The following is a 144,179-nucleotide window of genomic DNA, read 5'->3' on the forward strand; positions in this document are numbered from 1 at the left end:
GAGCTCTTATTATTACGTTCAGAACAGCAATAGTTGGTCATGACTGGTTGAGGGCTTTTTTTATTATATTGCTACTTTTTTGACGTTGAACATTTTTAATTGCATTTTAAAAACAAGCACTGGTCAATTGATTTTCATAATCCATCTGACAACTGCTTTGTTTTTGCCAAAGCTTTTCTTTAACATTTTGTCAGTCATGCTAAAAATGCCATTGGAATGTTTACACATGGGTGCCCAGAATTTCTGACAGAATATTAAGACATTTGGCATATGATGGCTGCCAGCAAAAGCACACATTGGAGATTTTAGCTCTGGTAGAGGGGTGCCAGTTCTTTTTTATTTAATAAAGTCATAGTTGATTTTTTCACTCTTTAACATTGCATTTGCAGCAAAATGGGGCCTTTAAAAGTGCAGCTGCCCTATGAGTCTTGAGGCACCATAATCATTAATCCTTACTGTAACACTCTCAAATAATGGCAGAGATGGTACAAGCAACAATGTAAATGGCTTAGGCGGTCTCAAATGCACTACTATGTTGCTAACAGCATCTCAGTGGCTGATGTAAATGGCTAATAGATCACATTAAACACACACAGAGCAGCATTCTCCTCCCCTCTCATTCATTATTAACAGCTTGTTATATTCTGGGTGATTAAGGAAGTTCTGCTCCACATTCAGTTGTTTATCCCAGACATGAATCAAAAAACATGACAGACACAACACTACGAGGCAGCTTTGACACTTCTAGAGACGCAGACGGGAACAGGGTTGGGCAAAATCCAGAATTTATGAACTGGTTGCCTTTCACAAGGGTGAATTTGAATCAAATTGGGCACTCCCATAGGTTGATGAACTGGAATGACATTTATGGAGTTTCAGTAGTCCAAAACCACAACAAAATTCTTCCAAAACAACAACAAAATGTTCTGTTTTCAAATTTGCTGTTAACACTTAACAATAAAGGTTCTTTATTGGCATCTTTGTTCTAATAAAGAAGCTTTAACATCCCATTCCACAAAAGGTTCTTTATAATGGAAATTTTTTTTAAGATATTTAAAATAAGTTCTTATAAGAATTGTTTACTGAAAGGTTCTTTGGTCAACCCAAAACCTCCTTTTGGAACCTTTATTTTTAATATTGTAGTAAATTTAGCACCGACTAACTACATCCGATTTTGGATAAAAAGTTTTTAATTGATTTAAAAAAAAAAAAACATCATAATTTATATAAGCAGAACTTAAACAACAGTGCATCAAGACACAAAGAGCATGTTACATAGTTACATACATCATCTAAACAACAAGCAAGGCCTGAAACACAGCAAACTGTCCAAAGAGCTTCAGCTGTGCATCTGTTGTCTATCAGCTCCAGCACTTTGGCCTTGAATTAAATAATTTTTCAGAGCAGAAATCGTCTTCACACACAGTCTGGCTTTGATGGGCGCAGAGGGCCGCTATCACACATCTGTGTCCCATATTCAGTATTCCGTATTTTTAACCGAGAGGCGCGATATTCCTGGATATCTCCCAGCCTTCAGGGACGACGCCACTGACAGATAAGTTATGCAATCGGTACAGACGTCTGGAAAGAGCTTTTCCAAGTAAATACATCAGATGTGGCGCCGCACGTAGAGTCTCACTTCCTCTGGAGAGCGGCAGCCATCGGATCTGAGGCGGTATGGGGTGTAGAGCCTGTTGTTTGTGTCTGTGAGGCTCTGGCTCTTGTCGCTGACTCTGGATCAGTCCTCCAGAGGTCCAGAAGCCTCAGTGTATGTGTATGTTGCTCTGCAAGTCACACTGTTTTAAGAGCCTCAAATCCGCTGAACTTCCAGCGTTTCTCCAGTGTTGCTCCAACGCCACTGAACTCCTGCTTGAACATGTTGGGCAACCGGACCATTAGTCTTTCAAGTTCACTGGCCGAGATCTGAAAAATGAGATATGAGCAAAGCAAAGCATCACTTAGATTGTTATTTTTGCTCCATGATGAATATTTTGTGCATAAACAGAAACAAAATTGCCCATTGAGTCGTCGCCTCTGTTTGCTTAGAAATTTATTAAAGGCACTAATTTGTTTGTTAGTATGTGTGTCATTTTCTTCCGGCAAACAGTTGCTGTAGTTCATTTTTTAAACAGAGTATATAAACATGTTTTTTTTTTTCAGTTCATAATACTGCTTGTTTTCTCTACTCTTAGTTGAAGATACAAGATAAACTTGTGGCATTTCTTGAAAATGCATTTCAAGTTAGTCAGCTGATCTGATATAGAAGAATCCCATCAAAGCTTGGTCCCTGCAGGTTTCTCTCCTATTGAAAGAGTTAGGAGTTTTTTGAAGAGACTTTGTGCAATTGAAGATGATGAATCAATGATTTTGTAATCAGAGGCAGCTGGTATTTATAATTTAGGGGGATGGACATTATTATTCTAGAGAAACTTCCATTAGGAAAAAAGTTGTACATGCCATGGAAGCTAAGTCATCAATACTTTTGGTCTGTTTTTATAGGATTTTTCCTTTTCTTAAATTTTAAATTTGTTTATCTACTAAGTATTTGAAAGATGGCAGATGCCATTTGAACCTAAATTTAAAAATAAATAAAAACTACTGCTTTTTAATAAATTAGTACATGCTACTAAATATACACTAGAATTATATACTAATTGCAAAAGATTTCTTGCAAAGTTTTTTATTTTTTTTTATTTTACCAACTCCATTGCACTTAAGATGTCAAAATGAATTAAAATGTTTACTCAAAAATAAGAATCCTGTTATTTATTCACCCTCATTTATTTTCTGATGCACAATAACCAATGAGGTTTGTTCTAATGAGCTTTTGTTTACCATATGCAATGTGCTGTATGCATGTGTGTTTATATGTAAATAAAAGCCTATGAATTCTGTTCATCGTATAAAGTCTCTTGGATTAAATTGCCCAATTTACATATATGGATTAGTTTTATGATGCCTTTATGATCTTTTTGGATCTTCAAAGGCTTGGTTTTAAATGACTTTCAATGTAGAGACAAATCTCTCAGGCTTAATGCACACATTTTATTATGTCATTGAGGTTTAACCAAAGTCTTGTAATGAGGGTAAGCAAATGATGATAGAATTTTCATTTTTGGGTGAACTATCCACTGAATTAAAACAAATAATCACCTTTGTATCAAGTCTCTGGATGTAAGACCACAGATATTCAATGTTGGCTCCAAATGGGTGGACATGAAGGAAGGTTGATATGATTCCTGTGTGGAGAGACAGACAGCAGAGCAGGCTTGTGAATGAACATATGTTGCAAGACAAGACAAGAGATGCAGTGGCACAGTCATAAATATGCCGCCTGGGGCAGAAGCACCATCCCTCCCCCACTTAAGCTGATTATTTCAGAGAGGTCCTGCAAAAAGGTAAAGCACTGATGCAGAGGCACAGGATATAGTGCCTTGCCTGAGGGGCCCGAGACAATATTTATTTCCTTGATTTATATGCCGTAACGCCACCAATTATCAAGGAACCTCATTCAATTCCCTCCGCAAGACCTAATTTCCAAGAGCCGCACTTGGGGAGGGAAGGGGAGTCTTGAGATGTCCGTTCTGATCTTAAAACTCAATGCAGAACAGCCGAGCCGACTCCATATGTCTCTGTTCTGCTATGGTGCGCTATGCTTACCGAGAGAAACATATCTGTTTTGCATACTTGTACAAGAAGTCTAAACGAACAAACTCATTTCAATGGCCTAACCGAGGGAGCTTATACAAAATGATGTTTGCACAGCAAGCTAATCCAATAACTGCATTAGACGTCCCTTTCAGAGCTAGTACGGGAGCGCCTGGAGACTTAAACAATTTGTGTTCTTCAGTCCGTCCCTTCACTTTGTTCTGCTCGAATGAGTTTCACTTTTCTGGCTGATGGCCTTACTCCATCAGTGCAGTATATGTATCCTCTTTGCAAGCAGCGTTGTTGTGCAGGCATTAGATAGAGCGAAGGATATGTGGTCTTCTCTGGGCCAATGATGTGCCTGGCAAAAAGAAGAACAACTCCCCTGAGCTCCTCCTAAGGATCATCATCTAAAAACATGACAGAAAGGCTAAGGTGCTAGGAGCTTTCCTTGTCATTGTTATCACAGTGGTTCAAACACTGGCTGGACAGCATTGCGTTCAACTGCTTGGCTGCTCGTGCACCTGCTTGCTCCTGTGCTTTTAAGCTAGGACTCAATCCTCCAAGCCCATCTGGTATTCAAGCCCCTCAGCACACGGCTCAAGATGTTTTATAGATCAAAACGGCATGAAGCGGAGTTGGAATAATTACCGAGCAAGAGAGCCTCTTTCTCTGATCTCAAAGGACCCCAAATGGCCGCGTCGTTATTCTTTTCTCGATGGTGGTAGAGTGCCGCAGTGCCATTGACTCCCTGTACACATGCATACAAAGGAAAAATACACATCAGGATGCAGAGGAACTTTCACAAAGCAGATAAGGGAGAGATGGGATCATGCAAACTGTTGAGTTGGTGGGGCATGCCTGCTAATCTTTACTGAGGATGCACCGCATTCTGCTGCGTTCAGAGAAATCTTTGCCTATTGACATTCAAGATTCTGTTCTTCCAAGATGCTGCTCAAGATGCCAGACCATAAGTTACATAGAGGTTAAAATCAAACATACTTGCGCTGTGCATTTTTAGAAACCTTCAGCGAAAAAGAAAATCTAAATGGAGGCAGCAGTCCTCGTGTGTCTTTAGCCATATATTAAAAATTAAGTTACTCTTGAAAGAAAACTTTTGCAAAACTTTTACATCATGCCCTTTTAAAACGAAGGCACATATGCCCCCGCTGATTTTTGAGCTAAGTGGATTTTGAATGCGGTTTCCAAAAAAACGGAAAAGTTTTTTTTTTCATACAGGTGGAATCAGTTCAAAATTTTACTAAATATAAATTTTTTAGTCCTCTGTTGAGTGACCAAAATAACGCTAGGTGATCTGTCTCAGGTGGAGAGATTTCTTTAAAGGACTAGAAAACAATCTCCTATTCGCTGTCTAATGCATAGAGATAAAGATGCTGTTTTCGCTTTATGTTTAGTGCTTATGTTTTAAATCCTTTTTTTTCTATAAGCTAGAGAATATGTGGAGGACTAAATCAATGCAGGACTTACAATATTCTAGAAAAGCAATTTATAAATCACAATTTATAAATATATAATTGGATGTGAAGAAACCGCAATGAATATTATAGCCAAAGTTTAAGTTTGTTCAAACATTAAAAATAAACGTTAATTGAAATACAAAAATATATTTAAAAAAACGTTTATTTTTGTTAGTTGCCCAGACAACACTTCTTAAAATAAAATAAAAAATAAAAAAAATAATTAAAACAAAATTCCAAAAACTCCAAAATGAATATGAAAATGGTACTGTAAATATAAAAATAGAGACTGATTCAGAATATGAATAAAACTTAATAATATTTCAATGACACTAAAATAACACTGAAACTAAAATCTGTGTACATTACTGTCTGCCTCAGTAGATTGTAAAGCACTTTAACATGAGGTCAGCCTGTTATTAAAAAACGTGTTTATTATGTGCAAATCTTATAAGTGTGTTTATTTTGTTATCTATTGCAGAGACTTTATTTTATAGGTTTACAGATTTAATAGATAGGAATATTTAGTGGAGTTAAATCAATGGAGTGAAATTCAATTAGTAACTGCAAATACTGCAGCGTAATAAAAAAGTTTTCTGACACTCTTTGCAGCACTCTTAAGTTTGGGAGTCTTTATTTTATGCAGAAAAAGCAGAGGGAGCCCATATTCTCACAGAGCATACAGATCAGTAGTCTAAAATTAACTTCTGCCAGAGAGCTCATGGTGTGAAGAGAAATGAAGGGATGATGCAATGTTAGCGGTTCACATGCCTCTTTTGATGTGTGCTGGTAGTGCAGACTAATCTCACTGGTGAATGCCAGTGACATGATGGACGCTGGGCGTTACGCAGAATCAGTCTGACTTACCTTTTCATGGCCTTCAGAGTTGTGGTTTGACAAGTCTACCGATTCCATGGCGTTCAACAGCTGTCAAGAAAGAAAAAAAACAGAAATGCTCACTTCCAGACCCAATCGTATTTTGCAGTACAGCTGTGAAGGAGCTTTGCAGACAGTGTAACCTCTGGAAACCTCAGTCTGGCCTTGAGTGGGCCAAGTTGATACTACATTTTAAATGGATGCTTGTGTGAAAAGGGTTAATGAAACACATTTGTGATTCCATACATTATGGCCAGGGTGTCTGTAGAAGGTCACAGCAGTATGAAAAATTGAGGCACACCACATCTGGCTCTAAAAATACTGGTGCAAGTGGGTTTGTGTAGGAGCACAATACAGTATGGGCTCCACAGGACCTCCACGACTATTGATGTTCCTGTTATCTCAGTCAAATAACATTCATGCAAACCAACGTCTGCTGTTAGGAAATTGGGGTAAACAAGGCTGGTCATTATTTCCTGTGTCTGTACTGGCACAAATGATAAGGTGTCATGTTGTGCTGCTCTGCAACAGAGAGAACAGATCATCTGTCCTCAATGACAACAACTCTATAGATCTTAATCAAGGCGGACACCACTTTGAATTTGACATGGATAAAGAAGCTGTAAGTGACAGACAGTCTATTCAATAGATACGAATATGTTTTTTTAAGGTCAAAGGTCACAACTTACTTTCACAACTTGTTTGTGGAAATTACTTTTCAGTTGCTTTCTTTCATTACCTATAATGAAGCGCTCACAGAGGCAGAATGTTAATGCACCCCTTTTGAAAAAGTACTCTTTAGCATACTTCTAAAAAGAAGACTTATAATGGAAATAATATACTTTAATATATGAAAAAGTTTGAAATTATTGTAATGTTTTCTGACACTTAATTGCATGTTAATTGCAAAAAAAATTTTTATATATATATATATATATATATATAAATTTTCTTTTTTTCACAATGGTCATTGCCATGATTGTGTATGTACTGTACATGTGGGGTGGAGATATTAAAATAGGGGCTTGGTCCTGTTGGGGTATGGGCCTTTGTTTTGGTGCTTTCAAATATTAACATCTTCAGGCAAAATTTGATTAGTCCACCTTTAAGTGTACTTAAAAAATGTACACATCAGTAAATGTCAAATGTATTTGATATATTTTAAACATGCTAAATTGCAACTTCATTACACATATGTAATTATAAACATTTAAATACATGACATGCAAGTTTCAATAGAAATAACATTAAAGCATGTTTTGGCTTAAATTCAATTGCACTTAAGTTCATTCTTTTAAAATATATTATTTCTGTAATAACTACTGTTTTAGAAAGCATGTGTATACTTCTTTTTCACAAGAGAACTGACTTTTGTGTCTGTTTGAATCCTTTTTGGAGGCCACTGTACATGTTTTCTCATATAGATATAGTACATATAGATGTTGTCTCGTATATATATTTTTTTCATATATTGGGCATATGTTACTGCGTATTGTCTAGTGTAGAAACAAACAACCTGGCTCTGCAGTGTAGCCTTGTTCCCCTTCTGCAGCCACAACAAAGCACATTCATCTTGAGACCAAAACTGTCTTGCTCTTTTTTGAGTGTGTTGCTGTTTATGTGCCTCTTTTCCCAGGTGTGTGTGTGTGTGTGTGTGTGTGTGTGCGTGCGTGCGTGCGTGCGTGCGTGTGTGTGTGTGTGTGTGTGTGCGTGCGTGCGTGCGTGTGTGCACCCTTTGCTCCTGCTGCCATGTTGAGTTGTGTTTCTCGCTGCATGCACAGGGGGAGTGAGGACAGTAAGTGACCCCGGGCTGCAGAGCTTCCCGCTGTCACACATGAGGAGGCAGACACTGCCAAAATGCAGCATATCTGAAGCGAACAGTGCTCTTAATGGCTTACATAAGGCTTTGTGTCCATCTACACAGTAACTCCCTACCAGTGCTGGGAAGTAACTAAAGGCTACTTTTTCCAGTGAGCAGAGACACAATTATGTATTGCATGTGAAGCTTTACAGTCGAGTAAACTGATCAAACAAGTGCGCCTAAAATGTTCACTACTTCTCTCAAATGAAGCATTGGGAAATCCAAACAAGTGAATTGATTCATTCTGATGGATAATGTAAAACAGTGGTGGCCAAACTTTTTACTACGAAAGACCAAAACAGAATCAAGAGCCGTGGGCCAAAGGTAAATGTTGCATTATATCTGATTATATTATAGTTAGAAGAATCACTTATAGTCTTTATATTTTGATGCAAAAAAAAGGGAAAAAAGAGAGAAGGTTAAAACGTAATGATAAACTGAAATAAAGACATTCTTCAATGACATGCTTTTCACCCAATTTCCCAACTCTTGTGATATATGACAGACGTGACAGTTTCATGTCTTCTTTTTTGTAGAGCTATACTAAATTATATTATAATAATTCACTCTAAAAATGTGCTTTTCTCAAAAGACTGATGCCTACTGTTGCATACTTTTATATGTTTTGCTGCAATTTTTTTCTTTAGAGTGTATTTGTTACTATAATAAAAAAAGCAATAACTTTTAGTTAAATGCTGTTGTTTATCACTACTATTTCTGATCAGTTACGTAAAGCATAGGTTGTTTTTTCTTCTAATTATATATATATATATATATATATATATATATATATATATATATATATATATATATATATATATATATATATATATATATATATATAATAAACAATAAATTATTGTTCCCCTAATTGGCATACTCATTGCTTTTTACCATATAACTGCTCTGATTGCAAAATAATAGTCCTGCAAAATATTAAGCTTGTAGTTTATCTAAAAGGGTAACTTTAACTTGAGTAACAGCAGCTTCAAAGTAGCTCTCCCAACACTGCTCATCATAATCATTGTTTTTGCCCTCAAATAAAACTATAATGCATATGGAAATGCAGATTATTTGGCAATATGGCCATGAAGTCTGTCCCACCTTTTCCCTGAGGCTGAGGACCTCTCCCTCTAGGTACTGCTGCTCATCTCTGGCCTGCTCCAGCTCCAGCTCCTTTCCTTTCAGCTCTTCCTGGAGCCGAAGCAGTTGCTGTGGAGACAAACAGAGAGCAGATGGCTGGAGCAATGAGCAGCATGTGTGGCCGTGTGGTGCCCTCATAAACAAACACCACATAAACATCACTGCACAGCAAACGACAAAGATCACAAAGAGGAGGTGGGGTGAGTCAGACTTGTATGTCCGTTCAAAAGTTCTTGTGGTTAGCTTTTTATAGCATTTATTGAAATGAAAAGGATAAGAATGAAATTTTAAAATTAAGCCGAGAATTTTCCCAGTTTTTACCCCCAAACCATGCTCACAGAAAGCAATAACAACATCCATTCTTGCACTTTTCATGATTCAATCTTTTCCAGATTCAGAAAATCCAATCTTGTTCTTCATTTAGCTTGTTCAATGTTCTGCTTCTGGACCCATTTTTATAGTTGCTTATTAGCATGCACTTTATTAACATAGTTGCTGTTTATTAGTACGTATAAAGCACATATTCTGCATGACCATATTCTAGATCCCTAGTCATAAACTTAGCAACTTACCTAAACTTATTTATTAATAAGCATCAAATTAGGAGTTTATTGAGGCAAAAGTCATAGTTAAAGGTTTGTTAATAGTAAGGATCTTAAAATAAAGTGTGAATAAAATAAACTCTTCAAACATTTCAGGTTGGTAAGATTATAAGTCAAAGTTAAGTTTTACAGTAAAAACTCTAATATTGTGAAATATAGTTACAATTTTCAAGAACCGTAGTTTATTCCTGTGATGCAAAGCTGAAATTTTAGCATAATTTCTTCAGTTTTCAGTGTCAGGTGATCCTTTAGAAATCTTTCTAATATGCTGATTTGGTGCTCAAGAAAGATTTATTATTATTATCAATGTTGAAAAGGTTACATTTTAAATAGGTTTTTTTTTGTATCAGTGTAAAAGTTTTTACAGTCACTTTTGATCTATGTACTGCATTCTTAATGAATAAAAATATAAAATAATTATATTAGTATATTAATTTCTTTAAAAAAAGCTTACTGTCCCTAAACAGTAGTGTATGTGTGATTACAGACATAAAACAAGTTTAGAGCTAAAACTTTTGTGCAATGAAAAAGTTCTCCATCCATTAAATTAAATAATGACAGTCCACTGCACTCTATATAAACCTGCACATCATCTCTCTCTTTCCACAAAAAGGATGCTCATTTCTTACATTAGTATTGATCTTGTACATAAAAGCCTTCAAAGCAACTGTAGAAATGTAAAATGAAAGAGAGAGTGAGAGAGAGAGATCTCACCGGAGCCGGTGCTAATGGCTGCTCTATGACAGTCTGCGTCATGAAGTATTAATGAAGAACATAATTAATGGAGGTGTGGGTGTTTGTGCTCCAGATGGAGCACTGACGTGAGAGCATACTGAACACTTACGCACTGATCTTTTCGTATGTTTAAATGTGTCAAGAGAAGACACTAGGAGGCTCTTTAATCTCAGCCATCCCTTAAATATTAATAATGCAATGGTGTGATTTTTCTCCAATGTCGACTGAGATTGAGTTAACTGTGTGCGATAAACAAGGGACAAACATGTCCCACAGCTTCACTTGGAATAAAAAATAAAATAAAATAAAAAAACAATATGAAGAAAAGGTTTTGATCTAATTGGTCATTTGATTAGTCATGAGTCCGCTTCAAAGACTGCACAATAATATCAAACATGCTGCATGTTGTAGAATAGACAGCAGTGTCAGCAGGAAGTTAACACCCACCTGCTGAGAGAGTGCATTACCATTCAAAGTCGTATTTATTTATTTTTTTAAGAATTTAACACTTTTATTCAGCAAGAATTCATTGTTTTCAGCACTGATCACTATAAATGTATCTTGAGCAGCAAGTCAGTGTATTAGAATGATTTCTGGAGTAATGATGCTGAAAATTCAGCTTTGCATTACAGGAATGAATTACATTTTTTGAAGCTTTTACTGTATTTTTGATCAAATAAATGAAGCCGTAGAAAGCGTAAATACTTGAAAGGGTGAGTAAATGCTAAAATTTATTTAGTGTGCGTGTGTGCAAGATTAATGTTAAGTGGGAGATTTAGTAATGTTAAATGTTTTACCATGCTATTTAGAAAAGTTCTGCTTCTTAGCGGGTTACCATCATAGTTACAAGTGGACCATGAATTTAGTTTAAAAACAGTTGTTATATCCCATATTATTTTAATCATTTAGCATTTGCTATACTAGGCAATGCATCGTGTTACTACTAAGTTAGCATTTATTGAATTCGTCTAATAACAACAAGGTTCAAGTTGAGATAACAAGATCATTTTATAGTAAAATTATAGCTGATAGCTTACTGTATTTAAAAATTATAAGCAATTCAAATTTTAAATACCATACCTTTTTTTCAGTTTTGCCAACTTTTTCAGGTTTATGATGTACAGCAAATATCAGCTGCTTGTCTCTTAAATACAACTGTATTATTGCTAAGCTCTTTTTAATTTTATGTTTTAAAGGGGTCATCTCAGATGCCTGTCTGTGACGAGACACAGACCAAAGCCCTTCCCACGATTGTTGATTGACACTAGAGACGTTTCATTAAGACCCTAAAAAATCATAGCCTGACTACGTCAGACTTCGTACTTCCGCTCAATTTCAGTTCACATCTGTACTTCAGCTCCGTCTGAGATAGCAAACCATCTCCCAGATTTCCACCAGCTCCAAAACAGCCGGCCAATCAACGAACAGAGGATGGACTGAGAGCTGTGGCGTAGATGCTAAGCGCCGAATTTAAGATTGTAGTGTAGGTTAGGGAAATTGAAAACGACAGCGGACATAGAGACACGGGATGCTATTCGCTCTGTCATGGAGAATATTTCCAGCATTTGTCAACTGAAGCCCGAACAAGAAGAGTGTTTGTTTCATATTTTGAATGGGGATGATGTTGTGGCCCTTCTCCCGACAGGTTTTGGGAAAAGTTTAATTTATCAACTGTTACCGATCGTTAGCGAGAAACTGAGGAGGACAAGTCCGGCAAGGCAATAATTGTGATTGTTTCCCCCTTGGTTGCTCTCATGGAGGATCAGGTTAAAGAGGCAGCAAAACTCGCTCGATGTTTTTTTTTTCACAGCATTCCTGTGTTAACAGTGGAAGTTCAAGGCGGCTGAGCCGACGCATAACACGCGCCATGACCAACCTTTTGTGATTGGCTTACGGGTAACCAATGATTTTAAACTTCAGACAAGCAAGCAACTAGTTGATGGTGAATAGTGTTCCCTAATCTAAAGTGTTACTTCTGTTGCAAAACCAGCTTGAGACTGAACACTCAGATGTGTGTATTACCTGCTGCATGTTCTGCATGGTCTGCTGCAGGAAGTGCAGCTGTTGTTCCTGCGTGTGATCCTCCTCGGTACGGTACATCTTGCCCTGGTCCTTCTTCAGCAGCTCCACCTCGTTCCTGTAAGCATCCAGCTGCCAGCGCAGACTGTCGTTTTCCTCCCGCAGAGCACACGTCTGCGCAGACAGCACTGCTCTCAGACAAAAAGGAAGAGAAAGAGACAGGAAGTTAGCTTGGATGAAGGTCTTTATCTCATCTGTTGCATAGATAAGATGAATTCACACTTTTGTGCCTAAATGAGCTATAGTTAACTGTCCTAGCTTAAACTTGTTGACTCAACCACCTTAAGTAGTTCTCACTGACCTTTGTTTCTTCTAGTAGGGTGCAACATATGATCTATCGTGTGATCTAACATGCATCATATAAGACAAGTTCTTACATCAATCCGTCTGCTTGAATCAGCATATACGTGGCAGGCTTTAGAGCAATCATTATGATTGAGAGCTGAAATCGATGGTGAAGTTTGCATAACAACTTGGTCACTGTGCTGTGTCAACAGTTAGATATTCTAAACCATTAGATATTCCTACCTGCTACTGAAAATACTACTTTTATTGAGCCAGAGCTTGTGTGCTGTGACAGGCCATGAAATATCGCTGAGCTCAGAATCCCCTGACACTTCCTGCCGCTGTTCTCTGCTGAAGCAATATCATTCATAATCAGATTTGCTGTGGGATACATGCAGAAGGGAGAGCGTAATCATTCACGTTGATATCTCAGCACAAATGCTGTTGTACTCAAGGTTATCTGAAGGATGTGATCGCTCTGTTTGAATAAAGCTAATAAAAAAACAAGTGGTCACGGAGGAGCTGATTTGATTGAGACTAACAGAGGATTGTGTTTAACATTAAACCAGGTTGATTTATTTTGTATTAAATTAAAAATCGATTGGGAATTATTTTTAACAAGACACTTAACAGTCACTATCTGAAAATGGATTTGACACTTTATGAAAATTTCATTCATTAGTTAATCCATTAGGTATTATGAACTGACGGTGAATGATTATTTACAGTGTTTATGAATATTTTATACAATATAATGTCCCTGTTATTTCCTGCAGGACCAGAGCTGTGCTCAGACTTCACGTACGTCTAACATTCACTGATCTTGTACATGTGTCTCAATGCTTTGCAGATGAAAACTGCATTGGTTTGTGATGTTTAACTGGCAGACACAGATGATGTATTATTGAAGTTATGTGAAATTGTGATAGCCTTGAAAGCATCAGTTAGAATGATTTAAAAATGATAAACAAATCCATGCCATCTTTTTCCAGCATTGTGTTTCTTTATGGCTGTAATTTTCCTGCTATTGTTGCAAATTAAATAAATAATGTGGTAGATGGCTGGTGGGAAAAACACAGATTTGTCTTTTTCACAAATTCTTATTTATTTATGAATTATTATTTATTTATACACTACTGTTCAAAACATTTTTGATATCAGTAAGATTTTTTTTTTTAAGGATATGAATATTTCTATTCAGAAAAGACACATTAAATTGATCAAATGATAGTATAGAAATGTATGGTGACTGATAATGATAAAATCAGCATATTAGAGTGATTTCTGTAAAAAAAAAAAAAAGAAGTAAACAGATTTGCTTCAGGTGAATAAATTATAGAATAATATTGATGATATATTCAATCAAAACATTTATTTTAAATACACAATTTCACACTGTTACTGTACGGTTTAGATTAAATAAATGCAGCCTAGATAAGCATAATAGTTTTCTTTCAAAAACATAAAGAATATTTTTTCCTTAACCAAATATTTTTTATGCATGTATTTATTATTTATTTATTTGTTTCTTTTTTTGTTGTTGGTCAATAGAAAGAGAAAAAAAAGTTTATTGTTGAGCCCTAAAATTAATCACAATTATATAGACATTGCGCAAAGGTCTCTTTGGCACATAATTACATGTTCCTCTTAATTAACAATGACCTTTATTAAAGAATGTTTGTTTTAAATGCACTGTACAGTCCCAACTGGTGTCTATGAACTAGATGTTAGGCCATCAAATCTAGGGCTGTTTTTAGCCACAGTCAGTCCCTGCCTCTAGTATCCTAATGAATCATGATAATGATAATCAGTGGCTAATCAGGCCTACCCATGTCCTCCATTCTCATCTTTTTGCAGGGGTTTTCCTCCAAGTCTTCATCTGACATCTCCATTTCCTCTTCTCTTCGTATTCCCATGATCTCTTCACTGTGAGCATTTCTCAGCTCCTAATGGAGCACAACACAGAAATCAAACGAACACACACACACACACACACACACACACACATCTCATTACTGGCTTCTGTCCGAGACCTTCAATGATTAAAGATTACATTTTGCACACATTAACATTCCCTCTGCTCTGAGTAGTTTTACAAGGACACACTTTTATACTTCCATTTGCTGTGTAAATGTGGCAGTAACATATACGACAATCACACATATCAATGAAATGTTTTCTTTCTGCAGTTCTACTTTAATAATACTCTAATTTAATGTGGAAACTTTTGACGGGATGAAAAACAGGCAATGATTTGGCAAGCACGGGCCCTGGTGATTGATTTCTTAACTTAAAAATACAACCCAGAGGCTCTGCTGTGCAATAGTGAAAGTTCATTTGTCTAGGTCTGAAAATGGAGCGTAACAATCACATTACACAAACTTCCAAGCCCACTGATCCTCTGATAGCCATTATAGGGATCAGCACAAAGGACGTTTAATGCCACCACTGTGAAATCTTGCAGATCTGACTCTATAAAGGGAGCGCATTTGAGCTTTACTTTATCTGTGATTGAATACATTTAACTCTAGTACTGTGTTGCATTATCTTTCATCTGTTTCTTGAAAGCTGTAGTATCAGAGGAATACAAGTTGAGCTCTGGGTTGTTTCTAATATTATATTTCTCTTTAATTATCACAATTTTGTTTTACAGGGTTCCCACACCTTTTGACCAACGAATATCCGTTACTTTTCCAGTGGTGTTTCCAAGCATTCTGGAAAAACCAATAAGGTTTTTATAACACTTCTTATAAAGACTGCATTGACTTAGAGCCATTTCTAGCCAACAGAATAAGGGATATTGAGACTAGTTGTCCGTAATAATATTTTAAGTCAGAATTTTTACATGCTTTATTTCTTGCCCAGCAGTGATAGTGTATGTTGGTTTAAAAACTGTATAACATTTCAATATACTGTATATGTTTGTAATTTTCCAAACTAAAATCCCAATATCATACTTTCTGAATGTTGAGTAAACAATTAAAAGTGTTTGTATGTTTTGTCACGTTACATATATCATGGACTCATAATTGTTTTTCTATTTAAATATGCTCTAATATATTATTTAATGGTAATTTCCCACTGTGACAGCAGAAATTTATTTAAGAAATGTAAGAAATAACAACAATAAAAACAACTTTTCACAGGGGTGGCATCTTGACTGGCTTTCACTTCTCAAAGCACCAGAGACTCTGCCACAATGCTGATGTCTTACCTCTTGGCGACTGTGAACTGAAATGGAATCCTTTCATAGACTTGACTTAAAGCAATTAATCAATACAGTCAGTGTATTTCTAAGACTAGGTTTTGGGCCTCACATCACTGCTCATGATATACAGTCGTGGAAAAATTCAGATGGCTGGAGGAGAGACTGCAGCTGGAGTCTATCACCAGCGAGGGATTTTTATATTTCAGATTCACTGAGTATTCTGTTTGCGCTAACATCCGGTGACATTCCATATTATGAATATGGAAACTCCATATTGTGCATTTCAGAGAATTCAGGGATTTCTAATACAGGCACATTATGAGTTAACACGCACCTCACTTTTCCTTCCCCATAGAGACCTACTGTAATTCAAATTGGATGAGTTATTAACAATTAATTCAGGCTAATCACTGATGAGCATCATTATAACCCTGCCAGTATCTGTTGCCATGGCAGCAATGGAGGTTATTTCTAGGTGGCAATTTCAAAGAGAGCTCTGCTGCACGAAAGAGCAGAGGCTAGAAAAATGGGATGCTGTTTGCTGTGTGAGGGCCCACAAGTCTGTACAATGAAAAGCCACAAGATACGTTGCCATATAAAGATTTGCTGTGTCAGTGTACCATGTACAGCAGGGGTCTCAAACTACATTACCTGGGGGGCACTAGCAAGCTGGTGTTCTGCTTCAGAGAACCAACGTTTTTACAACCACAAATTTGAAATATGTATATTATATATAGTAAATTTCAATGCAATACTTTGTTTTTTTAAATACATTAAGGCCAGACTACCCTGTTGAAAAAAAAAAAAAAACCCGGCACATGCTGGTTAGGTATGTTTTGAAGCATGACAGCTGGTTTAAGCTGGTTATAAACTGGTTTAAGCTGGTCATGTGCTGGTTATGAGCTGGTCCTAAGGCGGTTCTAAGCAACTAACTCCTAATCAGGACTAGCTCATAACCAGCTTAAACCAGCTCATGACCAACTAAGGACCAGCTTAAACCTGCTCAAACTAACTGCCATGCTTCAAAACATACCAAACCAGCATATACTGTTTGCTTGTTTTTTTTCAACGGGTTATAATGTAAATTTGTTTGTAATGACAAAGCTTGGCCCATAGTTTGAGACCCCCTTATGTAGAGTCAGCATGACGAAAGAGGAGAAGAAATACCAACCTCGCACTGCTTTCGCCAAATGTCTATGTTCTTGCGCTGCGCTTTTGAGAAATGGTCCCATGCCTTTTGCCTGGTGGCAGCGGTGAACACAGCCGTAATCTGCTCAACTTTGGTGGATAAGGAAGTCAGACAAGACAAGCCATTTATGTAGAGCTCCGTATCTGCGCCAGCAGTCAGACGCATCAGGACCCTCGCAACACTTCTCTGAGAGGCCCCTGATTGTGTCTGTTGTACTTACATCTCATTAGCTCCTGTTTCAATTCCTTAGGACTGAGGAAGGCAACAGTCTACAATGATGGATTTGCTGGAGAAGCACTAATAACATACTGAGTGTTTGATGTCAAACATTGATTGAGGTTTTAGCTCAAAATGGGTATGTGTGCAGTTTTTATTTTGGCATTAGATGTTGGATTTGCGTTAGGATTCAGGTTTGGACCAATTGTAAACTGTTGCCTACTATTTATTAATTTGACCAAGTCTACAGTTTAGTAAACAATTATGTGATCATCTTTTTTAGCCTATTAAAACTCTAAAATACATTTTTTTCTTAGTTTTCATGCACAAATGGTGTCACAATGTCTTTCTGTCAAGCTGCCATCACACATATTCATTCAAGCAAATTACATTTCTTTGTTTGAGCTAGGATATTGGCTTCTCACCTGTCCGGGCCGCAAAAAAAGATGAGTGAATCTGGTGTTGGCCTACCTTTAAGTTAAGTTGAACATCTCCACATCTGCTATTTGGTCAGAGTGCTTCCACTGAGCTGAGACTGTACTTACCCAGGGCCCTTCTATGGGCTATGGCTAGAGTCAAAATGACATAGGGAGCTAGGTCTCAATGCAATCATATCTACTAGTGTGCATTTTTGTACTGTATATCTGCAGTGATGTCTTGTGAACCGTGTAGGAAACACTATGGCTCTGTTCCATGACTAGTGAGCTGCCTTGCTTTCTAACAGCATCCAAACTGAAATAGAACCTAGTAATTGAGGGACTATTAGTGCGACACATAATTGATTCTGACGTTAGCATTTTCCTAAACTAACAGCAAAATAAACACAAAATCAGAACTTGTTACACTGTGTTCTATAATATGTGATAAAATTAAATAAATTGTTAGGACAAAACATTCCTAAAATAATGTTTATGGAACATTCTTGTTAATATTTGATTAGTCTTGTGTAGTCTGACCTTCACACTGACGGCAGAAGGTCTGGGAACCTTGGCTGCTTTGAAAAGCCAAGCACCGCCTTAGACTACAGCCCATATGACTGACAGTTAAAGCACCCAATCACGTTTTATTTTGTGCTGCGTAATGTTTAGGGACGTGGATCCCCCCCCCCACCCCCACAAAAACAGAACGTTGTGTAAAACTCATGGACAAACTTTAAATATTTTTAGCCAGCATTTAGTTGATCTTGATAAGCATCGGAAATAATGCATAATTCAACCAATCCAATGATGACTTTGAAACTCCTGAAGTGTTTCCAATTTTGTGTTCTGTATGCATCAGACGTCCAGGCTGAGACTAATATTTGATATACATTTTCAAAACGTTGCGAGAAAGCGTTCTTAGAACAACATTCTGGTAATGTCATTACTATGTTATTATACGTTCTTAAAGAACATTCTCAATGTTCAGAGAAAACATTCTTAGAACAACATTCTTAAAATGTCCTTACATTATTTGTACTTGATGGAAGTTCTTGATATGTTTTGTAACCTTTAATAATATTATAATCACAACAAGAAAACTAGATATTTTAATGTCCTAAAGTTAGTAGACATTTGCTTTAGAAACATTTAAAAAAATGTTCCCACAATGTTTTCATACCATCTCATAATAAGTAATCTTACTGTATTGTGTATAATAATGGTGTGGTTATTTTTTGGCTTGAGTGGTACCGTTTAGGCACGGTTGTTGTTAAAGGGGTCATCGGATGCAAAATTCACTTTACATGTTGTTTGAACATAAATGTGTGTTGGAAGTGTGTGTACACATCCACCCTATAATGATAAAAATCCACCCAGTGTTTATTTTTAAATCCCTATTTTAAAAAAAAATACCATCTGCTCGTCACCCCACAGCATTTAAAACGACATGCGAGGTAACGGCTTGCAATGAACAGAGCTGATTTTGACAAGGTAAAAAAGGGTGTTTTATTACACTACCACTGAGAAATTTTAAACCAAAATATGTTATAGACTTTTCATTAAGACCCAAAAGAATCATATCAACTTGTGGAAAAGGGGCATCCGATGATCCCTTTAATGGGATAGTTCACCCAAAAATTTAAATTTTATGTTTATCTGCTTACCTCCAGGGTATCCACAAACCAAGATTTTTAGCTCAAACCGTTGCAGTCTATCAGTCTTATAATGTAAGTGGATGGGAATCATGGCTAAAGCATAAAATAAAACTAAAAAAATATATATACACAAACAAAACCAAATTAATCTCTGTGGCTCATGACAATACACTGATGTGTAAAGACACAAAACGATCGGTCTGTGCAAGAAAATGAACAGTATTTATATAATTTTTTTTTTTTTTTATCTCTGATTCACACAATGTCCGAACTGTTCGAACTCTCCTGAGTGCATTCTCAGCAGCAGGCACGTGAGTCGTCTTCATCTTCTTTCTTGCTTTATGGTGGACTGCAGACTTATAAGTGCATTACTGCCACCTATTTCTTTTAAATGGACCAATGACACTGCTAAATTAGATTGTAGATTGAGTGTCAATGGTCAATTTAAGAGATAGGTGGCAGTAATGCACTTATAAGTCTGTGATCCGCCGTAAAGCAATACGAAGAAGACGACGCCACACACGTCAGTTAGAGAACATGCACAGGAGGTAAGCTCAAGAAAATTCTAACAGTTCTGACATTGCGTGAAAATCTTGCTAAAAATCTTGGTTTGTGTTCTACTGAAGAAACAAAGTCACTTACACCTTGGATGCCCTGGGGGTAAGCAGATAAACATATATTTTTTATTTTTAGGTGAACTATCCCTTTAAGGCCCATATGATGACATAGTTCTGGTCTCTGGTCTGGTGAATACAATCAGAGACAATGATAACTTTAGTTACATTACCCATGCAATTTCTATTTCTATGGAAATTACTTGATTTCGAACATGGAATATCACAGAGCAAAGATAAATGTCATGCAGCTTGAGATGGATTTTGTCTCAATGTATCATGGCATTATCTTCTTTGGGAAGGACATATGTGTTGGCTTTTATAATGCCTACCTTTTATAACCTCACCTATGATGCCTTATAATGCTGCCTATGTAGGCAGCTCTCTAGGTTTTGGAACAGAGCCCATGTCTTGCCTGTTACAGTTAAGGGCAATGTAACATATATGGTAGTTCTGGAAATACAAATACACTCCTACTGGCAGTACAGTCATATCAAGATGAGCGAGAAAATTCCTACAATCAGATCAGAGACTGAGCCCACTTAAGGACAGCTATATCATCTTGCTCGGTACAAAGGATGAGCGGTTGTCATGGCAACACTAGATGAAAATCTCATAGTAGCCAGTTGGGATACAAACAGTGAAGGCAGGAGGTATCTTACATTGTGTGAGAATGGCAAGCAGGGAATTCTTAAAGTGTTCTTTGGCTAGCTCCATCTCCTCCTCGTGCTGAGCTTTCTCGTTCATTAGGCGCCGCACGTGGCTGTTCGCTGACTGGATCATGGAGTAGAAATGGTTCGCTGAGCGTCGGTTCACCTCACCTCTGTCGATCCATGTGAACAGCACTGCCGATGCCTCACTGAATTTGTTGTCTTCTGGAGAAATTAAAAAGGAAAACTGTCATTTTTACTTCATCTACTTATGAAAGAGAATTCTGTAACACTTACTTTGCAGGCTTGAAAAAGCCAGTGCACAGTTAAAAATTTTTTACTCTAATTTCCATCTAAAGCTTTGGTCTTTGGTTAAGAATCTTTAATATCTATGGAACCTTTCCATTGAACTCTTTACAGTAGAAAAAAAATTTGATTATTAAAATGTTCTTCATACTAGGACAACAGGAAAATATATAATAGTAAAATAATGTAGTTATTTTAAGAACTTTTTACAGAAAGGTTGTTGAGGAAACTAAAAAAGTTAATCTTTTGCATTGCTATGAAAACCATATTTTGAACCCTATTTTTTTTTTAGTGTGCTAAACTTGTTTCAGACCAAGTCTCATATCAAATACGCTCTCAAAAATATAAAATCTGGAACTATGGGGCAGGTTGGCTTACAATAACTCGGCATGAAATGTAATCTCATCCTGTCTATTTTCTATTACATATTAAATGATTTTATTATAAACAACTGATCCATATGTTCAATCATTGATCTCTTTTACGATATAACTGGGCTGTTCCAATCATTTAGTCTCCTTAAACACAGGGCCTTTCTTACAATCCAGCAAGTTCAGATCTCCATCCTATCAACAGCTGAAGCATAGTTAAGTCCCCGTCCTACTTTTTGCCATTTTTGATAGTTTGTTTCACAATATGTCACAATACTGTATGTACAACTTTAAATGACACTGCTTTATGTGTAAATGTTCTACATTTTTTCCCATAAAGTTATTTAATGTCTTTACACTATTTCCTTGTGTAATACTATAAAGCTGCTTTGACATATTCTGCATTGTAAAAAGCGCTAAAGTATATAAATAATGGTGCCTTGACTTGACTAGAAGACTGAAATGTAGTGCCCAAGTTATATGTTCTACTGTTGCAGTGCTTTTATTGGTTTGGAACAATAAATAAATATATATTTGTAACCTTTCAGGCTGGTCTTTCTTAGTCTTAATTTCCTCTAGTGAATGGTAACAAAATAAAATAAATGATGTATTGATGGATTTTTGAAAGAATGTTTAAAATCCAGCAGTTCAATAACCTTGATTTAAGTAGCTACACACTTGCCATCTATGCATATATCCAACCATTCATACTGTATATCCTGCCTAGTAACCACACCAGCAACTTTCTATAACACCACTAGAACACCCTAACAACAAAGTTTTAAAATTCAAATCTCTCCTCAAACTACTTAAGCCCCACATTCCCTTCGCACTTCAAAATCTCTCCTCCCATGATTTGTCATTTTACAAAACTCAAATCTCTTGCCAAACTGCTCAAGCATTCAACACACAAGACATATAACCTTCACAATTTAAGACTTCACTACACTTTCAGACAAGACTTGCCTTGACAATCTTTCAGTTAAAGTATTAAATGTAATTTTAAGAACTTTTACATGATTAGTTTTGCCACCTCTATTGCGGAAGAGCAATGGGAGATCAGGATTGGACGTCCACATGCTACACTAAACGCTAAGCCACGGCTCTAACTTTAGGGCCTAATTTAAAGACTCTTTGCCTGAATTGTCTTTTGCCATTGGATAAGAACATCATCTCATCAGTGTGTTCAGTCACGGCTCGTGAATCAGTAACTAACCCTGCATTTTTCCTGTCTAAACATGAAGTGTAATTTTAGCCTGAGTAGCTAACACATAAAGCATTGAGTGTGGCCTCTCCCAAGCTTCAGTAATCTGCTCCCTGTGGACCCGTGTGAAATACATTACTGAAATTGGAAGAATAATTGAATTTTGCCACAAAGTCAGCGCAGTAGGGCTGGCAGTGAATTCGATCCCTTCCTTAATGAGATCCTGTGCATGGAAACAACATTATTCCCTGCATCTGTGCACTTTTCACCAGACTTACTGCTTCGTCTCACCACATTATAACCGATTTCAAACCAAGCAGGAGAATGACATCACGAGAGATGTATCAATTATACTGTACCTCCTTAAAATATGTGCTCAACTAATTTTAGATTTGATATCCATTTTAGTCCTTTTTCAATTAAATAGATGCTATTCCCATGTGCGTTGATAAGAGACCCAAGGGACTCTGAGCCTTCGAGATCAAGAGCAGGTATGTTATTAAGGTGGCACTCAAACTTCCCAGCTAATTAAAAGAAATTGAATTCTCCCGACCCTCGGGCAAAAATGCCATCTGACGAGAATAAAAATCATTTTCACAGTCAAATGAGCTTGCTCTGCCAATCTCACATCTAATGAGGGGCTCCACAAGCAATGCAAATGTGAAATCTCCACACTCTCCCTCAAAATTCCCCGAATTCAGTCATCCGACCTCTCCGTAACTCAGACGCTATGTAAGCCACCATGCTACTGCCAATTCAGTCAGCCTCAGTTATGGTCGGGAAATTAGCTTTGTTTTAGACATCGCTCATATTAATTTTTCCATGAAAGCATAATGTGGCAATGAGCATTTACTTGCCAGAAAGCATTAACCAGGGGCTGTTTGAATGAATAGAATTAAAGTGTTTCCAAAGGCAAGAGACAGAAAGCAGCAATGGATAGAATTAAGAGTCAATAGTTTAAAAAGAGCTGAAGAACGGCCAGATTTGAGGATGAGGGAAACGGTATATATATATATATTAAAAAGGGCTTTTTCTTTTTTCTTACATTAAAATACTTTTTAACTATTGAACATTTTTTGATCTTCTAGTAAATAAATTCAGTTTAAAACACTCTTTATATTATTTGTAGTATATCAGTGTCTAAAATGGTATACTGTTCTGATTTTTTATTTCTGCAACTTTATGTCCATAATCTATTACATCTGTCAAGGCATTTTATGGGTATTATCTAATATATATATACTGTAGAGCCTCACACATTGCATGCAGAAAAAACAAAACAATTGTAGGTTAAATCATGTGCCTGATTTACTATTTCATTCCCTCGATTTATAAATTGTGTGCACGATTTACTAATTCATTGTGCACACGAATTATCAAATCGAGAAAACAAATTAGTAATTGTGTGCACGTTCTAGTACATCGAGGGAACGAGTTAGTAAATTTTGCGCACAATTAAATTCTTCTTTCTTGCATGTCATGAGCAGGGCTCCATAGATATAAATTACATTTGAAAGATTTGTGAAGTAAAATCTGACTCTTGCTAAAGCTAATTTCATAGCTAGCTACATTTTATGAATACTAACTACCAAATTAATATTTTCATGCTTTCTACATTTAATTGAAAATGACAATAAACAATACAAATTTTCTGTTCACAACTGATTTTTACCTTTAATTTCCTTACTGTCACTTTATCTCCTTGATAAACAAGTACACTTTATTGATGTTTTTTAATTTATTTATAATCTTTTTTAATGTAAATGTAGAATTGTCACTTGTTGTGGAACGTTACAATTAAGGAACATTCGTCATTTGAGTGAAACTGATATAAATAAATTTCACAAAATTATTTTTTATTTTACTCTTTGATTCGATTATATATATATATAGTTTTATAGATATTTAATTAGATAATTATTTAGTTTAAAAAAATAATTAATTAAATAAAGAGGGGGGGGGTCGTAAAAGGTAATATGTAATTGCTGTTTTTAAGATGCATTTTCATATTTGTATGTTTGAAAATTAGGGTCTAAGGTAAAACAAATTAAATTAGGGTAAATTGTCAAATTAAACAAGGTAAAACAATAAAATATGTGCATAAAATGCCAAAGTAATTCATGGAAGTAGTGAAGTGTTTTAAAGGTTTTCAATGTAACATTAATATAACTACTAAAATAAATCTCTAATATGTTAATCAATTTTTAAAAAAGATTAAAAGAAAATAATAATTGCACAAATATGCCAAAAAACATCAACACATATCCTGATGTTCATTTGCATGCTGTTGATACTTAAACAGATACCCCTAGCTGTAGTCAGTAAATATTTGCAGCATAATTGTTTGCGTTTAAACAAGGGTTTCATTTGAGAGGCAACTGGATGTCAGGCATGAGCAGAACTGTGCCAGACACCAGAATATTGAAACCCCGTCTGAGATGTTTTGTCTGTTGCCTCCTGGGCTCAATAAACATAAGAACATACAGACAGAGCTGGGGATGCGCCACGCAGGGAGAATGGGAAGTGCTTGACATGGGAAGTGCTGTGATTGCTGATGAGGTGGAGGCTGCAGTCAAGTCCCCATCATTGAAACGAAAGCAGTCTCTCCAGAGAGACAAGAGCTCAGAGAGGCATGCAAACCACTGCAGCCAGCACAACTCAACCATCACTACCTTCCTGGAGCTGCTAGCTATAATCAAATCACAGCATGGGAAAACAGCTGTCAGCCAGGAACCGGCTCTGAAATTAAAACATGAAAGGTGACGTTACAAATATGTATTAATGTCAAAGGGGTGTGATGGATTGGTGTAACTCTAAGGTGGAAACACAGCATGTGGTGCCTTGAAAATTTCTGTATAATGAAAATTTGACATCTTGCATGAGTGTTCAAACCTCTCCAGATTCAGAAATTAACATTGTGAAATACAGTATTTTAAACCTCACACAAACTATACTTGTCTGTGTGAAAACGGTAGGAGATCTGCAGAATATCTACAGCCCACCCCTGAGCAATGTTGCTGACGCAAAACTTAAAGTATGTCCATGTAAAGCCATAGATAAGAAATAAAAAATATCCCAAATTACTTAAAAACTTAATATAAGTGTCACGATCATTAGCTGGAGTGCCCATCAACTCCAATAGAGGGCGCTCCACTCAGGACTGCAGCACACACACACACCTGCAGCTAATACACACGCACACATTTAAGCAGCACAATCACTCTCAGTCTTGGTGAAGTCTTGTTTAGCCCCGTCTAGCATTTCCGAGCGTTTTTTCCTGTGTTTGTTCTTCCCGTGTCTGATTTTGGATTGTGTATACCGCCTTTGATACTCTGCCACCTGCCCCGACCTCTGCTTGTGACTGTTATTGATTCTGGATATCCCTGGCATAGCTGACGCTGTTCCTGATTACTGCTTTTCCAACCATTCTTATAATAAAGTTCTGCATATTGATCCGAACGTCTCTGACTCCTTGTAACAGAAGACTTCGCCTCTCAGGATCCAGCAGCTTTTCGTATGGACACTGGCCAGGTATGGATATGGCAAGCCTATTATTAGCCCTCAAGCAGGGCACTGGATCACTCGAGGACTATGTACAAGAGTACTTAGACCTCACTTACTTCTATGATCTGCCGGATTCTGTGCTGATTGATTTTTTTTTGTGATGGACTAAATGAACCGATAAAGTCACGATTAATCAGTGAGGGTCCCCGCTCATCTCTTGGTCAGTTTATGGACTATGCATTGCTGATTGTTGGCTCAGCATTCACTGTGGGTTTCGCGGAGGCACACGACCCCAGACTCTCTCACTTCATGGCTGCCACTCCAGAGCCACTGCACAAGATTGCCACCATCCGACTCCTCTGCACAAGATGGCCACCAGCCCGGCGCCACTGCACAAGATGGCCTCCAGCCCAACGCCACTGTGCAAGATGACAGCCGCAGTTGATCTTCCAGGGTCAAGTCAGGTCCCCGTTGATCTTCAAGGGTCAAGTCATGCCCCCATTGACCTTCCAGAGTCAAGTCAGGTCCCCGTTGACTTCCCAGAGACAAGTCAGGTCCCCGTAGATCAGGTCCCTGTTGATTTCCCAGAGTCTTTTCAAGTCACCGTTGACCATCCAGAGTCAGGTCAAGTCACCGCTGACCGTCCAGAGTCAGGTCAAGTCACCATTAACACCCATGAGTAAAGTAAAACCACAGTTAAACTTCATGAGTCAAGTCAGGTCCCCGCAGATCAGGTCCCTGTTAATTTCCTAGAGTTTAGTCAAGTCACCGTCGACCGTCCAGAGTCAGGTCAAGTCACCGTTGACCATCCAGAGTCAGGTCAAGTCACCATTAACACCCATGACTCAAGTAAAACCACAGTTAAACTTCATGTGTCAAGTCATCTTTGATCTCCGTGAACAAGGTCAAGTCACAGTTGATCTTTATGAGCCCAGTCAAATCACTACCGTTCTTCCAGAAATTCATCACGCCTCAGTAGATCTTTCAGAGCTTCATCATATCACAACAGATCATCCAGAGCCTTGTCACATCTCAGCTGAACTTCCAGAGCCTCATCACATCCTGTCTGTTGCAACCAGCAATGTTCTTTCAGCCTGTTGTATTGCTGTCTAGGAGACGGTTACTGCTGTGGAACCTCCAGAGGTGGCGGCAACTGCTGCAGAACCTTCAGAGGCATCAGTAGTATCCATCCATGAACTTTCGTTGTGTCCTGTCTTGGCTATGGAGGCCACCTATGAACTCATTGCCTGTCCTGTTATGGCCGCGGAGGCCACTCAGGTAGGATTGTGCCGATAAACGATAGTATTGTGTATCAACGATAGTCAGAGATATCGACATAAGCAGATTTCTCTGTCGATAATCAAGGCGATATAAGGCTAATTTTCCTATTAATGTATTAGATTATAATAATAATAGCTATTATTATACTGCGTGAGAACCACTATGGATGATAAGTTCACTCTGCCGCCTTAATTGTTATTATTTTCATGCAGTCTGCACTATAATGTGATGCATGCAAATAGTTTTGGCCATTACAAAGTCTCCATCCTCAAACAGACGTACATCGTCTGCTGATATTAGGTATTTCATTGCACTTTAACAAGTAATCTGAACGGCCTGTATATGTGCAATATTTTAAACGAGCCCTCACTAACTGAGTTAAATGCCACAGTTATGATAGAATGCATCTCATTCTTGTTTCTGTTGTTGTTCTGTTCTGTTCGTCGCATCTGTCTTGTCTTGAAGCGTGCGGTCCGGAGCGCTGTATGACTGATGCATCAGTTCAACTCAGCTTTACTCCAAATATATGAACTTACCCATTTTGAATACTTTACATGTTCATTTATGCCCAATATTAGTGTTAAACTGCTGGACTTTAAATGAAAGCTACTATTGATTTTCACCGTTGACTGATTTTGCAGAACATTTAGACTGATAACTTCCGTGCGCAGATACGCCAAATTTGTCACAGGACGCGTGATATGACAGTTGCGTCCGACTATATATGAACTAGCTGTTTTAAATATTTAACGTTAGTTTATTAGTATGTTTTTAAGTATATATTTCTTGGCTATGTCACAATCATTAGCTGGAGTGCCCATAAACTCCAATAGAGGGCACTCCACTCAGGACTCTGGCATTTTTGTTTCCATCCCCTTTTTCAAACTCCATATCCCATCCTGCCTCATTCCTGGGACTGATTGCACACACACACACACACACCTGCATCTAATTACACACACACACCTGCAACTAATACACACAGACACATTTAAGCAGCACAATAATTTTCAGTCTTGGCGAAGTCTTGTTTAGCCCCGTCTAGCATTTCCGAGCGTTTTTTCCTGTGTTTGTTCTTCCTGTGTCTGATTTTGGATTGTGTATACAGCCTTTGATACTCTGCCGCCTACCCCGACCTCTGCTCGTGACTGTTATTGATTCTGGATATCCCTGACATAGCTGACGCCGTTCCTGATTACTGCTTATCCAACCATTCTTATAATAAAGTTCTGCATATGGATCCGAACGTCTCTGACTCCTCATAACAATAAGAACCCTAAAAGCAAATGAAAATCCAGTCAACCTTGGAGTTAGGGTTACTGTGATAGTTTTACCAGTGTGAAGCCGCAACACCGGTTACGTCACTTCCCCATCACACCACCGCCCCCAACACCATTTTGATTTTTTTATAGTAAGAAAAATAATTTAGGTCTTTTAGAGAACAGACACTACAATTAAAACTAAATGCAGCTGCTCAATGCAGCATGCCGAATGAAAGTCGCATCACAGATCAGATTTCATTGATCATTTAAGGAGAAGCTGACAAGAAGAGATAGGTGAGACAGACAAGACGATGGCAGAAGAGTTTCAAAATGGCATGCAAATACGTCTGTTTTAAAAAATATTTTGGATTTTTGAAAAGCCTGTTGATTACTGCTATTATGGGGATATTGGAAGTTTTTTAAAAAAACATTCTTATTTATTTGGTTCCACAGTGTTTGCTGATTTTTATTCATTTGAACTGTGTATTTTTTTCTTCTTAATTTTACATCAAGTATGCCATGTCTCCAAGCTTATTTATTTGTTTAGCTAATAAAGGTTTCTTATTTATTTGGTTCCACAGTGTTTACTGATCTTCAGTTTTGTATACCTAAACTTTGTGTAAGTTATTTGTTATTTTATATTAGGCATATAACATGGTATATTTTTTATTTGTTTTGTTAATAAAAGTTTTAGGTTCCTCTTCAGGAACTCGAGCTGCGTCGAAAAACGCTTTGGGGAACGCACCCAGCGTGAGCGACTCTGAATATGATATCTAATCTGTTTTATAGAAGAGCGTGATGTCACAGGCGGGGTGACGTAAGCGACCAAGAAGCTATAAAGGCACGAGCCGCGCAGCTGGCTTCAGCTTTGCGTATTTCAGCAAGCGCTCTGTGTGTGCATGTCATTCTGTCTTGTCAGTCTTATTTATTGTTGTTTGTCACTATTAGCAATAGTCAAAGAGCAAAGTTAAGACGAGACATCTGAAAGGCGAATCCAGATCGCGTTTCAGATTGTGTGTTCATCACGAGTGGGAATACACGGTCTGTGCGCGGTCTGCCTGGGATTGAGGCACGCTGTTTTGGCTCTTGAGGGAGCCGACTGCCTGCACTGGTACAAGCCAGTGTGGACGCTTCGATCCCGGAGGACTCTCTCGAGGGGGAGTCTTCGCCAGTGTTCCTTGCGGTGTCGGTCCCGCTTTCGCCGAGGCAGAGCGGAGCGGCGCCTGCACTCGCTGGGTTCGCAGATAAGATCTGCTGGAGGGTATGGAGACGGGCGCGTCCCTATCTCCTACCTCACCCGCCAGATCTGCCCGATCTCCGGGTGCGGAAGCTCGAGTGCTGCAGCCCCCCCCCCACCCCCCCGAGTGACGGCCATGACGCACCGCCTTTTTTTTTTTCCGAGGAGATTGAAACGGAGGGCATCGATGAGCTCGCAGTTGCACAAACATAAGCTGCATAAACATCAGTTGCACAGACAAACAGTTACACAAGCATCAGTTTCACAAACATATTATGCCTAACTGTATAACGAGCAGCATTAATGAGGAGTGCAGCTCACGCAGTCAGCTCTCGAGAGAAAAATAAAATAAGGGGGCTGACTGTGCTTCTCGCATATCTAAGGACGGGGCTAAGACGGCTCTGCCTATCTCCACCCGTATTCCCTAGATTTAGAGTTCATTCTCGAGGTTCGGAAGCACGCGAAGCGGTTCCTTCCCCCTCTGTGAACTCGCAGCTGCAGCTACTTATCTCTGAGGAGATTAATATTGTTTGTGTGACTAAGCGGCTGGTGTGTTGCCGAGGCAACGCGTGTACTACATCATTTTCAGGTTTGATGTAAATCTTACCAAAACCAGACCGTCTTTACTTGTCTGATTGGTTAACTGCATTAATTCTGAGGAATTAAATTCAGTATCTATCTGACTATGAGAAGTTAGATATGAATTATACCAACAAGGCAGACCGTGTTTACTCGTCTGATTGTTTGTTTGCATTAAATTCTGAGGAATATAATGACACTTATCTCACTCTGAGAAATTATAAACTGGAGGGGCTGCTGGGTGGGAGCAGCCCTCTCAATCTATAGTCAGAGCATTGCTGCCCGTGCTCCCCCTGCGTCGGGACCGGAGGCTGAAGCAACGCTCTGAACCAGGGTTTTTCCCAGCCTAAGGCGGATCTGAGGGCCGTACTTCAGGCTGTGAGGCCCTCGGTTAAGAAGTCATGACACGTTTCGGTCACGACTGCAGAGGGCGGCCCCTACTGGGGTGGAGCGGTGTACACCGCATTACACGGTGCCCGTCTCACCTCAGCGCCCTCTGGGGGCCGGTCTGCCAACCCTGCCAGTGTTCCAGGGCGCAGCGGTCCCCAGCGAGCATCGTTCTCAGTATTTTCCGCCCGTGCGCGTAGCGGGGCTGAGACGCTCGCTGCCCCTGCGGGGGCCTCTTAAACCAGAGGTCAGTCTCGAGAGACTGATTCCCTTAGTAGATTATTTAGCAGCGTGAAAACTACTGCCAAATGTATCTCAATGGGTCCTGCACACAGTAGAAAAAGCTACTGATTCAGTTCGGCTCTGCACCGCCGATATTCAACGGGGTTATTCCGACGATAGTCGGCCCCGGGCAGGGTCTGGTTATGGAACAGGAAGTGAAAACCCTATTAGAGAAGGAGGCCATCAAGGTGATCCCTCCTCAAGACAGGGAGTCCAGGTTCTACAGCCGGTATTTCACAGTTCCAAAGAAGGATGGGGGGTTGCGCCCGATTACAGACATGTTGTAGGCCAGATCAGGTCCGAGGACTGGTCTGTCTCAATATATCTCAAAGATGCATACTTCCACATTTCCATCCTTTCACAACAAGGGAAGTTTCTGAGGTTCGCTTTCGGGGGCGAAGCCTACCAATATCGAGTACTTCCCTTCGGCCTTGCACTCTCACCCTGCACGTTCACAAAATGTGTAGACGTGTCTCTGCTGTTAATGCTAGCAGTTTATTGTGCACTGAAGCACTTCCTCCCAGACCTAAGGGGTCACCATGTGTTGGTGCGCACCGACAACACATCGGTGGTCTCTTACATCAACCACCAGGGAGGTCTGCGTTCGCGCCCCTTTGTACAAGCTGGCGCACCAGACCCTGGTGTGGTCCCAGAGCAAACTCCTCTCATTAAGAGCAGTATATATTCCTGGGAAACTAAATATGGGAGCAGACATACTGTCGAGGCAGGGGCCGAGGCCTGGGGAATGGAGACTTCACCCAGAGGTGGTGAAGCAGATATGGAGAGTATTTGGCAGGGGCTCAAGTAGACCTATTTGTGACTCAAGAGACATCACAATGTCCCCTTTGGTTCTCTCTAGTTTATCCAACTCCTTTGGGACTGGACGCTATGGTACATACCTGGCAGAGGCTTCGTCTGTACGCCTTTCCCCCTATTGCTCTGCTCCCGGGAGTTCTGGCGAGAGATCGCCGGGACGGGGTCCCTCTGTTATTAGTAGCCCCGCTCTGGCCGGGCCGAGTATGGTTCGCAGATCTGGTCTTGCTCCCTGACGGCTCTCCATGGGAGATACCGATCAGGACAGACCTACTCTCACAGGTGCAGGGTACGATAATTCACCCTCGCCCGGAGTTGTGGAAGCTGTGGGTGTGGCCCCTGAGGGGGCACAACTGTTAGCAGCTGGTCTCTCAACTGAAGTTGCTGAGACCCTCCTCCAATCCAGAGCTCCCTCAACGAGGAAACTGTATGCCCTGAGGTGGAAACTCTTCACCTCATGATGCAGAGACCGCCAGCTAGACCCAGCAAACTGCCCAGTTGGTACAGTTCTGGAGTTTCTACAGGCCAGGCTCTCTTCAGGGTTGACCCACTCCACGCTGAAGGTTTACGTGGCGGCCATTGTGGCCTACCACGCCCTTCTCGATGGCCAGTCTTTGGGAAGACACCCCTTAGTTACATGTTTCCTCCGCGGTGCACTGAGGCTGAGACCTCCAGTACGGTCCCGTGTTCCCCCCTGGGACTTGGGTGTGGTGTTAGAGGCTCTTTGCAAATCTCCATTCAAACCGATTCAAGATATCTCAGACAGACATCTGACTCTTAAAACCGCCTTTCTGTTGGCCATTACCTCTCTGAGGAGAGTAGGAGATTTACAGGCCCTCTCAGTGGCCCCTACCTATCTTGATTTTGCACTTGGCATGACCAAAGTGTTCATATACCCTCGAGCGGGATATGTTCCTAAGGTGCCCTCTATCACACCACAACCTGTAGTGCTGAAGGCCTTCTGTCCTCCTCCCTTTCGGGAGCCCGACCAAGAGAAGCTAAATTGTGTGTGTCCAGCTCGAGCGCTGGATGCATGCGCCCACAGAGCTGCCCTGTGGAGAAAAATGGACCAATTGCTTGCATGCTGCGGTCCTCCCAATAGGGTTTTTCCTGCTTCTAAGCAGACTATTAGTCATTGGATAGTTGAGACTATCAACGCCACTTTGAGTCCTCTGGTCTTCCCCCGCTGTCGGGAGCCAAGGCTCACTCTACATGGGGTATGGCGGCCTCCAAGGCCTTTCTAGCAGATGCGTCCATGCTGGACATCTGCAATGCTGCTGGGTGGTCAACGCCTTCTACTTTTGCAAGATTCTATGGCTTAGACATACCAGTCACTCCAGGCACTTCAGTCCCCTCGTCCTAAGCTGTGCTCTTTGGATACACACTAGGCAGGGGTTTGGTAGTCTGGCGGCGTTGGTACTCGTTCCCCAAAGCGTTTTTCGACACAGCTCGAGTACCTGAAGAGGAACGTCTCTAGGTTACATATGTAACCCTAGTTCCTCGAGGGAACGAGACACTGCGTCTCGGAGCTATACCCCCGGCACCCCTGCCGGCGCTTGCTGGTACTCGAAGCTGAAGCCAGCTGTGCGGCTTGTGCCTTTATAGCTTCCTGGTCGCTTGCGTCACCCCGCCTGTGACGTCACGCTCTTCTCTAAGATAGATTAGATATCATATTCAGAGTCGCTCACGCTGGGCGCGTTCCCCAAAGCGTTTTTTGACGCAGCGTCTCGTTCCCTCAAGGAACTAGGGTTACAAACGTAACCTAGAGACGTTCTATGCTTTATTTTGCTGTTGCTTGAATTAAATTCGAATGACAAATTGCTGCTTATTTGAAAGTAAAAGTAAAATGCACATGGTGCTTTTAAGCAATTTAAAAGAGTAAGAAAGTGAGGAAAAGAGGGAAAATTCAAACCAACTAAAAACAACACCTGCCTATTATTTTAGGAATTTATTTTAGGACATTAGGAAAATGTCCTCACCATTACAACCCTAACTGGAGAACTGAGTGTTCACTGTTACAATATATTATTTTAAATAAAGGAAACTAAACAAACATTTACATGCATGAACAAAGAACAAAAGACACACCAGTAGAAGGCAAGAAGGGTAGAGTGTCACGCTGTCTAGTCTCTGTTACCCTGGGTGTCCACTAGTGGGCTCACTTCCCCTTAGGCACTTCACCGTAGGCACTAGAATTCCTCTAGTCTGGTCCTGTCTTCACAGTAATTGCACTCCAGTTAATTGCACCAGGTGCAGTCACTTGATTTTCATTAGGAAGAGAAATTGGTCTCTCCCAATCCCGAATTTCTGGACAATTGAGGGGAATGACATAAATTTATGATTTTCAAATACATGGTGAAGGTGGGTGATGCCATTTTGTAGCCATTTGGGGAAGTGGATTGGTTTATTGTAAAGACGGAGGTCAGGGTTGTACCAGATGGGGGTATACCTACATGGAGCTTAGGGTGATTTGGTGATTTTGTTGGTTTTCCACCAGGCTGACAGAGTTGTTGCTATTGTAATGTTATGATAGAAGTCTAGTTTTTTGATTGACTGTGGTAGAAAGGGGAGGTCTGCGATTGAGTTGGGGGAGCACAAGTATTGCTCAAGATCAAGCCATGGGTCGGAATGTGTCTGTTGTTGAGTCCATTTATATAGGTATTGTAATTGGTTTGCCAGGTAGTAGTGCATGAAATTTGGTGCTTCAAGTCCGCCTAAGTGTTTTGTGTTTTGGAGTGTTGTAAGTGCTATCCTTGGTTTTTTATTTTTCCAGTAGAAGTGAGTGGTGAGAGAATTTAATTTTTTGAACCAATAGTCTGTCGGGGTAATTGGGATCATTGAAAATAGGTAATTGATCTGGGGGAGTATCTTCATTTTGATTGTTGCTATACGGCCTGTGAGTGGGAGCTTGTTACATCGTTTATAATCATCTTCTATTTTCTTGAGGAGTGAGGCATAGTTGAGGTTGTATATCTCTGACAGCCTGGGGGAAATTGATATACCTAAGTACTTGATGAGGGGAAGGGAGGGGTCATGATCTGCAGAGTCCACATCGTCTCCTAATAGCGAAGTATAGTTGATTTATTCCAGTTGATTGTGTAGTGAGAGACTTTTGAGAATTTGTTGATGACATTGAATGCTTCGTTAGGTGATTGGGATGGAGTTTGTAAGTATAATAGTAAATCATCTGCATATAGACTAATTTTGTGTTGAGAGTTGTTGACTTGGATTCCTTTAACTTTGTTGTTTTGGCGTATTGCTGCTGCGAGTGGTTCGATGAATATGGCAAAGAGGGATGGAGAGAGTGGGCATCCCTGTCTGGTTCCTTGGTGCAGAATGAAGCTTGGCGAAGTGATCCCATGTGTGATGACTGCGGCCCTTGGAGAAGTGTATAGTGTTGTTAACCATTGGATGAATGACTCTCCAAAACCAAATTTATGGAGGGTGGTGTATAAAAATGTCCAGTTGACCTTGTCGAATGCTTTTTCTGCGTCTAGTGATGCAACTATAGTTTTTTGTGACTGTCCTTGTGCAATGCTGATGAGATTGAAAAGTCTGCGGATATTGTCTTTTGCATTTCTATTTTTGATGAAGCCTGTCTGGTCAGGGTGAATTAGTGAATGCATAACTGTTTCAATCCTGGTAGCTAGAGTCTTTGTGATAATTTTCAGATCAGTGTTGATTAATGAAAGTGGGCGGTAACTAGAGGGATGTGTTGGGTCCTTGTTGGGTTTCAGAAACAGTACAGTGCAGAACAGTAATGAGCGCTGTGTTCATATGTGTGGGAATGGTACATGTAGTTTGGATTTCTGTGAGTAATTTGTTAAAAGTTGGAGATAAGATGTCCCAAAAGTGTTTGTAGAATTCTGCCAGTAGTCCATCGGGTCCAGGTGATTTATTGTTTTGCATGCTTTGTAAGGCTTTGATGAGTTCTTCAGGGGTGATGGATTGTTCTAAAAAGTTTGCTTGTTCTGTGGTTAATGAGGGAAGGTCCAGATTGTTAAGAAAAGAGTCAATTTCAGATTGTAGAGGTTGGGTGCCGTTAGTGTACAAAGAACTGTAGAAATGGCGAAAAGAGTTATTGATTTCTTGAGGGTCCTGCGTAGTTTTGCCTTGATTTGTCATTTTTGTATTGTAACATGTTTGCCAAATACTTACCTGCTTTATTGCTGAGGTGAAACTGATCATATTTGAGTTGCTGTATACAGAACTGTGTTTTTTTGTTTATGATACTATCTAATTGAGTCCTAAGTTACTTGAGTTCAGTTTGTACTTCTTCAGATGGGGCAGTAAACTGTGGATTGCTAAGCAGTTTTATTTTCTGCTCAAGAGTGTTTTCCAATTGTTGTTGCTGTTTTTTCTTGTGTGATGAATATGATATAATTATGCCTCTCATGCTTTGCCCGATTCCCAAAGTGTTGATGGTGAGATTTCTGGAGAGTCGTTCATCTCCAGAAAGGATGCCCACTCTCTTTTTATAAGGGTGGTAAAATTGGGGTCTTCTAGTAGAGAATTGTTGAAGCGCCATCTTGTAGAGGTTTTCTTTTGTGCTGGGATGTTTAATGTTAAAGATACAGGGGCATGGTCACTGATAATAATTGAATGGATAGTATTTTTTAATATCTGTTGAATTAAGGAGTTGCTAACCAAAAAAAAATCTATTCTAGAGGAAGAACGGTGGGCTGAAGAGGCATATGAATATTCTCTTAGCAGTTGGTTTCTTGCTCTCCAGCTATCGCCAAGGCCATAATCTGTCATGTATTGTTAAATTACTTCTGATGAGTGACAAGTTCATCTGTTACTGTGATTATGTGTACGGTCAAATGATGGGTTGAGAACAGTATTGAAATCTCCGACTACTATGAGATTTGTGGAATTGTACAGCAGAGAGAAAAGATTATGAAAGAAAAATGGGTCATCATTGTTCGGAGCATAAATGTTTGCTAGCGTAAAAGTTAAGTGATTGATTGATATATTGATGATAATAAATCTACCTTCTGGATCTGAAATTGAGGAATTAAGAGTGAAGCTGATGTTTTTGTTTATCAAGATAGAAACGCCTCTTTGCTTGCTATTAAATGTAGATGAGAATATTTTGTCGAATTGTTTGAAATGGAGATGTTGTAGTTCTGTATCCGTTAAGTGTGTTTCTTGTAAGAAGCAAATATCTGCCCTTAATTTAACGAGGTGGTTAATTACTTAAATTTGTTTAGGGGTGGTATGAAAGCCACGTACATTCCATGTTATCAGTTTAAGTGTTTGCATGATTAAATGTAAATACAAATAGTATATAAGATGTGCTATTTGTACCTAAGATAGGTACCCATGATAGGGAGGGGGAGGGGTGAGAGTAGTTTCCAGGCTTGCTGGCTGGCTCGTTCAAACAGACACAAAACATAGATGTACAGAACACAAATATAAACGCTGGTCTGCACATAAATAGACAGGACACGTATACAAAAAACCGACATACACTATGTGGGAGACATAGAGAATAGCGAGTAACAAGAAAAAAATAAAAAATACTGAGAGATAATAACACAATGCATGTGTTGCTAGATGCAGACATTGCGTTGTGGGAATAGAAGAGAATAAAGAGGAGAAGAAAAAAAAAGGGAAGAGAAATAAAAAAAGAAGAAGAGACATCAGGGTCTATAATCAGAGTTCAGTAATAACTATTGGCGTGATGAATGATATATGTAACAGGTTATGGCAGTATGGCTATAAAGAATGCATTTTGGAACAGTCAGTGTTAAAATGGAAAGTGAAAGTTTAGTTAGGATACAGCCACGTAGTGATGTTTGGATCTCGGTAGAGTGTTCCATCCACGTAAAGTTTGTCTACCGATAATGTAGCTCGCTTTCCTTCTTCACGGAAACGCTTCATCATCGGGACTAGTTTTCGTCTGCGATCTTGAATTTGTTTGGGGAACTGATCGTACATCCCATACGTGGTGTTCTTCAGTTGATTTCCTCTGCTTTTAACGAGTTCTTTGTGCTTAAATTTTTCAAATTTAACGATTATTGGAGGTGGTTTTTTGGGGTCTTTGGATGGAAGACTGTGAGCTCGGTGGAAAGTTATTTCCTCAACTGTTACTGCAGGCAGTTTGAGCGAGTTGTGCTTGAACTCTCGTATTGCCTTCTCTGGATCGTCGGGTGTGTTTTGTGGAGGTATGTTTATTCCAGAAAATATGAGATTATCGCGCATGCTGTGACACTGGATGTCCAATATGGTTTCTTGCATAATTTGATTTTCTTTGGTGAGTTTTGTGACTTGAGTGGAGAGGCATGATGCGTTTTTTTTAGTTCGATGTTATCTAGCATTAGAGTTTCGATTTGGGATTGGGAAACTTCGAGACTAGCTTTCAGATCACGGATGTCTATATGGAGAAGTCCGAGTATGGCAGCTTACACTGACCTCGACTGTAGTTTCCTCGTCTGTTTCAGTGGATGAATCCCGTTTGCGTATTTTCCTGTTTGGTTCTGACATAATGTCCAGATTATAGAAATAGCTGTCAATGAAGTTGAACAAGTTATCTGGATCTTGACAAGATTGGTTATATAGTATAGTGAAGGTTGTTTTGATAAATGAGTGAAGTTGATAGTAATCCAGTGTTTGCGTTGCGTTTGCGTTCTGAGCGCTGCCATGTTGGTTCTCACCCACAGTCTCGCGATAGTCTCAGTCTCGACTCATCACCAATAAAACTCCATTTAAAGGGCACTACTATACTGTAAGTCTTCAATGCTATGACCAAGCAATTTACAAGCAAACTCTTGCACAATATCCGCTTTCTAGACTAGAATCAACCAAATCCCCTTTTAAACACACTAAAAGCAAATGAAAACTATTTAGTCAACCTTGGAAACCCTTTGGCTTTCCAGAAGCCTGGTACTCAGTGTTCACTTGATTGGCAATCATTGGTCTCATTGAAGCTGATGAATGGAACTAGCTGATCATATAAACACACCAGTCTCAAAGAATAAACAACAGCTGGGGCTGTTCGGCTGGCAGCTGCAGACAGGAAAGAGGACTGAAGTGTAACAGCCTCAAAACTATGTAGCCACTCATTAATGTCCGTCACATCATCAGAGATCAGGACAGCTGCAAAACGTCTGAAGGAAGGCAGACCTGGCGGCATAGGTCATCTTACCACACTCTGCCTTTATGAGAAGCATAAAAGTTCTGCCTTGAAGCTTATCCTAAGAACCCAAATTTCTCTGGGCATTACATTAATGATGACAAATCTGTGCTTTAAAGACTAGATGAGATCATGGCACCACAGTCTGTGGGAAAGCTTACCTTTCAGTTTCTCAGCCAATAGAGCTGCCTCGTGTTCAGAGTAGTGCATTATGGGAGGAGGTGATGGAGGTCTCAGACGGTCCTCCTGGATTTTCCGTCTGTGCCGTTCCTCTCGTGCCAGCAATCTTTGTTTGCACTCCCACTCATACAAGTCATCTCTTGCCTGAGCAAAATCTACATGTATGCGGCCTGAATCCTTTTTATCAGTGCTGGAGCCAATGCGCATCCGATAGCCTAGGACAACAAACATTCTTCAGCAAACAGAGCTCTCATACAGGCTGCTTTATTATATCAACTATCTGTTACCTAGAATAAACTTATTGAATGCGAATTAGGATTTGCTTCATTCTAAGATGTTCCTTCCTGCAACACAAAAAAAGCCCCTGCTGAACAAAACAGTACAGCTGCTCATGCTATGTTGCATGTATGCTGCAGCATATGCATCAGATGTTGCTTATGCACTTGTACCTAGCTGACTGGCAGCTGATTTAAGTGTACTTGTCAGCAAAGATAAATGCAAGCTGTATGTTTTTTTCCTACTATGTTATTATTTATTACTATAAAACATGAGAAATTTCATATATAAAAAAGAACAACAGAGAGGTAAAGAAACAATGCGCTCCATAATGAAAAAATAAATATTTACATAAATATAAAAAACAATGACACACCAGAAATGTAGAAAAAAATAATCACTTCCCTAACAAAGCAAAACAAAAATGTACTTGTATAAATAAAAACACATGTGTTAACTTGATAGAGAAAGGTAGAGAAACAAAATAATAAGTTCCCTAACGAAACAAAACAAAACAAAAACACAATGACACACCAAAGAGGTAGAAAGCCTAATCAGTCCCCTAATGAAACAAAACAAAACAAACATTTACTAGTATAAATAAAAATACATTAGAAAGATAGAGAAACTAAACAAACTGAATGAAACAAAATTAAACAAAACAAAACACAAAGAGATGCCAAAGAGGTAGAAAAAAATTATCAGTCAGTAACAAAACAAAACAGTCCCAAACAAAAGGTAGAGAAATTAAACGAAACAGGTTTCCTAACGAAACAGAATGAAACAAAACAAAAATAAATTAAACAAGACAAAAACCAAAAGACACACCAGAGAGGTAGAGTGCCTTGTCCACCATGAACTCCTCACTAAAACGAATGTGGCAGAAGTTTTTCTTGCTCTTGCGGATGGCAACAATCTCTCCACACTGGTCAAACACTTCTTTGATGATCTCTTCTGTTGCATTCTCCGGAAGGCCACCAACAAACACTGTCTTGCACCCTGGAGGTCTCTCTCTCGTGGAGGGAGGGGGAAGATCTGCAGAATCCACACAGAGGTCTTACTGCACTCATACTGCATAGCTAAACATGACAGATCAAATTAACTATTTTCCCACGTTAAATTGCTAATTTTGTATATTACATTTCTGGAGAAAAAAAATATTTGGAAAATAATTTGTACCTGAATTCTCAAAATTTTGATAAAATGATCCATAGATAGATCAATGTATGTAACATTTTATTATTACATTTAGAAAATAAAGTAAAATACTGGTATATAAAAAGAAACGATTACAAACAATATAAATTTACAATATGACAATACCGACGTGTAGGAACACATAAACTTGACTCAGGTACCTCTGTAATTCAGTGCAAATCTAAATCACCTTATGTTGACATTACTTTACTTTTTTTTTAATAATCATTTATTTACTTCCATTAACAAGAATGAGAATATGAATTGGAGTAATTCGATTTCTATGCAGTGTGCAGTCCATGTGGGTAAAATTAACATTTACAGTTTTTAGGACAATAGCTCTACAGATTTAATATTTTGTCTTTCACTGATTTTTCACATTGGAGCATTTAATAAACACTGTCCTGTGGTTGTTACGATTTCATTTTGGCAAAAAGTTACAGTGGAACATTTTACCACACAGTTACAGGTCATTCAAAATGGCACAGACTGTACTTCATATATTTACCATGACATCAGTAGAAGTAAATAAGGGTTGGCAACGTTCATCTGTGTGCCTGCTTTTATAATGAAAGCTGTAATAATTGTGCTGCGGTAGGTTTCTGTAAAATTCTTACTGGGATTCTGCGGGAAAAGTGTGCAGCTCTTGCAGTGGATGATTTCCTTAATAACAGGAAGTTCTGCTGCCACAGGATGGGGCGGGACCAGACTGATGCCAGCCATCATGGGATTGATTGGGGTGATGATGCCAAGGTTGGGGTCAAAACCCTGTATACAGATGGAGTCTGGAGAAGGAAACAGAAAGAGTCATTGATTTGGACCTCAGCACTGGAACCATCTGAGCACAACCACAAAGAAGCCAAATAAGTAAGAGCAAAGCTGGTGAAAGACCAGCGGAGATGAGAAGAGACCAGGTCACTGCTCTTACTGCAGACGACAAAACCCAGAAAATCTACTAAAGATTAGTTTCTTCTTCAATGAGCTTTCATCACACTAAGCCGCACAGGATCTGAGACCGGAACGCATTGGATTTGTGCAGTAAACCGTGTGTACTGTAAACCATGACAGAAGTCTTACACCTGCATGCACACTTTATACACAGACTTCATAAAACACTTAAAAACATACAAAACAAATAAATCTCATCAGTTTCAGTTTCCCCCTGCAAAACACTCAATTATTATACTTATTTCTTAAAATTCATCTTTGATAATCATGTTTTTCATGTCTTAAAATGGCTCCAATATAACACACTTAGCCTCATGTTGAAGGACTAATCAGAGGGTATCTTAAACCTCTTTTTAAAAATTGTTAGAGTAAACATGTTCCAGTTACAATTAAAAATTAAAATGCATTCATATTAACACTCAAAAGTGAAGCTATTGAGATCTTGCTTTTGCAACCCTGTATTAAAAATCTGAAGCCTATACTGTAAGCTACATTTTTACTCTATGCATCTAAAAGGTGTTTCCACTACTACATTGTGAAAGAATATATATAATGTTCATTATAAAAATTAAAAAAAGAAATGTTGACATACCTATGAAAATGAGAAAATGTGTTTTGTCTCACTAATAAGGCCTCTTAACTAATAAGGTCATGTTCAGTTCATTATAATTACCGTGCTGAACAACTTATAAACACTCAGTAATTTGTTCTCATTAAAACAGCTTGACATACAGAGAAATGAATATTACTTGATGTAAAATATGTTTAAAATCCAGTCTTAATACTGGCCTAATAAAAGCATTTTTATTTATTTATTTTTATTTATACACGCATGCACACAACTCCAGTCCCTCAATTAAAGGGGACCTATTATGCAAAAATCACTTTTATAAGTTGATTAAAAAACAGTTGTGTGGCCTCAGTGTCTGAAAACAACCAGCCTATAATAGTACAAATCAACCCACTAATTTTTTTATAATCCCAATCTCTCCAAACGAGCAGTTCCAGATTCTCCCTCTGTACATGTCACTGAAGGGGAAAAGTCCCGCCAATTTGTGACACTCTCTGCCCTATTAGCATAGACAGGCCTAAGTGAGAAGCAGCAGTCCGCCATTACTGTTTTCTAGCTGCTGGACAATGTCAGCTCCAAAGCAGCATTACAAGTGTTGTGTGTTGGGATGCACCAACGAACATAGGAGTCATATTTTGTTTTCCTCACTGCCTTTGCTAAAGCTACCATTATCTCTGCCTGTTTTCACTGGTGCTGCCTTCCAGAATGATGGTAAATAGCGTCATATGGCACTGATGATGTATGACGCTGCTGACGTGTTATCTTTGTTATTGGGCACACCAGAAAACACGTCAGCAGCGTCATACATCATCAGTGCCGTATGACACTCACATCAGACACGGAAGAGAAGACATGATGCTGAATAAAGTCATAATTTTTGTTATTTTTGTACCAAAATGTATTTTCGATGCTTCAACAAATTCTAACTGACCCTCTGATGTCACATGGACTACTTTGATTATGTTTTTCTTACCTTTCTGGACACGGACAGTATACCATACATACATTTTCAATGGAGGGACTGAGAGCTCTCGGACTAAATCTAAAATATCTTAAACTGTGTTCCGAAGATAAACGGAGGTCTCACGGGTTTGGAATGACATGAAGGTGAGTTATTAATGACATGATTTTAATATTTGGGTGAACTAACCCTTTAAACAGTTTTTACTTTAAACCTTCGCTTTGGAACGAAAAAAAGTCCATAGTTCCTAATAATGCTTTCTCCAGTGAAAATGTTGATCTCCTGTTGTCCTCTCACATTAAAATCCACAGACACAGTTTTTGCTTGTAAACAGTGCTTGATCTGTGCCGAGACAACTGTTTAGTAAGCAATAATGCGGTCTCATATTATAACTCGAAGCATTGGTTTGAAGTTAAAACATCTTAATGATGGGTTTGATTCTTACAAACACAGCTTTATACTTCACAAGAGAGTATTAGATGAACTGAAATCATGTGGATTACTTGTGGATTATTGTGATATTTTTTATCAGCTGTTTGGCCTCTTATTCTGATGGCACCCATTCACTGCAGAGCATCCACTGGTGAGCAAGTGACATAATGCTACATTTCTCTAAATCTGTTCTGATGAAAAAAATCTCATCCACATATTAGATGGCCTGAGTGTGAGAATTATTTCAGTAAATTTTCATTTTTGTGTAAACTATTCTTATAATGATTGTGAAGAGAGCACTTTTAAAATAGTATCAATAGGACTGCTAAAACTAAAACTAAACTAAAAGGCCTGATCTTAACTTAATTTACTGTTATCAGTAGCGTGACAGTAGGTCAACTGCTTTCAAAACAGTGTAGCCTTTTCCCTCTTAGGCAGACTTAATATGGTTTGATGCATATTTTGTTTGCAGCTTGTTTAAATTAACATTATGTCTAGATTGTAGCTTGGCAAACTACAGTTCCACCAACACCGCTCTCCCAAACATTATTCATTTACTGAGAGTTCAGTATTTTCACACTATTGTAATATTTCAACCTTAATCAGGACAATCCAGCTTACTTTGTCCTGTAGTGACATAATACAATGGAGAACACTAAATCTAACCCAAGAGATGCTTGAACTGGAAGAAAATCTCGAATCCCTTGCTGGGGAAAGAAATGATGAAAATTATGATCCATAAATCTCCCAGCAGCTGCAATCATGTGAAATGCATCAGGAGATCCATGCAAAACCCAAATCAAAATGTAAACAGGTAAATTACACACACGCCTTCACATTTATCGTTTCTTAATGTTGTTTTTCTTCAGTCAGAATGATTCAAGGACTACTCAATCCTTTGGCTCACAGCTCTTGTTTCTTTTCCAAAAACATGCTTCAGGTTTTATTTGTCATTATTATCTGCTTTCCATTAAATAGGATTCACTACGAAGTCAGCAGCTTGCGAAACATTTAGTTCCTACAGGACGCAGCCACTCATCATTTCAGAGGTGAGATTGCATTAATCAGAGCCCATCACAAACACCATTAGTAAATGCAAAGCGCCAGGCCCAGCAGCCCCAAGTCCCTGCAGTCCAAATATATAATCCACAAGGAAATTTGTCTCAGCTGTATTTTACAGTCTTGCTTTTTTTGGGGCTTGAAAGATTTCCAGTCATTGCTCACCAAAGCTAATATGCATAATTATCCAAAGCACCCGAAATGACAGTGAATAATTCTAGCAGTACTGAGTCACACAACAAACCTACATTTAACATGTACTGCTTAAAACTATAAAAGCTATTTGGTGTCTACATTATTTTTCCATTCAAAATTGTGAAGTTTAATAATAAAAAAGCTTAGTTTAAAATGTACGTCTGCACAAATGGCCAATTATAATAACAACAATAATAATAGTAGTACTGTAAAATTGTTTTATCTATTATTATTATTATTATTATTATTATTGTTATTATTATTTAAAAAATCCCAAAATTTGCTGTGCCTTATTAAAACAGTAACAACATAATAATAATAATGTAAAATTATTCTTGTTGTTATTGTTATCAGATTGCAATATTTCACTGTAAAATTAAAAAATATATATCATCATAAAAAATGTAAAAAATACAATGCTCCTTTTATGATTTTTTTTTAAATGTCTTCATTTTTAAATGTACACCACTTGCAAAAGAACACTCTAAAAAACAGTGCATATGGTTATCAAAATAAAATTACAGCTTTTACAGTTTGATAATTGCCCTAAAGCATATTGTGAATTTGGGTTTATTTCAATTAACTGTGCAGCCCTAGTATGTGTTCAGTGTAATCTATACATGTATAACAACTGGTTTCTTATAGTTAGTGATAAATACGCCCTTAATGCCCCCACTTTAATATTTTCAGACACTTTTAAATGAATATTGATCATTATTAAAATACTGTAATATAGCCAGGAGATATTTAGAATATTATCATTACACATTAAAAAAAGATACATTTTTTATTAGTACTTTTCTAGGTCCTAGTGCTTCCATAAACAGCACTCAGGAAGATGTTTCTTTGTCATTATAGTGCAATAGTTAAATAGGTCATCACGACGGCACGCAACTGTTTCTGGTGGAGCCTGATTCGGGTTTTATTCTCCCTTTCTTTCTTCTTCTTCTAAGTCACTTAAAGCAGCCTTGGTGAATCCTGTGTAAATCTGTGCATTCATACGTTCAAGGCTTACACCATTTCTGAACCTAAATCTCCCAGCATGCTCTGTGTAAAACTTTCACAATGGAGCCGCAACAAAAGCAACTCCTAACTGCAGGAAAATCATCTATATTTAGAGTACTATTCATTGTTGTGCTTCATCACTCCAGCGGGATAAAGCCATCTGAAAAAAAAAAAATTCTCGCAAAGCATGTCTTCTAATGAGCTGGTGCAAATAAACATTTATAATCAATAGAAAATGTGCTGAAATACTGAGAATGAAACTGCCTGCGAGGATAAATTGTGCAAGTGGGCATCTGCTCTGCGAGCAGCAAATTTATGAGCAGACACGGGACAAAATAGAAGCTGTGTGTGTGTGTGTCATAAGCAATATGTGTGATGTTGAAGTGCGCCTGGAAACATGCTGAGGGAAATTAAAACAAAGACTCAGAGGTTATTTCAGCATAATTTGTTCTATTCGACAGAAACCAGGCGAATCTTTTCCAATCATTCCGTTGAAGCTGGAATTTCTGTCAGCATCATTATAGACTTTCTGGAGCCAGAGACGATCCAGCCAGTTTGTTCTCAAAGGCTAGCATTTGTGCTCATGTGACAAAATCCTCTTTCAGGTATCTAGAGGCATATTGCTGGAAGTCTGCGTGTACTACATGTGTGAAAGAAACACAGAAAGAAAGAGGATACCGCATGTATTGGGGAAGTCGTGGCCTAATGGTTAGAGAGTTGGACTCCCAATCGAAAGGTTGTGAGTTCGAGTCCCGGGCCGGCAGGAATTGTGGGTGGGGGGAGTGCATGTACAATTCTCTCTCCACCTTCAATACCACGACTTACGTGCCCTTGAGCAAGGCACTGAACCCCCAACTGCTCCCTGGGCGCCGCAGCATAAATGGCTGCCCACTGCTCCGGGTGTGTGCTCACAGTGTGTGTGTGTGTTCACTGCTCTGTGTGTGTGTGCATTTCGGATAGGTTAAATGCAGAGCACAAATTCTGAGTATGGGTCACCATACTTGGCTGAATGTCACTTCACTTTCTTTCTTCTTTTCTTAAACTCCTCGTATGAATTGCTGGAAGTGTTTCTTTCAGCTTTGGCGTATTACCAGAGGCTTTAGCTCCGAAGCTGAGGATAATAGTTTTAATATTCATTCTTAGATGATTTCTGAAATCACCCAAGAACAAAAAAAGAAAACCTATATGCAAGTCAAATGACTTGTGCCTTCCCAAATTCTCATAAATAATCATGATCTGAAATATCGGCTCATGCATTTTAATCTGAGCCTAATATGCCTCAATCCATGGCTTTCCTAGCGTGATAGTAATTATAATAGGATCCAAACCAAGGAGGGACTTTATTTGTCTGAAAAACTGACATGAGAGCCAGTTCTAGGGAATAGTTGGCAAAAAAAGTAGAAATGCTACTAACCTTTTTAGTTTTGCAGAATACACAAAATTAATACTTTTATTTAATAGGGATGAATTAATTAAAAAGTGTCATTTAGAATGTTACAAAAGTTTACTGTCTCAAATAAATTATTTAAAAAATCTTATATTTATTAAAGAATCCTTAAAATATTCAAAATATCTTTAATATACAAAATGATTTCCACAAAAAAGCAGTAAAACAGTTTTCTACATTTATATAATAGAAAATATTTAATGAGAAGCAACTCATCATATTAGAATGACTTCTGAAGGATCATGTGACACTGAAGACTGGAGGAATTTAGCTTTGCATCACAGGAATTAATTACATTTTGCAAAATATTAAAATATAAAACAGTTATTTTAAATTGTAACAGTATTTCGCGATATTACTATTTTACTGTATTTTTTATCAAATAAAAATAGCCTTGGTGCGCATAAGAAACTTCTTTCAAAAACATTAAATCTCACTGAACCCTTATGAATGGTAGTGTACATTTAATAATTTTGCAGACTATATTACCTTTTACAAAAAGCTGGGCTGTTTATAGTCACATTTGTATTGCAAGCAAATGAGGATAGAAATATTGCACATTTGTATTGCGAGCAAGGAAGGAGTGAAATAACACATATTGAGCAAAATATTTACTGCTGTTCATTACTGTTTTTATAGTATATTTAGCATTATGTATTATCACTGTGGTTTTAATTTAACTAGAGTATACACTGTCACCCTAGCTCAAATTATAAGTCATATCACTGGATTATAACATATTTAGATACTGCTTACTTTAATAGTTTCATTGTAGTTGACAGCTTACTTCTTCAGAAGAGTAGCTTGACTATAGTTGAACTACTTCCACTCCCACTCATGAGTGCTGTCAAAGCTAGAGAGGTGAATTGTCAGCGTATGGAGAAAACAAACTGTCAAGCATCCGTTAGTCCACTCACTGCATCCACAGCTTATCTGAGATAAAACCATGATTATAAGAGACAATTTCTGTGTAGCTAACATTTACAAAAGCAGCAGGGCTATAATGATTGGAGATGGCCACTGATGACTGGCCAATCAGAGACAGCAATGAAGAAAACAGTCCAGTTCTGGGACAAACATGTCTACAAAGCTTCAGTCAGATGAGAGGATTGAGACCAGTGCTCAGGGCTCAAGGTAAGAAAGCAGGGGGTGCCATCATCCCACCAGGACATGAGCTTTTCAGAGCTGTAAAAGTCCAGTATCTCAGCCGAAGAATAAAGCTCAACAAACTATAACATGCTACAATGTAATATCCAATGTGTAGTGTTGCTTCTAAAGGTCACATATTTGGCTGGAGAGGCAGGTGCCTGTGCTGCTTGCCAGAGGGGGAAATATGGGAACCCCAGTTTAATATCTGCTTTTTATTCCCCCTGCCGTGAAAGTGAAGAGCTGTGGATGAAACAGCAGGATTAGCACACTGGAGGGAGGGCACAGGGCTTTACCTGAGACCAGCTGCTGCCCGGCTAAGCCCATCGGCACAATGCCCAGGTTGTTCATGGCAGTGGCCCAGGCGCCGGGATCGGCCACGGGAACAGTGATGTGGCTCTGTTCGGTTCCCAAACTGCCGATGCCGTCTGCTGCTGCAAAAGACAATACAGTCCATTAGGCCCTCATGCAAAATGAAAAGTACCTTTAAAACACACACTGGCTAAACAGCTGCACTGTCACTCAGCAAAATGTGTTTGCTATGCTTTGCATTAAAGGCTGGTTGCATCAGTTGTGCACAGATTTAGATTATACATTACCTTTCCAGCAAAGGTTCAGACACCTTGTTGAAAAACCTGCATATGCTGGTTAGGTATGTTTTGAAGCATGGCGGCTAGTCCTGAGCTGGTTTAAGCTTGCCATGTGCTGGTCCTAAGCATCTAGCTCCTGCTTAGGACCAGCTCATAACCGGCTTATAACCAGTCGAATCTGCCATAACGAGGCATAATCTCATAAAACAGCATAATCATTCAGCCTACTTTTGGAATTGTATGCACATCATTGGCGAATGCATGACAGCTTAAAATGCTGCCAACGTAGGCAGCTCGTTTTATTTTAGAAGCATGTGCAGTTTAAACTTTCGGCTAAACAGAACAAGTACTGGACATAATTTGAGTAGGTTAGTTACCGCTAGCCATGGCCCGTCGTCGGTGTTTGCTTCTCTTGGTGCCACTGCTGTCAAGAGAGCCCTTGCTCTTCCAAGACAGCCAGCCGGGGAGAACGAAGCTCTCAGGAACTCATCACAGCATTCAGAGAAACCTGCAGCACACACAAACGAGAGGCGAGAACGCATTCAGAGCTCAGCCACACTTTTACTAGGACTATTTAATGCGGCTGAGGAAGGCCGCTCTTTTCCCAGCGCTCCAGCTACAAATGCCTCCTCAGATAGAGCCAGGCTATAAATAGTAATGATAATCACTAGAGGAGAAATATCACAGTAACTCTCATTATCGGTTCCTAATATGGGAACTCTTACCGTCACACCGGGTACAATAGTTTCTACAGCTGCGGTAACAAGACTGCAGGAAATGCTCCTTAAAGCTACTTTGAGACATTCTGTCAGTGCATCCACTCTAAATGACTTACAGCTGACCCATCAGTCTTCAATCAAATTGACACATGTCATCCGCTGATGGGTCACAGTGTGTGTGAGTCAGATCTGACCCCCTCCCGCCTGTGTTTCCCCCTGACAGATAACATCCCCTGCTGCTCTCTCTATCCTCGCGCATTATATCATCCTGGAAATCAAAGTCTGGGAGATGGGGCCTTTTAAGCTGTTTAATACGGGTTGGAATAATGGATACCATACGCGTCGAGCGCACCGTGCTCCGTCCCCAGCGGGGCTGTGAGAGTGAAGTATCATCAGTATGCCAAACTCGTTCCTCTCTGCCACTCTAAACCATAGCACATTATTCAAATCTGACATGCGGATATCAACTTAGGAGCGATGCAATTCCCTTTAATTGAGAAACAATCATATCACAACTTTGATTAGGCACAGTGGTAATGTGTTTGCATTTTATTTGCAGGAATGGATATCTGGTGAAAAGGCAAGTTGATTTTAACTCTTTCAGAATAATGACTGGCATCTCAAGTGGAAAAATGTGAAGAATGAAAAATGTGGCAGGTGCTCCAATGAGGTGCAGTAGCGCGAAGCACATTTAACCCTATAAAGCCTACTTTAGCATATTTGACACATTAATTTCTAAGGCCTCTAAATAATCAAACCTTTGCCAAAAAGCATGTTGTACAAAATCTGCCATCTGATTGATAGTTTATAATTTTACAATAAAAATAAAGTATAACTGCAAACATGTTCCCCTTCAGGTTGTGGTTCACATGTCTATCTGCTGTGAATTCTTTACTGATTTTTATAAAGTATCTTTTATATTTTTTGAAATATTTCAAGATGAACATTTACTGGACTGAAGAATCATGTAAAAAATTATGTGAATATCAAATGATGCATCAGGCTATCAATCATCATTATGTTGCACTGCATTATATGTTTTGCCTCCACAATAAAATTTAAATATCATCTTATTAAGACATTATTGGGAGAAATAAACAGGCAACTGATATTTATATGCATTTTATATAAATAGTCTGTTATAAAAAATTGTACTGACTTACATTTCAAATTATCCAAATCATTTCATCTTTCTTTTCTTCTCTCTCAGTGTTTTCACTATATCATGCCTGATGTATTTCATATGTCAGGCTTTACAGGGTTAAAGTCTGCATGACATGAAATTTGACCTTATTTACTTTCTTAATGCATGTTTCTGGTCTCATTGTGCATGATTCATAAGTGCACGCTATTGTGAATGACATTGCATGAATGTCTTCATAATATTCAATCAGATTTAAAAAATGTGTTCTGTCTATGAAATGACTTTTCTTGTAACAGCAAATTGAATGATCAAGTCCCGAGAAAATGGGGATTCAATCAGTTACTGGTGCATAAAATCAAACCTGCCCTATATTTTGTCTTGTTGAATATCCTGATTCACTCAAAAATATGCCACATTAGAATATAACATACAGCTTTTACCTTAATGCATACATAAATACATAAGATGAGATAAATATTGCTTGACGAGGACAGACTTGTGTATTGCTCAAAATCTCATAGAATGGATTTTTTTATTGTTTTTATGTCTCATGTCTTTTGAATTGTCTCATGCATGACACAGCTTTGTAAAAACTTGGTTGTCAAGGTAAAATAATGAAAAAAAAAAAAGTTGTTTTCATTCTACACACAAAAACTTGATCTTTGTGAATGTCCCCTAAGATTTATTGGAGTTTTCATGTAGGCCTTTTTCATTTAATCTTCGATCTGTCTTAGATGTTTGTGCTAAATTTCATCAAGAGGAATAAACAGCATCTCAAATGAGCCAATTGTTGACATACATATGAGAATGTAAGGTTGCCCGAAAGTTGCGTTTGGTGGTCAGTTTCTGTGTAAATGTATGTTTTTGAACAATAATCATATGATTCAGACATGTTTTGTCTTCATACCAACTTATACTGCCTGCAGAAGCAAAAACATTTCAGTTTTCAAGTGCAGCCAAGATTTCATTTGTGATTTTTCGATTGTGTGGGTGAAAAATGCAAAGCATGCATGCTAAGTAAGAGTATAAGAGTGTATCGTCCTCCCTCATCTCGGTTTCACAGCGGGTAATGTGTCCTTAGTGTGAAAGCAATGTAGCATCACAAACACGACTCAACATAGTATCATCTCCTCCCTCATAAGGTCCAGAAGACAGCGTAGGGTAAAGCACGGCCAGCTGAAACATCTTCCCATCTCTCCTCATATATCTGTGCTTCTCTCACACTGATCATTGCAAACAATCACCATGGACTCACTTCCCAAACACATCAGACTCACTTTCACATACCATGAAATATCTACACCACAACCCTTGCTTTAATAATTCATAGATTCAGACATTTCTGAATCATTTAGGTGGCATCCACTTCCAAACAAGTGGGCCTTTGCATATTTGGAGTCCATTATGATCGGAATGTGAAAAAACAAATAGGGACCTTCTGTGTTATTCATGCGCAGGAGGCTTGATAGTTTCCAAATGTTCCTTAGGAAGTAAAATTGATAAATCAATTTGATGTGAATTGATTTTTATCACTTTTAACTTCCAATTCCAGAAGATTCCAGTTCAAGGTCCAAATAGTTGTTTTTCTCTCAGCAGTATGTCAAGACTGAAGTGATTAGCTGGATCTGGTTTTGTGATGTGTTCTTTGGTAAATGAGAAGGTCAGGTAAATGTCAGGGCCAAATTATGTATGGGGCCAGTGGCCAGGACCTCTGACTGCTAGGGGCCTTGAGATGGGAAGACTTCTGAAACCCAGAATGTTTGTCAGCTAAGCAAGAGGTGTGTTTGTAATTGCTACTTTATCTTTTCATATTATTTGGACATTACTTCACGCAGCTGTGTGCTGACACTAACTTCAAGACAAAAGTTGGCACGCTAAGACTGCAAATAATAATTTACTAAGACATTAATTCATTTATCAAGACATTGCCACAATTTTAATGTTTCACGCCAGCCAGCTCTTCTTTATGCCAATTACGAATAAAAAAATAGCATGCTGGCTCAAAACATTACCATTGTAAAAAAAAAAAATAATAATATTTTGAATATTGTAATGGAATATGGTTTGCAATCATGTGGGGTTTACACACACCATTTCAAACTTAAAATTGAAAAATTTGTATGCTTGTTGGCCATTTATTTACATGACAACGACGTTATGGGCACCTGGAAATGCAAACTTTTGAAAACAGGTTTCAATGTGCCATTTTTGAAAATTCTCTTATCATCTCCGGGTAAAATGGCAATTTGTGAAAACAGTGATGCCATGCACATGCAGTATCCATTCAATCTATAGAAATAATGACATCAACTACTGGCCTGGCATGCACAATACAGCATATTTATTTATTTTCATGAATCTGTGTGAATGTGTATATATATGTATATATATTCAGTACAGTATATACTTTAATTTATTTATTTATTTTATTTTTTGGATGAATCAATCAATCAGTTTCATATTTTGTATTGTTAATTATTTAATTACGCCATTTCTAATGCTTTTTGGAAATGTCGGTGATTCACTCATAATTAATGATCTCACACACACAGTGTTAGGCCTATACCTTTTTTAATGGCTATTAAAGTGGGCAGATTCTGCTGACCTAAAAGCATTTTTAAAAGTCTTGTTCCATTGTTCTTCAGTCTACATTCATCTGATGGATCCAAACTGCCAAACATTCCATCTTTGAGAACATCATGAGTATGTGCTTTCAGACATCCAGCATAAGGGTGATCTATTTATTCGCTTGAGGCCATGGAACAGATGATACACGTCCCACATGCTTCTCGTCGTAAGACCAAATCCATTCTATGCACATACCAGTTTAAAAAGCTCAGCACGCTGTACGTCAGCATATAGTCTCACCTACGCAGAACTTGCAAAAGATTGTAACTATATCAATGCTCCATCATAACCCACCCATGGTGTAGCTAATGTTTTGGTGCAAACACATCATATGCTCAAGCTGCAGCCTGCACACAACATCTGATTTATGGCAGAATCTAATGTGCATGCTAAATGACACTTGCACACTTTCCAGGCATAAATCCCAATGGAGGAGTTCACTAAGTAGCATTATATGGAGGCTTGTTTCCAACATGAACAATTGTAACATTTACCTCATAATTCGGACATTTTTTTCTCAGAATTGTGAATTTATGTCAGTTCTGACTTTTTAAATGTACACAGTTCTGCTTTTTTTTCAATGCACACAATTCTGAATTCATATCTTATAATGCAACATTATATCTTTATTGTACATTACTTTTGTATTTATTTTTTGTACTTTGTATTTATAATCACCAGTGTTATATTTTCCTTTGTTTTTATTCAATTGCATAATTTGAAATGCTTGTCACTCATTAAGTATGTTAAGTAAACAATGTTGTAGTTTTCTCATTTGTTGTTAATAACACACAGTTCTGACTTTACAGCTCAATACAAAACATTATTTCTCGCAATGCAAATTTAAATCTCACAATATGACTTTATATCTTAAAATTGTGAAAACTAAACCTAATTCTGAATAAAGAAAGTCAGAATTAAAGCATCAACCTGAATTGTTTGATGTTAACTCAAAATTATGAGTAAACTCGGAATTTAATCAGAATTGTGAAATATAAGGTAACAATTAGCTTTTTTCATTTTTTTTTATTCCATGGCAGAAACAGTCTTCCATTGTAATGTCTTTTACATTTTCAAAATGATTGTCAGTTTATACATGGAGGTGCTAATTTACATTCTACATTAGTTTAATCTACATGAATATTCTTCAAAACTAGGGTATAATTGGAACAGAGTTTAAAAATAATGACTGTTTTCAAACAAGTCTCTCAAACTGTTTTCGACTGGTTATTCAGAACTGGTAGTCCCAACCCCATACTTACACCATTTGTTGAGCCAGTGCTGTTTAGAAAGCATAGAAAGCTAACCGAGCATGCTTTTATAGCAGCACATAGCCACAATGTTTATGCTTTTTGGATGAATCAACCTACAAAAATGGCTTTCTTACAGTTGTCACTGCATATTAAGTCTGGATAGGAGAGAATTATTAACATAAAAAAAATACACAAATCTGTAAGTTAAACCTCTGCTTGTCTTCTCTTGACTTCTCACAATGTTCTGGTTTTCCTTCCTGTTTCGCTAATCCACTGAGATTAGCCACATTTATCACAGCATTCTGAGAGCATAAGAGACCTATAAAAAAAACTGGCACACTAACACAAAAAACAGGGCACAATATCACTCATACTTAGTGCAATTTTTTCCTAATAATACCATTAAACAAAGGTACAATCATGGAGAAAAAAAAACATTTGTTAGGGGGAAAATGCAGAATTAATTTAAGCCCGTCACTGTCAACACCACGCTAACTGGCTCAAAAAGCCCAATCCAGATGCAGTTAGTGAAATGACACTCAAAAAAGGTTTATTTAAAAACCAAGGCTACTGCACGCAAGCTTTTCCAGCTATTACACTACCACGAATTAACATCCATAACGCAACAGAGTTTGGCCATAAGCCAAGCACAAGTAGCTCAGAATCAGCTCTTGTATCTGCTCCGGGTGAATATGGCTACTTAGCTTGAATGAAACACAACACTGCATCCGAACAAAAGGAGGCAGTTCTCCATCTTCTTGTCCTGAACAGTGTCAGAGGAGTGCAAATGGCTGTATAGAAGAGGACCTCTTAAGATCACTCGCCAACTGACTGAGGAGAATGCAAAGTGCTCGCACTCGAGCAATGACACCACATCCAAGAGGAAGCAAGTGTACTACAACTAAGCAACGGCAGCAGCATTTGACTAAAGAGACAGATGTTTACACTGGAGAGTGTTTCTTTTGATTGTGGTTTCTAAAGCCTCTCTCTCTCCCTCCCACACTGTTCCTCAGAAGCATGCACACCTTTGCATTATCCTAATCCCATTAGTGAGATGAAAATGCTGGAAAATCCCTCGGTATGTATTACAGAAATGTAATTCCGGCTGGAGCATTGGTTAAGATCCTGTGAAGCGCAGCTCTGATGGCTCTCTGTAATCTTTTTAGTGCTGTTGGGAATGAGTGGTCATTGAGATGGGAATAAAGGCCAGTGGGAAACCAGTCTATGTTACACTTATAGGATATATCAGATCGCTAATGGTATGACCAATAAATTACTTCCTGTAACATGTGATTAGTTGGAGCCACATTTTTGGCTTTGAGTATCAATTATTGATGACACAAGTGCATTACATCACTGTGCTTACTTTAAGTGATGCTGCTATAAATACATTTATATTAATAAATGAAGTGTATTTATTTGCAAATTGCTTAACATTCATTAATTATTTCTACATTGTGTAATTTTGGAGGATTTCCAGGCCATCAAATAAAACAGAAAATATCAGTTAATATAATGAGAAGCGTCTGCATCTTTTTGTGTGTGTAGCCCTAGACTGTATTCTGACACCTACTGGCCTGGTCGAATTAACTTTATAATTGAGCTATCTGCAGTTGTCTCATACACTTAAACTTATTTTTTCAAATGTTACATTAAATTAAATACCACTTAAACTTATTTTTTTCAAATGTTACATTAAATACCATTAAATACCATTAACATATATGATGGTTTAATGCCACACTCTTACTGTAAAATGTTGTCAAATGTATGGTTTTTGCCAGCAAATCTATGAATTACTGTATAAATAATGATGAAGTAAATAAATATTACCAGAAGTTTTTGTAACACCTACTGGCCTGGATGAATTAACTTTATAATTGAGCTATTTGCAGTTGTCTCATACACTTGACATAAGGGTCTATTTTGTTATAATTGACCAGCAGAAAGTACATTTTATCTTGCATAAATATGGAGACAAAACAAGAGTAAATGAATAATAATGTAGCCACCAAAGTCAAAATATACATGAATCCAGCCAAAATCCACAGTAAAACTGAAGCTCATACACAAAAGATGAAAAACAATTGTCTTGCAAGATGTTTCTCTCACTTTGTTCAGCACATTTGTAGCTAAACAGGCAAGAAAAATGAGCAGTTGTCACTAGTGAGGACAAATTGTGCTGAAGTTCGCTGTAGAGATATCTTTGCTTTTATTTTTCTGTGTGTAAAAATGAAAAAACCTACCGTGACTGGCAGATGATGCCAGAACAGAAGCCAAGAGCCATGTCTGATCCTCCCTGACTGGCCATTTCATCTCCCTACCCTACAACTTCCACCTAATTGGCATTCACTATGAAGCATATCCATGTCTTTCAGCTGCCCTCTATCCACTCTGTCGCACCAAGGTATGATCTGTAGCTGTGTGTCAAAGCAGAACAGACATTCATCTGTGAATTATTTCTCTCTGTTCTCTCTCCGGGCAGCGCCAGGCACGTCGCTGACAACTCTTGAGTTCAGTGTGGTATGACAAACAGGAAACAAGGCCTGTGCATTTCTGTCATAAGAGACCTATATGAGGACAAAGTCATTAGTCGGCCATTACACTGCAAAGCTAATTAGTGTGTCTGTAGGGCCTATGGAAGCATCCGGGAGGATTCGGATCGCCTGTGGATAGCCAGCCTGTCACTGCCAGACCACGACGCTTCTCAACTGTTAATGAAGACAAATGTGCGCAATTGTGTTTGCAGACATTCGGCACAAAGGAGCCTGCAATGGAAGTCAACTTCTCATATCTGCTCGCTCCCTTCCTCCAGCCTTTCAGCCACGATCCCTCACTTCCTACAGCCATTCTGTCTGTCAAACAATATTTATCTTTCTCTGACCACTCAATCTATGTCTTTTTCTATAAGCTAAGTAAACTATATTTATCCTGAATATGCAAATCAGCCCCTGCCTCCGCTTAATCACTTCAGCTTGGACTACCTGCTCCACTTTCACTCGGTTAACTGAAATAGTAAACGCTACACAATGGCAAGTGGCAATTTTGGATTAAACATTGAACCAGGATCTGATTGCGAAGAAGAGGAAGAACGCATTTTACAGGGTTGTCTAAAAAAAAGTGATGTATCATAATTGTAATGCATTTCATGTAACGCTCTCTACAAGGCAAGGCAAGTTTATTTATATAGCACATTTCATACACAATGGCAATTCAAAGTGCTTCACATAAAATAAAATAAAAAATATAATGAAAAAATAATCACAGCAATAAAACAAGGAATTAAAAAAAAAAATCACTTAAAAACTGATTTAAAAGGTTTAAAAAGAATTTAAAACAGTTAAGAATAGAAAATGATTATACATAATATCTAGTATCGTTTTGGACACTGCACAGTGCTCATTCAATAAATGCACAGCTAAACAGTGTTGAGTCTCCATTTAAATGTGACTAATGTTTTAGCACATCTGATCTCTTCTGGAAGCTGATTCCAACTGCGGGCGGCATAATATCTAAAAGCGGACTCCCCTTGTTTTGTGTGAACCCTTGATATTTCTGACTGATTTGATCCTAACGATCTGAGTGGTTTGTTAGGTTTATATTCAGTGAGCATATCTGAAATGTATTTCAGTCCTAGGCCATTGAGTGATTTATAAATGAGTAAAAGTTCTTTAAAATCAATCCTAAAAGGAACAGGAAGCCAGTGTATAAGGACTTCTACAACATCAGGCACATAATAGTAATTGATATTATTCACCTATCAAACAGCTAAAGTTACACAAATCATGTTCTGGTTCTCCAAATCAGACAATATCCCTTTAAAAATAAAAAAGAAGAAATGCTCATCTAATGATATGGAAAGTCCCACCCTGCAGGGTTATGGGATTGGTTACACTAATGCTCTTCTGGTCTGCTTTGTTGTGAACCACACTGCAATGGTTCTATAATACATTTCAAACTTGTATAACATCTGGCTGACCGATCCTGAGTAATGAGACTATAGTAATGAGCAGTGGCTAATGAAACTGAGAGAAAGACTGCAAGAGGACAGAAAGGCAGTGGGAAGTAGGTGTAAAAAACATCACTGCTGCCCACATCTCTCCAACTCTATGAACTATATTTTTCTCTCCTTTTCACATTCTGTGCAAAAACGAGTACAAGCCCTGTTGACATTGTGTCAAGAATGAACTTGACACAATGAGTTTGTGTGAGAACGATTGGGACCAACTTTGCAATATGTGATAGGGAGTTGTATGGAAATGTCACGGGCAGTCGACAGGAGCAGGGTCGCCAATCACTCTCACTTGAATTGAGGAGGTATTTTAAATTCCAGAGCAGTTCTTGAATCTGAATCGAGGCAGCAAACAGGATGCAGAAATGTAATTTAAATGCAGAATTCATAAAAATACCATTTCAATATGGATTACCAATAAACGTTATCATTCATTTATAGATATTTTTTTTCACTAGAATTCTCTAATTTATATATTTCTAATGGTAATTGTTTTGTGAGTATTGATCTGAATTTAGGTAAATATGGCAAATTACAAGTATGTATTAACATTAAAAGATAATTCTATATATGAAGGAATAAATAGGCATTACTGGTATTAAAATTAAAATTAATTAAAATTTAATTTGCTAAAACTAAATTGATCTGTTGCCTGACTGCATTTCTTTAAACTGTAATTCACTGAATTCCTCGTCCTGTAATTCCAATTCAATTTCCTCTTGATTCAAACTCATACATCTCATAGAGACAATTCTTAAATTTTGCCCAACCTATGAGAAAAAAGTACAAAAGGAAAAATAGATAATGTAACTATGATTTAAGCATTTATTCCCACAATTTATTAAAGTTTTAGTTCACCCTAAAATGAAGATTAGCTTGTGTTTTACTCACCCTCGAGGCATCCTAGGTGTATATGACATTCTTCTTTCAGATGAATCTAATCAGAGTTTTAATAAAAATGGTCCTGGATAATCCACTCTATCATTGCAGTGGGTGGGTGATTCTGTTCAACAGTCCACAAGAAGTCAAATAAAGTGCGTACATCCATAATAAAATTTGCCTCTCACGGCTCCGAGGGATTAATAAAGGTAGTGAATTTCTCCTGTAGTGAATCCATGCGTTTTTGTAAGAATAATGTCCTTATTTCAAACACAAACACTTTTCTCTCAAATCCTCAGACAATTTTCTTTACAAATCCTTGGTTTGATCTTCTAATTCATGACAGGCATTTTGTTTGTTCTCTCAACACATTTGTCACTAATCACGCAAAACCAACATCTTACATCATCCGCTGGAATGGCTTCCATGTATGACAGACAGATGATGTGAGAGAAAAGTGTTTATTAGGTTTAAAATATGGATATTTTTACCTAGGATGCCTCGAGGGTTAGTAAAACACTTGCTAATTTTCATTTTTGGGTGAACCAACCCTTTAATTTATGGCCACATTGTATTAATTCCTTCCCTTATTTTAATTTAGATGAATCACAACCATGATTTAATGAAAATAAGGGGAAAAAATGAATAAGTTGTAGGAATAAATTTATAATTTGTTGCCACAACATCTTGTTAGGCTAAGTAGAAATGAGGTAAAATGTCAATAGGTCTTCTCCAAATCTCCAAAATCCATTTTTTTCAATTCGCTACTGGAATGTTTCCTCAGTTTTTCGTCTGTATGCAAACTAATGTGACACTAAAGTACAGACCACTGCAGGTCACCAACTCTACAACTCCTCAAAATGATGACATGTCTTTTACTTTTCCCTTCCCCCTTTTCTAGCTCTCCTCTCAGGGTCAGCTCTTGGCTGAAGGTAGAGTAGACTATCACATGTCAGATCTTTGCAGGCCCAGCACCTGTGCACTCACGCACTGATGAGCTGAGCAAACCTTTGGGATTTGGCCTGACGTAGGCCAGCTTTAATACTCTGACAGTCTAAGAGCATGTTAATCCTATATGTGCACATAAATTTAATAAGTGATAAATCCATATTTATGGGTCAGAAGCCCCAGCATGCATTAACACACTGCAGATTACATGGTTTCTATTTTGAATTATATTTTAAAATATTATCCCCACTCATTTTTGCCTTTCCCTTTTGAATATTATTTTCATTTTCCTTTATGAGATGCAACGATGCAATATGTTGTTTTGGGTGTAGCATCTGCCAAGAGAATAAATATGCATTTTTTATGCATATTGCCAACCTTTTCACCCCTTTTCTGAGGAAAGCAGTGCTTGCATTACTCACAATGCTAGGGTCTTCTGAGTTGTTTTTTAATGTGTTGATTTGTGATTGATGGCTCAATGGTCTGGTCCCATATATAATAGATATTTTCACCCGATGGGTGATAAAATGAGCAAAATAACAACAAAAAAACTACCAACAAAACAAACAATCTAATTAAGTTTAAGGAAAATCAAATAATTTAACATTAAAAACATTTAAATCAATTTAACTCAATTAGCTTCACATCTGCCACATTTCGGCAAAAATTAGCAGGCATGAAAGGTCAACAAACAACAGTAAATTTGATCATACCTTTACACTAAAGGAGGGACTCAAATCCTTTTTCACCCACACAAATGGTGATGGAGGATTAACCCACTAGCGTTTAATACTTGGTATAAGTACTGAGTAATAGTGTTGGACAAATCTGACAAAGACTAGAATGAGTGTCATAAACATATGAGTATGTGTACTCTAAAACATGCTATTAAAATTCACCTCTCTGTTTCTCATTTGTGTTCCTCTGTTTATTTATTTTTTGAATTAAGCCAGATGGATGAAGACATCACATCTCCATCTAACTAATCTCCAAACAAACTAATCACCACCTCTCACCCTCTTCCTCCCTTAAGGCAGTCTGAGCACCAGTCACCAATTTTATCCACCGCTGGCCACACAAGCCATTTGTGGTGTTGTAATCACATCTCAGTGACTAGAAGCGTGAGTGAGTGTATTATATAAAGCGTAAAGAGGAAATTGAAGTTGGTATACGGTTGAAACAGTGCCTGTCTGGGCCTGTATAGAGGGAATTAAACTCTTTTCCAAAAAGTTGTGAGCATCTACTTTTAGGCTTTGAGCATCACATTGTTAGGTTAGCATCATGCTAAAGCCAAATTCTATTGAAATGAACTGTAAGACACTGTAAGTCTTTTTGTGAGGAGCACTATTTGTGTAAAGCTTAAAGTTGCTGCCTATGAAGAACATTAGAATGTTGACTATAGGCAGGATTATTTGCTTAATTGCTTAATTGGATTGCACCCGCAGTTGAAATGGTAATTTTAAATCGTTATTTTTTTAATAACCTTTTGTTTTTCAGACTTATTACAGTTATTAAGTATAAGTAGTATTTTGATGTGTTGACTAACCTACTCTAACACATGTGAAGTACTTGATTATAATTTTGACTTAATTTTGTAATTTTAAAATGACAACTTCATCATTGCAAATATATTTAAATACAAATACATTGCATACAAATTTTTTAATGCAAATGACAATATATTTTAATTATATTGTGTATTCCGCAGTACTCTTTAACAGTATTTCAGATAAAGTAATTGCATTCAGTATGATATTATATAATAAACTATAATATATTTTAAATGCAAATATCATTTAATTAAGTATTCACATTTCAGTTCGCACTTAAGTATATTGCCTTAAAGTAATAAGTATTATTTCCATAAAGTATGCTGAAGTGTATGTCTTTATCACAAGGGCATGTGTGTGTGTGTGTGTGTGTGTGAGAGAGAGTGATGTGGCAGCTAGCAGCGTGTGTTGGGGTGATGCTTCTAAGTCACAGTGAAAGTGACCAGATGGCAAAAGCGAAATGAAGCATTCCTCTAGCCGCGACTGCTCTGCATTTTAAACAGGATGCCTCACCATGATTTCACATCACACACACACACACACACACACACATACTCCCAAACACGCACACACATGCAGGCAGAGCCAATTAGCATCGTGCTGCATTTCACACATTGCCTCTAAACCTGAGCTATGAATATTTAGAGACAGTGGTCCACAGAGACAGGGTGAAATAGCACAGGATGTTATTACTGTCTGAAAAGAGCCGCCATGGCCATTGTGCTCATCTAACCACCTGCAAAGCACATATGCAAGAGTATGTGCTCAGAACTAAAGTGTTGTTAAAGGTGAAGTGTGTCATTTTCTCCAATGTTTAAATACATTATCCTACCTCAGTTTAATGTGCAGAGTCAACTACTGTATAAATAGGTAGGCTGATTTCCCTGAAAAGTCTAACACCGTGTTTCTAACATCATATAACAAACCAGCTGAACAAAGTAACCAATGGTGTGAGCTTTTTTTCCCTGACCAAAGAGAGATTGGAGAAAGACCCATTTAAAAGACCTGTTTGAGACTGTCCACTCATCTAAATAAGCCTGCTTTCTTAATATATATAATATTTTAATATATTGGGAGCAGTCATGGCCTAATGGTTAGAGAGTCAGACTTGTCTGGCAGTGATTGTAGGTGGGGGAAGTGAATAACCAGTACTCTCTTTCACCTTCAGCAGCACAACTGAGGTGAGATCCTTGAGCAAGGCACTGAACTCCCAACGGCTGCCCACTGCTCCGGGTGTGTGTTCACGGTGTGTGTGTGTGTGCACTTGGATGGGTTAAATGCAGAAATTTGTCATGTCAAAATTATACCCAAATATGTAGTATTCATAAAATAATAGGAAACTAGATTCTGAAGTAGACATCCTATGAAGAGAGCAGAGAGCAGTGATACGACTGACATTACACATAACATCACACAAACTTAAAGAACATACTTTTTACTGATCGAGAAGTTATTCATCAAATGCATGCTCTGATTACAAACAGCAATTTTCCTGAGAACATAATTACAATTGCAAATTAAAGTGTAATAAAAAATGTTTGTATGACAGCACAATTTGACCAAAAAGTGGATGATTAAATATTTATGTGACTATAATAATCGGACGCCGATGTTGCATTGTATCTTTTTGATAGGTGAGTACTGTTGATTTTGCATTGTTTATACAATACTTATCTGTGTTGGCTTTGAATATGCTTGTGGGTCATCTTCACTTGCAATCGTTGTTATGCTAGGGTTCGTATGTACATGTGGGTCAGCGATATAAAATTAGGGTGTGGTCCTGTTGGGGTATGGGCATGTTTTTTTTTTTTTTTTTTTTGGTGCTTTCAAATTTCAACGTCATTTGGCGAAAATCACTTAACCTATTCTGACGGCATGCTAATTTTTGATGAAGAGATTGCGCACTTCACCTTTAAGGCACAGTTGTCTATGATACACCCTAGCCCTAACATAAACGGTTATGGCTTTCTGTGCTTTGTGTTATTACAGATTAAATGTCATCAATAGGCCAAACCATGAGAAAAAAATCCTAAAATTGTAATCTAATCCCATAATATACACAAGGGAGGTCAAAGACTCGCAAATGACCAGTATATAATCCCCATAAAGAGAAGCATTGAAAACTTGGATGCATATCATGTTTAAGTGGAATCTTCCCCAGACCCACTAATGAATCTCACAGCTGTGCTGACTTAACACTCGCACCAGCCAACGTGATGATAAAGTTTGCCTCTCTGCACCACGCAGTTAGAGAATATATGCACACGTCAGATGCAACACAAACCCCACTCTGGCCTGCATCCACACTGCTCAATCCCCGCCAGAGGCTGTTTGTTAAAAAGAGCTGAACCCAATTCCCGTTGGCATTGGGTACTGCAGTGGCCCCACTGTCCCATGCGCAGATGCTCCTCGGTGGGACGTCAGAAAAATAGTCCTACACGCCAGAAAAATAGTACCCAAACACGGACACAAATGCTTCGCCAGCATATTGCAAGTGTGTGGTCCTGTTGTAGGTACAGTACGTTGTTGTAGGTAGGTTAAATATGATACGATAAATATGTTACATATGGTATAAAATCATCTTTCTCAAAGTAAAAGTACAATTAGTTTGAATTAGTTTTTTTTTTCATTTTTTCAGACTGTTGTTCTTAATTTTATTTTTCCTTCTAAATCTAAAGCTTGTACACAAACAATATCAATAAGTGGTTGTTACATTTTTTTTTACCATGATAGGAAAATAACCATATGCACTTTTGAAACACTTTAACAATGCAACTGCAACAACAGTGTCAAAAAGTCAAGTACTATTTTTATATATATATATTTTATTTTTATATTATTTACTTTTATTTTACTTTTTAGGCTTTTTGCTTTTAATCAATTTATCAATAAAATCTGTAAAAAAATAAATGATTAAATAACTGTATATATCATTTAAGTTGAATTCCAGATTAAGGGGATATGTCAAAACATTTGAGGTTGGTAAGATTAAGTAAAATTTTACATGGGATGCTATCTTGCTATGGTTCTGAGATGGAAAAAAGATGTTTTAACAGTGCGTTGAATAAATCAAAAGACAGGTTAACATCAAAAATAACTCCAAGATTCCTCACTTTATTCTGAATATCCAAAACAGAGCCAATCAGAAACAAAAGAAGTGTCTGGGTGCTCATCAGGTTTTGAATATAGCCTTTATAAATCTCCATTTTGCCTGCATACAAATGATAATGGAGGCCATGGGATTTCAAGAGACGGCCAAGTTATCACAGATAGATATAAAAAAATAAAGGGCCCAAGACTGAGCCCTGAGGAACACCAGTGAAAATAGAGCTAATCTCTGACCTATGACCTCCCATAGAAGTGAACTGGGAATGGTGGGTGAAATAGGATCAAACCCATTTTAAAACTGTCCCTGACACACCAAACAATCTTTCGAGATGTGTGAGTATAGACTGTAATCAACTAGAATTATACTTTTTAAATAGAGTTTTATATAGAGTTATTTAACTGCTCCAAATATTATTCATGAACAAAAAGTCAACAGATACTGTACGTTGGACAATATTTTGAGAATGATGCATATGCAAGTTCATGCATTAGTGTGGCATTAACAAACCTCGGTACTCAAGAGGGCTATAGAGTAACCTTCAAACGTCTGTGGCATTGTATGTGTTATTATTCAGACAGCTATCTATAAACATGCTTATGTAATCTACCTTGTTCAGCTACATTATTGGCTCACATACTTGCAAAGAGTATCCGGTCTAAGATTGCTCTTCTCCATCCACACCCATCTCGTCTAAATCCACTCAGCCATCAGACTTTATTACAGGCCATTATGTTAGGATGTGAGGAAGACCAAGGCTGAATGAAATTGATTCCCACTACTGTCAGTCAGTCAGTCAGTCCACCCCTAAACGTTATAAATGGACGATGAAGGTTCACTTTCATAAGGAAGTGGAACAGAGTGAGAACAAGCTTTTATCTCACTTTCAAATTCAAGACCTCGACCAGAAACCCCTCTGTATTGGTGGAAGGACACTGAAACCTTGACCTTGGATCCATACGGCTGTTTACTATTGATGGAGTGTGAAGCTCTCAACCCTAAAGAAGCACTGCTGTTCCTGGAACAGGGCCAATGGCTGTACACCCCGCAGAGAGGCGCCACCGAAGCCCAACGACACACAGGGAGGGGGAGGAATCCAATAAGAGGCGGTGAGAAACACTGTCTGCTTCAAAAGTAAACATCTTTAAATAAATTGTCTCTGTAATGAATCTACTATTTCATTCATGGTATGTGACAAACCTGCCTGGATCTCTTCTCTGCCATTTGCATACATCAGTGCACTGCAGGCCTTACCCCTGTGATGGAAAATCTTCATGCCAAGTGTCACCAGGAGCAATGAAATATTACTGACGCATTTGTTGCTGTACATCAGGTCCTCTGCAAGGACATTATACCCAACACCATCAGAGAGATAAATTAGCTGACAAACATCCAGTAGGAATCATGGCTGCCACCACAAAGTACAATGCACTGTAGGGCTGCATGTTAGTGGAAAAAAACCTGACATGGCACTATTTATTTTTTCTGTGATATATACTATGATATGAAAAAATGCATTGATTTTTACCAGGGGGACTTTAATAGTTATACTTGGAAAGAACTAGGATGTATGAGGTGATTTTGTAGCATTTGCATTTGCATTTGCATAGTAAATATATTTTTAAATAAGATGTAAAATTACTTTTTTAAATGTGATCCATCTTTTTAGGGCTGAATGATCTACAAAAACCTGAAAATTGTATGTGTTCACACTTACAGTAGTTTAGCCTTCACAAGAACTAACTTATACATTCACCATGAAGTGAGTTTAAAAAATAAAATCTATTTCCACTTGTTTTTTCACAGATCATATTCCCACTGTTTAACCAATTAAATATGACTACAAAATAATGCTCTGAGAAGCAGAATCACTTTATCATAAGCTGCACACATGTAAATGAACACAGCTCTGTGCTTGAAACCAGATGCACATACATTTTTTCAGTTGGATCGTAAAGTGTATGATTTGTCAATCACACTAAGCCATAATGCGATATCAGTTACATTTTTAAAAAATTATGTATCCCCTATAACAGAACCACTGCTTTTGAAAAGAAAACCTGCCCTATTGTGAAAAGAAAAACTGTATCAGTAAGCTAAAGTTTTTTCCAAACAGGAAGTCAACCTGTTCTACACATTCATGTCTGGTTGTCACAGGCCTGCATATCTCCACTAAACAGCATGATTGACGGAGTCACTCAGCTATAGCAACACCGTATGTTCCCTTCTCTTCCAATTAATTTCAGACTTAAGCGTTAATTGTTAAGCCTCAGAGGTGTGCACACTAGAGTATACGACACATGTTTACCATCAAATCTATGAATTATATCCCGATACGGACCCACCCTTGGCTAATGACTGGCGAGCTCAACTCCAAGCCGGACCTGATTTAGAAACAAATCCTGTGCAATCCAGACCTGTCTCACTGCTGTCTGCTGGGTTTTAGTTTCACTGGGTTGATGAGAGACCCAGATGTTTTGGCTCTTACTTCAGGGCATCCCGGGCTGAGCTGCCTGCAGGTCTAGTTTCCTCAACAAATCAGAAGAATGAAAGCAGCAAATTAAACACAGGCTGTCTGTTATTATTCCCGGTGAAACTTAAGAGCTCTTGGCTATAGGGTGTGAGCAAAGCAGCTCAACATTTTCCACAGTCTGGTTACCACAAAGCAGCATCACCATTAAAAATGGGCACAGCCAATTCTTTATCTTTCAGTGAAGACACCACTTAACCTCAAAGAATTTCAGAGAAATCTCTAAATAACGTGAATACTTGTTTTTTAATGTGTTTTCTGTTCGCATAGTTGGCGATATGGACCAAGGTCTAGTTCAGTTCATCATCAGAGAACACCATTGTCATTCTAAGTTAAATTTATTTAATCTATTAAAATTTCTTTTCATTGTTCAGTAAACAAAACAAAAACTATTTCATATTTTGAAAATATAATTACAATTTAAAATGTGTTTAATATGTAATTTATTCCTGTGATCAAAGCTGAATTTCAGCATCATTACTCAAGTCCAACAAACCTGTTTAAACCTATTTAACATTTAGTCTATGTACTTTTGGTCTGAAATGAAATGACTTCTTTTTCTCTCTTTTTTTTCCTTTTTTTTGTGTCTGACATCAAGAAAGACATCCAAAGGGAAATCTTAAGAAAATCCTGTGTAGTAAGATGGATTTAGTGTCTCCCACACTTAGATCAGATATACACAGTGCTAACATTTTTTAGTTAAAAAAAATTATTGGACAAAGTGAAACAGAATTTTATATAAAATGTCCTTAATAGCTGAAAAAAAAAAAAAAAACTATTTATTCACATGCAATGCTCATGGCATGAGACAATTAAAAAATAGCAAGAGATGCAATGCAAATGCCAAAAAAGTGTACGTGCATAGGCCAACATTTCGAATACAATCTAACTAATTAAGACTTATTGATTATAGTGTATTACAATAATGGAAAGATTGCTCAAAGCAGGCGATTTATTGTTATTATATTCTATATTAGACATGCCCTCAAGTACTAAACATCACAGCATACCACCGAGTCTACTAACTTGTATAAGAGATGATAGATTCGTATGGAAGAAACTAGGCTTGAACAGCTCTCTCTCTCAGAAGATTTGAATTGAAAGTCTTCAGTGTCTAAGGTTCATGTATGCTTCTGCATCTAATGAATACTATCAAATAAATCAACTCCCAGTCAAATTGTGTCTACGTCTAGCTGAGAGGCAGGTCTCCTTTTCATAAAAGCCGAGCACATTCAATAAACTGACATATTATGTAGCAATTCACAATGTTTACTCAATTCCTATGAATAAATGCTTGATAGACCATCAAGAAAACTGTACTTCTCAACAGCTGAAATACAGCAGCACTTATCTCCCTTTAGAGAGATTCATTCTGTGCAGACTTTAATAGAACTGCTGTTGCATGGAGATTATGCATAGAATCAGGAGAAAAACATCTGATATGCGACCAATTAAAAATAGAAGAAACCAGCAAAGGCAAGAAAATACTTCATTTTTTCGTCCACAGAGATGCTGACACTATAGTCGCAGTCTTATTCACCTCAGAATTGAAAACACAGATGCATGCTAGATCCTAACAGCTTAGGTGCTATTTTTTTGTCAAGAATTCACTTGACATTATTCATCAGTAATCCTCCATAAAGACTTAAAAAAATATGTTCAGTTACGTAAGTGATAATTGCTTCAACGCATGCGACAAACACTGATTTCACAACATAAACAGTTACACACTACAAGGCTGATGATGGATCACCTTTTATTTTCTTCTCTGTTTACCTTTATTTGACCATGCAAACCCTTCTGAGACATGTTGTCAGGGATGAAACATATAAGCAAATTCTCAACAAAAAACCAGCAAATTATAGCATGAGACAATAAATTTGTCAATTTGCTATTGTGCTCTCTCGCATGGAGTGCACTGGATCCTTCGGGCTGTTAACAAACAGGATCAAAATAGCAACATAAGCTCTGAGCCTTAGATATTTTAGCCCATAATGTGATTTTTGAGCCTTGAGTTATGCTCTGCGGCTGCAGCTGTGAAGATAACAACATGCAATTTAAATTATCAAATTCCGAATTTTGAATATGGAAATCTTTGACTCTTTTCAAGCTGTAAAGATGGCTGATGAGAGAGACAAAGAGAGAAAAATAATAAAAGGAACAAATGCATATAGCTGAAGGGTACAGAATAATGTGCTGAATTTTAAAAAGCCTGTTTTCAGGGAGGGAAAATATGACTTAAATGTAGGAGGCCCGGCACATTTAACACATTAAAAGAAGAAACACTTGAAAATGACATGCCCTTCTCTACTTTGCTGCGGTTAGGAGATATTAGCTGTGCCCTGGCCACAAGATCTGACAGCGGTTCAAAATGTATGGTGCAAAAATTGAGCTTCAAAATGCCTCCTGCTCAAATCTCATTCGATTAAGTATGTAATACCACCAGAGGAAGGTCATGGGCAAGCTTTGAGTATCTCCATAATCCACCTGCGCTAAACAACCAGTGATGCACATAGTGCTGTTTCTCTCCGGGGTTGTCTTGTGCTTCTGAAAGACTACCTCTGGTTTACCCATCAAACCCTCAAAAGTCTGACCTCATGAGATAATCCTGCCCTGAACTGAATCTCTTTTCTGACTGACCTTTCTGACATGCTCTTTTCAAATGTGTGGGAGAAGAAATGTTTAACTCGAGCTTTGCAATGCATTACCTTTCAACCCACATTGTTCCATCTGAACTTATATTTTTCAAAATAAAATGAAGTGGCGGTATTAAGAGAAAGAAAACATTTAACTATGGATTATTCCTTTAATAATGTTTGATATTTTAGAGTGGATTTCAATGGAAACTGCATACTCTACTTACATCTTGCTTTAATTCCCAGGACAAAAACCGCAGAGGACCTCAGTGTCCTCTCTTGCCTTAGAGTCCAGGATAACCAACCATCACTTCATGAGGACCCTGACTACATATATAAACAGTTTTTTGTTCTTGTGAATAATTTTGGTTTTGGAGAGCAAAAAATAATAGATGATGCTTTCAACAAAGAAACGACTGTGTTAAACAAAATATCTAGGACAAAAAGCATATTTGTCAGTGGCCTGGGTGTACAGTTTGTGGTTTTTCTCCATGTAACAAAGCCAAACCGGAATGATCTATATATCCACATCACAGAAGGTCATGTGAGGCCCCAAAGGAGCCTTTATGTTGCTTGCTTCCCATTAGTTCTTTATCATTTATCACATATGTTCTTTTTTCTGTCAAATAAGGAAAGAATAAGAGTGAAGAGGATGCTGTTATTTTGTCTTTTGCAGGGATTTATATTGTTTTGCCTCATAAAGAAGGAAGGGAAACTACAGGCTGCACTCCAGTGGAGTCTGTCAAAGTCATATATGTGACAATGTTCGTGAGATGGATGTTCTGTCATTTGAGCACAGAGAGTTTTAATTAAAAGGGAAAGATGATTCATTGCCACCACAAATCTTGTCTCATAACTGAAGTTCAGTTTAGGCGTGTGCTTCAATTTAAGAGAAAAATAAAGTTGAAGTGTGTAATTTTTGTGGCACCAAACACAATTGCAATATATATATTTTTTCAATTAGCCTGAGTTGACTAAAAGTTTGCAGATATTTGAGAAACATGCTAAGTTAACATACTTGTTTATTAAAAAAAAAAAAATTCTACAGTCAATTTTTCTCCTTTGAAAATGTGCGTTCAGGGCCAGAATGCTGAATCTTTGTTTTGGTTTTTTGAACCCATCCACTGCCAGTTTACGCAATTGTATTTCGCCCTCCCCCCCGGGTTGCCAGTTGGTGGAAAACACAGCATTTTTTAATTAATTCACCATCAAGCGTGCTCGTTCTTATTTGTGACATCAAACTGGCAACCTGTGGATAATATTGCGTCGAGTCTGAGGAGGAGGGGCCGGGTGAAAAAAAACCCTCTCCAATATTTAGAATTTGGACTGCACAACTAGTTTAACCACTCGGTGCCAATCCTACATACAGCACCTTCAACCAGTAGCATGAGTTTGACTGAACCGAATGTTGGCACTGGGAAAGTGAAACTCTGTAATTCAGCTGCTATTGGTGCAGAAATGACTCACTTCACTATTAAAGAATGACAGTAGGTCACAGAATTCTGGGATATATGCAATAGATTTCATGTACAGTCCTAGTGGTCCTTGTCAAGGATAATTAATTGTCACAGTCTAATGACATCAGTCTAATTCTGAGTGAGTGAGTGAGTGAGTGAGTGAGTGAGTGAGTGAGTGAGTGAGTGAGTGAGTGAGTGAGTGATAGATTCCTGAAGTGGAGTGTGTTTTTATGATGTGAGTGAAGTAATGATTTTATGTATTATTCTGTATATATTTTATGAACTTTTGTACGTGGGGCCTATAACATCTACCTGCCCTTACGAAAGGAAAATATATTTACCAATATATTTCTTAAAATATATTGTGATATATTGTAATATATTATTTTCCCTTTTTATTTTCTAATATTTTATATATTTGAATACATTTAATAATATATTGATGATACATACATTATATAATATATTGCAAAATATACAAATGATTTCCGCTTTCAATATATTGCAATATATTGGAAAAAATAAATATATATAAGAATATATGCCTAATATATTACATGATATTTTCCAATATACTGCAATATATTTTTGTTTCATAAGGGTGTCCAGGGACTGCGGGTGGAAATTTGCATTTTTTTGCTATAACCTGGCACATGATATCTCTTCCTTTTAGACTAATGTTTTTTTTGTGCATTGTCCCTGATCAAATAAAAATAAATTCAAATTCAAATCATGCGGGTCACTAGAGTTCAGATATACACCAGTTTTTCTTGAAGTCAGGGATTTGACCCACTGAAGGCCTTAAAATGTGAAACTAATCAGAATGTGACTTGTAAGTGACCTCTAACCTCACCTTATATTTTTACAGGGAAAATCGTGGGCCTTGCATTGAGATTGGAATCAGACTGTGGACAATATTTTAGAAATTGTCAGGTAAACATACAATGTTTTTTCATAAATCTCCATCTTTTTAATTAAATTACTGACGAAAATGGCTTATGGCTAAAGGCTGTTTTATTTCATTGTTGATGACAACAAATGAAAAATATGAAACTGCAAAATTCAAGATAAAAAAAAAATTAAAATATGAAACATGGCAATTTTTTATACATTTTTTATACATTTTGAAAAGGAGTCTCTTATGCTCACCAAAGCTACAGTTATTTGAACTAAAATACAATAACAACAATAAAATAGCAAAATATTAAGATTTATTTAACAACCACTTATTCAGGAAACATTTTAATAATGTACCACTGAAAGTCCATATAAATCACCTAATAATATTGTTGTCCCACAGTGTCTATGGTGATTAAAGCCCTGCGGATAAAAGAGAAACAGTAGAAAATGTCTTGATCCTTGTCCACGGGCATATTCTAAAGACATCAGTCAACATGACCATAGAGTAAACAGCTTAAAATGAGCACCTTTTAAATGAAGACAGGAGTGTCATATTTTCCCGTGACTCAAAGTTGAGTTTGAAACCATTGAAGGGAGCTGGATTAAGAAAGTACTGGCAGCTGACAGCTGGATGTGAGATCATGATACACTCCAGTTCAACACACAAAAACCAAAATAGTTCCCTGAGGGCCGAGAGTTTGACATCCTCCAGGACTCATCAGGAATGAACTCTGGAAATTACACCCACTTACTGAAATAAATGATTAGGATGGGAGTATCCAGACATACGGAACTCAACTAATATGCTGGTTCCATGGAACAGTGAAAGCTCATTTTTCGATGTTAAAATTCTTTCTTCTTTCCTTGCTTAACGCAACAACCATAAATATGGAAGCTTGCTTCTGCAGTGGGATAAAATCTATGGCAATAATGTAATTGCATTTTTAATCTCACAATTTAGATGTTTTTTGTTGCACTTCTTAATTTATATTTTACAATTCAGACTTCAGTATTTCTGAGAATATAAAGCCAAGACGTAGGCTTGGAATTTCACCTCTTAACATGCAAAGATCGCCAGTGGCCATTGTGTTCATTTGTTCAACTGATATGACTGTGATTGAGTGCGTGAACACAATGGCCAATCAGCGGTGTTTAAGAATCCACTCAACAGTGCTCAAATGCTAAAGGGAAATGGACATTTTTAAATTTCAGTCGGTACTTTTGACAATTACCTTATACCGATGTGATATTTTGAGTATTGCACATGACAGCCTTTTTGCCGGTCATTTAGGTAAGAACAAAACTTTGTTGATTGTGTACCTGTACTTCAACATTTTTTCCGGCCTGGCTTAAAGAGCGATGTAGTAAGCTATTGTTAAAGCATAGCTTTCATGTGTAAAATGACTGGAAAGCTGAACCAGAATATTTCATCCGCACCATTATATACCATTCTGGTTATTGGTAAACCATTTCAGCATGTGAATGTACATGTCAACGCATTTTGTAAAAAAGTAAACTATGGATTCTGAGAAGAAGAAACAAGTCAGAAGTGGTCTAAATGTATTTATATGTATTTATGTATTCTATGTGGAGACCAGTAGGACCAAGAAATGTTCGTCCAATTAAAACGCTCGTTCTGAGCATTTTGATTGACTTTCCTACCTGCTTGTCAACATATGTATTTGCATACCTTTAATCTGTAAGTTTCCACCCACGGCGCCATCATTTTGATTTTGCAAACGTCAATGGTGTACCACTTCTTATGCCATGCCAAAAGTCTGAGCAAAACATGATAATTGTTATGTATTTGGCTGCACAGAACACTATTTAGAGTCCCAGCCTCAGAGGAAACAAGAGAGCAGAGGATTTATTGATTTATTTACTGTATATTGCTGCTTCCACACAGATCTAAAATAAACATGCAATTTATTTCCCAGCTGTTTGCCTTCACAGACATACATGTCTGTTTTTGTAACTCATGTGTGTTTTTAACATAAACTTGTGTGTGAATAAGAACTTAGTTTAGTAATCACATGCAGTGGAGCCGCTTTCTGAATGTGTGCTTGGGATGTGTGCACTCAGAAAACTGTATATCAGAAGTTTAAACTATATGGTTTAAAACACATGATTTCAGCGTGATAAACATGATAATCAGAACCAAAATGCATGTTTTACAGCAGGTCCAAGCTGTAATGGCTAAGCTATATTCTGGAAAGGCGGGTGGGGAGCACCAGCTCATTTGCATTTAAACAGCGTGTTTCTGCTTCCACTCAAAATAGGCATTTTCAAAATGATATGTATGGTGTATGAATTTCATGACCCTTTTGATTGGTTTTGTGGTCCTGGGTCACATTTCATTTCAAAATTGTAAGATAAAATCACATTTACCTACATTATATAAACTTTGAATTCTTATATCTCACAATTCTTCACATTTTCAATTCCATTGCTGGAAATAAGCTTTTATACATGCGTGAGCTATTCGGTAGGTAGATAACATTTTTCCAGATGGCGATGGTCTGAACTATCTCTTCTGACAGGGGAAACCAATTTAAAACAGTCATTGTTTTTTCTTTTGATGATGCAAGCTCAGAAATTACACACTGCTGCTTTAAGAAAGATAATAAAGTTTCTGGTGGCTGTCTCGGAGAGAATGCAACTTCTTGAGTTCATGTGACAAACTGCAATCCACAACAAAAGCCTTCTCATTGTGTCACACATTTACACAAACACAGCAAGACAGGGAACAGAGCGTGCATCCAAACATCCTATCTCACTTACACAGACACACAGAACAGCCCTGGGCTTTGTCTTGTTATGTGAATTCCTCGCAAAACATCTCTCACTTTTTTTTCCCCTGCTGCACCCACTCTCCCACTTTCTTATCCTGGTTTGGATGTGGTCACTGTAATGTGAGGTTTTTCAGAGCTTTATAGCGCTCTAAGGTTCCGTCGGGACGGTTGAATCATGGAAATCATATTCATGCCCAAGTCTTTATGCCAGCTGAATGAGATGCAGCGTCCTGGCAAAGATGCATGAGCCACATCGCCCGTCGCTCCAGATTCTCTCCACGTCCTGTGAGATACGATCCAATCCCTGCACACCTCAACAACAGCAGCCCTTACCTCTGTGTTCGCAGTCCTTCCTCACTGTCTGCCGCCACATGCTTTCACTGGTCTGGGTTTTTCTACTTTTAGTGTCCCTATCTCTTGCTCTCCTCCTATATATCAACAAGATGAAGTGGCCTTATAGTGACCATCTCAGCCTTTAATAGCCTCTGTAAATCACTGCAGGTTTAGCGCAGCACAATAGCAGCAGTGACCCATTCATCACCTCCACACTACAAGAGTCCTCTGACATATCAAGATGTTAACTCCTACACCATTACTACACCATGTTAATTAAACATTTACTATTCCTCACTGAAACTGAACTTACAGAGCCTTAAAATGAATTAAAAAAAAATCTCAGCCTTGAGAGGTCAATCAGCTGTAAATATTAAATGAGCTGCTTTACATTAAATTCATGTTATATAAGCTATCATAGCTGTGTAGCAAAATTTTCTGTCAGAGTTTAAGACTTAGACAATATTTGCATGATTTTAAACTTTAAACATCAAAATAAACACCTTTTTTTCTAATAGACTTTTTTATCTTAATTAATTAGTGTTAAGAAATTAGGAATAGCTAATTTATAGTTAAATTATAAATTGTTTCATAATTTAGTCTTAATAATTAGGCAAAAAAGGTGAATATTTGATCTTGACCACTGTTGTTAAACCATTAAAACTATTAAAAATAGTCCTCTTTCAATAAAATTAAGCTAAAATAAAACAAAATAAAACCTAAATATTATATGAAGGACCTAAAAAAAAACATTAAAAAACAAAAACAAAAATAATAATAAATGCTAATACTGCTTTGGCATCTAAAAGAAATATAATAAGTTAGAGTATTAAAATTATTCAAACTGAAACTTTAATAAAAAAATAAATAAAGCTAAATAGAATTATTATTAAACCAAATACATAAAAGTGACAAAAGCAATCGCAAAAAGAAAACTGAAAATATAAATTTAAATATATATATATATATATATATATAGGGAAAAATAAGATTATTTATTACCCTCCCACCATGGCAAAAAAATCTAAATTAGGTCCCATATTTTCAAAGTTGAAATTTCCTGGCTTTTTTCACAATAACTGAGGTCTAGGGGCTATTCAACTACCATATACATTTCAAAACAGTCAGTCCACAGTAAAATGCACACAGCCTGCATAAAGTAGCTGTGATTTTTCATGAACCATTGTAAAAAGTCGATGTCAGAACTACACAGTCCCCTCTTTCAGTCACCACCCTGAGCACCGCCCACCGTCCCACTGTCCTTCTGTCAAACCCCCAGACAACATTGAGCTGAGCGTTGAGCAACAACTGCACTGAAACATGTCGAAAAGGTTAACTTTAACCACAAAACCAGATCAGCCGACCAGTAACGTTACACTCTCACAGGATGGACGATCTGACAGGATTGTTACTATGAGGTGGATCACATCTAACATAGTAAAGACAAACTTATCGCGTCTATCTAGCTCGTCATGTTGAAGATATATATACAGATAAGATAAGATATATTTAAATTTCAGCAGGCAACTATTTTTACAGCTACATTATTGTTCCAGCCACAATAAATCAAAACAATGTATATACAATTACAAATGATCGTATATAAATCGTCAGTTTGATGTTTTACAGAGACATTTTTTCAAACACGACATCGTAAGATGCATGCAAACACAAGCATTTTTGACGATCGTTTTCTGTCCAGTCCGCTTGTTTTATCGCGTTTAACCACAGCTGTCATCGGTTTGTTTGTCTGGCAGTGGCAGCAGATTTGTGTATTTCGTTGATTCTGGCATCCAACATCACAACGATGATTTTTTAAGCTCCTTACGTAGCCGAATCTGCCTGTTCTCAGTAGAGCTGAAACAACGAATCGATTTAATCGATTAAAATCGATTATTAAAATAGTTGTCAACTAATTTAGTCATCGATTCGTTGCTAAATAACTTTTATTTGCCGTAAGCGGCTCATTTCGTGCATATTTCAAATCTGCGGTGACCAAAGTGTGGCAGTAATGAGCCACCGGAGGTTTTACTCAGCCAGTACAGCAGGAGAAGTAGCGAATAGCCAATAGCTGGCCTTGTTTTATGTCACGTGCTTCCCGAACAGCGTCTCTGCAGCATTCAGCAGGATGTGGGAGTACTTTACTTTGAGCCTTCAAAAAAGAAGAGTAACCTGTAAACTCTGCACTACTGAACTGTTTAAGGGGACGTTCACATATCGCGTCTTTTGCGCGCTCAAGTTCGCTATTTCCAACACCGCACCGCATCGAGTTAAAAACATCTCAACTTTTCAGAATGCTGCAAGCGCATCGCGGGTCATGTGACAAGAACTAACCAATCAGCTTCATCCTTTCCCTTAACGTTAAAAGCTCAGTCAAGATGAAAGGAACAGCTGATCATAGTTGTATATGGATTTCCATTTTGAAATAAATTTAGTAGCAGAGCTACTGCAAGCGGTTTTTTGAGCTGCAAATCCATTTATCCTTTGCTGAAATTTCCCCGTCTTCAAGGAGAGAGCACGTCATGGTTGTTTAGCAAAGGCAGACGCCTCAGGGGCGCTTCTGCGCGAGCGCTTTGGAAAGAAGGAGAAAGCGGCGCGCCTAGCGTTTTCCACGCGTTTTTAGGCGCGATTTGTGAACGGCCCCTAAGACTTTCATTTGTGCAGATTCTCCAGTACAATGTTGTTTGCAAATGTTTAGTCGTAAAAGCTGATAACATTGCTTTTTAACAGTTAACATTTAAAGCTTTACAAACATGTTCTGTGATCAGTTTGTCGTTTACCAGTTCAAAATTCAGTCGTGCAGCCTAATTATGACTGAATGAGAGAGGTAAATGTTTAAAGATATTTGAAATGCACTTTTTTTTCTAAGTATTCACTGCTCTTTTTCACACAGCAGGTTTTTTTGTGTGTGTCCAATTTTTTTTTCTGGACAACCTTCTGATGGATTTTACTTTAAATGAGTTCCATTCAGGTTTCATGCCACTGGCACTTTATTCGAAGGATTGTTTACAATTTCACAGCAAAAGCTATAAAGCTGTTTCCCAGTAAATAAAAAATACAATGCACTGCAATTTTATTCTGTTTTATCCTTATTCTTCGTGAAAATATGTTCTGAAAGATTCCTTAATAAGCTTTGTTCGGGATGTTAAACTACTTTAGTAGCTCTAAGGACTGCCATGGTGAAAACATTATTTGAAATCTACTTGTGAAATTTGCTAGAGTATGGGTCAGTGTTTTGATTCCAGAAGAGTTCGACAAAGGATTACTAACACAATAAAACAACTCCAGGTATATTTTTGATGAGGATATGACAAAAAGGTTAAAATCTCTTAAAAATCTATGCTGAAGGATAAAGACCATTTATTAATAATTTACTTGGGGAAAAATGGAAAAAACTAAAATATAAGTACATGAACCGATTAATCGTAAAAAATAATCGACAGATTAATCGATTATCAAAATAATCGTTAGTTGCAGCCCTAGTTCTCAGCAGACCTCCTGAGAAAGGAGCTGTAAAAATATAATGAGATGGTTTTTGGTAATTATACCGCAAATATATATTCTTAAGGACAACAAAACCTAAAATAAAACTCCAGAAAAGTGTGCAATATGGGACCTTTAAATAGGAAAATCATGCTATAACAATTGCAAAATGTGGAACACGACTAAACATTATGTTTTGGGCTATTAAATTTCTTTAATAAAATAATTTTACTACAACTGACTTGACATCAACAGATTATATGAAAATTGATGAATGATCTTAAATTGTTGAATAAAGTCGAGAAGGTTTAGACCTCTGAGTTAACGCAGTTTGTTGATGTGTCAAGCTACTTTAAATCTTAATTCTGTGTTAGCTAATAAACTGCAAAGTCTACTCTGTTCGTGGGAAACTGCATGCTTGTGTATTTTCCCTACAGGAATGTATTTAAGTGAGTGGAAGGGGTGAAAATACAGAGTTAAGTGTCAATCAGCTAATCCTGTGCTAATCCACTTTTATTGCTTCTCCTCTCCGCTGGCCATCAGAGCCTGAGGGTGTCACACACCTGATGCTCTCTCTCTCATAAATGCTTCATCAATATCTCAGTGATCAGCTGCCTCAGATACACTTTCATATCAGCCTCAAGACAGCAGACTGCATAATCCATATTGCAAATAAAACTCGCAAACGCTTTCTGAAATTTTGCAGCTCTATTCTGCTCAGCTGGATTCTGTATTTAGGGTGCACAAGTCTTTCAAAAGTGTTTTTATAAGAATAGATATTATACTGATATACTGATGCTATAATGGTATTTTATACCGATGGATATAATGACAGCTCTTGAGGAATTCAATCAGGGGCGTGTTTCCTAAACCATGGATCCAAGTACTGTCATTACCAACATAGTTCAATGATGAGATTACAAATACTCACAAATAGCAATGCAACGTGGTTGGAACTAGAGCTCTTGACCTAGAGCTCTTGACCTACATGCAGTTTCTTGTTAGTAGAACATGGATTTAGATCATGTTCTCAGGAACAATAAGCCGTTGTGCTGCAGGGACAGGTGGCTGTAGTTTGGTCTTGTCAGGCCTGTGTTCCCACAGCTGTGGGCTGTTATCTGGGTCAACTGTAAGCAGTGCACACCCACAAACATCAGGCCTGCAAAACCACAGAAGTTTTTGGGTGTAGTCAAGTAATCTAGCATTGCAGGGTGGGATCCAGACATCAGATTTACATCAGAACCTCTATGGAACGCAGAGTTTTCAGACTTATCATTTGAGATAGACCTGCACAAACTTAAGCAGTGTGCCAAACCTTCAAAAAGTGTTTCAGTGTTTAATTACATGACAATACAACAATAAATATGATTTATCATGAGTTGCAGAGCATAAAATTCCTTTTTATGGCTGTTAATTATTGACAGATTTAAATTGTTACATTATTTAAATTTCTTTGACTTGTTTTGTTATTTGGTGTTTATGTGCAAAGACCACATTATAAGCAGAGTGTGTTCTATTTGAAGACAGTAAATTAGGAGGGGAGATACATTGTCTGCTTTATTACTGGCAGGCATACTGAATGAAAAAGAGTCCAAATTAGAGGCTTAGAGTTTACCAACAATGAAATTTTAAAAATAAAAGCATTAAAACCACTGGCTGAATGTGTTACAAAAAACAATGTAAAAAAATTGTGTGTAGTTATTTTTCTGCCTGATTTGTCTTAGCAAATTTTTCTGTGCATATGACCAGAAAGTAATCTGTCCAATTTATGCAGTCTTCTCTTTGGCCTATTTCTGTCTTCTGTCAGTATGAATTATTGTTTTTTTAGTACTGTTGCTGTTATACAATATCTGTATATAGTCCTTTGTTTTGTAACATTTTCTTGTTGTGTGGGGGTCTGTGAACACCTTGGGGTTATGAAAGGGGGTTTTGGTGTCCTTATGCTGAAGATGTAATATAATGTATTGTAATGAAGATCTGGAGGTCAGATCTGTAGTTCATATGTCCCATGTGTCAAAACAATGTCAATGATTTAACATCAAGTTATGATTACTTCATTCTTGTTCCAGCCAGAATATCCCTTGTGGAAAGGACATACACTTCAGCTTTATACTTTTAAAAAGAGAAGGAAATATACTTTGAACAAAGTGAGAACTGAAGTAAAAAAAAAAAGTAAAATGTCTTACTTTGAATTTATATTTAATGACATTAGCTGAACTATACAGTGCTTTTTAGACCAACTTAAGAAGTTGTTAATTACATCTTTATGGAAATATGTAACTATATAATTAGGTTCTCTAAAAAGTATTTGAAAAGTGGTTAAACGTGCAGTATGGAATTTTTGGCCACCAGGGGTCACTCAATCAAAATAATAACATGAGACGTACTTTGATGACGTCGGGAAAGAGCGTAGGCTCATGGGAGTTGTTGTTCATTGGAACACGCGCTCTGTCGCTCCCCACATTAGTGATGGGAAGTTCGGATCATTTTACCGACTCGGACTTTTGAGTCTCGTTCAGCAAAATGAACGAATCTTTTTTTCGAGTCATTTCGTTCATTTCGTTCATTTTAGCAAAATGTAATGAAAATGTTATGTGTTACTTCCCCAACACATCTAGTACTTACACAAACGTTGATCCCACTAAAAACAATACAAAACTAAAATGCTATAAGATACAGAAAAAAAAATTCCTTCTTTACCTGGGTCTTCAGTCTGTGATTAGCTCACCTCACCTCTTATCTGACAAGAGTCCTCGGGTTTAAGTCATTCCTTAATCACGTGACAGCCACATACGCAAAACTAACGCAGTCTTGAGTCGGAAAGAGAATTGATTAGTTCATCTCATGAGTCTTTCGGGTCTCGGGTCGAGTTTGACTCGTTCCTTAATCACGTGACAGCCACATACGCAAAACTAACGCAGTCTTGAGCCGGAAAGAGAATTGATTAGTTCATCTCATGAGTCTTTCGGGTCTCGGGTCGAGTTTGACTCGTTCCTTAATCACGTGACAGCCACATACGCAAAACTAACGCAGTCTTGAGCCGGAAAGAGAATTGATTAGTTCATCTCATGAGTCTTTCGGGTCTCGGGTCGAGTTTGACTCGTTCCTTAATCACGTGACAGACCCATACGCTATTTCTGACATTTCTGTCACTGTGCTTTTGTTACTGTTTGTTGAGGATCTGTGGTTTGTTATTATTTTATAAATAAATAAAACCCTGTTATAAATAAAATATTGATTAATTTGTCTTTTTGACTGTCTATCGGTAAATAAACACTAGGCTATATAATAATATAATAATTCAAGCGTACAATAAAAAGTATTTATACTAGTTTGTTCATTTTTACTCCAATTTTGAGTTTGCTAGTATAATAATTGCTTTTCCTAGGCAGACTTGACATATTGGTGTAATATATGTATAAGAAGATTGCTCAAAAAAGGACATAATGACATATACATTAAAAGCAAATAAATTTTTGAATTTGAATTATTAATGTTAGTTTAAAACATTAAGGTTATGATAACTTCAGCTTTAACAGTTTTAACCCAGCTCAGAGTGAGGAGGATACTTCAGATCCTGGTGCGACTGCCAGTGCAGGGGCCATGTTTTGGGAAGACTTTGACGAGAGGGTAGCAAGCTTGAGGCCTTCTGCTACCTCTTCTAAGACCTCAGATGCTATAAAGGTGCAGGCCTACCTTGCAGAGCCACTCTTACCCCGCACATCAGACCCTCTGGCCTGGTGGAGGAGATGTTCACCAGTATACAAAAGCCTTTCTGAAGTCACAAAGACAAGACTTTGCATTGTGGCCACATCTGTGCCATCTGAAAGAATTTTTTCTAAAACTGGGCAGATTATCTCAGATAGAAGAAACAGACTCAGCCCATCCAAGGTCAGGGAGCTTGTTTTTTTTAATGCAAACATGCCTTAAAGCAAGTCCTAAAAATATAGCCACAGTGTGTTATTTATTTTAAAGCTTATTTATTTTTATTTATTTAGAAAAAGACTGGCTTGTTGTGCAAAATTTTGTTGTTGTTGTGATTTTAAAGGTAATTTGTTATTGTTATAAGGCTCCGTATCTTTAGTATCTCTTCATTTTCATTTATTTTTATTTAAATGGTTTAAAATTATTTGGGGAATAGTTATACTCTTTGATATAAAGTTTTTATTTTGGCACAAAAGTGTTATTTATTTTAAAATGTATTCATTTTAAATTATTATATAAAAAAAGCAAAGCTTGTTGTGCAATATTTAGTTTTTCTTTTTTTTTTCTTTTTTTATATTGTACTTTTAAAGTTCATTTGTTAAGGTTATTAGACCCTGTGGCTTTATTATCTTTTAGTTTTATCTTTATTATACTTTTTTATTATTTTGATTTATTTTGGAATAGTTGTCCTCTTTGTTACAAAGCTTTAATGGCACAAACCTGGTGCGGGACACGGAACCTAGACCCTCACTTATGTGACGTGACGGAGATACTCTCCTTCCTACAGGAGCGTTTAGATGCGGGCAGATCCCCGTCTACGCTCAAAGTGTATGTGGCAGCCATTGCAGCTTCTCATGCTCCGGTGGCCGGCCTATCACTGGGAAAAAACGAACTGGTCATTCGTTTCCTTAAGGGAGCTCGTCGGATGAACCCTCCCCGACCCCCTTCAATCCGTTCCTGGGACCTGTCTACGGTCCTAGAGGCCTTAAAGGGCCCCCCTTTTGAACCGCTTCAGTCTGTCGATATGAAGCTTCTTTCGTTCAAAACCGCTTTTCTACTGGCTCTGGCCTCAGTCAAGCGAGTGGGGGATTTACATGTGCTATCTGTAAGCGCTGACTGTCTCGAGTTTGGGCCTAATGACTCCAGAGTCATTCTCAGACCAAGACACGGCTATGTCCCCAAGGTGCTCTCAACACCGTTCAGAGCGCAGGTCATCTCGCTGTCAGCCCTTTCCTCGCAAAGCGACGAAAGCAACGCGAGCTTCATCTGCCCCGTCAGGGCTCTTAAAACCTATATTGCGCGCTCCGCCTTATTCAGGAGGTCGGACCAGCTCTTCATATGCTTTGGTGGTCGCACCCAAGGTCTTGCCACCACGAAGCAAAGCCTATCGCGATGGATAGTAGACACTATCTCGCTGGCTTACAAATCTAAGGGCCTTCACTGCCCATTCGGCATCAGAGCCCATTCCACCCGAGGTATGGCCTCGTCATGGGCGTGGTCCTGCGGGATACCACTGGATGATATCTGTGCGGCGGCAGGCTGGGCCTCTCCGTCCACATTTATTAGATTCTATAATCTGCAAGTCCCTGCCCTGCAGGCCAGGGTACTTTCTATATAGACGTGCTAAGCCTTATCACGTCCCCCTTTTTTCGTTCCCTATATGAAGCTCACTAAGGTTGGCTGTTGGGACTGGGATTTCTCCTGCTATAAAGCCCCGAGCTCTCGCCTCGGGCTGTGACAGGTCGAAGTTCCCGAGCACGCACGGCGTTTTACATTGTGTTCCCATAGCGTAAGCTAGCTTACGCAGTACGAGAGTACTCTCGAAAGGGAACGTACTCGGTTACTAACGTAACCTCGGTTCCCTGGGATGAGGGAACGAGTACTGCGTAACCTGCCGTGCTATGTGCTCGGACCGGGTGATCGCTTCAGTCGATTTAAAACCTGATCCCTATGGTGAAGCGGTGGCTTATATAGTTCCAGCCACGCCTATTTTGGCGCGCTCTGACGTCCAATGGGCGCGAAGCGCCCCCATTGGTTCGTTACTCTCCGCCGCCTCACCATAGGTTGCTGCAGTTGCCGCAGCACAGCCAATTAGCGCGCGAGCCGCTTCGCTTGGGTCTGCTGTGCTGCAGCACTGCGTTTTACATTATTTAAAAATTAAGGATAATTTTTGGCTTCATATTCTCGAGAAAAGGGGACCTTTTCCCATAGCGTAAGCTAGCTTACGCAGTACTCATTCCCTCATCTCAGGGAACCGAGGTTACGTTAGTAACCGAGTACGTTTTAGCGTATGGGGCTGTCACGTGATTAAGGAATGACTCGACCCGACCCGAAGACTCATGAGATGAACTAATCAATTCTCTTTCCGGCTCATATTGCATTGGTTTTAGCGTATGTGGCTGTCACGTGATTAAGGAACGAGTCAAAAACCCGATAGACCCGAACTATGAACTAATCAATTCTCTTTCCGGCTCATATTGCATTGGTTTTAGCGTATGTGGCTGTCACGTGATTAAGGAACGAGTCAAAAACCCGAAAGACCCGAACTATGAACTAATCAATTCTCTTTCCGGCTCAGACTGCATTGGGTTAGCGTATGGGGCTGTCACGTGATTAAGGAACGAGTCAAAAACCCGATAGACCCGAACTATGAACTAATCAATTCTCTTTCTGGCTCAAGACTCCATTGACTGACAGGTGAATCCATAGACATGTATGGTGAATCACTACTACTAGAACAGAACCTATAGAATAATGCGCATGCGCGACTGAACGAATCACTCCCCGAGACGACTCGTTCTTCCCGAGTCACATTAAAGATTCGTTCAAAATGAACGAATCGTTCAAGAACGACACATCACTACCCCACATTCCTCACTCATTTTAACTGAGGCCGGCGACACACTGGATGTGTGGCGCAAGCGTTTCAGCTGCGTGGCGTGTCAGTTTTTAATTCGGCTCCCATGTTAATAGGTTAGAGCTTGCAGACTGCCTGTGTGAGACGCGTGTCGAGCCACGCGGAAAACGTGTGCATGCTAGAAATAGAACTGACGCCTATTTTTCACGCGACACACACGCGTGTTGGAAGCGTTTCCAGGCAAAATATAATAGGAAAATATGTTTATATGTAATTTTGTACACAAATACATATTAATTCATGCCATTTTGATGTTTGAAAGTCTATAGGTTTACATAAATTCAGATACAAATGTAATTTAAAAAAATAAATAAATAATTATCGATTTTCAAATATTGCACCTGTCAAACATAAGTCTATTTTGCCGTCAATACTGTTGACGGTGTCCTTTATCAGTAGGCTTTATATTTATGTTCAACATGAAGTATAGATATTGTTGTCATGAAGACAAGAGCCTGGTCTGTCGGCGGTCTCCCTCTGTCATCTACAGCAGCAGCAGCGCGCCACGCTTCTGGCACGCAGCAGAGACGCCACGCAGCCAGTGTGTCACCGGCCTTAGTATTTTGACAATCACGTATTTTCGAACGGAGAGATATATGAATTATCAGACCCCTATCAAATCAATATTCCATCTAGCTAGTAGTAATATATGTTAATAAAAACATGGTTGCCTTTCGTTAATAATTATAATTAGGCTACGTTTATACTATGATATCGAACAAGATAGTGAACTGCATTTGAGGCTACTTTATCCAGCTAGATATAGAACACATGTAGATTTACATTATACTCTACAAGAGAGCTAGTCCATCTGCGTTTTACACAAGACATCATCGTTTCACAAAATATACGGATAGATACAGTTAGCTGAATGGATGCATACCTGTTTATTAGAATGCAAGCATCTCTCTGTAGTTTCAGCTTGTCACGAAGCTCTCTCTATCTTGGAAATGCAACTCCAATATTTACCCGTGTCTCGTTTCTTTTTCGTCCCAAAACCTTCTCAGGTCATTTATTTCACCCGTACGTTTGCGCTTCACAGAACGTGCAGGCAAAGCATAATCATGATCCATAACTAAGTTATTGATTGAGGTATAAATACGAATATAAACAATATAAATATAAAATATAATAGTCTCGACCAAGGCTAGCTACTACTTTTTCTTCTTCGTCTCTTCTTTGCTTCTGTTCACCTTTGTACTTGGCGGTTCCGCAGGAAGTTAGATAAACTAGAGGGGTCAAAGTTTATATGACGCCATAGACGGGCGACAAAACGGAAATAAGGAAACGTGGCGTGTCTTCTAATTAAACTATAATTTTCTCCGGATTTTAAAGTTCGTGGAAACTGTCTGGATAATGTAAGTACACAACAAAAAAATATATATAACATAGATATAGTGATATCTGCTATTTTTAAAGCAGAAAAATTACATATTGTGCCTTTAAAGTGTATGGCCAAATGTACTGACAAGCATTTATGGCCAACTAAAATATACATTAATGTAATTTATAATGTTATTTTTTTAATATATTTGTAATTACACATTTGTAATGATGCAGTTACAATTTAGTACATTTAAAATGTATTAACTTTACATGTAGTATCAAATAACACACTACAGTTAAAATGTATGTTCAAGTGCTTTGCATGTGCTTTAGTATGTTAGCCAACACATCAAAATAGGTGAACTTCTTTAAAGCACAAAACATTGGCAAAACATGAAAACAAAAATGTAAAATGCAAAACTTGAAAGTATTATGAAGTGCACTTTTACACACATTTAAGTGTCATGAAAGTCTACTCTCTTTAAGTACATTAATTTCATTAATATATTACTGTATATTATTTGCATTTTAAAAAAGATTTACTATTGAGATTTGTAGTGTACAGATTCAGAACAATTAAGCAAACTTTTTTTTCACATGTGATGTTAACTCAAAAGTAGCATTTGCTTTAGTATAGTTTAGCACAACATACAATATTTTCTGAATCTTAAATGTTAAAAGCAAATTATAGTAATGCATTTTAAACTCGAGATAACCGAAGCACTTATTTTAACATCAGCAGATTAAGTTCAGTTGATGCTGGCCAAAAGCACCCCACCTGCTTCCAGCACCCCTGCAAAGGAGTGGAAAGAAGCACGTCTTGGCTGACTTTAAATTGCAGCATTGGGAAGAACGAACGTGATGAGTGGCAAAATGCAGGACAGGCGAGTTCTGCATGTCATGGAAAGAAAATCGGAAAATACTGCTGTTAAAGCAGAAACAAGTGTTGACTGAGTATGAGGATATGGTTGCCAAAAATGCACATATGGTAGAGCGGCCGTGGTCAGATAACCCACGGCTAGATGAGCGAAAACTGCGTAGCGTGGCTGTACATATGGTGGAGAGCAGTGGGTGCTCTCTGACTCTGAAGGGAATGGCTCATTAGCTGGAGGACTTTTTTGGGTGAGAGGTACATTCTTTAGTCGTGACTGCATGGAAATTCATAAACACAAATGAATGAGAGTGAAAAGCATGAAAATAAACAATACTGAATAGCAAAAAATCACTCAAATTATGTTTTATGCATAAACCCAATAACATTCGGTGAGGCTTATGATTGAAACGAGGAGGGGAGAAACCATAATAACTGCTCTAAATAATATAGAAGTTCTAAGTGGACATGCATTATATTCGTTCTTGTTTTCTCGTGATCAGGACTTAAATTTCTCACAAACATGTCCGTCATCTAAATAAAAGTGAATCTACCCATACATATCTATGGCTTTACCTGCACGAATGGTCATGTGACATGCGGTTTCAGTTTTGTAGTGTGAAGGAAGATCATCAAAATACAACAAACAATAAATATATACATGTTATGTTAATGTGTTTATTTTTGTTGACAGTGTTTTAAGAGTAAGCTATTTAATCATTAGGAACAAAGCAATACAAAATAAATGAATAATATGCCATCAATGAATTCACAAAACTAATGCGGAGGTATGTACAATTACAATATAAAGTTATTTCACGTTTTATTGCTATTAATATTATATTCTAAAATAAGGTACATGTAATATAAAAGTACATATGATGAAGATGTTTCTCCCATGCAGTGTATACGTCATCATCCGTCAATCAATTACCCCCATGTCGTTCCAAACTCATAAAAGCTTTGTTCGTTTTCGGAACAAAATTTAATACATTTTGGATGAAAACCAGGAGGCTTGTGACTGTCCCATTGGCTGCCAAGTAAATTACACCACCAAGGTTCAGAAAAGTATTAAGACGTCGTCAGAATACTCCATCTGCCATCAGTGTTTCAACCGTAATGTTATGAAGGAACGAGAATCTTTTTTTACATGACGAAAACCAAAATAACGACTTTATTTAACAATTTGTCTCCTCTGTGTCTCTCTGCATCACTGTAGCACCATTTTGGAGAATATTTTTTGTCAACCACGACACAAGGATACGTTTTCTGCGTGTATTTACTCTTTGATTTGAAAGGAAAAACCTGCTTACATTTAGCATATTCTCCAAAATGTCACTACGGCGATGCGGAGAGACACAGAGGAGATTAATTGTTTAATAAAGTCGTTTATTTTTTTTCTCATACAAAAAGTATTCTCGTTCCTTCATAACATTAAAGTTGAACCACTGATGGCAGATGGACTATTCTGACAATGTCTTTCATACTTTTCTGGACCTTGACACTGTTATTTACTTGGCAGTCAATGGGTCAGTCACAAGCCTCCAGGTTTCCATCCAAAATATCTTAAATTGTGTTCCGAAGATGAACAAAGCTTTTAAGGGTTTAGAACGACATGGGGGTAAGTTACTAATGACAAAATGTTCATTTTGGGGTGAAGTAACCATTTAAATCATGATCATGAGAAAACAAGAAAGAAAACAATTATAATAATGCACATCTGCTTAGAACTTCAGTAAAATAATACTGCTTAATTATATAAAATATAAATATATTAAAGGTGCAATGGGAGATCTTGGAAAATGCTAACATTAGCCTGATAGCACTGAAAGCGAATGTCCCACCCTCCCTGCAATCACCGTCCACGCCCCCTGAACGCATTTATGCTCACAGACCAGAATACCAGAGACAACATTACAACAATAGGATACATCAGCGGTTCCCAATTCCAGCCCATGTTCCGAAGTGAAGTAAACCCCTGTTCAGGGAGTAGAGAGCAACGGTGTAGGGATCATTTTGATCGGAACACAGTTCATTCACGTAGCTCACTTCTAACGAGTCGGTAATATGAATCAGGTGTGTTAACTAAGCGAGACATGCAAAATATGTGCGCGAGCACTGGAATTGGGAACCGCTGGGCTACATCATCTGTCATTCACCAGCGAGAAAACTTTAAAAGTACTACAATACCAGGAAGAAAGACCGAGTGGTGATGTTTGTCTGCCATTCTAGCTCTGTCTACACAGCGTGCGTGAACGTGCTGGTGGCGTATCCTGTCTGCAAGAAACGGTGCAGAGAGGTCTTTTTATTTTTATTTTTATACTTTTTTGTCTTTTTATTTACAAAAGTCTCAGTTATGAGATAATAAAATGCTTTTTGCACAGTGATGATGAATGATCTGGACAGTCCAGACAAGATGATTCACCGAGTTCAGTATGTGAAGTGAATAGACTTGTGAAATAGCAGAAGAGCCTTTTGATGGCAGGCTCAGGGCAGAAGCGTTCACAGATAAACAGCCATCAGCCTGAGGTGCTGTGTGCTCCATTCATCATGATGTCCATGAACAGAGACACCTCCTCTAATGAGCACCTCTTGTGGCAGGGCTGACTTCCTCTCGCAGGCTGCTGGATGGAGTGTATCTAAGAGATGTGATGTACAGTAGGGAAGAAGCTTTTGTCATGATCAATCACCTTCAGCTAAAAGGAACACATGGTTCACTACCCTTATTCTGGTTAACACTGTTTGTCAACAAGGCTCTATCAGCGCTACTGATCTTTCACCAAATACACAGATCAGTCACACAGGTGAACTGCCTAATATGTTAAAATATTTGTCCTATCCTAGCTTAAAAAGCAGAAATTACTGTACAAACTTTGTAGGTTTATTCCCTTGAGTGGTGTGTGGTGTTATCAAAACATGGTACTAATTGTTTAAAAAAAAAAACTATGTTCAGAAGATCTGTCATTACAAAAAACAAGTTTAACAATTCCATGTTTCCTAAAAACATAGGTCAAATGGAAGTTCACAAACTGTAGACTAGATCTCTCAACCTGTGGTTAGAAAAATAGTTTCTAGCTAGCGTGATGTATACTAAAATAGATCATACTCTGAAGAAAAATAAGCAAAATAACATGTAATACAATCTAAACCCAGGTTTATTGGAAAAAAATGCCTCCACCTACATTTAAATTCAATTCACTGCAGTTGAAATAAACACTAGAGGCAGTAAAACACAAATAACAGCCCTTTCACACAAATTATGATTACAAGGGGAGATTATTGATAATATACACTTAATTTTGCACAGTTTATTGTATATTATTATGTTATGACCTCAAAACACTTCTACTGTATAGTTGAGCATGGTTTATAAACTAATTATGTTTACATCACATAACCAGCTTCATATATGGCTTTTCTAATTTAAAAAGCTTGCTTGGTTGCTCACCTGGTACAGCACTGCTCAAAGACTTGTAAAATCAAGAGAAAAAGGTATAGTTGCTTCAGTAAATGCACTTTATCCCTCGTTTGCTTTTGCTCACATTATTTGTTCGGCGTGTGGTTGGGTTTAATGTAGGTGGAACATTATTTTTTCATACATGATTAATTAGCAGTAACCTTTAAGTTCCACATATGTACAACAACCAACTTAATAAAAGTTGGGAGATTCATGTTAATATATTCCAAATAAATCTGAACGTGCCACATTTCCCTCTTACAGTGTTGTGAAACATGTAGGAAGACAATGAAAGTGCTGTTTTTGAAGAGTGTGCATGTGCGAATGTGCTGTAGTGCCCTGGGAAAACCAGTGATTGAATCAAATATCTGAAATTAAAGCAGCAAGAACAAAAGAGAACAAAAATAGTAAGTTCTCAAAAAACCGTGTTTGTTATTTACAGCAATAATTTGACATTCACTATATGGGAAACAGACCCTAGTCTGACAACAGCAACACTGAGCTCAACCAATAGTGTGAGTTTGGGGCGGGGCTATATGTTTGGCTGTCCAATGGAAGATGGGATAAATCTTTGGGAAACATGTTTGAAAACAGACATTATCTTTACAATCAAAGTACAATTTCTCTCAAATTAACAGAAATTACTTTATGTTAAATATTTTGTCAGGACAATGTTATTGCTATCCAGCCTATAGGTAAGAAGCTAAAGAAAGATAGACTATTTACGCTGCCAGCTGTTAAAGTCAGTCAGAATAACTTTACCTACATGGCTAATGCTTATTTCTCATACTTGCATTAGCTGATTTAAAAGCCTTTTTTGTTGCTTTACCCACAACACATGTTTTACAAACACTGAAAATAGCATTAGCCTGATCCGATTTAGAGAAAGAAAAAAAATGCCAGATGGGCATGTTTTGATTCCAAGGCACAAAGCAAAATGTTGGCTTCAAAATTTAGTATCGTAGATCTCAATGGAAGGAACATCTGCCAATTGCAGATGAGATATTTAGCATGGAAATTGGCTGCTTACAATCTATAGCTAATCTATCTGTCTACCCCAACCAACACACTATCTAGTTAACTAATGTGTACCTATGCCAAGATACACAGAATATACATTTTCTGATTATGTTTACAGACATGTCGTCCTATAATCATTTCAACTCATGCAATCATACTTGGATTCCTTTCAGAGAGATCGTAGTTAAGCTGTGTGATTGACCTCAGAGTGAATGCAACCCAGATTCAAACAGCTTCAGTTTCAGTGTTTCTTGATCAATAAACAGAAGTCCTGGTCTGATCAATGAAGATTAACTCGAAACCCTCTCTCACTTTGTCACAGTATGTTTTGAGTAAACTGCCAACACCTTCACCTGTCCCTGCTTCAGTGAGTTCAGAGATCTGGAAGTACAGCATTTGTTCCAGAGGTGTATTATCATCCAAAAGTAAGGTAAGCACAAAGACATGTATTGCATTATCCAGGTTTTCAATGCAACATTAGCTTCAAAACAAAAACAGATGGAGTGGTTTTGTGTGCTTGTCAAAGTCCATGCAGCATATCCAATGAGAAAATACAAATTATGCATTGTTTACTGTACACATCAGATAGGATGAAATGCAATTGCACGAGCCTGTTCTATATACTGCATGTCTCCAGTTCAGGAAATCTAGCCCAATTTCTTTCACAGGCTCTGGAGGTGCTATTGATTTTTGTATCTCCAGAGTCCAAAATCCAGTATAAGTAGAGCAGAATACATCAAAGCACATTTACATCTCACAAAGACAGCCTTGAAGATGCACTTGGTTGCTTCTTTGTTATCTCCTCATGCTTTAAAGTCCCTTTTTGAAGCACCACACTTATTCGTGCCTCACAGATGGACCTTATTACAGAATTCCGAAATATTTCTGATCTGCGTTTATCTGATTTATATAGATATATATATAGATCTACAGAGGTCAATCCAGCCTGCTTTTCTAAGCAGAAATCCAGTTTTTGCACTTTAAGACCTTCTGTTCAACACATTCTGCTAATGTGAAATCAAATACATCCATTCAGAGTGATTTCATGACTAATTCCCATATCATTCTTTAGAATAACACTTGAAATTGGTTGTAATTAACCTATTTTTATGATAGATGAGATAAAAACAGTATGGATATACCAAACAAAGAAATTCCTCAGACAACCCCCATTACCATCCCGAGCACGCAGAAGCATTATGGAGGTGGACGTCCCATGAGAATATAATGAGACGCCATCCAATAAAGAGGATTATAGATTCTAGCCTGTGCACCCAAAGTGTTTCCAATGAAATAACCACCTCCTGCAAAAGTCATTAAAATTTAAACCATCCTTTCTTAGGGATATCGCCACACAGCATATATTCCCTGCAGAATGAGTGGAAAACAATCTCTACCTTGACGTTGTGCATTAGGCTCACACTGGAGTGAAAAGTGTGCCTAACGCAGAGGGTTGTGTGTGCGGGTCAGTAGCGTGAGAGTGTGAATGTGTGTTTGCAGAGTAGAGAGAGAGAGAGAGAGAGAGAGAGAGAGAGATTTCTGACATTTTAAATAGTGACTTTAAGCTGCCGTGAGAGGGAATGGGATAATGTTACACATATTTTTGTAGGCTATTTTTGGCTGATATTCAATGGTTGATGAAACATTCATGGGGAAACACCATTGGCCGATGAGAGAAAATCTTTTTCTAAGCACTTTGAGTCTTTATAGTGTGTGATGCCAATTGTGCTTCACGCCAATAAATAGAGAACTGCTGTTATTTGCATGGAAGTTATTTTATTCACTATTTCTTAGGAAATGACAGTAGTTAGGAATCAAGTACTAATTTTCTTTTTCTTTTTTTGTGGTACTTTTCACAATAAAATTATATTTTTGTCAAACAAATTGTTTCTCGCCATTTCTTTGAATTAATTGTGACATTTACTATCAATTTTTCAAGTGGAAATTGTTTCTGTGCCACTTTTTGTTTTTTGTTTTCTTTTTTTATATGCATTGCCATTTAAATGTGGGATCAGTAAGATTTTTTTTATTATTATTATTAATACATTGGTCCCACTTTAATTTAGGTGAGCCTTTGTACTTGCATCAAAAAATAAGCACATATAACTTATTATGTTCATGTTGTATTTAGTGCTGTCAACGTTAACGCGTTAACGCATGCGATTAATTTTTGTCTGGTTTAACGTGTCAAAATATTTAACGCAATTAACGCAGCATCCGTATTTTCTGCCATCCGTTGGCTAGCTTTACGTTATATGATCACGCTCTTATTCATTTAAATGCTTTTAAACATTTCAAGCGCGGCAAGACAAAAGAGAATGCGCTGTCTGTGAATGCCCTTATGTGACACATACACACGTACACACACACACACACACACACACACACACAATGCATAGACAGGGCGCCAGAATCCAGTTCTCTTAAGCACTTGAACTAACAATAAACATCCCAAAGTGCCAGTTTTGTCGATTATCCTCATAAGAGCAATCTTAAATGATTTATATAAAGTCTAAAATGAACAAAAAGAGTTGTGAGAGAATGAGGCGAGATCCATAGACAGTATATAAACGGTGAGATCCGCGTGTCTGTCTGCTCTTAAAGGGACAGCAGCCAATAAAGCTTCCTGTCAGTAAAGTTAAAGAACAAAGGGAACAGAGAAAATGACTTGCTGCTCTTGACTAAATAACTTTTGTAGCTTTAATAAGGATTAACTATTTAATTTATAGTTTATGCAGTGCAGACTGCATATAACTTTGATAACTTTATTAAATTTCTGTATATTTCCTAACTGTTAAGACAGGAAGGGCAGGAGTAAACATGACATTTATTATGGGTTTATGTTAGCATTGTTTTAAGTTTACTTAAATTAAAAATTAGTTATATTAGTTATAAAAAAAAAGTTATATTTTTGAAGCCTAATAATAAATGTAAAAAGAAAAAAAAAATCAGTAGTTGTATTAATATCAGTAATACTGGCCTTCATTCATAAAAAGATGTAATTTAAACAAGTATTTAAATTTAACTGTGAAATTATTACATTAAAAAATATATTAAAAACGTACAAAAACATTTCTTTTTATTGCGATTAATTGCGATTAATCACAGAAAAAATGTGTGATTAATCTAGTTAAAGTTTTTAATCGATTGACAGCACTAATTGTATTACATCACATTGATCAAAAATGACTGTAAAGACATTTATGTTCTTAAATATTCCATTTCAAATAAAAGCTGTTCTTTTTAACTTTCTATTCTTCAAATAATCATGACAAAAAGGAATCAGTGTATCAAGGTTTCCGCAAAAACATTAAACATAAAAACTGTTTTCAACATTAATAATAGTCAGAAATTTTTCTTGAGCAGTAAATCATCATATATGAATGATTTCTGGAAGATCATGTGACATCAAGACTGGAGTAATGGAGTAAATCACAGGAATAAATTATATTTTAAAATTAGCGCTGTCAAACGATTCATTGCGATTAATCTATAATTTTAGTTTTTGTTCACATAATATATGTGTGTACTGTGTATATGTATTGTGTATATATAATTACACGCTCATTTAAAAAAAACATATACATGTATTTACATAATTTATATATACAAATATTTAATATATAAAACTAACATATATATAAACCTAACATATTTTTCTTAAATATATACATGCATGTGTGTGTATTTATATATACATAATAAATATGAAGAGTAAATTCACATATGTTATACGTAAACAAAAACTATTATTCTGGATGCGATTAACCGTGATTAATCGTTTGATAGCACTATTTAAAGTTATTTTAAATTGTAATAATATTTCACAATATTACTGTTTTTATTCTATTTTTGATCCCAAAAAATGCAGCCTTGGAGATCATAAGATACTTAGAGACCCCAAACCTTTGAATGGTAGTTTAAATAGCACACAGTACAGCAGTGTTTATCAGTTCTAACAAGAATACTATACTTAACAAATACACTAAACAAAAACAATGTGACCTTTTGGTAACATTAAGTCTTTGTGAGTCTGTCTGACCAATTTATTTAAAAAAATGTCTTACAAGAGCAATTTATTCACAAAATGGAGAACAATGGTCGCTCTCTGCATTTGTTGTTGTGTGCAGCCAGCAGGGACACTGCAATAGAAAGATGTGTTGTCTGTTTATTGTCTTTTATTATTTCAGTGCACCCATTCTTTCTCCCTCATCACATCCAATTCAGGCACAAGCTCACAACTGGGCTGACACAGTTTCTTTTGCTGTGGTGCTGTATCTTCGGTAGCAGATCCGGTAAACACTCTCAGAGAAATGTACTCGCAGAAACGAATGAAGATGTTCAAGAAGTGCTAATGAAACCAAATGTCATGGAAATCATTTGCTTCCGGTTTTTCTTTTATTCCCAATCTTAGAGCATCTGAATAAATCCTAGATATATTTCCCATCTGGATGATCATAAAAACCGCGTGGCACTTCAACAATGACTTTTCATTCTGCGTGAGGCTTGATGCTTCAGGAGTGAAATTACAAAGGCAGTGAGGTCTGAACCTCAAGTTCACCCTCTGAACGCCTGAGATCTTCATTGCATTGGAAAACACACTCTGTAGTCCTCAGGTGCTGCTCTTTCATGCTTGAGGGAAAACTGAGCGAGTGTGTCCACATAAATAGTTTGAGGTAGATTGGACAGTGCTGGAGGTTTGCCCATGTTTCATTAATGAAGCTCCAACATGTTTTTCTGTGTCTGTGTTCCTCCCTGTGACCTTGTCATCAAAAATAAGAAATGTACTGTAAATATATAAATAAATATAAAAGGACTGACCAGTCGGACCAATTAAGATTCAAGCCTTCCAAGAAGGCTTGTGCTTGTTGCTTAGCAACCTGTTAAATTCCCATTTGAGAAGGTGTCATATCCATGGCAGGTACATGTGTAGATCAGCATTTATGTGCTGATCTCTTCCTTTCACTGATGCTCACCATCATTAAAATACAACACTCACCACTAATTAATTCACAGAAGCGAGAGGTGACAGTAAAGGCGATGTGAATTGGTGTTCTCAATCCATTTTACTGCAGTAATCTGACATTTTCATGTGAAATTGGATGGTGGAAAGTCCATTACAATCCAGAACTAAACAAGACCATATGTGGGTTCTGAATGACATATTATACACTATTCACTATGTAGTCAACTGTCTAATTTATACAATAATTTTGTTATCAAGTGTTGTGGTCGAAGGAAAGCGGAGACAGCTAAGGGTTTGAAGAGTTCGACTCACACTACTCGCAATCTTTATAGTACAACATGACTGAATAGTTCTCAAGTATGCGAATTGGGACGCACCTAATGACTTCATTTGAATGTAATAAAAACTATATGTTATAGCTTTTTTAACAATAAGTGACACGAAGCAACAAAAGTTGTTTCAGTTGAAAGTTATTACATTTTGATTGAAGATTAAGATGACAACATTTGTACTTTCCTGTGAAATAATGTGTAGTGACGAATCATCCACAATATGGCCTAGAATAAATCTTTAGGAAAGTAAATAAGTTCCATTTGAATTCCAGATGACTTTAATGTATCTTCAATTTCATTATTTGTCCTAGAAAGGAAGAACTGATACAAAATGATTTATTTTCTTTAAAGAAACTTTCACATCTCACAGAGGTTGCTTTTACAAATAGTTTAACAGACATATTTATATTTGTGGCTTACTGATGATTTTGCTCAAACTATTGTCAGAAAGAGAATAAGTTCGTAAAATCAGATTAAAAGGCTCTAATTGTCAGTATGATCGTGCATTGTATATATTTTCTGTATATGTTTTAGTGCTGTCAAACAAATAGTTATTATTTTAGATCATCTAAATAATTTAAATAATCTATAAATAACTACGTCACAACCATATTACATATATTTTAAGCTAGTTTTTACTCAACATGTGTGCCAAACCCGTGCCAGTCTCCAGTCTCTCTTTCTCAGTGATAGAGAGAGAAACTGCAGCACTTCAATCTACACATGACTCACTTTGTTCTTTCTTTTAAGGTATTGGTCTGGCCCTTTCGGGTTAGATCTATCCCTGAAGCAATCTAGGTAAGAGAAATGGAACGGAGATGAGATTTCGGCTGTGAGGTGTACCCTGCTCCAACACTATCAGTGCTGACGTTGTTTCATTAGAGAGTTGAATGCAAAAGGCTGTCTGTGTTTACCGAGGCTATAGAGACTCTCCTCTGATCAGTCAGCAGTTCAGCTGGAAGAGAAAGCACACAGCCTTTCTGCTTACTGGCCATTAATGTCTAGAGAAATCCTATCATCCAACATGGAGCTCCGAGCTGTGGAGCTGTGGGCTATTCACAGACCTGTCTTCATCGCCTCTCATCACCAGGCAGCAGAGCAGAGGAGGATGAGGAGCTAGGCAGGGGTTAAATAAATGGGATTTTGGAGGTGGAGGAGCACTAAAATCTAGTTATCTGGCTGAGATATGACATAACCAGCTACCTTAGTGTTAGAGCACTGACTCAAACGAATATAATGCTTTTTATAATTCATTTGTTGTTGTTATTATAATAAAGTTTTTATTAAACATGTACAGAAGTCTCTACTGCTCTCCAAGGCTGCATTTACTTGATTTAAAATACAGTAAAAACATATTTATTTCCGTGATGGCAAAGCTGAATTTTCAGGATCATTACTCCAGTCTTCAGTGTCACGGTCCTTCAGATATCATTCTAATATGCTGATTTGTTGCTAAAGAAACATTAATTATTATTATCGAGGAAACGCTTAAGTATAGGGACCAATTCTCACTATTAACTATTTGCTTATTAGCATGCCTATTATTAACATATTGGCTGCTTATTAGTACTTATAAACCACATATTCAGCACAATCATATTCTACACCCCTCATCCTTAAATTAACAACTACCTTACTAGCTATAATTAGCAGCAAATTTGGAGTTTTAGTTAATGATTTGTTAAAAGAACTGAACCATAAAATAAAGTGTGAACATTATCAATGCTGCTTAATATTTTTCAGGATTCTTTGGCAAATAATGATTATTTATTTGAAATAGAAATATTTTTTTTAACTGTCTTTTTGTCAATTTTGCATGCATCCATGCCGAATTAATGTATTTCCAAAAAATCTTGACCCAAATTTTGAACGATTATTGCATGCATATATTTCAGGCCAGTAATGTGTATGTGTCAGTGGTCCAACTCTTCTTATATCTCCATTGTCTCCCCTCCCCCGCCTTTCAAAGCCATTGTCCTTGAAGAGGACAGAGACAGAGGAGATGAAAGTCATCTCTTAGCATATCAGTGCAATCTTGCAATATTTGTCCACTGATTCATTGTAAATGGTAAAAATCATTAGCCAACATTTGCACAGCGTTCTTCTGTTAAATCTGTTAAAATCTAGCCTTTTAAGGGTAAATAAAGAAGAAAAGCTAACCTTCTCTTATAGCTCATTCAAAGAGTAAAAAAAAGAACCCACTAAAATAATTTGGAGAGCAGGCGATGTAATTCCAAAGAGACACTTGGCTTTAGACAGAATGAGTCCAGATGTGTTGGACTGAAACACTGTTCATGACACCATCTAACATTTGAACTGTTCAAATTTGGGTGTATCCTAATCACACCAAATGGTATTGGCAGAGAAAGCACATTAAATTCATATTGCTTTATTTTTCATTGTTTTTGACATCATCGCAAATATTTTGTGAGCATAGCTTATATCAAACATACTTTGTGCACTTAGTATGAACTCGCATTTTCACTTTGTTATATCTTCCAGATCAGCTCAAATCTGGTTAACTGAGCTGTGCTGCAAGCTCTAAAACCTGGAGTAAAACCAAGACCTAATGTAAAACAAGGCAATAGCACAATCTGATACTCTCCGCCTGGAGAGATACTATCTTATTCAATCTATACATGTCCAGTGATGCAGTGCAGGGTCAGGACAGTGGCTGCCACAACGAGGAAGACCTAATTTTGAAATGAAACTGGAAAAAAAAACACATAAAAACAGACTAAATACACATTACAAACAAAATAGCAGTCCATAATCCATATAAACTCTTCTTCTAGTACAACCCGAATTCCGGAAAAGTTGGGACGTTTTTTAAATTTTAATAAAATGAAAACTAGAAGACTTTCAAATCACATGAGCCAATATTTTATTCACAATAGAACATAGATAACATAGCAAATGTTTAAACTGAGAAAGTTTACAATTTTATGCACAAAATGAGCTCATTTCAATTTTGATTTCTGCTACAGGTCTCAAAATAGATGGGACGGGGCATGTTTACCATGGTGTAGCATCTCCTTTTCTTTTCAAAACATTTTTTAAAGCGTCTGGGCATTGAGGCTATGAGTTGCTGGAGTTTAGCTGTTTGAATTTGGTCCCATTCTTGCCTTATATAGATTTCCAGCTGCTGAAGAGTTCGTGGTCGTCTTTGACGTATTTTTCGTTTAATGATGTGCCAAATGTTCTATATAGGTGAAAGATCTGGACTGCAGGCAGGCCAGGTTAGCACCCGGACTCTTCTACGACGAAGCCATGCTGTTGTTATAGCTGCAGTATGTGGTTTTGCATTGTCCTGCTGAAATAAACAAGGCCTTCCCTGAAATAGACGTTGTTTGGAGGGAAGCATATGTTGCTCTAAAACCTTTATATACCTTTCAGCATTCACAGAGCCTTCCAAAACATGCAAGCTGCCCATACCGTATGCACTTATGCACCCCCATACCATCAGAGATGCTGGCTTTTGAACTGAACGCTGATAACATGCTGGAAGGTCTCCCTCCTCTTTAGCCCGGAGGACACGGCGTCCGTGATTTCCAACAAGAATGTCAAATTTGGACTCGTCTGACCATAAAACACTTTTCCACTTTGAAATACTCCATTTTAAATGAGCCTTGGCCCACAGGACACGACGGCGCTTCTGGACCATGTTCACATATGGCTTCCTTTTTGCATGATAGAGCTTTAGTTGGCATCTGCTGATGGCACGGCGGATTGTGTTTACCGACAGTGGTTTCTGAAATTATTCCTGGGCCCATTTAGTAATGTCATTGACACAATCATGCCGATGAGTGATGCAGTGTCGTCTGAGAGCCCGAAGACCACGGGCATCCAATAAAGGTCTCCGGCCTTGTCCCTTACGCACAGAGATTTCTCCAGTTTCCAGTCTCCAGTTATGCACTGTAGATGATGAGATTTGCAAAGCCTTTGCAATTTGACGTTGAGGAACATTGTTTTTAAAATTTTCCACAATTTTTTTACGCAGTCTTTCACAGATTGGAGAGCCTCTGCCCATCTTTACTTCTGAGAGACTCTGCTTCTCTAAGACAAAGCTTTTATAGCTAATCATGTTACAGACCTGATATCAATTAACTTAATTAATCACTAGATGTTCTCCCAGCTGAATCTTTTCAAAACTGCTTGCTTTTTTAGCCATTTGTTGCCCCCGTGCCAACTTTTTTGAGACCTGTAGCAGGCATTAAATTTTAAATGAACTAATTAAGTGGATAAAAGTCTAAAATTTCTCAGTTTAAACATTTGCTACGTTATCTATGTTCTATTGTGAATAAAATATTGGCTCATGTGATTTGAAAGTCTTTTAGTTTTCATTTTATTAAAATTTAAAAAACGTCCCAACTTTTCCGGAATTCGGGTTGTAAACAAGTCCATCCACTGTTATCCTCTCTCATCGAACTCCACCGAAATATTTGTTTACAACTGTTTTGGGCTGTGTTTGACTGGTAAACAGCGCTTAATCTGTGCATACTTCTCTCTTGATTCAGACAAGATGACTTTTTCACTTTTTGAATGTAATATTATGTCTAGAGGACTCATATTTTAGCTGGAAGCAATGATTTGAACTTTAAAATGTTAATGATGAATTTGATTCTTACAAACATGCAGCTTTTTACTTCACAAGATAATAATTGATGGACTGGAGTGGTGTGGATTACTTGTGGATTATTGTGATGTTTTTATCAGCTGTTTGGACTTTCATTCTGACGGCACCCATTCAGAGCAGAGCAAGTGATGTAAAGATAATTTTTCTCCAATTCTTTCCTGATTAAGGAAAATACAAATGTACATCTTCTATAAAAGTAACATTTTAGCAAATGCTAATTTTGGGGTGATTTATTCCTTTAAGAGTCAAGTTTAGCTAATCCATATATTGTATAGAGTAACCAAATATGCTTCTATACTAGAAGATAATAAATATAATTCAAAAGTGCAAGATTGCAGTCCAAAAAAAACAAAAACTTCAATCTGAACACAGTAACAAAATGTTTGAGCAGTTTGAATTTGAATAAAACAGTTTGAGTAAAAATACAGTAAAAATACAGCATGCTAAATAATAAACAATTTTTAAAGTGATAATAATAACGTAAAAAAAACTTTAAAAATCATTTTCTCAGCAGTGTAGAAGCAAACCCACACTGAGAGGGTTTTTTTTCCTTTCACAGCCCTCTTGCAGTAAAGCATGCAGAATGGAAGGATTGAATAACCAAATGAGAGAGACACACACAGCAAAGACCATTAACTCCCATTCCTGAAGGCTTCTGCATCACTGCCTGCTGCACTATTTGCAGCTAGAGGTTTGTGTGTGCGAATAATAATCTGTCTCTGGCCACAGGCTGGTAATGGGGAGACAGACGGTCTGTTTCTTTTCCATAGCACCCCTGTCAGTTAGAGACTAAGCAAATGCACCTCTACAGGCAAAGTAACATAGCTGAAGTCATGCAGCACTCTGTCCTGAAAACAAAACAAAAAATTCCAGTGCAGTCTCCAGACAATCTTGACTTTTTAACTGACATGAAAACCCAAGAGAGATGAGGAAAGAATCGTCCATTTTAACAGCCAGACCCTGCCGTTCAGCAATCAACGAGAAAGAAATAACACTGTAAAACCCACCCGTGGACAATTAATTTTAGCACTTAAAATGTGTAATTACAACAAAAGCGTGTTGAATAGAAGGCAAATACAGTCATTCACAGTTAATTATTGTAAACAGCTCTCTTTAAAAAGAAAAACATTTCCCTATTGCTGCTCACTGGAGTTTAATTAGTATAGCTGTCTATATAACTCGGTACTTTAATAGATTTAATTCTGAATCCAGATTTTACAAGGTGGCAAACTATCATTAAATTGTTTTATTGTGCAGGAGTAAACAAAAATGTGCCCTTTTTGGTTTCTTAATGTCTCTTCTAATTGTTTCATGATCCTTAGTCAATAATTGACTGCACATAATTGCAACAAGTTTCTACTTCAATTTTTTTATTTTATTGTATTTTTTTTACTTTTAATTCAGTGTATTACTTGCTGTTTCTTTGTAATTAATTGTGAAATTTACTAACAAATTCTGAGTGGAAATTGTTTCTATTCCAAACTGTGTTTGGAAGCAGCCACACAACAGATCTGCGAGCCACTAGTTTGGCTCTCACTGAAAGGGCTCCTCGGGTCCTGTACTAACCCAGCAATGTTTATTCAGAGATCTGAGAGGCTGCAAATTGCATTTCCTGCTCGCTTTATTCCATGGATCTCCATATAAATTAAATTATAACTTGATTTGTTGCCAAGCCTTACTTCGGGGCTCACAGCCCCCTCCAATGGATAACGCTGCTTATTGTGGCAGAAAAGCCGTCCCAGAAAAACATCCTAACATCAAAGGAGGCTCTCATAACTGCTGCTTTGAGATGCAGTGAGATACAGTGGCTTCAGACCATTCATTCGGACACGGCACATTGGGCCAATTACAGTCTCGTCAACAGCGGTCATGATCATGTGTTAAAGTACATGGGGTCTAGATGAAATCATTCTAATAACAGCTAGTATTGCTAAACTGAGGAGGCAGCTTGTAAACCGAGGAAAAGCGTGCCTTGCAGAATAGCATCAACGTCACAGTGTCCTAAATCTGTAAGGGATAGTGTGACATGAAATATGAGAAGAGGAAAGATTAAGAATTTAGTCTTTAAAAACATGATTATAAAGGAATAGTTCAACCAAAAATGAAAATTTGCTTAACATTTACTCACCTCAGGCCATTGTAGATGAGTTTGTTTCTTCATCAAAATCGATTTGGAGAAATTTAGCATTAAATCACCTGCTCACCGTTGGATCATCTGCAGTGAATGGGTGCCGTCAGAATGAGAGTCCAAACAGCTGATAAAATATCACAGTAATCCACAAGTAAACCACAAAGAAAATAAAAGTTTGTAAGAAACTGATTCATCATTAAAATGTGTTATATTCAAATTGTTGTTTCCAGCTAAAATATGGTTCCTCTATAATATTTAATCCTCCAGTGAAAAAGTTATCCTCTCTAAATCAGGAGAGAAATATGCACAGATCAAAACAATTTTAAACAAATACTGTACTGTATGTTGGTGGATTTTGATGTGAGTGGAAAACGTGGAATGCACTTTTTCACTGGAGGAAGCATCATTATGGATTATGAACACTATTTGTAGCCAGATTATTGAAACTTAATACACCTTAGTTGTGAATTTGTTTATTATAAAAATGCAGCTTTTCACCTCACAAGGCATTAACTGATGTTCTGGAGTTGTGTGGATTATTGTGATGATTTTATCAGCTGTTTGAACTCTCATTCTGACGGCACCCATTCACTCCAGAACATCCATAGATGAACAAGTTATGTAATGCTAAATTTCTCCAAATATGTTCTGATGAAGAAAAAAACTCATCTACATCTTGGATAGCCTGAGGTTGAGTAAAATTTCAGCAAATTTTAATTTTTGGGTGAATATTCCTTTAAAGCAATTGTGCGTCTGCGTCCAGAGTGACTTTGTATCAACAGCTCACCTATTACAAATATATCAGCACAGACACCTGGTGACTGCAATTTTCCTCAGCTGATCTCTACAATTTTTTTTTCTTTTTGGGAAGTTCACGCAGTGCTACAAGTAACAGCTAATGTGAAAGCCGTCTGTAGAAGAAATACCTGCATTTGGGCCTAATTAGATACTCTTTTGATCGATGGATCGATTTTTTTTTTTTTTTTTTTTGCAAATATACTGGCCAGCAATAGGACCTTTTACTCTCACAGATGATTCAAAGATGTAAAAAACAGACTCCGTGGAAAGTATTGGAACAAACTAAAATCCCAATCTAGTTACTGGGGATAATTTAATTTGAGAGGGAAGACATCATTATGGCATTCTTTTGTCATTTGTAAACAATATGAGTGCGTGAGGGAATGTTTCCAGGACTTTCTTAAGCTTTGTTATAGCTTTCAAATCTTAACTGTATATACATATATCCAGTCTCCTCTTTAATTTTACTGTGCTTCATAGACCCAGATGGGGCCCAGAGTGAAATCACTTGTGCCGGTTGCACCCCTGTCTAGAAATGTATTATTTATGTATTAAAATAAATAGCAAGCCCAGCATTCAACCTTTATTTTGTCTTCACTGTAGGTCCTACTGCCAGCTCTGATTAAAGTGTGGATTTGGTTATTTTGCACTGATTTTGCTTGGCCATACATTAAGAACTCATCTGCTATCATTTCAGAAATAGTACTTGTTGAGATAATTCACTGACTCAGAATGGAAAATAATGTCGTATCAAATACATACTGAGTTCAGTACTTTATAGCAACGGCAGCCAGTGAAGATTTCTAGAGCACTCTCCCTCACTGTAAACTAAAAGGTCAACCAAATTTTGCGTGCGCAAAACAAAAGGAATTTGTTGTGTTCTTTTAGGAGCTTTTGGAACATACAATGAACAATATATTGTAATGATTCTATTCAGACTGTAATTGTTTTTATTCAGATTAACAGTACATTTTGCAAGTACCTATGATACTGCTTTACACAACAGTCAAACAAGCAAGTAATTAAGATCCAGTAATTACAGCTGTGACAGGAACTGACTAGTTGATTTCCTGCACTGTCAACAAAAATAGTTACAAATGAAGCAAACCAAGCGTCAAACCAAGCAAAGCCGGACTGGATCAACATTTTTGAGTGGAACGGAGCGACTTACTGTATAGTTGCCCTCCCCCGCTGAAAGCGTTCATAGCATAGGTATACTGCATAGGAACATAAAAAATTACACAACCTTCCATTCACAAAAAAAATAAAAGTCATCACAATAGGAATCTATATGATAATGAAATTTTCCCTGATGGTGGCTGAGAAATTCCCCTCCGCAAATTTGTGGCGTTCAATTTGGTGAACAAATTTGCCCCATTGACCAATAGAAATTGTACGATGTGGCAGTGACCTGTATTTTACAAAAGCCTAAACTCTCACAATGAATGAATAACAGAGTAGTTAACGAGTGGTGTGTACTCTGCCGTTAAAGGCACTAATTCAAAAATTAAAGTCTGACTTAAACGAGTCATCGGATGCAAAACTCACTTTTACATGTTGTTTGAACATAAATGTGTGTTGGTAATGTGTGTACACAACCACCCTATAATGATAAAAAATCCACCCAGTGTTTACACCCCATGAAAGAGAGGGAGGGGTCAGAAGAGCTCATTAGCATTTAAAGGGACATGCACCAAAACACCTCACTATAAACAAATTCAGAATCATATCAACTTGTGGAAAATGGGCATCTGGATACCCCTTTAAAAAATAGGCTTTTGTAAAGCGTCTCACACCTCATATCTAGTCCTGCCTTAAATGAAAATTTCTCTATTTGCGACCCAAACAAGCACTCAATGCAAATTTACTACGCAGTAAGCCAATCAAATGTGAGGACAAGAAAAACAGTCCTATAAAAGAAAACATTAGCTGCATATTTAGAATGTCACATGACTTTAAAAGTTTTTCTTGATTTGTTAGTGTCAAAGCAAACACAGCCTACCTATAAAAAAAATAAAAAATAAAAAAAATGTCACAACAAACATAGCCTAACACCAAAGCTGATCATCAGCGAGCCTCTAAATGTAGCGGATGAGAGTAACTTGGGCTCCTCAGAACTCTCTCCATGGTGCTGAAGCGGTTGCCCAGGTGACATGACATCAAGGGCATCGGCGCTTCTACAGAGCAGCTGAAGCATCCGACGCTCACGAGACCCCAGTGATTAATAAAACAAACCAGAGAAATGACCCGACATTCAACACTTCACTTCTCAAAGCACAGTTTCACCAACGTATGTTGTCTCCAGCCTGTTTCCAAACATCATAAAGTATTATTTGTGACCGTGTTTCGTGTTATATGAACGAAAAGATTGTCCCTCGTGAAGTCGGTGTCGCTTTCTTTCCAGTGAACTGTGTATCCAAAACAAAATATCCGCGCGTTTAACTTTCAAAACTGATCAAATGTTCAACATTCAACAGTCTATGATAAACATTCTGTCTCAACAAGTATTCCAACAAGTATAATATGAATTCCGTCTCAAGAGAAACCACACGATTTAAGAAAAAACTAAATAAAATGAAATACAGGATGTAAATAAATTGTAAATAGACCGCTCTTAAATGTTATTGATGCCTCGATAGGGGGAAACACTGTGATGGAGCTCAGCTCGGTGTGATGAAATGAGAAGAATGGGAACCAGCAGACGCTATAGCAGGAATACACAGAGAAACACAGACAACAGAAACGCTGAGGAATGAAGGAGGACTCTTACCGCTCTCAATCAAGCCTCGGTGCGATTCGGCGTAATAATCCTGCGAAAGAAACGTGAACCAAGCTGAATGGCGAAATGCTGCCCGTCGTCGCTCTTCAGTGCTGCTGCTGCTTCCACGCGCTGAGAGACTGAGCGCGCGACACGGATCAGCGTGCACGAGTCCACAGCGAGCTGCCTCCAGTGAGCGACCACAGTTCATGTGCAAAAGCGATGTGTGTTTTTATGTCTAAAAGCTGACAAATAACTTGAGGCCACGAGTCCGCTGTCTGGTGTGAAGTGTGAGTCAGACTAATATTGTTAACACAGTGCAATGGCAATATTTACTGAATGACTTATAGCCTGCTCAAATAATTAACGCAACAATAAACCTAGACACATCATTTCATGTATTTAGCAGTTTGGTGCGTAATGCAAAACATATTACACTTTACATAAAAACAATTTCGATATACTTATATTAAATTTTGTGTTGTGGCCTATTTTACCATTATTATTATTATTATTATTATTATTACTTTTAAGAATTTTAATAAAGAAGACTCGAACCTAAAATACAGGATGTGAATCTCACGTAGAATGAAAACTGTTGATGTGCTGTGATCTTTCATTTTTATTTATTTATTGATTTTGCAATAATCGTACATGAAATTCACAAGGTTCAAAATCAAAAGACCATATGCAACGTGAGTGAATTTTAATAGAGAGGTTATTGTATATATTTCAGATCAGAATCAGAGCGCCATTACTGAAGATGGTAAAGGCAAAATAATCTGGTGATTGTACTCCCTCTGTTGGCCGCTGGACACACGTCGGTTTTTGCAAAGTGCTTCCGTTAGTTAACAGATAATCAACTCGTCACTATGACACGTCATACAATAACAAGGAAGTGACCGAGTGATGAACATGAGCTCAGCAAAAGTGGGACGTCGGGTAAAGTGAGAGAAAATAAGTTTCTTAACTGACTGGCATTTAAATATTAGCTTTAAAAAAATGTATAACGATCATAAATTGTCATTCTACAATTATTGTCATTTGTCAAGCATTAATATCTACAGAAAGTAATCTAAGTAGCTAATACAAAGAAAATCCACTAAGGCAAACTTCTTAAGCCTCTGTAAAGAATAGTAGTCTTTCAAATATATGCCATCACCACATATTAGTTGTGGGGTTTAAGCCCTGTCCCACTTGAACATATTACATTAAATAAAGTGGGACATTTAAAAAAAATGTTTACATTGATATTAATCATTTGTCATATTATGAATAAGCATGAACCATGTCCTACAAAAGTCATAAGACATTTCTTATAAAACCCTGCAGTGGATAAAGGTCAGACATGAGGTTACATATGTATGTTAATCTAAAAACTTGAAGGATTGAAGGATAGATTCCACAAAAAAATCAGTTTTTTACCATGTATTTAGTATCCAATGCTAAAACAAGCTTTATTGTCCATGTAATGATTACTTTTCTATTCAAACGGTGAAATGATTCTGAGAAATACAGAAATAATAAAGCAACTGCTCTAGTCATTTACTTTTTTCCTGGAATCAGTAGAGTACAGTATAATGAAATAACTTCTAACAATAATAATCAGATGATTAAATAATAATGGGTCATTCATCTTACCGGCTGAGCTCTGACTGGGTAGTGCAGATTTTGGAAAAATAAATATATCAAACTGATTTCTGTAATTTAATCAAACAATGAAATTCTGAAACCTAATAGCACAAAACATCACAGAATGCATTTATTTTGATTTATATGCTTATTAATGTTTGTGCAGTTGTTTTCTCACCAAAAATGAGGTGATGTCACTTCCTGGAGGATGATGTTAGGACCTGCATCCAGTTTCAACAAACCACTTAAATTCAGAAAACAGATTATTATATATATTATTATTTTTATTTTTTATTATTATTTTTTTTTTTTGCAACTAGATGCTGGCATTTATTACATAAAGTGATATTACAAAAGATTAATACAGACAAAAGTCAAAGTTTCCCAAACGGGTTGGTGAAGGAACTGCAGGGGGTACTTGTGTTTAATAAAAAGCTAATTATTTATTACATCATAAAAATCTCAAATTAAAATCAATCATTTTAAAATAACAACAACTTAAATAAAACGCTTACTGAAAAATATTAAATATTTTATTTGTTTACCTGCAAGTCATGTGACCATTAACCAAGTGATCCGTCAACATGCAAATGTGCTACTTATTTAATAACTTACTACCTTAAAATCTCAGCGATACTTCAAGTAAATGTCAGATGAAAGAGGTTCAGAAGTTTGGGAAGCCCTGGATTACATGTAAATAAGAAATAATGTGAATTTCTGCATTTTAATGTGTTTGAAAGACAAAAGCCTTTTAAAGACAAAATACATGGTTAACCTACTGAGTGATCATTTCAATAACAATTAGGCTAATGTGTTCATGAGAAGTTGATGCAGTGTTGAAATGTTAAGACTAAAAACTTCTTAAAACTGAATTATAATTTTTTTTTTGTAAATCCAGTAGTTAAATGCTGAGTGGCCTCTCAGTTAATTATAGCCACTCTGACTAGTGACTGGTTTTTGTGCGAATGTCCACAAAACTGGAAGACTTGTGCCTTTTCCAAATACCCACACCTGCGGTCTTGGCCACTTGAGAGCACATGCGCAAGACTGTCCAGATATTAAAAACACTCAAAAAAAGCGCTCCGGAGCGGTATTTAAGGCCTAGTGTATCTTATCATGCATCATGTTGTGGAAATAAATCGGCTCCAACCCTGATCAAACACAACTGAACCAACTAACTGATTGATCTGAAGGAGCACTTGATAATTACAGACAGGTGGAACTGAACTCTGCAGGAAGGTAGATCTCCAGGACCAGGACTGGGCACCTCTGCAGTAGACTGTTTTAGAAAGGAAAATATAAAAGATGGAAAAGAAGAATTAGGGAGAATCATTCTGTGAATATTGTGTAATCAATACAAAAAATAACTGTAGTCTGATTAAAAGTATTTTAAAATTTAATTTATTCTAATTTCAAGTAGCCTCCTTAACTTTTGTAATCTGATTACGTAATCCAGATTAATACCCAGCACTGATGAGGACATGAAAATATAAAGCATATGTGGCAGAGTGGGTAAGTTCTCTCCCCTGTAATTAGAACGACAGCCTATCAGAACATGGTACTGCTGATATAAAGGCTGCAATTAGGCTACCTGGGATGTGTCATTTTCTAGCTCCGCCCTTGGTGTGTGTGGGTTCTGCTTAAAGCTGGAATATCATCTGCTTAAAGCTGGAATATCATCTGCTTTGCGGTGGTGTGTAAGTCTGCCATCATTCCCGGCTGGGTTTGAGTTCATTCATCTTCAAATAAACTGTTGCGAATTGTGCTGTGAGCAACTGTATAACTTGTGTCTCCTGATGACCAAAATCTGCAGGACTATCTTTGGGAGCATTCCGTCCTGTGGGGGGTTGGGGCAATCACTTCCTTCATAAAACAGGATTATGACGACTTTGCTGTGTGTTTGTGTTTATTTGTCCTTCCCGCTCTTGGTTGTAGCTGCTCCAACTAACTCCACACTGTACGTGTTGGGCTGGGTGCTTCGGCCTGCCCTCCCATCCTAGAATTACCAGCTTTGTATAAGCGTGTTTGTGTGGTTTCTTTGGTTTTGGAGTTTGTCTGTTTCCTTTATACTGTTTGTGTATTGTTTTGTTTATTGTATTGGTTTCTTTATTGATTTGTTTCTTGCTATGTTTTGATTTGGCTTATTTTGTAATTTTACTTTTATTAACCCTCTGTTTGTGTATCCTTTTTATTAAGTGACAATTGATTTTCATCTGAATCTTGTTTATTTGTAATATAAGAATGCCATATGTCTCCAATCAGGCTCTGGTATAACTTTTGTTTGGTGTATTTTGATTAATTGGTTTCTCTTGTGTTTTAGGCTTCTGAGCAGGGAGGCTCGTTCTAGTACCCTGGTGGTGGCGTTTGGAGCACAAAGTCTGGATTGCCGTGTGTGATCACTTATCTCAGTGTGTGTGTGTGTGTGTGTGTGTGTGTGTGTGTGTGTGTGTGTGTGTGTGTGTGTGTGTGTGTGTGCGCGCTCGCGCGGGTCAAGAATAATCACTCTACGGCTGGCCTACCCTGCTACAATTAAGCCTTAGTCATTCTAGTCATGTATGTGGTGTACTGAGTTGTAGTTGTTTAACCTATTGAGTTATATCTTAGTCTGGTCGTTTTAAAGTGTCTTATCTGATTATTGTGAACTTAATAAACATTTTGTATTATGATGCCCATGTCTCTGCCCTCCATGGTAATGAACCTGTGTGTCAGTGTTTAGTTCCCCTTACTTGAAAGGGGTGGTGTAGTCAGCATTAAATTAATTCTTGTTTAGTATTCATTGTGCCATTTACTCCTCTGTGTCCACGCTACACATAGCAGGAATTCTCCCTCATGACAACAAAGCAAGGTTCATTGACAGTGTCAGGCCAGTCTCAGAACAAGACTCTTTAATGGGAAGTTCATTGAGAAATCGGACAGTCTATTACATGTCTGCAAAACAGCTAGCGGCCTATATGAAATATCAGCAAACTAGCAATCCACTGGAAATTCTGTGTCCGTTCACGTCACGTGACTACTTATGTTGCACGTCTGCACCTGAAGTACACCGCACATGCGTTTCCACTGAGGGCGGAGCTACGCGCTTTTCAGGAAGTGCTGGGCAGGAAATGTTGTTCTCGTGGTAAATAATAATAAATAGAAAAAAAGTTCCTCGTTTCTGACATTCATAACCCGGTGTGTTATGTTTGCACGTTCACATGACCTCTATCCCATCAAAACAAACGCGTCTGCGCCGCGCGTGATAATCAGAGATGGCTGCTGTAACTCTCGTGGATCTCACACGTCCGCTCTTCACGACACGACATTTGTGTGAAAGAGCGCATCAGCCAGTTCGGTGCATTGACCGGGAATGGCTCACGAGAGCCGGTCTTCTTCATCGCGAATCCAGAGAGCTCCGTGGGGACGGGCAGATTTCCTAGAAGCTCACTTCAGGAGATGTTTATCGGTTTCAGCAATTCCCCACAGGTCCTGGGCAAGAGCTCGCTCTCAGCCGCCTTATACTCATTCAAACAGGCTATAGACAAAGAGGACATCAGTAAGGTGAAGATCGTGACTTCGAGCCGCGGGAGAGGGTTGTTTCAGGTCTACCAGGAGCTCCTCTTCACCTCTGCGTATGAGTTCGAGTATAGTGTGATGTTTGTCCCTTGGGTCAGAGCACAGCTGACGCTGCACGAGAGCTCAGCACGTTTCTACAGCACCGACCGAGAAGGGTCTGTCTGCAGATTGCAAGACGGGGGCGTAACTTGTAGTGGGCGTAACTTGAAGTTGTTCAAATCACACAGAACCACGCGAGATGTCAAAACGAGATTTTGTCGGGATGCGTCCGAAACCACATACCCTTTAATTAGGCACTTAATTTCAATAAGTACTAACTTAACGAGCGCTAAAAGAGTACATACTCTACAGCCTGAATGCGTATGTATGAAGTATGAATGCAATTTGTATATCATCATCCACTATGTTGATCATGTTACCTACAAAGTTAAAACAAGCACAAAAACTTAAAAGATATAAGTGACAGGTTTAATTAATGTATTTGTAAGTATCTTGATAATGAAGAAGATTGCCCATGTTGTGGTCTTGTTGCAGAAACGGCTGCCTTTTTATTTTGTGATTGTAGTATAGCCAATAGGCCTACTGTTGATTTGAATTTTTTATTTTATTTTTAACTCCACTAATGTGATCAAGTGTTATCCTTAAAGCATTTTTTTATTATTATTAGAAAACCCAAAATCGTTATCTCTTGAATATATTTTTAATTATTTTACGTGAAAAATGTTTTTCTTGTATAGTATCTCATACTATGATGAACACATGAATTTTTTTGTTTACTGTTTTATGGCATTATGATTGTTTATTGTAAGATACAACCTCTTGCCATGATCATTTATGTAATAATTTGGCAATAATAATAAAAAAGTGGGTCAGGTGCACAAACACCTCACAGCGACTCTGCAATATCTGCACAAAGGGTACTTCGATCAGCTGCTCGAAGATCTCACCTTTGGAGAAGATTGTTGATTTGATACTCTAAAAATGTAAGTATTACTACTCGAAAAATTAACATTACCCCATAATGAATTGCATCTTTTGCCCACCCCAACACTTACATGCAATAATAACGATAAATGCCAACCAATAATTATATAATTCTTTTAAAATGACATTTTAGTAAAAGAAGCAAAATGTATTTTCTTTTGTGACATACATAGCTATACATGAATATATACTAGTTAAATAAATGCAGTCGATGTGAATACATAAATTTTCAGTCAAGCAATTAATACATGAATGGATAAAATATTTATATTTTATTTATTGACAGCTAAAAAACATGTCTAAATTATTAAAATAATGTATAAAGGTTAGCATCACAATAAATGCATACATGTACAAGTCAACAACACATGAAACAAAGCTTCATTCAAACTTATTGTATTTACAGATGGTGAACCCAACATCCTCCTGCGATCTGAACACAGCTGATACAGTTCTGCTGCTGCACTTCACAATCTCACTCTTCTCAATGGGGATGTCGTTGAGCAACAGGATGAGGAAGACCTTGATGACGGCTCTCTGATCCACACAACCTTGAAGCTAGAGCAGGGGAACACGTGCTGGACAATCTGACTGCTGTGTCTGCTCCAAACTTTCGTGTGCCTGCACCCCATGAGCACGACTACCTGAAAAACATTTACACAGAGTTTACAAGAACATGCATTGATTTAATACTTTTGTAGTGGGCTAAACCACTGAAGTGGTTCAAATTTATATATAAATTATACATTTATCCAAAGCGAGTGCATTCAGACTAACAGGTTTTACCTAACATGTGTTCCCTGGTATTCGAACTGAGGATGAAGACATCACAGCAGCATCTGGTCCTGATGAGACAGTAAAGGGCAGGTGGAGTGAGGGAGCATCTCATCTTTGACTCTCGATCATTTCCAGGATGATGCTGTGGTCTTCTCCATCCTCAGTGCACACACCAGTCTACAGACATTTTCATGTCCTACAAAAATACACATACACAATACAAAAAGTCATTACATTATTCTTTTGTTTCAGGTTTTCCCTTTTTTCACATTTCCTTGCAGGTCCTGCTCCACCACAAAAGATCTGCAGCAAATGCACAGAAATCAAGAATAAGAAAAGAGGTCTAATAGTTGTTTAAAATTACATTAATTAAAATAAAATACAACTTAAGATTTAAAATGTTTCATTAATTTTTGTAGTGTACTTACACAAATCCTTTGATGTTAGCATTCCTTCATCAGTGTCTCTGCAGCAGATAGACACACCACACTGAGGAAGGAATGCTACCATCAAAGGATTTGTGTAAGTACACTACAAAAATTAATGAAACATTTCTCATCTGTCCCTGTAACATCCAGACAAGAGTCAAGTCTCCTCTGTCATATATCTGTGATATGCTTTATTTACATGTTGAGTTAGTTACTGATGTAACTCGCTTTTTATCACGCCTTAGTTTTAATAATTTATTAACTCCAAAAACAATACCACTGTATGAAAATGACTTATACGCTTCAATTTAAATAATTATTTCGGGGGGAAAAAATATTCTCACCGCTGTCTCTCACAGCAAGCTGTCATATTCGTCTTCTTTCCAGTTTAACGGCGGTTGGCATCCAGCATTACCGCCCTCTTCCTACTAAAACGTACACATCTCTCACATTGTCCCCTAACATTAATATCTACACACACATCATGCATCAAATCCTGCCTTAAACCCCTGCCTCCCTTAAAACGTAATCAATAATATTCTAATATGTACCCTAATTAAAGCTGCCATATTGCCAACAACTTATCGTACTTTAGAGATCTCGTCCAAGTATAGGTCTCTGCAGGAAAGTAATGGGAGTTACCAGATGAGGGTGTTTTTACACCATGATAGCTGATTGTTTGACGTCATAGTGACGTTAGGTTTAGGGGTGGGGTTGGGTAAGGGGGATCATTCAGATTGCATGATCTAGAAACACCCAGCAGTTTGAGAACACCCACAAGGTGATAAACGCCCACTTTTGCTCTGCAGAGACCTAAGTCTCGATCTCGTGTGGTTTTGTGTGATTTGGACAACTTCAAGTTATGCCTCCTACTTCAAGTTACGCCCACTTCAAGTTAAGCCCCCGTCTTGCAGTCTGCAGACATACATGCTTGGGCACCGACCAGCGCTCAGGGGAGACGTCACAGTTCTCAGATCTCCTTTCATCTCAGGTAAGTTATGCTCGCTGTCATGATCACACACAGGTCTACGCAGATTTTATTTTTGTGCTCAATATGTATAGTTAATAATATATATATATATATATATATATATATATATATTTAAAGCTGGGAAATAATAAGTAATAATAATTATAAATATTATTATTATTATTGAACATTTTATTAAACATTTAGAAAAATGTTTGTTAGATCAAAGCATATAATTCAATGCAAGCAATACAATGATAATTAACAGATGAACAAATAAACGTTCCTCAAAAAACCTGATGCATCACATTTGATACTGACATTTTAACATGATTATTTATTTAAAATGATGTTTGGATAATCAAGTAAACCTGAGTTGCTTCATTCTGTATATATGTATGTTCATCTTGCAATATTTATAACAATAGAAATGTTATTCTTACTTTTACTAAAATCATTAAAGTTTTCACAGCAAAAAGATACTGTACCACAAACTGAAAATTGACATTTTTAGAAATATACTAAAAGGCCTTTTACAGATGTGGCCATTAAGCATGCACATTTTTGTACTTCCTACAAAGTATGACCTATCAGGTGACAACAGGCATGCAGAAGACTGTGTACAACAGGTTTTTCAGCGATTTTTTGATCATTTAGATTATTTTGATGCCTTAGAAATTCAAGTATCCAATATGATCCAAATGGATAATTTGGAACAGGTAGTACAGGACATACAGAAAGTGAGTATGTTACATAGAAGGGAACTCCTTCAATTCTATTTAAAGGGACTCAGGAGGTACCTGATGTAGACCGTGTGAATGTCAAGAGTGAGCAGAGCTGGAATCTAGACAAAGAAGAAGCTCGAATATATTAATACAATGTTATTTCATCATTTTAATGCCTTCCGTACAGTCAGTCTATGTCTCTTTCTTTCTCATTAAAAGACTGCTTCGGTCATGACTTCTCCACTCGTACCGGAGGTATATCCTACATCAGCACTCTGAGCTCACTCAACCTCTTCTGTAACCCGTGGCGTAAAGACCCCAGAGCCGTGGTGGCTGAGAACCTCTGGCGGCTCGGCCTGCAGGCTGGATTTCAGCCAAAACAGTTCAACCTCATAAAGTAGACAATCTATAAGCAAGCAACTCTATACACATGCCTATACATTTTCTGCATTATTTTTAATACTGCCTCACTGACTTATCTTTAACATTAATCATTTTCTACATAATGTTTTTTTTATAAAGTTATGATCTTATAAAACATTTGTTTTAAATTCTCATGCATGCATTCTTGAAATTAGTTTAGTGCGCAAATATAGAGTTTATTTGTGATTGCATGTGTCTTTGCCGCTGACTTCAGTGTAATCATGCCAGTGATGTGTGGGTGATGGGCAAACCCGCCCCCGACAGTTACCACGCAATGGTGACCAATCAAGTGGGCGTTGTCATAGCAGCATCAGGACCCGATTGCATCCCGCTGCTCTTCACTGACCCTGTAGCAAAGGTTATTGGAGTGGCACATGCAGGTGAGTCACATCACAATGCCATAAATCGTAATGCTCCTACAAATAGACTATTTGCTTTAAACACAATTTGACAGGTTTAAACATTTAATGGACAAGTTTCGTTCACCCAAATAATTATGTAATTGATAGATTAGGTTTAGATCTGCAACTTTGTACTGATTCACTTAAAGCTTCAAGTTAGATACATGCACCGGCGTCGCCAGGGGGGGTCTTGGGGGATCTCAAGACCCTGCAAAAAAACGCCTTGACCCCCCATTTGACCCCCCACCCTCTTCCTGATAAAAAAATATATATATCCGGGATAAAGATTAAAAAAATATTTCTCTCCAAACTACGCAGAACAATAATAATAATTATTTCGACATTTATTCGTACCCTGAACCGAGAACCGTTTCTGTCAGACGCATCCGATTCGAGAACCGAGGAGCTGATGATACTGCGCATGTGTGTTTCAGCGTGAAGCAGACTGACACACAGAGCGTCTGAATCGAACTGATTCTTTTGGTGATTGATTCTGAACTGATTCTGTACTAATGTTATAAGGCTAGAATACATCGAGCGCAAAAGAACCGGTGAACCGTTTTGTTTTCAACTGGTTTATTTGATCGAATTGTCCGAAAGAACCGGTTCACTTGAGCATCTGCTCCTTTGCCCCTTAAGTGCCCTTCTGTGAATGCCTGCCCACGCCCAATCATAATATTAGTACAATTTATTAATAATAATTTAGCCGTAAATAAAATGACCAACATGATGACCTTTCACCTGATGACGACGACCTCATCCGACCGGGACGATGATTCACTCACGCCGCATGCGCATTTTTTAATTGCTAGAGGATATTTTCAACACCGTGGCAGCTGGTAAGTGGTGTTTCATTCTCAGCGAAGTGATTTTGATGTTTATTTACTTATTATTATTTTACAAGAACGATGTGATGTGAGAACATGCAGATATGTTGTTTATGTTGCTGTGTGTAGCCTGTAGTGTAGAAGTAATACTAGCGTGCTGTTTGAGGGAGAAAAGTTTCACAGGCATCGAAGGGTCTGGTCTTTTTTATGTTATTTGACTAAACTTTTATTATATTACAGTACTTATTTATTTTTTAACACATAGAGTGCCTTAAAAATAATTATCACAACACTGGTAAGACTTATTCAGATTTTCTCATTCTCTGAATTATCATTATAAAAATAAAAACAATTCAGAAATGAATTAAAATATAATAATATTTTTAATGTTACTATTTTCTACAATAGCAAAAGTGTTTACAACTGCAAGACCACTTTAGCCTGTAAACACAATAATATCTCTCTGGAAATAAATGATAAAATATCAATGTCAATAAAAAATGCATAATATACCTGACATCAAAGTGCAATGTGAAGGATATGAATAACAAATGTAGCCTGTCATTTGTTTACATTGCAAAGGTGTTCGATTTTAGACAACAACAACAGTAATAATAATATTAATCACTATATTCCAGTGTATCCGTTTTTTTATGTTTTGTATCAATATTTAAGGTGGGTTTATTGATTAGGTGCAAGAGTAGTAGTAATGGTTAAAATAATAGATTAATGCTGAAATAGTAAACTGAGTCTTGTTCCTAGATGGACAGAGAGTGGAAAGTAATAGATCAGATGAGGAGATGGAGATAGATGAAGAAAAAAGAGGGACATGTAGAGGCACAAGTGACAGAAAGAGAGCAGGTAACAGCAAGCCAGGAGACAGAGGCTGCTGAGAAAGAGGAAAATGTAGAGGCACGAGCGTTTTCTATAGTTTTTACTATAACCGCTGTTCTTAATTATTCTGTAGAACAGAGAAGAAAAAGCCATCAGGTTGGGACCATTTAAGACATTTCAGTTTCTAATCCCAGAGCTATTATTATTTTAAACTTAAAATTGTCTTCTCTATTGTTTCTCTTTCAAAACTGCATCAAAGCATTTGCTGCTGTATCAATACATAATCATCCATATCGTTACGCGAATCAGCAAGGAACGCATCACAATATATTGCTGTATTGATATTTTGAACAGCGCCATTTAAAGCCTTGTTCCATGTGCCCCTTTTATACTTTGAGCACCTGCCCCTCCAAAAGTCTCTGCATGGCCCTGTTTAGAGGGAGTGTCAGCCACGTTAAAAAAGTTAACCGCTTAAGTCATTTGTGGATTAATGCTTATTGGAGACGCAAACCGTTTAAAACGATTCAGTTCGATTTGGTGAACTGGTTCAAAAAGATCTGGTTACATCGAATGATTCGTTCGTGAACCGGATATCACAAAACTGCAGTGTTTTGAAATCTCACACAACAGACACTGAACAGAAGACAATGCTGAATAAAGTCGTAATTTTTGCTATTTTTGGACCAAAATGTATTTTCGATGCAGAAATATGCAGTCATTAGCCGTGTCCACTGTATTTTTTGTTGGTTTTCATGAGACCCCCCTTGAAATGACCAGGACCCCCCATTGCCCCCCCAATCAAAATCGTCTGGAGCCGCCACTGGATACATGGGAAGAATGTATTCATATAACCTGAAACAGGAAAGGGAAATCAAAAGGTGCAGTCCATTTGACCAAAAATTCTCAGTGAAGTCCGAAGGGAGCTCACATGTTCAGTTTGGAGAGCACTGTGAATGGCATTGGGGAAAAGGAAACTTTAATACATCACTTCAAAGGAAGTGGAGAAGGAAATTAACCTGCTAGTCATTTCGCATCACTCCAGTACTAGAGGAGTAAACTTAACACAGTGATAAGATCAGTTGAGCCGTGAGAGGGATTTATTAAGTTAATTAGTCCTAGGTGTATTCAGTATGCAGCCGTTCACGAATATAAAGTGCAAGAGATGCAACAAATATCATGATCATAGCCAAATAAACTAAAATGTATACAGTTTATTAATAATAAAAGTTATTATTGATTTAATTAATATACATTGTATACCACATATTATATAATGGCAAGTTTTGCCTGTGTGATGATGTTTTAGAGTGTTCTAAATATTTAAAACCCTTGCATCAGCACTTATTTTATTACATGGTTTAGTGCTTTCAAATATGACAGTTTATATTGATTAAATTAATAATAACTTAATATTCATATAATGATACATTAATATTTAATATATAGGCAGAGCTGGGTAATAACTGATTACATTTTGTAATCAGATTCCAAAAATTTAGTGCTTGTATTTAGATTAAATTACATTATAAAATACTCATAATCAGGTTACAGTTACTTTTTTATTGATTACTTGTTTACACATACACACAATAGCGATGGATTATTCATAATTTATTGATTCTCCCTATTTATTTATTTTTTATTTCTAAAAGGCCTACAATTAGATGCAGGTAAACTAAATATTTCATTCTTTATTAAGTGTTTTTATTTTTATTGATGTCATTTTTAAATGATTTATTTTAGTTTGACATTTGTATGACTTTATTATTAGATTACCATTAAACTCACCCAGTTTGGGAAAACTTGACACAATGCAATGCTTAATTCACTTTATGTTGTTCATAACAACGAATGGAATATATTTTCTTTGCCTTTTATTATCAATATGGAACCATATTATCCTATTTAAATCAGTGTCCCTTAAAGTAATCTAAAAGTAGTCTGACAATGTTACCTAAAATGTGTAATGTAATGATTCATGTTACTAACAAATTACAATTTGTAAGTAATCTACCCAGCTCTAATAACCCCCTATTGATGGAACATACACAGACATAACTTGAGATAATATCTAAATATTTTATACTTTATTATAGTTATTCTCAGTGGTGCTGTCATTGTTATGCTGTGCTTACATAATCCTTTATATATAACATCATCTTATAAAAATATTACAGAAATTATCTTCCATAAATGTAATAGCTGTGTGTCTTGTGTGTGTCACAGGCTGGAAGGGGACCCTCATGGGAATTGCCATGGCAGTGGTGAATGCCATGGTGTCAGAGTTTGGCAGCAGGCCTGCAGACATTATGTGTGTGATCGGTCCTTCTGTTGGGCCGTGCTGCTTTACTCTGGAGCAAGATTCGGCCCGAGAGTTTCACGCTATACACCCAGACTGTGTTAGACATATGGACTCATCTATACCTTATGTCGACATCAGACTCGCAACCAGATAATCATCTGAGGTCACCCAGCGGAGGCCTGGTCTTCCTTCAACTGTACACCGGAGAGCTGTTTCATTGATCCCTCTGTCAATCACAGAGGTCACGCCACTCCCTGAAGTGACTCTCAGTAATGAACACCACTCAAATTAAGGAGACTGATGTGAAGCGTAATGCATTTCTGTTAGAATATAGCAGAAACAAAGAGTGATTGTTGCCCACTGGGAAATGGATGCACATGTACTGTATGCAGAACAATTCTAATTCTTCGCTTGATATTTTTAAATCTTACCTAAAAACATATTTTTTCAGTTGGCTTTTTGTCGTGTTGAATAAGTTATGTATATTTTTATGTATTTGTATTGCTAAGGTTTTTACCATGTAGTAAAGCGCTTTCGAGGATGTTATTTGAAATGTACTTTGAAATTGTTTATATATATATATATATATATATATATATATATATATATATATATATATATATATATATATATATATATATATATATATATATAAATAATTTTTTTTTTTTTTTTTTTGATTGACCAACCAATGGAGCTTTGACTTTTAGAGTCCTGCTGGCGTTTGGCGAGAGGTGGAGTTAAACCCGAACACATGGAGGACAGGACATCAGGATCCCACACCATTCAGAGTCCACTCTCTGCACCTCCTGCCATCCTGGACTCAACTTTGGGACACAAATTTGGCTTTGTGTCGATCAAATAATCCTGCATTCACTTATGGAGAAGAATCTAAATGGCAGTAGCGACATAAATATATTAATATAATAAATAAATTAGTATGATCTCACATTGGACACGTACTGAAATACACATTTTCAGTTGGTTATAGTTCATAAACCTGACTCCACAGGATGGAAGAATTAGCTTCACATACATACAAAAAATACACTTGTAATTAATAGTAGGAGGTAGAAATTCCTTATTTTGACTTTAAAATTGACCTGAAAGCTTACTGCTGGTCGGTGTCAGCGTGTTCAAGATTTTGAGGTGAATGAATTGTGACTGTGTAATCTACATTTGTATTTAAATAGTATTTCCAAATTGTTCATTTTGAAGCAAAATGATAGTCCTACATCGCAGGGAAGATTTCCACATTACATTTTGAATTGCTAAATGTGATTTGCTAATACTATGAATTATAATAATGTTTTGAAAATCTTTTTCAAAGATCACACTATTGGAAGAAATAAAGAAACCTTGCTAAAATACATCATTCAGGAACTGTCTATATACGCCGTGATTTGTGTGTTTGTTTGTTTTTTTAATTAGACGTTTTTAATTACACGATCTTTTTTTAATTAACTCTTTTTGCGGGGTTAAAATACAGTCGACAATGAATGTACACAAGGGGGAGCTAATGCTAATCGTGTTAGCGTGACCGTTCACATCAGTAGTCTACGTGTTCAGTGCATGTTTGCTATAACTGCACTAACCGAGTCATAAATCATATCACAACGAAAACGGCTGCTTATTTTGTCATGTCAAGCCAAATACTCCAAATATCAAGCTTTTTAGTCGGATCATAATATATTTTTGTATTGTAGCCTAATACATATAATAAAACTATAGTTTTAATATATGTGTGAAACGTGTATATTTGCTTGTTTAACGTTATGTAATATGACTAAATATGTGTTTAATATCTCTAAATTCTTCACATCTGTCTCCGTCTGTTTAAAGAGGGCACTAGAGGGCGCGAGCTTGTTTGTTTCGTGAGAGACGCTGATTGTTGGCTGCTGTTCACGCGCCCTTCAGCATCACAGGCAGGCTTTTGTCTTCAACAGCACTTTTGCAATGTCACAAAAACATCTCGGCATTTCCTTATTACGTGCTTTTGAAATTAACACAACATTTGCCTATCAAGTCATTAAAGCAAGGCACTAGATGTCCAAGAGTGACGTGATGTTTTGCAGAAAGACGCTTATTTTTAACAATATAGTAGCCTACTGTCTACTCAAACAGCAGCGTTTTTCTTTCAAGGCAAGTGAGTGTTTTTATTGGTGACAGAATGACGGGTAAACCATACCACAGTCAATACCTCAATCTGCTGACCTACTAAAGCAGCACACATAGTCCTCCTCTACTAGCATACTATTAGGCAGTGTTGGGAAGGTTACTCTGGACATGTAATAGATTACCCTATCTAAAATGTAATATAGTGTAACTATTTTAATTAGGCCCCGATTACCTACATTTGATTATTTGTTATTACTTTTCTAAATCTCTAATGTTGTAATCACATTCAAACATTTAAAGCCTGCGGGGTTAACACTTTAGGTAGCACTGAACACGGATTACTGTCACTTTCGAAATCCTTCATAACCTGAATTGAGATTATAATAATTGAATTTTAAAGCACCGCCACCAGAAAATCAGACTTACTTTGAGATCATTCTGATGTTAAATACAGATTTAAAACCATAACAAGAAATAGTCTAGGAGCTATGATACTGTTTTTGAAATAAAATCTTTATAGTTATAACAGGAATCTAATCAGAATTAGTTAATCCTAAAATATAAAGCATATATATAAACCCAAATAGGAAATAAAGAAAGTATCTAATAATCATGTGTCCTATTAAGTGTCTTAAACTCCTAAAACTCGATTACACCCCCTTTGTAATCAGTAACATTGTCATCCGTCTGAAGTTTACTTCTTAAATCAGCATTTTTCTCAGGCTCCTATGTTTATGTTCAGTTATTTCACTGTGATGGCAATGAAAATAACAAATTTATTGCAATCGAAGTGAAATTACTGAACCTACACAAAGGCACCTGATAAAAATGATAATTTTTGAAGAAAGTTGCAAATGGCACTTAAATGCTTTTGCATCAGAACTCTTAATTTTTTTTCTCGGTAACTGAAACTGATCACAATTAAATTTATTTTGTAATTAAATTATGTAATTTAGTTACATGTAACTAGTTACTTCCCAAAACTGCCTATAGGCCAGTACTGTAGTTCTACCAGTTTTGTTCTAAGTTTAAATTGCTTGTAATGTGAAACTGTACCAAAAATCGTAAGGTAAACATGAACTGCGTAGGTCCACCAATATGGAAGATGGTTATAAAGAAGGGCTGAATAGGGAAATTTACAAGATGCAACTTTTTTAATAAAATAAAATTTAATAAAATAGCTAAAAGTTATTAATGAAAGAGTGCAAAAAAATCCATCTTCTAACCCATGATCTTACTTACCCCAAATACACTTTAATAAGGTTTTCACAGGAAATTAATTACCATTCGCCCGTGCATTTGATCATATCTGTACACAGAGAAAGTAGCTGCGGCTGTGGGCATGAAGCTGAATGTTTGTTGTCACAACTAATGAGAAAAAATAACCAGATCATTCAAAACAGCGAGCCTCTATGAATCACTGGTGTTAAAAACAAAGAAACCTGTATTTTTTGGTCCATCCTTTCTGATACGATGTCCTCTCCATGTGTACACAGAACCACATTTATTAGTGCAAAGCAGCAGAGCTGAAGCACAACCAAAACAATGTATTTCCGCACTTTTTTTTTTAACCGCTAAAGGTCCACAAGTGACATAAGTGTCATTTTAAGTTCGTAACCAACAGCATAAGGATGATTTCTCAGCCAAGAAACAAACACGGGGCAAAAAAGTTGTATAAATGTTAGCCGTTTTACTAAGTGACAGGAGAATTTATATCAATATTGCATAGTCTGATTGTGTGCATGCACATCCATGGCATCAGTAACAATGGATATGGTTTTAGTTGCTCCTTTTAAAGGTTGATAACTATATTATTGATGTTACTTCAGCTATGCAAATTACGGTTACTATTTGCATTTGTTTTTATTAGTCCCTGCTGTTCATGATCATATTAAAACAAATCTTTTACTCATTTTTGGGTTGCAACACACCAGTCATGCTAGAGCACACTTCATAATGTGTATAGAACAGGTCTAGTATTTATGTGAAGTATGAATTTGCAGCATCTATTGATAACTGTGTCTCATATTTAAATATAGATAAAGCCAGAGCCATGTTTTTATTTACACATGCATACCTAAGAACACTTCTGGCACTGATATAGTGTTTATTGCACTTTAGACCATGATAATTGTGTATCCACCATTTTTCAGCTTTCAGCACAGTTATCCTGATTAATGACTTCCGATCACGCCTCCGTTTTCCTGTAACTTACTGACGTAAACGTCACAACTATCCTTTGTGCTCAAGAAAACATTTCCAAAGAAACTGCATGTGCAGACTTGTTAACAAATAAGTGGAAGTTAAATTACATTAGGGATATAGACACGTGGTTGATGGTATTAAAGAACACATCTGGGAACCAGGTGCACAAGTCTTGGCCTGGGCTTTGAATGCATTAACTCCTGCGCCACAGTTTGTTTTATTAACTTACATTTACACTGAGCCAACACACCACACAATCAGTCTTACTGGAAATCACATGATCTGACCACAAAGGTGTAGATGTACGGAGGCGTTTGAGCAGCTAATGGGTGTGCTTACAGTGTGCTCAGATCAAGGATGATTAATATAACTATAACTATAAAGTCTTAATAATCATTCCAATTCTTTGAGAATAGGGAAGTTCACACCATGGTTAAAGAGAGCAACAGTTAGGTTCTGGAAGTAAAAATCCCATTACTTTTCTTATAAACTTATAAGACAGACATACTGTCAGCTATGAGGTTATTGGTTGACAGCATGTGCTTTCGTTAAAGCTGTCAGTCTGTATTATTTATACTTATTTTAAAATATTTAGTTTAGTGGTATATACATTTATATATACATTTTTGTTTGGTCCAAATAAAATAATGTTTAAATTGCTTGAAGGATAATTTTTTTTCTTGCTGATGATTGCTAAAAACATTTGACAGCCAATCAGAATCCACCTTTAGAGCTTTAGCATATAAAGCTTTAAGACGACAGAATTGCAGCATGCTTTTATAATAAACAATATTTATTAAGTGTCAATTGATGTGAATGATACTATAAATAGCATTATAGTTCTCTTTATAGTTATTGTTTTTTGCTGTAAATGGGCCTTTAGTGACTATATTACATCAGCAGTTAAATCAAGCAGAAATATAATAGACAAGCGATTAATTACTTTGTAGAATAATTCAAAAGCATTACATGTGAAGATTTCTGCAGATTCAGTAAGAGTCAGCAGCATCTTGAACTACTGATGGCACTGTGTACGTGACCTGTTTGGTTTGCCTCGATGAGGGAACAAGGCTTAAAGAGCTTCCAAAATACAGATATGCTAACCTTTTGTTATGGAAAAAAAAGTCCTCAGGAACCAGCATCTGTGTCTGCACGTATCCCTGTCATGCAGCAGTTATTTCCAGTGTCATTTACTGGAAACAAGCTTCCTGGCCTTTCGAAGAACTTCCGACATTCACTATCATCCCTTTCGTATCAATATCATTCATGTTATTATGTGTTTATTATTAAAAAAGAAAAGAAAAATACATTCTGTCTTCTTTAAATTAATGAATTCGTCTTAGATACAGCAGAGATCAAAAGATTTGAGACCACTATTGAAAATGCTTTTCATGTAATACAAACTTCTAAAAAACTTTTTATTACAATGACAATATTTTAATAATTATATATATATATATATATATTAATGTATGTACCCCAGAGTATACTGGACCTACGTAGTTGGATTCTGAGCTGAGTCTGCTTATGTAACTGTGCCGCTGACCCTTTCCACCCCCATCATCCACTTCTTTACATTCCTTATATAAACATTAGTGTTTAAATCAGCTCTCTGCTGAAACAGGATCCACTACATAAATATATATCCTGTCTGTGTACACAGATAAGATAAAAGAACATGTTTAGATTTAAAAGAAACATAAACAGTACAGATGCCTACAGTGTCCAGTGTCTCTTAATCCACAAAGATTCGAAGCTACTAAAATATTGTGTTATTAAAGAAATGCAAATATCTAAATATTATCTGGTGCTTGAGGCGTAAGTTCTTTCATGCATCATGAGGCATGCACCCCCACCCTCTCCACCCGCTCTGTCTCATCTTTGATGTGGGCGGCTTGGTTTGCTTTGTCACGATTACTTTGTGGATATGAAAACAACGGCTTGCTTGAAATACATGTAGATTTGGGCGTGGATGGTCTGTGACTGTCCTTTTCTGAATTTCTTTTTTTTTTTTGCTGAATCATGTTTGCAAACATTACGTTGGGAAACATGCAAAACCTAAACAGCGAAAGAAAAAAAAAAGAAAAAATCCAGTTCCATCCAGTACAGTTCAGACGGCCCTTCCGTTATGTTTTGTGTGGTTTAGTGTCTCCTCCTACATCTTAGGGCATGATAACACATTTTACTGATGCCACCTGTAATGTTTTTACTCTATATGACTCAGACATAAGTCAGACAGCTAAAAAGAGAACTTCCTTCACATTGAATTCTGAAGAAAATTGTACTTTCTCATGCAAACTTTTTTTGAGTGGTTACCTGGGTGTCAGTATTCAGCTGCTATGATGTTCTGAGTGTTAGATAGCACATTAATATGTGGTTGCCAGAGTGTTGCTGTGCAGTTGCTCTGGTGTTTGTTAAGATGTTTACACATTATTTAAGATATCATTCTTGTAAATATTGCTTAATGTTTCCTAATTTTTTTTTGCCTTATGAGACGGGCATAGAGTGGAATATAATCTGGTGTAATGTGATGTTGCAAGCCACATTTGAACCCGTTTCACCTACATAAGCACCACTGCTGTTACCCACTGCACCACAGGTTCAAAAAAAGTAAAAAATATTTTGCACATTAAAAATAAGTACAGCCTCACGTTGTGCCAATGCTGTTTACGCACTGTCTCTGAAACTTTCGTCTGTCATAAAAAAATTCGGATCGGGTTTCCGAATTTTCCAAATTTTTTATATCTGTTGCATGTATTTTGAAAGGAAAGGATGACGAATATGAAAAAAAAATGTATAAGAAAATTTGTGACTCAGAATGCAAGGGCCTTAAAGGCACAGTCACACTGCACTTGTCATCCAAAGACTAACATTCGTACGCATGTGCTTGGAAACACAAGCTAGTGCGAAAAGTTTCACATTTCACTGCTTTCCAAAGTTCAAGCTTGGTGAACCCTGGCCTGTGTGACCAACAGCAGATCGATCCGTCACAGCGTGACCTCGTAGCTTACTTAAAAGAACATAAATTAAAAACTGCAGCACTGCACGGAAGTGTAGTAGTGTATGTTTTTACATTTTTGATGTGTTATTATTTATTGAATTTTGTATGTTCAAAGTCTAGTGTGACCGCAGTTTAAAACGTGAGATGAGACGCTCAGTAATGATAAAAAAATAAATAAAAAACCAGCACAGAATGCCTCCTCTGACATGTTTTCGTCAATGAAAGGCTAGCCCTGCCAACTTATTACCATAAATAACAAGTGGGTTTAACCAGACCGGAGATCTCCAAAATGGGGCGTGAACTCCAAAAGTGGGCAGAACCTCCAAAATGGGGCGGGGTCTCCTTTCGCAAAAACTTTCACCATTGGCTGTGGCTTCAGCCTTTTGTTACTGACATTTCAAAATACAACTTTATAAATTAAACATTGTTTCTAGTTCATCTAAAATAAAATATGCAATAATAAATAAATGTTCTCCATGAGAGCAGAGCCCAAAGCTGGTGGCCAGTGGTGTTTGGACCCGAGTCTGAACCTCTGCTTCATGATGTAAACTGGAATCACTCAGGAGCCATCCCAGCAGAGGGGAAAGATTTTACTCTATCACTTTATTCCAAGCAACGGGGCCATCCTGAGGCACGAAATTCGCAGGCTAGGAGGGGGTAGTTATGCTGGGTGTAACTAAAAAGCTGCCATTGAGCGGTGAATTTCATATCTCATAATCTCAAAACTGTTTATCTCCCGAACTACAACTTTCTTTACCACACTATTCAGCGCCAATACTGCCATTCAGTCAATTTCACTGGTTAAGATAAGGTGTGGGGTAGGTTTAGGGGTTAGCAATTTTTGTTGCATAGTGTAGGAAACACTTTAACTGACACAACCAATAAAAACTTCAGAATCAGCTGTGGGGCAGAGTTTGCACTGAAGTGGATTGGGGGAAAAATGTTGCATGCGTGTCATGTAACCTGTCTGTCATATAAAATCAAATAAAACAGTTGCCATGTCAACTTGCTACTGTAAATAAAATCTCGCAAAGCTTGCCCCACCTCCTTTGTCTTCTGATTGGTCCACTGTTTTGGAGACTCACATTGATGAGTGGTGCTGCGTGTAGAAGTTGAAAATCTTTTAACTTGACATGACGCTGATGTGCGAGATACTACAAAAGAGACTTGAGCACATAAATGCACATCTAAACTGTGCTTGCATAGAAACACAATGGAAAAGAAGAATTCAGAATGGAAAAACTTGTTCTGTGTGAACAAATCCCTTAACAGTTTTAAAAGCATACATGAGACTTTTTTAGCACTGCAAATGCCACATATTGTATCCTGTGGCAACATTTTCCTCACTCTTCCTCTGTCTGGTAGCTGAGCCAGAGGAGGATCCTGGTGCAGGTCTGCAGTGCAGAGCAGTGTTGGCTGAAGTACAGTATGGATGGCACACGTTAACGCTGACGCTGCAGCTTTCTGTCACCTGCAGATGAAGGCCTGCTGATGGAAGAGTTTACAGAGGGACAGACACGTGATAATTGATAATAAATGTTTCTTGAGCAAAAAAATCATCATATTAGAATGATTTGTGAAGGATACTGAGGACTGGAGTAATGATGCTGAAAATTAAGCTTTGCATCAACCGAATAAATTACATTTAAAAAAAACAAACAAATTCAAATAGGAAAAAGTTATTTTGAATTCTAATAATGTTTCACAAAAATATCACTTTTTTTTTTTTTTTGGTATTTGTGTATTCTTGATCAAATAAATGCAGCCTTGGTAAGCAGCACGGGATTAAAAAAACATGTAAAAACCTTATAGAACCCAAACTAATAAATGATCCTGTTCCCAGGTGAACTTCCATACATTACATTATCACATCCAGGATTGTATTCACTGAAAAAAAAAAAAAAAGATTTTCAGTATTTTTGTATTGCTTTACAGTAATATGACCAAGGTGCATTTACTTTTGAAAAATTGCATGAGATATTACGGTATTTTTCTTACTTCACTGGAAAATATTAACATAACATAATTTACAGAGATTTATGCTTTAAACAAGAAAAAATGTAAGCTATTTAGGGGTTAAGAAATCAAGATTTTATATCACATGCCGTTTTGATGTTGTGGTTTGGCAGTGTTGCGTGAAGTATGTTTCTGGCCTAAAGCAGCTCATCTACATCTCTGTACAGCACTGAGAAGCACGATTGCTTTCATCATGTTAAGAGGGATTACTGACCCTCCTTTGACCTTCACCCTCTCTCTGTTTTGAAACCTCTCTTCTCTAATCTCTCCATTCAGTCTGTCCCGATTACCAAGAGCTCTGGACAGTTTAAAGCATCTCATCTCTGTTATCATGCTACAATTAAAACTAGCACTGCCCTTTGATCTTTGGATTTAAACAGCCCTGTGTTCTTGCTACAGTTTCCTCCTGTGGCTGCTTACCTTCATCTTAAATCTTAAATAAAAGCTTCCTTCGACTCTTTTCTCTTTCTGGCCGTGATCCCGGAGTAATGCTGAGTGTCCCCTCGTCTTGGGTGGCAGAAACAGCTCAGAGGGTTTCATCTGGCCACCCTCAAACACATGGGTAATAAGAGCCTCCCATTTCTGTTTCTCAGTGCCAGGAGATCAGCCGCAGTGCCCTGTTGCCAGCCGACCCACTGTCCCACATCCTTCAGGTTTTTTAGTCAACTCGAGTGACAAATATATCCTAAAGCCTTAATGTGATTGAGTTCTTCTTCCAGTCCTTCAGTGTCTGTGAGACACCTTTAATGAGCCTCAATCCTTGAATGACATCGCTAATGGACTGCAGGCTTCGTTAAATTCAGCCAGTGTCATAATACACAATGATATCCAGTGCAATAAGAGCACATTTCTAAAGTGTCTATCAAGATACGAGAAAGTGTGGGAAACTCTTGTTATATTGAATAGAATTCGTATCAATGGCCCTGTTACCTTCATTGGTGTGTTCAAATGTAATCCGGTTGATTCAGTCATGCGATGTAATATTGTGACTGGTTAAATCAAGATGGTAGATGTTTGCGCATGAAGTACATTTGAGGTTATTTATACCTCTGATGTACTTCATGTGTACAGCAGCTCTATTTAAATCTGTGGTGTGACAGTAATGACTGTGAGAAACTTCCTTTCTCTCTTTGGCTTGGTTATTTTGGACGTCTCGGTCCTTCTGCCTGCCTGTGTATAATTATCAGCTGCTTTAGAAAATAGCTGTTCAATGCTTTCAGTGCTACAACTCAGTCCAAAAATACAGCACTGAGAAATCATTTGTAAATGTATTCTTAGTGTACATTTGAGAAGAGGGTACAGAATTAAGGAAACATCAATTCTGATAGTTTTGATAGTGATAGTGTGATATTCATAATATTTATGGCATAATAATAATATAGTAATAATACATGTATTTTTAGTTTTATGTATTTGTAATAATTATTGCACAAAAATAACAATTATTGCATAATAATAATAATAATAATAGAAATAATAATAATTATTTTTATTATTATAGTCCTACATGTTATAAAATATGGTGACTTTTTTCTCTCTCTCTCTCTCTCTCTCTCTCTATATATATATATATATATATATATATATATATATATAATTTAAACATGTAAAAAATAATAGAAAGATTATGCAAAATTATTTTATAAAACTTATTTATTTTCAAGAATTCAGCCCACTATTAATATATAATTAAATTATTGCTCTTCAAAACAATAATTACATATTGAATTTTTAATGCTGTTTATCTTTATCAATCAATAAAAAGAAACAATACTATAATATAATATGTCATTGAATACAATCTGAAGTGAGGAGAAAATTCAGTTCTGGTGAACAGCCTCTCCTGATAAGGTAAATAAATCAGAAACGGTTTGTTTGCAGACTTTATAATCTCTAGTGAAAACATCCTTGAAAGACTTCTTTGGAATCTGTCGGAGAAACCGGTCTGATCCAGTTTCTGCGTCTTGACAGGAAGTGAGCAGGGCCGAGCCAGCCAGCTGTTTTGGAGGCAGTATGTTTCTGTTGTTGTTGTTTTTCCTGGCGAGGTTGAAGGAAGTGTCAGTTGTACTCAGGTGATCTCAGAATAGGCCGTCTGTTATCCATGTGCGCTGGCTCTGAATCTATGATGAGTGCAAACAAGCCAGGGGATGTTTTTATTCCCACACACTCAGCAGATCCGCTCGCCCCGGGGAAGACTAGAGAGGACCTCTCAAACTGGCACAGCTGACCCATATACCTGCAGCGGCTCCCTCGAGACCGTTTGAGCCCTGTGTTCCTCAGCACACCCTCCTCACTGGGCCTCACTTTACAGCTGCCAACCATTTGGCCAAATATTTTCCTCACATGTGGAGTGTATGCGTGTGCACATATGGACTGTGGGAAAAAAGCGTGGCCCGCAGAGGGAAAGAGAGAGGTGTGTTTGAGAGAAGAGACAGTGTGTTGTTTGCTGTTTGAACAGGCCTGTTTGGTTTGGCTGCGCTTGATTGAGTCTCCTCGGATCTGCTGAGGATGAACCGCTCGGTGCCTGAGCATCTTCGTTTCATTTCCTCTCAGCAGGGATGATTCTTTTCAAGAAGTATTTGTGGCTTAGATCTTTAGTAGTCTCTGAAAATGCTTTCAGCACTAGAGAGTATAAGACAGCAGGCTCTAATGCATTTAAAAACCATTATGTCTTTCGTTTCAATGACAAAGATAAAGAGAGATCAGTATTCTATGGCGAGTGTATCACGCTCGGTCTGAAGAGCAGCACGCCTTCACTAGTGTACACCAATGTCACCTCACAGGAAGTGGGCAGGGAAATGTATTTACCCATCATTCATTGTGGCCCACCTGACATTATAAAGAGAGAAAAAGAGTATTTCAACACTGAAAAATTTTGCACATCGCAAAATAATTAAGTAATTCAGTTCAATTCAATTTAATAAAATGAACTTTAATTCAGTTCAGAAATCGTTACTAGACTGTTCAAAGTGCACCAAACGTGTCACTGTCACGTTTATCACCTTTATTTTCATATTAAACAATCATTTATTAACTAAATTTAGGGCATATTTTGCCGTTTATATTCATTTTTAATACATAACATACATGTTTACAACCATACATGACTTGACTAAATTTTGTTCTAAAGGTTTATGCTTAAAAGTGAAATTCATTTTTAATGTACTCCTAAATAAAACTAAAATACTTTTTTATCTATAATATTTAATTATTAGTAGTAGTAGTAGAAGTAGTAGTATTAACCATAAATAATACCATTATTATTATTATTATTATTAAAAATATTATTTTATTAATAATTATTTTAACAATTACTCCAAATATTTTACTACGTTCATTTATTTGTTTGTTTGTTTTTTATTAGTTTTGTTTTTGTTGAATGGAAAAAATATAAATAATAATAATAATAAAATATTAACTATTATCATAATTTTTTGCCACATTTATTTTAGACAAATATAAAGATATACTAATGTATACATTTCTTTACAAAACTGAAATGATTTTTATTGACTTTTTATAGTCAAATAAATAAGTTCAAAGTTTTTATTATTATTATTCTTATCCTTGCATTAGATGCATCCAACTATTTGCTATTTTGCCTTTGGTGTATCCATGCATTTTCCAACTATGTGTCCTTTGTTAAGCACTTTACTTTTCCAAAATGTTAAAATATATTAATGATTTAAAAAAACACTTTTGACAGGTAGTGTATATGCTTATACAAATACACGTGGATGTACAATAAACATTTATGTTTATGGTTATTTATTTGATGTTTATACAAACATATGATGTTGTCATACTGGAAACCCCTAATCTGCGCCACTCAAGAGTTGTCCCAAATGAAGAGAAATGCTTATGTGACGCAGTCGGTGCAGCCCAGACTCAGATAGTCCTGAGCTTGTGAGCATCAGAAAGGCTCTTGGAAATGATTTACACAGAACACAGAGTAATCACCCCACTACTGTGAGCAATTACCATGGACACCTTGAAACCTGTTGAGTGTGTAACCCACAGTACCAGGAAGATTCACTCTATCTGCACTCATTAACACCCAGCCACATGATATAACTTACGTCACGGTCTCTCAGGGACACTGCCTGCATGTGGCACGCTCTCAGCCTCGAGTTCAGCTACTCTGCAAAACAAACGGATCATTGTTTAACAGGAATGTGGCCCAGAAGATGAAATTGAAGCATCATGACTTCCTCTCAGATCGGTGACAGCGTCATGTGACACATCACAGGCAGAGGCTAAACAAACACAATCCCACAAAGACCTCAGCCTGCATGTTTGCTCTGAGCTGTGGCTTCATCACTGCTTGCGTGACAAGCGTTACTTCATTGTGTGTCATACTGAAACTATCAGGTTTAGCAGAGGAACTCGGGTGAGTGCTGAGTGAACATAGAACGGCTTTCATTCTGTAAACATACTATTAGATATTAACAGCTACAGAAGTTGAGGTTTGATTATTACAAATTATATGACTGACCGTGTAATGAAAATATTTTCATTTACTGGTCAAATTTGAGATTTTGCCTCCATAACAAGTCTGCTATCAGATTAGTGGAAAGAAAACATTTAAGTGTTTGGGACACTTTATATATTTGCATCTGTAGATTTCATATCTTTAAATTATACCAGGTTTTTAAAAAAGTGCACTTCCATAATGTACTCAAAGTACTTAATTTTGTGCATTAATTTTGCATATAATATACTAAAAAGTGTTCCTGTGGAGGCCTACTTCTTAAGATAAAATTAAGATCAACTAAGTGTACTTGGGACACCATGAACTAAAATGTGCTTTTAACACACTAGCTCTGTATTTATGTATTTATTTACCACTTGTATTATCGTTTAAGTGGTGTCTAAGTGGTGACTAAATACATTTTTTTTTAAAAACAGAGGTAATATGTTAAAAGCATATTTTAGTTCATATTCATGGTGTCCCAAAATAGCACAGTTGAGTATACTTAAGCAGTACCAATTTAGAATATTAAGTACAAAATTAGTGCACGAAAACAGAGCACTTACATTATGGACATGTACTTTTTTTTTTTACCTGGAATATTTTGCATCCCAGATTTTGGGTCTTAAACTTTTGAGCCACACTGTATATTGTTGCATAAAAAGGGCAAAGGTCAAGGCTGCTGCTTCCCAATTCAACAACTTATACAATGCCCTAAAAGTGTAGTATGTGTGCTTTTTGTCTAGACATATTTCTAGTTTGTAGCAGAATATAGGCAAGCTTTGGGACATAATATCTTGTCGTAAGTGTGTCTTTAACGGACCGCTCTTTTGCTTAGTTGCATGCGTCCTGTCATCATCTTGTCAGAGTTAAAATCCTCCACATTTAACTTCATTTAATAAGAGGCACAGCCGCGTGTCTTTCATGACAAGACCTCTACTCGTGTGTTTGCATAATGATGCATTTAGAAGTTAATGACCAAAAGTATCTTTATAAAAGTTCAAACAATTAGAAATAATTATGTAAAGTGACAAAACATTATGTCATATCATTACATAAATTGCTAAAACTAAACCTGAAATAAAAATTAGTTTACAAATATATATTTAAAAAAAGATAAAAGCGTAAATTACTAAAAATGAAACTAAAATAAAAAGATTAAAATTAAAAGCTAATTTAATATTAATAAGTACATTTATCTCATGTGTGGTCTGTTTTGGTTTTGACTAGTTCCTAGTTTGTTTCCGTAGTTTCTGATTACGCCTCGTTGTTCTGAATAGTTCCTTGTTAGTTCTTCATTAGTTCCTAGTTTTATTAATTATCTCCGCTTGTATGTTTAGCCCTGAGTTCTGTCTATTCCCTTGTCTGATATTGTTTGTGTTAAATGAGTGACTGCGATTCCTGACTCCTTGTTCTTCCTCATGTTTAATAAATAAGTAGTTTTTAGATAATCTTGTGTTGTTGCATTTAACACCCCTAATCCTACATAACAACTATCTTATTAACTATTAATATGTTTATTGAGGCAAATGTCATGGTTAATGGTTTGTTAATAGCGAGAACAGAACCTTAAAATATAGTGTGACCAAAATCACACTGATCAGAATTAATAAAAACACCCAAATCTGGATATTCAGATCACTTCTTTGCAATGATTTGATGCTAATGATTTGACGCTCTTCTACTTTCTTTTTGTTAAACCGAACACAAAACATCTCTACTAGCTGACATATATCACTGTAATAGGAGTCCTGAGCAAGCACACCTGCAGCTCTAGAGTCTGTAAACAGCAGAAAACAGCCCAAAAACTAGCCAATGAGAAACGCCTGTCCGTCAGCTCATCAGGCGAGAATGTAAACTGCTGTTGACTTTCACCTACATTCCTGCTCTGACTCTGTCACACACGCGAGGAGCGCTTCACTAGCGCTTCCATGAGGAATCCTGTCTCAAACATTACATCATTACTGACAGCACAGCTCAGGTATGCAAGGAGGAGGTTCAGCTGTGTGTGTTCAGGATTTGGCACGAGGGGACAAAATGTTAAGCTCCTGCACAGACACATACACTGAAATCAGTCAAGTACACTCAAACTGTACCTTACTGCTTCTTCACATAAGTAAGGTACACGGGTGTCACATTACTGTTTTTTTTTGTTTTTTTTTGGTAATGAGAACTATTATGTGTCTCTTTTTTAAAATATATTTACTTAGCTTGAAAACTAGCTACTTTTAAACATCATCATATCAAATATCTGCTATCAAAACAGGTGATTTTTGACCTGGCCCACCTCAGATATATATATAATAAAAAATTATATATATTTAGTTTACTTACAATTATTTAACATTAATTATATTTATGATTAATATTTCCATTCAAACATTTATTCAATCATTCACCCATATTTTGACTAACGAAGTCACAAACCTGCGAATCTAGAAATAAAACAATCCAAATAATAAAGTTTATTGTTCAGTTCTGAATGTTAAGCACCTCCTTCCACTGACCACTGGCTGAAAAAACAAAAACAAAAAAAACGTTATAGTTTCAAACTCTGTTTTGCACTCTATTGATGGAAAGTGTCTTATCTTGTATTGATGTGTTTTGAAAGTGCAGGCAGTCCCAAACAGAGCGTGTTTTTACCACTCCACCTCTCTATTCTTCTCCAGACTGCTGTATACTTTAAGCTCACCGTGCAGTCAGGGAACTCCAGCACCACACCCACAAATCCAAATAAAGTCTGAAAGCAGACAGCGAGCGGCTTCACCTGGCCATGATGACATCACGAGGCTGACGTGTCTTCCTAGAAAGATAAGGTCACCATGACACATGTTTTCAAAACAGCACGGGTGGAGTTTCGGATGAAACCGCGGCGCACTGGGAGCAGCAAGGCATGGAGACTGTTTGTTTTCATAGTCAGGGCTGCAGAGAAACTCAGAGTCACAGAACTAATCGCAGTCTAGCCTCGAGTCTCTAAAAGCATTGCTGAGCTTTCGCTGCTCTCTCATTCAGAAAGATGTTCTGAAGTGACACACTTTCCGCTTCTGCGAGCGGTGGGCCGGTGGCACAGGTTGGCATAGACGCCTTATTCACAGGCTGGCATTCCAGCTCACACTTCTCAACTTTGATGTGGCTGAGTTTGGTTTATAAAGACCCGGCAGAGCCAGTGGAAGGAAAGCTGAGTGACCTGCTGATTGTTGTTGACTTTGGCGAGTCGAGACCAGCTGGGCTCCTTTGACAATAATCAAATGGCTGTGGAGCGGCTGAAAGGCAGCAGTTTTGACCTGTAAAATGTCCTTCGATTGTGGTTAGGGTGTGTGGGAAAACCAAGTGTGTAAATATTAGTATTCACACACTGGAATATGTTATCTGAGCTAGTTATATTCTAAGCTGTCTTGGTGAGAGTCCGTTCCCCGTCTGTCATGGTGTGTGTGTGTGTGTGTGTGTGTGTGTGTGTGTGTGTGCTTGTGTTACAGGCATGTAAGGGTCGTTGAGCAGAGCAAACACATGCACACACTCATACAGTCAGAACAACTCTGTCGTGACTGCGTGCCAATGAGAAGCAGCGCTGAGAGGACTATCTATCTATTAATACTATTAGAATATTACTATTAATGATCTATTTATCATCTACTAAATTGTGTGGCATCAGTGCAAATTGTAATTTGTGCAGAACCATGTGGAGGTCAAATGCCGCTCACATCCACCCTGCACGACAAGATGTTTGTTTTCATTTCCATGTACCACATCCACAATCCACATCCTCCATCTTTCTGAATTCATATCCCTCACGTATGACCTGTTCTCTGCCGCTGGGCCGCCCTCGGAGGTTTTCCGGGGTCAGGCCGGCTCGCTTTGTGTCCCTTTTGTCGCGGAGCGCTTTGTCCCTCTAAAGGGTTGATGGCTTAAATGGTGCGGGTGTGTTCAAAGAGTTTTGTGTGGGCAGCAGCATAAACAATATGGCCAGTTGCAAGCTAACAGAAGCACTAGAAGTGTTTGACAAAGAAGAAAATGGCAGCGGTAATCACACGCAGGGCTGAAACAATACAGGCTGAGTAACACAGCTGCTTCATATTCCCAAACACAGACATCCTCCTGCTCATCACATACACCTCCATCCAAAGTAACTACAGCCGTTTGCTCACCGGGCTTGTGTGTACAATAAAAACTCAGTAATCCCAAGATTTGTTAACAATTATTAAATCTACATGACACTCCCTCAATTATATTATTCTTAGAAACTCCTACATATGTTGTATTTTCTGGTTGCTATGGAGTTCACTGCAAAAATATCTTTGAAATATGTCTTTCAATGTATTTGTCTTTTTTCAGACTTTTCAGCAAACATTTAAGCAAAAACTTATGTTTATGCAAAATGTAAAAAAAAAAAAACATTTTGCTTGCTGTGAGCATAAAATAAAATTGATTGGTAACATTTTATTGCATGTATAAATTAAAAAAAAATTACTTTTTAAAAATGCAGTTCATATATACAAGTTCATCTCAATAAATTAGTTGTGGAAAAGTTCATTTATTTCAGTAATTCTACTCAATTTAGGAAACTTAACTCTGGACTTCAAGCAACTTGGGCTATGAGATTCTCCACCCTTCCTCCAGACTCTAGGTCCTTGGTTTCCAAATTAAATACAATACTTGCTCTCATCTGAAAAGAGGACTTTTTGACCAATGGGCAGCAGTCCAGTTCTTCTTCCCCTTAGCCCAGGTAAGATGCCTCTGACGTTGTCTGTTGTACAGGAGTGGCTTAACAAGAGGAATACGACAACTGTAGCTAAATTCCTAGACACTTCTGTGTGTGGTGGCTCTTGATGTTTTGATGACCCCAGCCTCAGTCCATTCCTTGTGAAGTTCACTCAAATTCTTGAATTGATTTTGTTTGACAATCCTCATGTTTTTCTTTCACACTTTTTCCTTCCACTCACTTTCTGTTAACATGATTGGATACAGCACTCTGTGAACAGCCAGCTTCTTTGGCAATGAATGTTTGTGTCAATGATTGTCTTCTGGACAACTGTCAGAACAGCAGTCTTCCCCATGTTTGTGTAGACTAGTGAACCAAACTGAGAGACCATTTTTAAGACTCAGGAAACCCTTGAAGGTGTTTTGAGTTGATTAGCTGATTGGCATGTCACCATATTCTAATTTGTTGAGATTGTGAATTGGTGGGTTTCTGTTAAATGTGAGGCAAAATCATCACAATGAAAAGAACCAAGGACTTAAACTACTTCAGTCTGTGTGAACTGAATTTATTTAATACACGAGTTTCACAATTTGAGTTGAATTACTGAAAAACTTCCACGACATTCTAATTTATTGAGATGCACCTGTATTATTGTTTCTTATTATTTATTATCATGTTACGAAACCAACATGCAGCACAAAAAAGGAGTAAAAAAGGAAATTATTACCCATTATAAATGAATAATTATTTAAATATTTAAATACAACAATATCATATCTTTATTATATATATATATATATATATATATAAATAAAATATATATGAATAAAATATTTAAAAAAATATATATAAAGATCATTTTCTGTGAAAACAATATTTATTATTTTTTTATATTTCTTACTACAAGTCTTAGTAGTTCTTAACATCTATAATTTTAATATTTATACACAATAGAATATTTTTTATGTATCTTAAAAATATTTAAAATATATAAATAGATCATTAAGATTAAAATATTTCTTCTCATACCTGAAGATATTTTACCTAAAAACACCAATTAAATACCTTGTAAGATCATGATTTTGCAGAGGTAATGGCGTTGCCTTATACCTTATCATTATCTAACACAATGACCGCATGCTTTGCCTCACTACAACATTAAATATTAATCCATGCATTTTTACGTTGTCCCATAATATGGACATTAGGATTTGACTGAATACCTTCTCTGACTGGATCTGCTTTGTGCTGACTCTTATAATACAAAACACACTAGTGATAAGAATGACTCCTTTCATCAGATGCTATGTGAAGGGCATCTTTAATGTTTTGGTCGGAGACGTGTTGTATTGTGTTCTCTGTAAAGGTAACCCGTCAGGTTCCTGAAAGGGTGTGACTGTGAGTGTTAGCGTGAGAGCTCAGCTGCATGTGTTTCTCCAGATTCAGTTCAGTCAATCAATTATGAATGACCTTTGTGCCGAGCGTGGCCCTGATGCTCGCTCTCAAACAGCGCTGTCTGTCTGTCTGTGTGTGTGTGTGTGTGTGTGTGTGTGTCTGTGTGTGTGTGTGTGTGTGTGTGTGTGTGTGCAGCTCAACAAACTTCCTGTCAAACGCACAGAGAGTAAATAGAGAGTAGATCTCTATGAGACCAGTGTGTGACCCACTTCTATGTGTTGCTGTATTGACGCTGTTTATTCACTATAGCAAACAGCAGACAGTCTGAGTGTGCTGCTTTAACTCAGAACTTGCGGCAGAGAACACAAGCACACTATTAATATACTAGTCTCTTATATTTAGCATGTAGATGGTCAAAATAAAATAATTAGACTCTTTGAAGAGAGTAATAATCATAATCTTATATTCCTGTAGGTTTACAGGTGGCCTCTGTATCCCGGTTGAGTGTGTATCAGCTCTCTCTCCGGCCTTGTTTGTTTCCTGCAGCGGGACTCCCAGACTAAACATCTGGAGCATTCACTTGTCAAGCACAGATAAATTCCACTGGTCTGTGACAGCTGCAAAACAAATGCATTAAGGACAAATGAAGGCAAGGCTTGAGGAAACCGGAACAAAGTGTAACATGTACGCATGTGTTTCTGTTTTTCTGGGAAAGAGATAAAATACAGAGTATTTCCAGAACTCAGGATACATACAGTATTTTACCGTTAAAAAGATTTTGTAATTAGGAATTTCGAATTATTTCACTCAGACGTTTGGAGTATTAACTTAAAGCATTATAAAGTTCTATTTGATACACGTTTTTAATGCCGCTAAATTATCAACATGGTCAAAACCTGCTGAAAAACCCTGACATTTATATTATTAGTCATATTTTAAGATTATTTTAGACCATTTACTGGACTATTATCATATTTTAGACCATTTACTGGACTAAAGTAAGGTTTACTTGATTATCCATTTAATAAATTTTTAAAAATCATGTTAAAATGTGAACATCAAGAATGATACATCAGACTTTGGAGGATCATTTATCACTTTATTACATTACATTATATTTTGTTTTGAGTTTTGCCCCCATTAATCAAATCTACATAGTTTTGATTATAAAACTAGTCATTTAAAAATAATCTTACTATTGGGAGTTATAGAGTGATAACAGCTATTTCTATGCATTTTATGCAAGTAGTTTGTTCCTCAACGACTCCCAAACGATGAGTTTTAACAATACATTTTTCCAAACCTCTCCTTTGTGTGACGCTAATCTGCTGTGATTGGTCTAAATGGTCTCCGTTTCATTTCATCATGCCTGTAATTCCTGATAAAGCAGTGTTTGTGAGCACAGTGCTGCTTTGTGTACAGTGTTACTGGGGAAACCGCTATTTTTTGCTCACCTAGTGGCAAAGAATGAATTTGCATTTTCTTTCAGACCAAGTGAGCGGCAATATGCTAATGTTTCATGTTGAAGTCAAGCGACTCATTTGAGTGATTCAGTCGACTCTTTCTTTTGAGAGACAATAACTTTATGCACGGTGCACTTTCAGATTTAAAACTTTGCCATATGTTTTTTTTTTATTCACTAGAGCTGTGTTACACACCGCATGAAAGTAATTTTCAAAAATACATAATAGGGACATTTTAAAACTTTCAGACCCCATTGACTTTTATTATGGACAAGAACAGGTGAAAAAATATTCTTCAAAATATCTTCTTTTATGTTCCACAGAAGAAATTTTATTTGTATTGTTTTAGCTGAATTATGCCATTAAATGATTGTTGACGGTTTGCAATGTAAATGCATACAGAAAGATGGTGTGGCAAGCCCATACAGACTCAGACTAAAGTACTATTCATTACCTCAATGTCATTTGCATCCACCTATCATTTTAGTACCACATCCATCTGATTAAAATAAATTATCAGACATAGTTATACGTATGACTCAAGCAATCCATGATAATTACTTTGTGTCTCCTCCTCTTTTCCATACCTAAATATTATTTGCTGAAGCATAATTGGGGACGAGTAATGTAGGTGAAAACA

At 37.3% G+C, this 144,179-nt stretch overlaps 1 protein-coding gene across 1 annotated transcript; it reads right to left on the reverse strand.

The window, feature by feature from the left end:
- Nucleotides 1-1,170: 1,170 nt before the first annotated feature.
- LOC132094941 (ecto-NOX disulfide-thiol exchanger 1-like) lies at nucleotides 1,171-108,575 on the reverse strand. The gene is made up of 15 exons (XM_059499638.1): nucleotides 108,329-108,575; nucleotides 49,407-49,537; nucleotides 48,736-48,873; nucleotides 41,293-41,460; nucleotides 40,307-40,513; nucleotides 39,184-39,417; nucleotides 20,671-20,883; nucleotides 17,087-17,193; nucleotides 14,536-14,653; nucleotides 12,366-12,550; nucleotides 8,968-9,075; nucleotides 5,994-6,053; nucleotides 4,300-4,399; nucleotides 3,154-3,239; nucleotides 1,171-1,923 (listed from the first exon to the last, which is right to left on the reverse strand). The coding sequence occupies exons 2-15, from the start codon at nucleotides 49,414-49,416 to the stop codon at nucleotides 1,792-1,794; spliced, it is 1,866 nt and encodes a 621-aa protein (XP_059355621.1). The 5' UTR covers nucleotides 49,417-49,537; nucleotides 108,329-108,575; the 3' UTR covers nucleotides 1,171-1,791.
- Nucleotides 108,576-144,179: the final 35,604 nt, after the last annotated feature.

Source organism: Carassius carassius, chromosome 19 (assembly GCF_963082965.1).
Source record: "Carassius carassius chromosome 19, fCarCar2.1, whole genome shotgun sequence".
Taxonomy (NCBI): Eukaryota; Metazoa; Chordata; class Actinopteri; order Cypriniformes; family Cyprinidae; genus Carassius; species Carassius carassius.

Coding starts and splice junctions, on each gene's coding strand:
- LOC132094941 (XM_059499638.1), bottom strand. Junction 41,461..48,735: donor CGGGCAGCAGCTGGTCTCAG/GTAAAGCCCTGT, acceptor TTCCTTCTCCAG/ACTCCATCTGTATACAGGGT. Junction 6,054..8,967: donor TCCTCAGCCTCAGGGAAAAG/GTGGGACAGACT, acceptor CTTTCTTGACAG/CTGTTGAACGCCATGGAATC.